Genomic DNA, 144,179 nt, shown 5'->3' with positions numbered 1-144,179 from the left:
GTAGCACCAGCTTCCTTTAAAGAAGAAGAAAGTGGGACCACTTAGAGGACCTTTAGAGGACGGCATGTTATTTTTAAAACATGAAGAAAGAGCAGAAAGAGGACAGCTCACAAGTCCCAGGAAAGTCCAAGCCCACGAATAGCCAAGCCATCTCTCTACGGGTGAGAGAGAGGAAGAGGAGGGGAGGGAGGGGGAAGGAGGGCACAGGAGGAGGTAACAAGCCGAATATTTCTAACTATGCAAATGTTAGTTATGATGTAAGATGGGAGCTCTGAGTGACCATGAAAGGAGACTTTGCTCTTTACTTGATAACCGTATCCATGCGCAAACACTACTAAAACTAATGGAAACCAAAACAATTGTTCCAAAATGATGAAATTTGGAGAGTAAGTCTAATTGTTTAATGCTAGTAAAAATAAGCCCGTTTTGACTAATTTCATGGGAAATGGCAGAAAGCTTTCCTGTCCAGGATCTGCGGTGACCGGGGTGGCACATGTCCAGAACCAAGTTATCTTTGTTTTCCTATTCCTTTTGCCACAGCTCATCACTGACACTCGAGAAACTCCCCACTAGACCACAGCACATTAGGAAGAACCACCATCGTTTGGGTCCAGATGAGTGGAAAGTGCACCACAGCAGAAGAAACGATAATAGAGAGAAAAAGAGAGAAGAGAGGAAGTGACAGAGATAGAAACAGCACAGGAACATGTAATTTGGAGAAGAAAGTGGGACCAGGCCACTTTAGAGGTTTGCTTGAACTGAAGACAAAGGTCAGTAAAATGTTCCCATTACCCATCAGCTGGGTTCACAATGTCCTTACCGACCAGCCTGCCCAAGGCTTCACTTTGGTATTTCACAATCATTCATTCACTCATTCACTCACTCACTCACCCAACAATTACTTGTGGAACGTGTGGGCCCTGGGCTGAGTTCCAAGGAGGTAGAAGGTGAGCGCACGCCTGAGGGTGGAGGCTTGTGGGGACAGATGGAAATGCAAATGTGAGAGCTGCTGGGACCTTCAAGTGGGTGGAAGAGGGGAGCTTGATAGGGGGCACTGTCAAATATAAACATTTTACTTTATAATATTTTTAGATTTACAGAAAAATTGTGAATAAAGCATGGAGTTCCCATACACCTCACACCCAAGTTCCCCATTTTTAACATCTTCGATTAGTATGGTACACGTGTCACAATGAATGAACCAATACTGATTAATTACTATTGACTGAAATCCATACTTTATCCAGATTTTCTTGTTTTTACCTAATGTCTTTCTTCTGTTCCAGGATCCCGTCCTGGATACCACATTGCATTTAATCATTGTCTTCTTAAGATCCTCTTGACTGTGACATTTTTAAAGCAACTTTTTTCTTATAATGTCTCTCCAAATAGACTTAATGGACTGGTTATCTCTCTGTCCCTAGGTGAAATCCTGAGCTGGTCCCAAAACATTTTCAGTTTCTCTCAGATAATATGTCCTATTCAAATACAAAATTATTATGTCCAGTATAGTGTAATAATTGATCAAAATTCAGGGGCAGGAGTCAGTGGAGGAACAAATAGAGAAGTGAGCAGAGAAGCTCGAGGACCCAGGAAAGTATAGTATTATGGAGGCCAAGAAGAGAGTCTTAAGAAAGGGGCATCAGATGCTAAAGAGAGGCCCTAGTAGGAGAGAAGAAAAGGACTTGGCCATCAGGAGCTCACTTATAGCCTTCGAGAAAACAGTTGTATAGAGTGTCAGCAGAGGAAGCCACAAAGGTATAGGTTAAGGGGTGAATATGTGGCCAGAAGATGAAAGCCACCAATGTGGACTGACTCCTCTCCTGAGAAGCTGAGTGGTGACTATAAGGAGAAAAATAGGTTGACGCCTTAAATGGGTAGCAGCAGGTTTATGGGAAAGGCTTTGGGGTTGGGGTAGATGGCAGTCAGCTTCTAAAAGGTTCCCAATAAGCCCCCTTCTGATAGTCACAACCTTGTTTAATCCCCTCCCCTTGCACACGGGTGGGACTAGAGGTTCACTTCTATCCAACAGAATTCAGCAAAAGTGAAGGGGTGTCTCATCTGAGATTAGGCTACAAAAGACTGATTTTTGTCTCACACTCTTTTTCTCTGGCTTTTTTCCATTTGCTCACTCTGATGAAGCAAGCTGCCATGTTGAGCTGCTTCATAGAGAGGCCCACATGGCAAGGAACTGGGGGTGCCCTCCAGACAACAGCCAGCAAGGAACTAAGGCCCTCAGACCAACAGCCCACGAGGAACTGAGTGCTGCTAACAGTCACACGAATGCCCTTGGAGGCAGATCCTTCCCTGACTGAGCCTCGATGTGGACAGCAGCCCCAGCCAAGTTTTGGGATAATTTGTTACACAGCAATGAGTAGCTAACACAGGATGGTTAGTTTTGATAAGGGAAGCTTGCACATGATTCTAGTTTTAAATGTATTATCCGTAAGAATTACGTTGGAATCTGTCAAAATGCAGACTGTGGGCACAGCCCCTAAGATTTTTATTTAGGCACTGGCAATACAGAACTAACTGGACAACACTCTTTGGGAAAGGGCCTGAGAAACTGCATTTTTAAAAAATACCTTAGATGATTCTGGTGTAGGTGGAGTAGAAAAGGTTCCAGCGAAAAGAAAATACCAAGAGGTGCAACTCAGAGATGTGGGTCCCGATGTGCCTGAGCAGGCAGACGGGCAAGAATCCAACAACCATGGGGACGCTGGCCTTGAAGATTCAACTTCTTTCTCTGAAGTATCGGGAAAACAAAAGTATGGGGAAAGATACAGAGAAAGTCGGAGACAGAAAGAAGGAACAGCTCCAATCATCTCTGAAGGAAGGAGATGGAACCATCTATACAGCCTGAGAAGCAGAACTACTGGTCTCGGTTTAAAGAGAGAAGAAAGGATTTCAAGATGAAATAGACTCCTTTCGGAAGCTTTGGTGAGTCAGTAAGCATTTTTTAAATAACAATAAAAGGGTGGAGAGGGCCCGAAGATGACTAATGAGCATACTTTGGAGGGAAATGAGGGAGCCCACTCTCCTCACACTCCTCACCCTGTGAGCCGTTGGGAGTGCGAGAAGGAACGTCTCTGCTGGAGAAAGTTCCAGGGACAGTATCCAGGGGAAAGACACGTTTCTGTTGTGAAAAGGAGACAGACGTGTTTAGAGAAAGGGGAAGAGGAGCTGTTCTCAGGAGAACAGGGGCTCTACTAGGCCCAGTGGAAGAGTCCCATCCAGGGAAGCGAAGGTGTCCTGGGTGGGGGTGCGGGTGGGGCTGGGGGTGGGGCTGAACTGAATAGAGAGGGGAGGGCAGGGCTGGGTCACAGGAGTGCGGCAGGCAGTGGCCAGAGGAGGCTGAAGGTGGAAGATGGGCCAGAGGTTCCTGGTAATAATGGAGGGACAGAGCAGATGCCAGTTACCAGTGAATTAACTAACCCCCCAAATCTAAGATAAATATTGATCTGTCATCAGCACCACATCTACAGCTCCTCTGCAGGCAGGTCCGAGATGAGGGCTGACAGGCAAGCCTCTTGCAGGGCTGCCTCTGAGAGCAGGTCTCAGGAAAGCAGTGGGACACTTCCATACGCAAATTGTTTAAAGTCCCATATTTATCCTTTAAAACTTCTCCATTCCTCTCGCATAGGAATCTGCCTATGGCTAATTTGATATAGAGAAAATACCCCTAGGCTGAGAGTTAAGAGACCTGGGCCCTTGTCCCAGCTCCACCCCCACAAGCTATGTGACCTCAAAAAGCCATTGACCTCCCTGACACCATTTGCAAAGGGAGGGGGCTGAACCAGATGTTCCCTCAAGTCCCTTCCAGCTCCAACATTCTAAGAGCCTGAACACACACAACCCCAAACCAGGTCTAGGGATGGAGTCATTTAGTTCCTGGAATTCAGCTTTAAAAAAAGAAGGAAAGAACTCCAGCTCTTATCGGTTAGCTTCTGGAGACTTCCTACCCATTGATAGGATTCCCTGTGGGAAATGTTTTGAAATAATGGACATTCCATGCAATGAAATCCTGGGGATGAATCTGCAATAAGGGCTGAAATTTTTCTCCGTGTTTTCCCCCCCAAATGTATGAGAAATCTTTATGCAAATGGACGTGGAAGAGATTCTTTTATGGAGCATCCTTTCTGCATTCTTAAGGCAGGAAAAGCACTTAGGCCCAGATATCTTACTCATAGAGTTGTAAGGGAAGATGCACTGGCAGCCACCAGTGAATCATGACTAGGTCATTTCATGGCTATGGTTTTAAACTATCTCCAAGTATTGCCACACACACATCCACAGATTGCGAAAGAACATCAGTCACATCGGTGAAGTGAAAGCGGGACTTTCTCTTACCCTCCGGCATCCCTGAGGAATACTCTCTCTCACCACCATTTACTTCTCTGATGGAGCCCCTGAGGTCATTTAGTTCCATCTTACATTTTGGAAAATCAGGATAACCTAATAGATGTCCTAACTCACATCCCCAAACTTTACGTGAAAGAAAGGAGATGAAAAACAGACATGGAAATTTCTTTTGTTTTCCAAATGCAGGAAATTTGATTGCCCTGCCCAGGACTCTATTTACTTTTATCACAATATATTACCAGTAAAAATAAAAACACCCTCTACAATGCTACACTGTATATTTTAAATATTTTGTACTTTTTTCCAGTCATTTAATAAACATGTGAGTAGCACTGTGCCAGGCACTGGGAGGGAAGTCAATACCTAAGCTCTGAATGTTCTATAATGCTATTAAATAAACTCTATAATAGTGGTACGAAAGGCTGTCATTAACGCTGCCTCGAGGTAAGGAAGTTGAGCAAGGTGAGTCTTAAAGGGTGAGTAAGAGTTTGCAGCTGAGTAAGAGCCAGGTGATGAGTGAGCTCTGAAGGGCATTCGAGGCCAAAGGAACGGGGCAAAAAGACACGAAAATGTGAGACCACACGGAAGGGTACCCGTGTCCATAGCTGGGAAGAACCGATACTGTAAAGTTTTCAGTTCTCTCTAACTGATCTATAAATTCCACACAGCTCCAATAAAAATTCCAATGGGCTTTTTTTTGGTGGAAACTAGTATGCTAATTCTAAAATATGTACAGAAACCCAAAGGCCAAGGTCAGCCAAGACGCTCTTGACAACAAGGGAGAAGCTTTTTTCCAGATACCAAAGTTATTCTAAAACCACAAAAAGTAAGAGTGGGTTTTGTGCAAAGATAAACAAACAGACCAGTGGAATAAAAGAGCAATTTCAGAAATCCACGCATACGGGGACACTTGATTTGTGAGCAGAGAAGTGGAGAAAGTATAATATTTTTAATAAATGGTACTGAGTTGACTGGATATCCATACAGAAAAAATAAAGTGAACTTTTATGCCACACACAAAAATCAACTCCAAGAAAAATGTAGCGTGTCACTTCTCCATAACTTGGATACATTCATAAGCCACATGTCTTGCACGCTGCAGGAAAGTTGTCACTTACGAGAAGGGATGGTAATGGGATTTGAGGGAGATGCCTATAGCTGAACCCTAATATTTTATTTCCTTAAATAAAAATCTGAAGCAAATGTGGTAAAACATTAGCAAGCATTTAAATCTGGTGGCGGGTGTATCAGGTACCCATTACATTATTGTTGTGCTTTTTATGTTAGGAATATTGTCTAATGAAAAAATAATGGATGTGAACTATCTCCCTTGAAACATTCTCTAGGCTTTTACCTCCCTCACAAAGGAAGGGTGGGGGTGACAATAGAGTCAAGACTGAGGGGACAGCTTCGACAAAGGATGACCACGCGAAATTACCAATATTAGACCATTTCTGCCATACCAAAAAACGGCAATTTCATACGGCTCAACTTCATGGGATTCCGACTGTGGTGCCCTTAAACGGGGAAGGGGGTCCACAGGCGCAGAAAGGGTAAAAAATGACCCCGTCTGTACAGGCCGGATGGCGGGAAGACTGGAGATGACATTAACCCGAGGAGAAGGGGAATCAGCTTTGCCGAGGGTGGTGAAATGTGTTTTCTATGTTTTGTTTCTATTCGGACAGAAGCACAGATCTCTCTCTGTTCCCCTTGGATCCGAGCCTGCAGCCCAGTCCTCCCAGAGCAGGCGAATGCCCTTGGGCTTCCACACCTGGGGCCATAAACCTTAGGGCTGGACGGGTCCTTTATATTCCACCCTCTCATTTCAAAGATTAAAGGCATAATGAGGCACGGGGTGAAGAGTATTGCCCACTGTCACACAACCATGTGACCCTCCAGCTGATGTCTGGATCATGGTAAACTTCCAGAAGGAATGCGTTTGCAAGGACTCCGATGACACAGTTCTATGGAGAGAGGGTGAAGGTCATTACAGGCGAGAGGATGCTGATAGCAAATTAGCTCGGCTAGAAGAGCAAAGAATGCATATGACAAATTATTTCCTTTTATTAATCTTATCCTTGGACCCAGATTAATCTTTTCCTGGACTTTTTAGGACAGACATTAAAGACATTAAGTCTTTTCAGGTTTGGGAAGAATTAAAAGGCATATGATATATTTTTCCTGAGATCATTCCCAGGCCCATTGTGCTGCTCCTAAAAATGAACGCTTTGGCATTCGATAACCCAGGGAAATTAGGCCATGTACTTGACATTAGCCAATTTAAAACAAAACAAAAAGGCTAAGTAATATTTAAAGTTGGAGTTGTTTTGACCTCATAATTTCTCTCCTGACATTTGAGTTAATTGAGTTAATTATACTCTGGAAGCAGGTTTCCAGGAGCCATGATCAGAGTGAGAGCAGCCTCCCTGCATCCCACACAGTTTGGTGCCCTTAACTGTCCACGATCCCTGTCTCTGATGGCCCAGGATGGTGTCGTGCCTGGGCCTTCAGAAACACTGCTCAGACCGTTACAAACAAGGACTGTAGTGGAAGTTTGGGGATCGAGAGCAGAGTTAGATGAACTCTGCCTAGAGCTGGAGGGCGGTGGCTAAGCCTCCCGCCAGGTCGGGGAACTTGCAGGCTCACCGTCTGGGTGGTCAGCCACAGCCACTGCAAACCAGGAACAGCCGCAATGCCCGCCAGAGTCCTCAGGGGCGCGTCACTCACGGCCTGTCTGTGGCTCAACATACACTGGCCAGTCTGTGTGGTGTTTATTGTCTCAAGGACCCATATTTACAAATAAGTTACTGAGTTGCTTATTTCAGAACTAAATCAACAATCATCACCCTAACCCTAAGCCACTGGGCAGAACTGGAAAATGATGAAAAGTCAACAAAATGATCAGTCAAAGGATTATCCCCTAGAAGGAACCTTAGTGATGATCTAGTTTTTTTAATTATCACCTTGAAAATAAAAAAAAAAAAAAAAAGCAGCCCAGAGGCAGTTAATGACTTGCCCAAGGTCCTATAACTAGTAAGTACAGGATTGCCCTTGACTTGTCTTTCCTGGACTAGCAATGACTCCTGGATCTTCCATCAGTACATAGTCCACTACTCACACTGCCTGGAGAGTTCTTCTCCCACCTCTTCTTCTGTTTTATGACTTTGTATTTGTCTTCCTGAAAGACTGCATGCATTTAAAAAGTAATTCAATTTGGTGTAACTCAAGACACATTTATTGTGGCCTATAAGTGACAAGCCTGTGCACATATTAAGCACTCAGTCGATATTTATTAAGTTTGGCTGTATATAGGAGGCCATTCTAGCATCAGGACTTGAGAGAAGAGAGAATGTGGGGCAGGGCGACGGGGGAAATGGCTCTGCTATTACACTAGTCATGACGTAATTTGGTCCTGAGAGAGAATTGTGGTGGTGGTGATAGGAATGAAAATCATAGGAAAAAAAAAAATGTGGAATGCATTATAGAGTAAAATTGGATGTCAGGAGAGGAAAAAGAGAAAAGAATGATAGAAAATTATACTTTACACATTTCAAATGTGAGGTACCAATTAGACACACATTGGGAGAAGTAGAACAAAGCGGGTGAAAGGCATACATGGGACTCAGGCAGGAGTCAAGGTCAGAGTCTGCAGAGAGGGGCTGGTGTAAGCTGGGGAGGCAGAGCTTCCCTTTCCAGAAGTGAGTACAGCTCTCGGCTATAATTCTCCTTCTGCTCTGGGTTATTTGGCCTAGACCAAGGACTGGCAAAGAGAGTGAAAACAGAAAAATGAACAGACAAGACCAGCAGCCCACACAGACTGCCCCAGCCTTCGCCCTTCGGCTCAGCCAACATTCTTCTCGCCCTTCATTCCAAATGCCCCATTTTTTGATACGCTGAGAACCATGGGGCATATCAGTCATCCCCATGCTTCCATTACTAGCACACACACACCTAATAATATTGATTTTCTGATTATACTGATAGTTGCCACACTATCCATCTGAGCATCTTCCCTCCGTTAGTTGCCCATTTCCCCAGTGTTGCCCCCTTCCTCGGCCTCCAGTCCCAACACCCTTGCCCTCCAGTCTCTTGAAGCTCTCTTATCTACCCAAAGCCCTAATCAGTTACAGCAAAAAATGAGTTTTATAAAACAAAACTTAAAAAAAAAAAAAATGATTCATGTCACAAAGGAGAAACCTGCTTAAAATAGAATTTGGCTTTGTAAATAGTCTGCATATGTTAGAACTAGTCCCTAAACGCAGCAAGGATCTCTATTTGATAAACCTCTAACTCAATCTCATTTTAAATATTTGTAAAATTTCCACTAGGACAGGCAACGATCACTGGTGGCAAAATAGAAGCAAGGAAATTGGATAGAAAAAGCAGACCACTAAGGCCACCCAAGTGGGGAAGCCAAACCACAGAGGAGCAGGAAAATCCAGGGACAGAGCCTTCTGGAAAACCCTTTGGTTCCCTCTTTTCCAGAACAGAACTGCAGTCATATGGTGGTTTATCTTATCATGAAAGGGGTGCCCAACCCAAATACTGGAAGGGCAGGGGCTTTGCACGTTGCTCCCCCACACACCACAAGTTACCACAAACCACCATCAGTGCGCTGGATCTCATCGTGCATCGTCTTCCACGTTGCCCAAACCTGCAATAAGCTCACCAAGAACAGCCCATTATGGATACCAGGACAGTGAGGGCCTCATGGGTACGAACTTGAAATCTGAAATTCTTACGGCCTGTGACTCAAGCAGGTCTCCTCCTGCATACTACTGGCATTTCCTCTCTGACCCATCACACCTTCTGTGCAACAGACTAAAACAAACCGTTTAAGCCATTTCAGCCATTCCTTGGCTTAGAGCGTCATGAAGATAAGATTCCCCTGCAGCTTATTTCCCACCACCGCAGCTCACGATTGCATCCATCGCATCGTGTCTTCTAAGGCAGCCCCTCTAGAAGGAGCCCAGGCCAGACCCCGGCACGCCCAGAAATGGGAATTTGCTGACAAATGTTTCTCATCTGAACCCAATCCGTTTAGAGGGCATTAGACAGGGCTACAGATGTATCCCATATGCTCTCCATCCCTGAGAGCCTGAGGCCTCAGCCCCAAACCAAAATCATATTACTGCCATTGTTGTTGTTTAATACTGGTTCTTTTTCACAAGTGCAAAGTGTGGCACAGTCATTACATTAGCATCTTATCATCTGGGGCCCAGCCCCTGTTCCAGAGGCTAGAAACAGAGATGAGTTGGAGAAATATATCGGCATCGTTGTGGTCTTGGTGTTATTCCTCCACCCAACCCATCCACCCGCCCTTCCCATCCAGAGGCCCATGTGAGATTTTGTTAACAGAGCTGACCTCGTGCATAACAGTAACAGTTACTCGGTGGAGCAAAAGCAGGGAGAGCCCAGCCCTCTGAACTCTGGGAATTGTGGGGTTCACACCTTCAGGCCTTAGCTAGGAATGCCAACAGGAAGATGCGCCAGAGTGCTCGCTCCCTCGGGGAGAAAATTTGCAAGTTGGCGAAAAATGATGGTCCGTGAGTCTGTGCCTGTTGGAGGACTTTCCAAATAGAAGGTAATCAATGAGGTGTTTTCTGGAGGGCGGTGGTCCACTTATAGCATTATCCCCAACTGTTTCTAAAATTCCAAGCACAGCACCTTCCCCACCCCCCCCTTGCCCTAGCACGCTCAGGCCAAGTTCATAGGCCTATCAGGGTGCTTGAGCATTTAAACTCATTTTATAGTAACCGAGGCAAAAAGGACATGGAAGGTGAATTGTCTGCCTATAAAATGGTAGGAAGCATCTTTCAGAGCTTCCATACTTTGGATCCATACTTCGGAATGAGCCTTGCCCCACACACACCTGTGTCCACCACCTGTGCTCAGCAGGGCTCAGAATGGATGCTTCTGCGAAGGTTGAGCTCTGGAAGCATGTGGGGGGTGTTCTGCTTAAATCAAAATCAGCAGCACTCCCAATGCATTCAGAAAGGTGAACATATAGACTTTTCTCAATTGTAATTTTTTTGTCCGGCCCCCGGTGCCTGTCCCCACTTGTCTGTTAGCCAGAGCTAGCACAAGACAAAATAAATGAATGAGCAGGAACTGTTAATGAGAAAAGTCAGAAGCAAACACTCACGCATCCTGCAGCAGCTTCCTTTCTCATGGCTGGGTGCTTGTGTTTGTGGTTTAATCTGATCATTTGTTTGCCAGAGAAACCGTTCCTTGCTCATTTGAGGGAATTCAATAGATCATATTTTATGGCATTCTGAAAAAACCCTCACAACTCTCAAGGCCCAGCCCCCGCACCTGGGTAAACTCTGTGACAAGGGATTTTAAGCCAAGTCTGGTTCTCACCCTTGGCAAGTTCTTGTTAACTGACCTGACCTCTCCAAGCTTCAGTTTCCATATCAGTAAAATAGGAATAATAGTAAGAACCCCATGGAGGAACATTCTGAGGGCTACACATGATCACATATGTAATGTGCCTGGTGTGAGGTAGGCACTTGGTACATGTCAGTGATTGTGATTGCCAGGACTAAACGAACACCCATAAAGATGTCTAGCCAGGTTCCTACATTTGCAAGATGATCTCCCTTCCCCTGCAATCACTCTCTGAATTTCAGCTTCCCCGAGGGCTGTTACCGCACAGCTTCTCTGCCCTCGGACCTCAATGAGCTCCAGAGAGATGCTTCTGTCCCTGCTGAACGCCGCCTGGCTTCAGGGCAGTGTGCAAGCTCCCACCAACTGACAACAGCCACAAACAGCCCCAGGTAGCCGAGGCTCAGGCAAAAATGAAGCCAGAGTGAAAAGGTGTCTGCACACCTACAACCAAAGAAGGTCTTTCCTGCCCAGACCAAGCTCTGCTGTTTCCTCAAAAGAGAGCCAGAGCTCCCTCACCTGTGGTTCACCCAGGCCCCACAGTCACCCTCTTACAGCTTTGCCTGGACCAGACCCAGGAGTTTTAATCAAATGCAAAAAAAAAAAAAAGTAAATAACTGTCCCTTACACAAAGGACAAGCACTCTCCGTGGGGAAAGAGCTAGCCTCGGAGAAGCACAGCCTGAGCTTCGTCACAAGGTGTTAATCAGTTGGCAGAAGCGCAGAGATGGGAAAGGCTTTTCTTGAAGAGCTGGCTGGGCAGGAGTGCTGGTCCCCGGCCCCCTCCCCAAAATGACTCCATTTTTGGCTTCCTTAAGGTGAATTTAATTGTTTAAACAAGATTAAACAAGCATGGAATTTGAGAGGGAGAAGGAAGGCTTTTTTTTTAAGAGCAAGGGAATTTTTCTTCCCCCCAAGACCCAAAACAAACCAAAACTCTAAGAACAGTGTTAGCTCCTAGTAACTCAAAAAATAAATCTTCCAGGCTGAAAGTGTCCAAGGGAAATTAATTTCCTGGGGTCAACGTAATACAGAGGAATTACAAAGAAATAGTGAACCCAGAGTCATCGACTTCACTTTGCCTTGGAAAAAAAAAGAAACACACAGAAAGCTTTCCAGCCCTAACGCATTTCTACTTGAAAACCCCTGTGCTTCTGTCAGAGCCCCGAGGACCTCACAGAGGAGCCACACAGAGGGATTCAGGGTCAGACTCCTGATTCCTGTGTTAATGTAGTCACTCAACAAACATCTTGTGGACATCTCCCCTGTGCCAGGTGCTATGCTAGGCAGTGGAGCTACAGCCGAGAACCAGGCAGAATTGACGCCTTCCTTCAAGGAGCTCGAAGACTCGACTCACGGGGCAGGAGGACTGTAAACCTGCTAACTAATTAGGTGCTGTGCAAACAGAGAAAACACGGCTGGCTCTGCCCAGAGGGGCCGTGGAGGTAACAGACTGCTTCAGACAGGTGACCATGTCCCCTGGCCTTAGAGAACTAGAGGGAGGTCTTCAGGAAGAAGAGAGTCAGGGGCTTTTAAAGAGGCACAGGACTTTGGTTGTCTGTTGTTTCATCTCTTACCTTATCTCCCCCCCCCCCCCCCCCGATTCTGCACCACAGAAGGCGGCCCAGGAGCTTCCTCGGTGTTGAAAACACTTATATTTTTTCTTCCTAATCTGTGTTGGTGGAAACCGAAGCATCACACGACAAGAAGCCATCGCACTTTGCCTACATCTTTTCTGCTCCCGTCTACACAGACCCCACTTCTTTAAGTGACCCTCAAATAGCTCAGTTCCCAGGGCCTCCGCCACACCCCTTTCGATGCCATCCTTGGATAATGCCCGTTGTCTTTAGAAGGTCGTGCTAGTCACTGACTGCGGTCATTCAAGGGTGGCTTCGCAGCACAGGGGAGTTCCCGGGAAGAAGAAATTCATCTGTGGGGCTAAAGAATGCATTGCTCACACTTTCTTTAGAGAACGCATGGCCCAGTTCAAAACCGGACGCTAACTTTCAGCGGTGGGCACCACGGTCCGTGCGTGCGTCACATCATGTCGTGTTGTGTCTGCGAGAGGCACGCGATGGGTGCAGTCTGAGCACGTCAGTCTGGGGGCTCTTAGGGCAGCCCCGCCCATCCCACCAAAATGGGCCCAGCATCAGGACACACAACACGTTACTTAAAAGGCATTCAAAGCAGCTGTTAACATGCATTTATATCAATAGGAGGGTGATGCCCTCAAAACTTTTATTAATTAGTGTCTTAGCTCAAGTTATTTAAGAATTGTATGGCTGAAACCTGTGTAATTTTATTAATCGATGCCACCCAAAAAATTTCAATAAGAAAAAAATGCTGATTGGTATTTTAAAAAAAGATCTTATTGGCTACTGATAAAGGAAGTAAGGAAAGGTGGAGTTTGCCACAGGTGAAGGTGTGTGCAAGGGAACATGAGGCGAGGAAGGGAGGGGTGATGAGAGGAATGCGGGACACGTCTAAAGGGAGTGACAGGGGCCTGGTAAGAGGACTGGCCCAAGCCTAAGGGCCTGTGGGCAGCACAGCTCCCAGGGCAGCTCAGGCTCTGCCACACACCAGGAGTGTGCCGCTGAGGATGAGAAGTGGTGTGAGGGGGACTCTGCCTCCCCGGGCCTCCGTGAAGCGCACGGCGAGGGTGCCCTCTAGCGGGAGGAACCAGCGCTCACCACCCCCGGTCTGTACATCAGCATGGATTTCAACTTCTGTTACCGTCTTCGCTCATTCATTCAACAAATATTGGTTCAGTTCCCACTACACCCTACACACAATGATAGGCACTGGGGAGACATGTAAATGAGACATGATCCTCTCTCAAGAGGGTTTCAGGCTGGTTGAGAAAGTCAGACAGGTCATGGCAGACGTGTGTGGGTCAAGGATGGTGGGCAGGCAGAGGCCAGAGGTTTTCCCAAGAGAAGTGACCCTCAAGCTGAGATGTTTGCCAAACAGATAAGTGGGATCCAGGTCTTCCAGAGTAGCACAAACTGAAGGTGCTCTAGTCCCATCTGGGACGGAGAAGGTGGGGATCATGCCAGAGAGGAAGCAAAGAGGGGTAAGTTGGGTCTGATCCTGGAGGGTACAGCCCTCACCCTAAAGACGATAGAAGCCAGAGAGGCATAAATCAATTTTACAGATTTAAAAGGACTGCTCTGATCAAGGGACCAGAAGCTGAACTGTAAGCAAAAAACAAGGGCCTGGGTTGAGGGTTGAGATGTAGAAATGGAAGGAGGAAGAGAGGTGAAGGAAGGCTCTGCAGGCCTTGGTTACAGGTTGGGTGTGGAAGGTAAAGAAAATAGAGGAGTCTAAAGTAATTCCCAGCTCCAGGCTTGGGAGGTTAGCTTGATAGTGACGTCATTCATCAAACCAGAACGAAAGGAAAGAAACAGATTAGGAGGAAAGAGGGTGAGTTCAGTTCTGAACATGTAGAATTGCCTGTGCCTGAGGGACAACCAAGGGGAAATTCTGGGAGGTCCTTGGTAACAGACTAGTCTGCAGCTCTGGGAACTGACTTGAGGTTTGGAAGCAACCTATGACACCGGAAGGGAAAATGTCTCATAAGGTGATCAACATGGAAAGAGAAAAGAATTGAGAACAGACCCTTAGGGAAAGCTAATTTTAAGGGGAAAGGAGAAGAGGGGCCCTCCTGAGAAATTAAAAGGAAAAACTGAGCTGAGAAGAGAACCAGAAAAGAAAGGAAGCCACAGAAGACAGAGCTTCAAGAAGGGTGTGACTAATCCCGCCCAAGGGTCACCAAGGCTACAAGTCTTGCCACGGAGCAGAGAGAAGGAGGGTGGCCTTATAGACACTCAGCCGTATGGTCTTTTCAGTTGGATTCTGAAAACATGCATCCTGCTTCCATCTACCGCTCAGCATCCAGGAACACCTGGGTATTCTATTTCTTAGGGGATGCAACCCCTTGGTTTAATAACACCCCTCATGGGACTCTGATAAGGATTCCAGAAAATCATGTATGCAGAACGCCTAGAAAATTGCCCACCAAGTCCCTTTTTCCTCTCTCCCACCTGTACTATCTGCCTCTCGCCCTCCCCCTACTCTACCATCTACACACACACATGCACGCACACGCACATGCACAGGTGCACATACATACCTCTAGCCATCCCAAGCTGTCAAAAGGAGTGAACCACCCTGAAGGTATCTCAGCCGGCAGAAGCTAACTCATGTGCCTGGAATGTTCTCTGACTACCTTTCACCAAGCCTATCCCTTCCTCAGTCTACCTGCTCCAGAAAACCCACTTCCTCTGGAAGGTCTTCTTAAGATTAATCACATAAAAGCAATTTCTCCTGCCTCACCCTGCTTCAATCTGTATCTTATATCTTAATGCTGTTCGCACAAGCTATTTTCTTAACTCAATTATTCACTCATTGCTTTTTCTAACCTCCAAAATGCACTTAAACCTTTATGTGTTCCTGATGTTTAGTCTCTCCTGGCAAGTTACATAGCTTTCTGATGGCTTCCACAGCCGTGTGTGTCCAAGCTTATCTCTCAGCACTGCAGGGAGAGTAAGTTCTCTGTGCAGCACCTGATAGGCATTAAGAAAGAATTTGTGGAGATGAAAACCATGATCACATTCTGCAGTTATTTAGTGAGCTCCTCCTATTTGCTCATCAGTGCGCTGATTTGATTGGGGTTGGGGCTCTGAGAGAGCCAATAAAAACTATGCAGCATAGTCCTGACAAGGAAATAACATAAACTCCTCACTTAGCTCCATAATTCAGAGTTTGTTTGTTTTTTAAATATATCTTTATTGATTTCAGAGAGAGGAGGGGAGAGGGAGAGAGAGAGAAACACCAATGATGAGAGTCATTGATCGGCTGCCTCCTGCACGCCCCCTACTGGGGATCGAGCCCACAGCCCTGGCATGTGCCCTGACCGGGAACCAAATAGGGAATCTCCTGGATCCTAGGCCGATGCTCAGCCCCTGAGCCACGCCAGCTGGGCCATCATTCAGAGTTTAGAAAGCTCTCAAACATCGGCATTTGATCCCATTCCCTTTAAGACGGGCCGCTCAGATGTCACTGTTACCACTGCACACACGAAGATATAGGGGTCTGGAGACGTTGGTGGCTTGCCGAAGGTCACACAGCGCCGAGCGCCAGAGCAGGGACCCCGACCCCAGGTCCCAGGTTCAGGAAGGCAAAGGAAGGGATACACCCCAACACAAACACAAACCCTAAGGGCAATAAACAAAACTGCAGGTGGTAAGTGCCAAAAACATATGTACCGATGACTCGTGCTCAAGGTGTTCGAAGAACTACGATGAAGCAGCATCGGCCACGATGGAGGGTCACGGGGCGGGCCACCCAGGAACGGCCGCTGGGGACAGCACGGAGCTGCTGCCCTTCTGGCCACGGTCCTGAGCTCTGGGACAGCATCCCACTGCCCCGTCGGACGCGGAGAACAGCATGGGTATCTCCAGCAAATCATCTTCTGGGCACAAGTGTGAGGCAATCGTTTGACTTTAAATGACATCTACATCCTGAGGGGAACTAAAATGAGCGGATTCTGCTGCCCTGACCAGGAGAGAGGACTTGCTTTCCTTGCTGCTCAGCCCCCGCACGGCCCGGCTGCTCCACACTCACAGAGCTCCCGTGTCGCAGCTGAGTCTGCAAAAATGTTTAAATTAAGATACACGCGTGCACATACGTGTGCGAGTGCCCACGCGAAAACTGCACTGACCTTCGTTCTCCAGGTCTCTAAGGGTTCCTTCGGCTAACATGTCTTTAGTTTGCACAAGACTAAGACGGGCCCAGGTTTCCTCTCCCCACGGGCGTGTCCTGGCAGGTCTGGTTCATGGACACGGGAACCGGGGAAACCAGGCAGCCAGCCTGGCCCTGGGGGCAGGAACAGCCCCCGGAGGTTGGTTCTGGATCTGCAGCAGCCCTGGAGCCCTCACCAGCAGAGTTTGTGCATCTTTTATTTAGCTTTCCTCCATCCACATGACTTCCTTCCTTCCGTGCCCTCCTGTTTCTTGCCGCCGAGCGGCTCTGTGACTCCTGATATTCTTTGCAGCCTGTCCCCACCTCACAGCCCCTGCTTCTCAGAGCCGACTCCTCCTGGCTGCTGGCTGGGCCGTGTCCAGCTACCTCACTCTCTCAGGGTTTTCTGGTTCAGAGCAGTTAGAGGGAAACCTCAGCTGGCCCGGCTCATCTTTTCCAAAAGGCCAAGTCACTGAAGGGGCTGTAGGTTAAGCTGCACTCAGGGCACACGCCCCGTCTGATCGGACTCATCTCAGGTGACCCGAGGCCAGCAATTCTAGCCTCTCAGCCAAATCCCCGATCCTGCACTGAGTCAGAATTTAAACCCTGGCTTTGCCATGTATGTTTTTCTTTAGATCATTCTCTGGTGCTGTCATTTGCCCATTTCCACTATCTAATCTAGTTGACTCATGAACCAGACTGCAAAACGCTCGAGGCCAGGGAGGATCTCACCTTTCCTGTCTGCATATGACAAAGCACTGAGTATAATATGCCATGTGGGCCAGAGGCAAGAGTGAACAATTTAATTAATTTCGGGAGGAAAAGAGACTGACCAGTGAGCCTGCAGACCCCGGGCAAATGGCCGTGTTCCTCTGCCCTGCTCTGACCTCGGGCCCACTGCTCTGCTTCCCCAGGGCCCCCAGGCTGCAGGGGACTGAGCCCTCAGCTACCCCAGGTCTGGGAAAGGGTTTCCTTGTCTTTTAAATTACGCTCCTTAGAACCCATATGGAAAATGAGCCACCCAACTTGGTTACTGGAACTCAAGCCAAGCCCAGAACAAAAAGGGCTCGGGAGCACATTAAGAGAAGGATGCCTGGGGAGGCGCTGGAGGGAGGCAAAGAGCGGGCAGGCATCCTGAGACGTCTTGAGCTCAGTCCATTAGCTCAGCCTGTGTCGTCCTGTTGCTGACCCAGCTGTGTGTCCTCGGGCAGTCTCTCAAGGTTGGCCATTCACCTCATTAGTCCTTCCTACCACCCAGGGTTACTGCGAAAATCAAACCTAACCATAAATCTAAGGTGGGTGTCCCCAGGGTCCTCCTCATCACTGTGAGGCAGATTACTGTGCCTGGTATGGCTCAGCGCCCTCTGGGCTCTGCCATGCTGGACAGACACACTCACCCAGGCGTACTTGTCGGAAGCACAGACAGTGGGGAGAAATCGAAACAAGATGCAAACAGTCATCTGTGTATATATCATGTATCAAATGAAGCTAAGTGGTTGTTTATTTTAAAATGCAGGGTTGTCTGCAGTGCAGAGCCCATACCCTGAGCACACGAATGACCTGAAATGCAGAGGCAGGAATAACAGTGAGCCGCCCTCCGAGTCCAGGTGCCCTGTGGGCATCGTTCCATTCATTGCTCAGAACAGCCTTGATAGTATTAGCTTCTTTTTAGTAGAGACGAAAACCAAGTGTATGGGAGAACGGGGACTTGAACTTAGGTCTGTTGGACTCGAAAGCTGATAGCTGTCCACTCCAACTGGCTTCCCCCAGCACCTCAAGTCAGGACGCTTAGCTGTTATCCGGGCCAACCTCCCTTCAGAGTGGTCCATGAAAGCACAGCTGGTTTATCTGGTGACCGGCAGCACAGGCCATGCTTGGACACCTGGGGCCATTAGAGAAGTGGCTGTCCACCAGCACTGCGGAGGGACCACATTCGCTCCTAGGGAAGTGACGCTGGGGCCGACTTCCTGGACGCTCTCATAGAAAGGGACACACATCAGTGCCCACAGAATCCTTAACAGCCCAACTGACTTTCACGATTTTCACTCACATACTAAGGAGTGTGTTCTGTTTTCTGAATACCCCTGCATTTTAAAGAACGAAAACCAGCGACATAAATGCTTAAACAAAAGGTCCATGGGAGAGAAATAGCCCAGCACTACAGGACCTAACAGTCTCATGAACAGCCACAGGGAGGGTGGTGACTTGGGAACCAGTCTCTCTCAGGGCCTCAGTGAGACAGGCCATTCTCATTCATAAACTGGGTTTCTGGGCCTTTTCAAAGATCCCGGAGCCAAAGCCCGGCTCTCCTCCCCCATCAAATCAGGTGCCCTGGGGTTGGAATGTGAGCCTGTTGGTGAGGAAGCTGCAAAGTGGGAGTCCAAGGGGATGCTGGAAAAACCAGACAGAGGAACTTCTGAGTGGCACTTCACGCAAGGGAAGGACTCGGGCCAGACGTGTGTTCCTGCTGCTTATGATCAGCATCTCCATTTTTGTGGAGTTGGCTTGTTTTGGCTCAGTAGACCAGCACCTCATGCTTTTCAGATACGTGGAAAATAAGGAAAATGGCTTGAATTACCAGGGTGAGTTTTTACCACAGCTTCCCCTGAGGAGGCACTTGGAACCCAGAGGATGGACAGGTAGGAACAAGTAGGGGTCCTTCAGGACCAAGCTGCAGGACAACCCGGCCCCTCCAAGAACCTGGCAGGCCCACTGGGCCCCCAGCCTGCTCCCCTCGAGTGACCCAGGCAGAGGAACTTTCCATCAACACAGGGCCTGACTCAACCTCTCCCAAGCAAACCAGACACCAGCCACCAAACTGCCAGCATAAGAGTTTCCATAATGAGAAGCTTCCAGGAAAGCCCCATAAAACCTTTACTGTAAACTCAATAAACCGAATTTCAAACATGGTGGCTGGGCTGGGGAAGCCTGGAGACACACCACCGCCCTCCACCCCTCCCCACCATCTCCGCACACCCAGAAGTAAGCCTGTCAGCAGAAACGCAGCCCCACCCTTACCCCTGTGCCCGTCCCAAGTCAGCTCTGCACGCCCTCCACCCCCCACAGCACCAGCAGCAGCAGACCAGCCAAGCCGGGCACGCAGAGGAGCCACGTCCACAGAACCTCCAGGGATGCTCAGCCACTCACTGGTGAAAAACAAACTCTTCCATTCCCTTGAGCACACCCAGGTGCTCCAGAGATTCGGCTCCTTGACACTTGTCAGAGCCCCTCCTGCCTCTTTTATGCTCCATATCATTAGTCCAATCAAGGGACACCCAGCCACCTAAGACCACAAAGAGGAAATACACGACCGTACCCTCCCCCCACACATTCAGTCTAGATCCAGAAGACAACCGGCCCAGGGTGGCTGAGTCATAGCATTTCCCTTGACCTTGTCAAAGTCCTAACCCCCTCACCCTGACCCAAAGCTGAAAGCCTCACACTCTGGACACTGGGACCATGATTTTCCTACACACATGACTTTCTCCCACACCTTTCCCTCTCTCACCCAAAGCGCAGCCCAGCCTCACTCTGCCCTCCCAGGGCTGGGCCATGCAGGGGATCGAGGCTCAAAAAGCGTCTGGCCTGGGCCCTGTGCAGACACAGGGGCAAAAGCAGGCCTCCGCCCGCCGGACCCTGTGCTCAGCCCACTTCACCGGGGCAAGGTGGGCGCAGGGAGGGGCATGGCAAAGAGTCGGTGCAGAGAAATGTGCTGAGTGGACTAGGAAAGAGGCGATGGCCTCATCAGCAGGAGCAAGGAAGTCTGGGTTTGATCGGAAAGTCTCGCCCCTCAAAACTCTGGAATGGGGAAGGGCTTACACTTCAGAGGTCGTCCAACTCCACACGTGCATTGTGCAGATGGGGAAACTGAGGCACAGAGGAGGGGAAGTGACTTGTCCAAGGTCATACATTCGTTCTTTTACACAATCAGTAAGCCAGCTCTGGCCCAGGCACAGCGCCACAGAAAGCGGGACTTGTGACTCCGGAGCACTCACTCCCCAGGGCTCCCTGCTTCTAGGATAACCTCAGTAGGGACCCCCGGAGTGTCCAAGGCACAAGGTTGTGGGGCAGGCTGTGAGGGCCCTGGGTTGACAGAGGAAAGACTGAGGTCCAAGTGGCCTAGGCCGACAACTCCCCTCCCTGAACCTGAGTCTCCTCTTTCGTACGATAGGCCAGTAGCATCTGCCTCCTACGCCTCACGTCCCCATTTGCTGCAAGTGTCCAATGAGAGCATACGTAAAACTGTGAATCGCGACAAGGCACGAAGCGAGGGACAGCTGACAGAGGGCAGGTCAGCGCCGGGCGGGGTGGGCAGCCCCGGCGCCCATGAGGACATGGGCCACTGCCCGTCAGGAAGCGGAGGCTTCCCCGCGTGACCCAGGCCCCAGCCCCGCCGAGCCGGCAGGCAGTGAGAGGCAAACATGCGTTTCTCCTCGCGGGCCACAGGGTTCCACAGGCCTTCCCTGCCCCTTCGCTAGAGGAGCTCTGGAACCTTCGGCTGCGAGCCCGGCTAGGAGGCCTCCCGCCCCCGCTCTGTGCAGACACTTGGGTGGTGGATATTTTCCACATCTTTTTTTTAAACTGCTTTTTTGGGAAACGACTTTCCTCCATGCCTGGACCAAGGACAAATGAGTCGGTGCTTGCGACTGTGAGTCCAGAGGGCAGCCAGGCATTTGCCTGGAGGCCTCTGGGCACCGGTGCTGCTGGTACTTTTCCATGAATGGAAGGGGGGCAGCAGCCGGTGGCTGGCAGCCTGGGGGTTTTCCCCGCTGGCTTTAGGGAAGTCACTCCAACCGGAGCCAGCTGTGCGTGGCGGGAAGCGGGGGAGGCGACGAGCGTGAGGACTCAGACGGTCAGCCCTGCGCTTAAAGCAGGAGGTGGCCCTGCTTCCCCCAAACCCGCTTTCTCTCCCTGACGATTTGCCCCGCGAGCGCTTGCCCCTTGTTTACACATCTCAGACAGCCCCAGCTGTAGGGCTGGCCGGCCTCCCCACTGCCCGGCGTTCATACCGAGCCCAGCCCAATCCTAGGGCCAGATGGAGTATGTGAACTTCTGCCACCAACAAACCAGAATGACGATCGAGGGTCCTGAAGGGACCCGGGCTGTACAAAGCAGTGGTTAAACGCATGGGACTCAGCGTCCGACATTTAAACTCAGCTGGCTTTGCCGCTTTCTAGCTGTTGTTTCTTGTCCGAGCTACAGTTTCATCTCCAGTAAAAAGGGTAATAATACGACTTACGTCAGAGGACTCCAGGGATGGGTTAAAATGATACGTATAAATTATGAGTACTCACTGCAGCACTGGCTGGTGTGTTGGTGGCAGTGCACCGGTGAGGTAGGCCGAGGCCCGCAACTTACCCATCCCTTCATGCCAGGGTCACGGTCCAGGGAAGGTGGGGAGGCGAGGAAGACGACAGAGGCCCCCGAGCAGCACAGGACAACCTCTCCACTTCTGAATTGCACAGGAGAGCTGGGTTTTGTGGCGAAGGCCTGCAGGGAAAGAAGAAGAAGAGATGCTGGTTCCTCGAAGAACTCAGAGAAACTGGGATCTTCAGCAGGCCCCCATGGGGCTCAAAAGCAGCCTTCCAGAGCGGCAACCTGAACCCAGCCCCAGCTGAGTCTCCAGATGTTGCAGAGGAGGGACAAGCCATCCCTTCTATGGCCTATCCAAATTCCTGACCCACGGAAACCATGGAAGATACTAAAAGGATCCGTGCTGTCTGAAGCCACTGAGTGTGGGGCGGTTTGCTACACAGCGTTAGATAACTGGAACATAGGTCTAGCCAACATGGTTTACAACCTACACCTGGACGCCTGAGTTATTTAAATTGTTTGCTCTCGTGAAGGTGGCTGCTATGACCATTCTTACACACTTCCACGAGTGCACACCTAAGAGAGTATCTTGGGGGTATATACTTAGGAGAAGAATTGCTGTGCAAATTTACAAGACAATGCCAAATCGTTTTTCAAAGAAGCTGGGCTAAGTTACATTCCATCAACAAGGTATAAGAAATCCTGCTGCCTTCAGGGCTCTTTTCTGGCTGCTCCCCGGCGGGAACTCTCTTTCCCCCAGGCCTTTGCGCAGTTCCTGCCCTTCAGATCTTTCTCAAATGTCACTCTCTCCATGAAGGACACCCTGACTCACTCCATTTAAATTTAAAATCACCCCACCATCCCTACCCTCATGCTCAGTTGTCCTTACCCTCCTCTGTATCTCCCTTCCCAGCATACTATATAATTCGTTCATTTTATATTTATTGCCTCCCAGAAGAACGTAAGCTACTTCAAGAACTGTTGGGGGGGGGGGAGGGTTGTTTGTTTGTTTTCTTTTCTTTTTAGTCTTTCTATACCCTGAGCACCAAAGATAGTACCTAGTGCAAAGGAGGGCTGGACGAGTTCTTGTTAAATAAATGAATGACTGGCTACATCTTTTCCAATTCCCCATATTTAATAGGCTTTGTCATTTTTGCCAATTAAACAGATAAATTTAACTTGTCCAAATTTATTTTTGCTTAAAAGGTTGAATACCTCTTCATGTGTTTATTATTATATATATATATATTTCCTTTTCTGTGAAACACCTGTTTGTGTCATTTGCCCATATTTCTACTGAGTTGCCTTCTTTTTATTGAATTATGGTTCTGTCTGTATAATGTACCATCTTGATACTGACCCTTTGCAAGTTATACGCATCCCAAATATCTTCTCCCAGTGTACAACTTGTCTTTAAGATGCCTAATCAACAGAAATTCTTTGTTTTAATATAATCGCTGTTAGGGCAAATTCTTTTTATGTCTTGTTTAAGAATAAACGATTCTTCTCACGCCGGATCATCAATGCTGGGGGCCCGTTCTTTCTAAAACATTCCTTTTAATTAAAAACTTACTTTATTGACCATAGAGGGACCTGCGCATGAAATTTAAGATATTACAAAGGACCTCCGGGCCCCTGCAGAGAGACAAGCCCGCCCACCCCAGGCCCAGGCCTCTCTCTCATTCGGCCTCTTCACCGGCTCCCCTCCAGCAATGTAATGAGAGAGGCCATCAATCACTCCTAAGAGCTGCCAGGTGGGCAAGAGGTGGGGGAAAGTGGAAAAGAGCCCCAGGGAAGGGGCTCCAGTTAGAAATACCAACCCAAAGGAGTAGTTCCCCCCCTGCCAGAAGAACTGGGCAAGTCCCAACAGAAGATCCTAAGGGGCACTTAGGGATTTGAAAGGTAGCAAAAGGGTGGTAATATTGGGGGTGGGGGTCGTGTACTAAGGAGGGCTCGGCTACAGCAGGAGTAGCTGCTCTTTTAAAGAAAGAGGCCCCGTTTCAGATGGGCCCCGTGGAGACAGGGGACAGCTGGGGTAACCTCTGTGCCCCTAAGGGAACCAGGTTGGTGCGGTGTGCCCCGTGGCCAGCGGCGCGGGTTCCTGGAAGTGGGCAAACATCAAAGGCCAGGGGAGGGGGAAGGGAGGGGGGCTGTTTGAACCCAGGGGCTTTCCATCACTAGTGCTCAGACCTCGATGTTGTCACTCACCGATCACAGGCTTCCAGAGGCCTCCTTGACTTCACAGCCCAAGGATAAAACGTATTTCTCCTGTAAGGAGGAGGAAAGGGGAAATTTCAAAACATAAACACCAGAAGCCGCCCCTGCCGGTGTTCCTAAGATTAGCTGGGCTATCAGTGCATAACCTCCAGGGATTCTCAGGTCCTGAGCTCCCCTCCGCCGGATGAGCCACTAAATCTTACTTGAAGCGTTCAGACTTTGCCTCCAGTAAATATTTGGCTTTGACACTTTCTGTCATCTTTGCTAAGAAGAGCAATAACCAGAACTGCTGTCAGAGCTCGGGCGTGGCTAAGCCTCCGGCCTCCAGTCGCCCTCCTGCGTCCCCTCCCCAGACCCCAGAGAGACAGCCTCCTGCTGAGCACTGGACTGAGAGCAAGAGAGCAGATTCTGGTCAAATGATTCCCCTCATCTACGTAACAAAGTAGTTGGCCCTCTGGTTCTGAGATGGAGCAGAAGCCAGGACACTGAAAGGCCACTGGGCAGAGAGCACAGCCCTGGCCTGCCCTTTGTCCTATGTCACATGCTGAAGAAAAGCATTAAATGACCTCCATGCCCTGCAAAATGGTGTGAGGCACCCAGAGGAAGCCCACTTGGCTCGGGGCAAAGCTCCAGCTCGCAGGCATCCAGGCCTGTGACGGTGGGGATTTCCTCTCGAGGTTTCCCTGCCGCTCACCAGCCTGTCACCATTTCAGGAAAGCACCAGGCAGACAGCAGCAGGCAAGTGTGGTTTTAGCCCTCCTGGTAACTCTCCAGGAAACGGACCCCCGCCCCCAAACTGTGCACAATGTGCTGAGCCCTCGGGCCCCAGCAGGGCTTCCCCAGAGCACCTGAAGTAAGGAAGGGGGAGGAGGGGGGTGCGAGTCCTGCCTCCCAGGAGCTCCTGGTCTAAAGAAGAAGTCACTGGGGACAATTCTCCTAATCTAAAGGGTGGTGTAGTCCCTATTGTCAGGTAAGAAGCCACCCCCAGAAACTTGCTCAGCTCAGGGGGACCCTGACGGGCAGATCAAAATAAGGTTACAGGATTTAGTGACTAAAACACAGAGCATCCAGTTAAACTTTAGTTTCAGATAGACGAGGAATCTTTTCAGCCCCATGTAATATTTGGGGTATACTTAAGCTACAGAAATAAATCCTTGTCTATCTGAAATTTAAGTTTAACTGGACATCCTGCACCTTATCTGGCAACCCCAGAACAGAACAAAATCACATGGCCCGAACCGGAGTCCGTGTACACGGCCACGTGCGAGCAGAGAGAAATTTAGAAGTCACAGCATCATCACGCTGAGGGGACAGGAAATAACGGTGGCTCAGAGTGAGCGGGATCCCTGCCCAGGAATGCCCAGGTCATCTGGAATGCCCAGCCCCTGACCCATCCAGAGCACCCCTGTGTGGTAGGCAGTTTGGGACCCAGAGAAAGAAGCCCAGGGGCCTTTGCAGCCAGCTGCGCCCACTCAAGCCAGAGCTGAGGCAAAGCAACTGGGAGAGAGGCTCATGGGCAGGCCCACAGCAGTGCCAAGATCTGGGGGGACGCAGATGGGTGCCCAAGGGGCAGAGTGTGCTTTCAAAATGAAGACTGGTGGGACGGCTTCTCAGTTGCCAGGGAAGAAACCTCCGTGAGACCGCTGCTGCTAGGGGTGCTGGTAACACCGGAACCGAGAGAAGGGGAAACTGAAAAACAGGAAACAGCGGGATCCCCAGCTGCAGCCACGGCCTGAAGGTCTGAGCTTCTGCGAAGCTGGCAACTGAGGCCCAGGGCAAGGCTGCCTCTCTCTTGGAACCTGGCACCAGGCAGGTTTCCACCCTCCCCCCCAGGATTCCCCAGCACCCACCACACGAGGCCCACATAGTGAAGCAGGAAAGCAGTTCACCAAGTCAGCAACTAATTTGAAAGATCTAACCACTGTCCTGCATCAGATCCGTAAAACCAGTTAACCCAGAGCGCCTCCATCTCAGGGAGGCCCGAGGTTCCATCTGCTAGGAGGGGACCAAGATGCAACCTTCAGAAAGGCAGGTCTTCAGGGGCAGCTTGAGCAACCTCAGCTCCCACAGGCCTGAGGCTTGAGAATTGCCAACACTAACCAGTTAGCTTCCTGGCAGTTACCTTGCCCGGCCCAGGCCTTCCTCTTCCTCTCTTCTCCCTCAGTTTTGGGCAACAGGCTCCTGGTCCCTGGTGTCCTACTGTGAGGAGGGCTGAGACCTTCTGAACTTCCCTGAACATCGGGACTCAGAGCAGCTCTCACCACCGCTGAGAGAGACACCCCGTGGTGCCTACTTGCAGGGGCTTTGAAGAGGACCTGGGGCAGCCTTACCAACGATCCCCACCACTGTTATTACTATTTACCAAGCACTAACTGTACAGCAGGCAGTGTTTAGAACTTTACACACTGCCTCGCTTAATGCACACACAACACCGCTGACCCCGTTTTACAGCTGAGGACCTGACAGCAGCAGGCATCTACCAGTCTAGACGGTTAACGCTCAGGGGTAGAATAGATCAGAAAGACAAAAAAATCAGGCTTTGGAATTGATCTTCAGGGTTAAATCCCTGATTCTTCAGAGAAAAGTATCGAAACAGAGGAAACTAAAGGCAGGCTCCGGTGCTCGCAAAGCTGCTCTTCGACAGCAGGGGGCGCCAATGTCTGCAAAAAGCCACTTGACGTAAAAATCCAGGCACCATTCGCACAGAGGGACTGTAGGTGCCAAGGGGAACAAGTGGGAATGATCCCTAGGGGCCCACATGTCCCAGAAAAGAAACTCAAAACAAAACTGGCTCATGATGCAAGCAGCGCAGGCCCAGATTTAGTGAGCATTAGATCCCGGGTGAGCCTTACCAGCTTCTCCAGAACTCAGCAGATGTCCTGCTGGAGAAAATCAGCCTGGCCTTTGGTGCTCTGGTTTCTCATCTGTCCTGCCAGCCCCTCCAGGTGACCACAGCCTCTGTGGTTTCCATTTCCCCAGGTCAAGTCTACAACCATGCTCAAAAAAAAAAAAAAAAAGGCAAATGCCCCCAGGGAAGAAAATGAATCGAGCAAGGCTGACCTAGGAAAGGATCTTCCTTCTCTAGTTCCCCCCCTACCCATTGTTTCCACTGCTCTCAGTTGTCTTTCAAAACACAAATTTGACAATGTATCCAGGTTTTTCTAGTTATTGTGTTATTACAATAATAGCGGTGGCCTGTTGTAACTTTCTATAGCCTGCCCAGGTTCCCTCTCTAAGCTCCGGCTTCATTTGTGAAATGCTGGTGATATTGTAAATAGTAAATGAAAGTGAGTATCAGTCAACAGGGTGCCCAGAGCAGGGAAGGCACTGAGCACAGTACGGCCTTTGGTCAGCCACCTCAGGGATTTGCAGAGGGAGGCCCTGGGGATCCTGGTGAAAAGCGCTGGCTGTGGAGTCAGTAGGCTCAGATTTGAATCCCAGCTCCTGGATTTGTAAACTGTGTGACCTTGAATAAGTCGTTGAAACTCTGCTAGCCTCAGTTTTCAGTCAAATGAGGAAAATTAATGTCTGTCTCACAGGTATTAAATGGAATACCACACTTGAAGCCCTTCTCTGTGCCTGGCTCTTGGTAGGTACTCAGTGGTAACCAGTAGTACATCTTATTTCATTTACTGGATGAAATAAAAGCAGGTAGATTAAGGAAGTATAGGATTTGGAGAGTGCCTATAAAAGACCAAATATTATAATGGATTCAAGAAAGACATAAGGTAATGAAATATTTCTTACACTTTATATCCATTTAGCAATTTCCCCAAGTGCTTGGACATTCATTACGTCTTCACATTCTCAGCACCGCCAGATATTACAGAGTGGAACAGATATTACCCCCACTTTAAAGATGAGGAGACTAAGACTTAACGAGATGAAATGAATTCTCTAATGTCCACCTAGCTACTTGGCGGCAGAACCAGAATAAGGATTCATCTTCACACCCCAGATTCCTGCCTTGGAGGCTATGATAATCCTACATGAAATGGGCATCCATAGGAGAATATAATCAGTGGTACAAGGACATTAGGCAGGGAAAGGAGAGCTGTGGGAAAGCACGTTAGCAAAGACTATGCTTATGTGTCTGGTTAAACCTCTCTTGCCGTCATTCCTCAGCACAGACCAGAGCCCTAAGAGAACAGATGAAGCTCAGAAATCCTGATGAGAGGAAGACTGGGAACACAGTTCACATCTCAGGTGGCCTGAAAAGGCCGGATTGTGCTCTTTTTTTTAGGTTTTCATTCCACAACGTGGGGGACCCTTATGATACAGCAGGTGCTGTGTTAGATACTGGAATAGAGTCAGGGACCAAAATACAGTTCTCAATCCTAGTGGACTTAACGTCGAGTGAAGGAGACAATGATTAGACAAGACACACACAGATACATCATTACAAACAGGTCAGTGCTAGGATGGGAAAGCGCCTGTTCATAGCCCCTTCTCTCACTCCACACATGTCTGCACACGCAGACATACCCTCCTTCCTCTCCCCAGCAAACCCCAGAAGCTGAAAAGTGATCAAAGGAAGCTACTGCTGCCTAAATGCTGCTGGGAAAACACTGGGCAAAGAGAGAGAGCCCCGCCACCTGTGACCATGGAGATGGTTTGTAATCAGCAAACCAAGGCCCTCGCCTGCCTTCCTTCTCCGGGCATCCAAGAAATGGTTGGTTTAGAAACCCTGAGCCCACAGACTGTTTTCCAGCAACAAGTGCATAGCAACAGGATTAACGTGCTGTAAACTTAGGCAGTCAAAAAACTGCTCGTGTCTGCTTATCAAACCCAGTTACGATAGCAGGACATGAGGCTGCTTTTCCCAGCTGCGGGCAGACTTGACGTCCTGAACTACTTTCTCCGCTGAAACTAAAACACTGGACACAATATATAAACATCTTCTTAAACAACACACTGCTCGGCTAACAGGACAGGAAGGGACTCTCCACAGAGGCCAAAATGAAGTGAAAGCAGAAACCCTGGGAGTCAGCAGGTGCCAAAGCCACTCTGCGCCTCGAGTTACTGTTTCAACCGCCGCAGAGACTTGGGTTGGTTGGGTAAAGGCTGAAATCACACTGAGGCAGAGAGTCTGTTAGGAGACCCCGGTGCCCCTCGGAAGGGCCACACCCCAACTAGGGAGGAAATAAACCCTCATGCAAAAGAGGACAGGGAAACGTACCAGTTTTGATCTTGGCGTTGGGGTAGCGGGAATCTTCCCTGGAAACTTGCACCCACGAGCCAGCCTCTGAATGGGGCTGCTGTCTGAACTGATGCCCTGCGGCAGAGCCTCGAGGCGACCGGCCAAACTCCAAGCAAACCCTCTCTGAAGGAACAGGACCTCAGCTGACACCTCGAGGAAGCCCACCGTGTTCCAAGGAAATGAGCAGCTTAGTTTTGAGAGAGACCGAGAGAGAGAAAGATGACACAGTACACGAGGAAACGAGACACTGGAATCAACAGGCAGGCACCAAAGCCGATGGCAGCGAGCTCACATGCTGGCCTTACGAAGAAAGTGGAGTGGAAATACAAGTTCAAAAACAAAAAGGACACGTGTAAAATTTTCACCCTGTTAAAATGAATCTTGTCCACGTTGTGTGTTTTTAATGGATGATGGTACGTAGCGGATCACACTGACACTTAGTTTCTATTTGATGCATTAAAATGAGGGATGTGCCCGGCCTGCGTGGCTCAGGGGTTGAGCACTGACCTATGATCCAGAAGATCGCAGTTTGATTCCAGGTCAGGGCACATGCCCGGGTTTCGGACTAGATCCCCAATCGATGTTTCTATTTCTCTTTCCCTGTCCCTTCCCCTCTCTGAATTCAAAAAAACATATTTTTAAAAAAGAAAATAAGGAGATCCAAGATGGCAGCAGACTGAGTGGAAGCTATGCTGACACTCTCCAGGGACCAATCTGGATTTACAACTAAAACATAGAAAAACTATCCTGAAAACCAACTGAAGACGAGCTGGAGAGCACCCTCATAACCAAGGAGGAAAAGTGGAGGCCGCACAGAGACTGGTAGGAAGTGCGGAGGCGCAAGAGGGCTGGCTGGGCTCCCACAGGCAGCAGCTGAAGGTCCGGAGGGAGATCTCAGCTGTGGGGGTTCCCACTGAGGACTCTGGGGCCTAAACCCCAGCCTGGGCTTCCCAGCCAAGAGCACCAGGACTGAGAAGGGTGCCCACATAACATCTGGCTGTGAAAAGCAGCCAGGTTTCTGTCCGGCAGCTGGAACTGCGGGCCCCCTCTTACAGAGCCAACGCCCAATGTTTCATGTGCAGCCACTCACCTTGGGCTCCCGCGGAGGGGGAGTGGAGTGGACTGGAGCTGTGGGGGGAGAGTCTGGGGTTGCGGGCTCTGGAGAGTGAGATCAGGGGACACCCGTCTGGATTCCTGTGCCGAGTCATTCCCCCAGACTGTGGAGGACATCTTTCTAGGGCAGCGAATTTTTGGCTTTTGCCTGAAGGGGGAAGCAATTGCCTCACCCTGCTGGAAGGCCTCTCGCTCAGCGCAGAGGAGTTTCTATAGCCTGAAGCTTGTTAAGACTGATAACAACTAGCCGCCCCACCCTGTGGAGCTTCCACAGCCTGAGGCTCATTAAGAGAATCAGATTAATGAGCCTGCAGGCAGAGGCAGACCTCAGGGTGCTTTTAGTCTTTGCCTGATCTGCTTTGGGATCTGGGCCTTGGAAAAGCAGACTTTGGTGTGCATCTTGGTCCTGTCCAAATGCACCCAGCTCCAGCAGAGGAGACCTCAAGCCTAGGGTTGTTGATAGCTCCAAACAGGGTACTCAGGGCCAGTCACAAACTGCGTCTGACATTGGCCTGTACCAGAGACCCTCCAAAAGGACTGAGAGTCCTAGCAAATCTACCTAACACTTAAAAACAAACCCAAAAAAGTAGCCAAAATGGGGAGACCAGAAAACAAGCCCCAGATGAAAGAACAAGAGAAGTCTCCAGAAAAAGAGCTAAATGAAATGGAGACAAGCAATCTCTCAGATATAGAGTTCAGAATACTGATTGTAAGGATGCTCCACAGCATGAAAAGAGATATGAAAACTATGAAAAATGACCAGTAAGAAATGAGAAATGACATAGCAGAAATAAAGAATACATTGGAAGCAATAAACAGCAGATGAGAGGAAGCTGAGGATCAGATCAGTGAATTAGAAGACAGTGTAGAAAAAATCACTCAATCAGAGACCCAAAAACAAAAAACAATTAAAAAACAGGAGGACAGTCTAAGAGAGCTGTAGGACAGCATGAAACATAACAATATTTGCATTATAGGAGTACCAGAGGAGGTCAAAAGTAAGCAGGGGTTAGAGAAGCTGTCTGATGAAATAATGGCAGAAAACTTCCCTAACCTGGTCAAGGAAAAAGTCACACAAGTTCAGGAGGCACAGAGTCCCAAGCAAGAAGAATCCAAAGAGGCCCATGCCCAGACACATCATAATTAAAATGTCAAAAATCCAAGAAAAGAGGGGATCTTAAAGGCAGCAAGAGAAAAGCAATCTGTTACCTACAAAGGAGCTCCCATAAGGCTGTCATTTGACTTCTCATCAGAAACTCTACAGGCCAGAAGGGAATGGCATGAAGTATTCAAGGTCATGCAAAACAAGGATCTGAAACCAAGGCTACTCTATCCAGCAAGATTATCAATCAAGATAGATGGTGAAATAAAGAGCTTCCCAGACAAAAAAAGGCTAAAGGAGTTTATCACTATAAAACCAGCATTACAGGAAATGTTAAAGGGACTGCTGTAATTAGAAGTAGAAATAAAGAGAATGAGAAATATAGGCATAAAGAAACAAAATGGCAGTAGATAAGTATCTTTCAATAATAGCCTTAAATGTAAATGGACTAAATGCCCCAATAAAAAGATGCAGGGTGGCTGAATGGATAAGAAAACATGACCCAAATATATACCGTCTACAAGAGACCCACCTCAGAAGAAAAGACTCACACAGGATGAGAGGGAAGGGATGGGAAAAAATTTTTCCATGCAAATGGAAATGAAAAAAAACCTGGGGTAGCAATACTCATATCAGACAAAATAGACTTCAAAATGAAGATCATAACGAGAGACAAGAAAGGTCATTACATAATACTAAACAGGTCAATCCAACAAGAGGATATAACCCTGATAAACATATATGCACCTAGTATTGGAGCACCTACATTTATAAAACAAACTTCTAGAGGACTTTAAGGGAGAGATGGACAGCAACACAGTCATACTAGGATACTTTAACACCCACTCACTTCACTGGATAGGTCTTCCAGACAAAAAATCAACAAGGAAACAGTGACCCTAAATGACACACTAGATCAGATGGATTTAATTGACATTTACAGAACATTCTACCCCAAAGCTGCAGAATATACATTCTTCTCAAGTACACACAGGACATTCTCAAAGACAGAACACATGTTAGGACACAATACAAGTCTCTATAAGTTCAAGAAGATTGAAATCATATCAAGCATCTTCTCGGACCACAGTGGCATGAAATTAGAAATCAACTACAATAAAAACACTAAAAAACATTTAAACACATGGAGGCTGAAAGGCATGTTCTTAAACAATGAATGGGTCACCAAAGAGATCAAGAAAGAAATAAAAAACTTCCTGGAAACAAATGAAAATGAACACACAACAACTCCAAACCTATGGGACACAATGAAAGCAGTCCTGAGAGGGAAGTTCATAGCACTACAAGCCTACCTCAAAAAAGATAAACTTCTAATAGACTCTCTAACCCTACAACTTAAAAACTTAGAAAGAGAACAACAAGAAAAGCCCAGAGTAAGTAGAAGGAAAGAAATAATAAAGATCAGAGCAGAAATAAATGACAGAGAGACTAAAAAAAACATTACAAAAGAGCAATGAAACCAAGAGCTGGTTCTTTGAAAAGATAAACAAGATTGATGAACCTTTAGCCAGACTCATCAAGAAACAAAGAGAGAGGACCCAAATAAACAAAATCAGAAACAAAAGAGGTGAAATAACAACTTACCCTACAGAAATACAAAGGATTGTAAGAAAATACTATGAACAACTATATGCCACCAAGCTGGACAACCTGGATGAAATGGCTAAATTCCTAGAAAAATACAACCTTCCAAAACTCAATCAGGAAGAGTCAGAAAGCCTAAATAGGTCGATAACTGTTCATGAAGTTGAAGCAGTAATCAAAGGGCTCCCAGCACACAAAAGCCCTGGCCTGGCTTTTCAAAGAAGAATTAACACCTATCTTCCTCAAACTATTTGAGAAAATCCAAGAGGAAGGAACACTTCCAAGCTCTTTTTATGAGGCCCGCATTAGCCTAATTCCAAAACCAGATAAAGAGGCTACAAAGAAAGAGAATTACAGGCCAATATTCCTGATGAACATAGATGCTAAAATCCTCAACATAATATTAGCAAATCGGATCTAGTAATATATTAAAAAGATCATACACCGTGACCAAGTGGGATTTATTCCAGGGGTACAAGGCTGGTACAATACTTGCAAATCAATAAACACGATACATCACATAAAAAAATTGAAAGATAAAAATCACATGATCATATCAATAGATGCAGAAAAAGCATTCAATAAAATCCAACACCCATTTTTGACAAAAACTCTCAGCAAAGTGGGAATGGAGGGATCATACCTCAACATAATAAAGGCCATATATGACAAACCTACAGCCAACATCATACTCAATGGGCAAAAACTAAAACCATTTCCCCTTAGAACAGGAACAAGACAGGGGTGTCTACTTTCACCATTCTTATTCAACATAGTACTGGAAGTCCTAGCCACAGCGATCAGACAAGAAGAAAACACAAAAGGCATCCAAATAGGAAAGGAGGAAACAAAACTGTCATTATTTGCAGATGACATGATATTGTACATAGAGAATCCTAAAGACTCCACCAAAAAACTACTAGATTTAATAAGTAAATTCAGCAAGGTAGCAGGACACAAAATTAACACCCAGAAATCGATGGCATTTTTATACACCAATAATGAACTCTCAGAAAGAGAAACTAAAAAAACAACCCCATCTACCACAGCAACTAAAAAAATAAGATACCTAGGAATAAACTTAACCGAAGATGTAAAAGACCTTTACTCGGAAAACTACAGGACACTGAAAAAGAGATAGAGGAAGATATAAACAAATGGGAAAATATACCATGTTCATGGATTGGAAGAATTAACATCATTAAAATGTCCATACTACCCAAAGCAATCTATAAATTCAATGCAATCCCTATTAAAATACCAACAGTATACTTCACAGACCTAGAACAAACATTTCGAAAATTTATGTGGAACCAAAAAACACCCCGAATAGTCACGGCAATCCTGAGAAAGAACAAAGTTGGGGGAATCACAATACCAGATATCAAGTTATACTATAAAGCCACTGTAATCAAAACAGCCTGGTACTGGCACAAGAACAGGCATATAGATCAGTGGAACAGAACAGAGACCCCAGAAACTGACCCATGCCATAATGGTCAATTAATATTTGACAAAGGAGGCAACAACATACAATGGAGTAAAGACAGTCTTTTCAATAAATGGTGTTGGGAAAATTGAACAGGTACATGCAAAAAAAATGAAACTAGACCACTAACTTACACCATACACAAAAGTAAATTCAAAATGGATAAAAGACTTAAATGTAAGACACGAAACCATAAAAATCCTAGAGGAAAACATAGGCAGCAAAATCTCAGACATCTCTCGTAGCAATATGTGTGCTGATACATCTCCCAGGGCAAGGGAAACTAAGGAGAAAATAAACACATGGGACTGCATCAAAATAAAAAGCCTCTGCACAGCAAAAGAAACCATCAACAAAATGAAAAGGGAGCCCACTGTATGGGAGAACATATTTGCCAACGACACATCTGATAAAGGGTTAACATCCAAAATATATAAGGAGCTCATACAACTTAACAAAAGGGGTGGAGGGGATCAATGGGGATAAAAAGAGGACATCTGTAATATTTTCAACAATAAAGATCAAGAAACAAATAAATAAATAAAATGTATTGATGTTTAAAATTTATTTAGAAATGCATAAAAATAGATTGACAAATGGACAAATGTAGAGATAAGTTATGTAACTAAAGCAAAGTGCTTATATAGAATCTAGGTGGTAAGTATATGGTGTTCACTGCTCAATTATTTCAACTTTTCTGTATATTTGAAAATATTCACAATAAAATATTGGGGGAAATGTAAAAGGGGGGACATATTTTTTCATGAGAATATATTTTTCATGATCCTTTTAGGGAATGTGGGGGCAAAAGTTTGAAGACCATTGCTTTCTATTATCACCATTTGCTGATGAATCTTTAACCTAAACCTACAGCCCAGACCTCTCTCCAGAATCCCAATCATATTTCCATCTGTCTCCTAGACCATTCCATCTGGATTTCCCATCAGATCTAAACCTCAACAGATCTAAATATAAATTAGTGTCTTCCTGTGTCAGTGAGAAATATTATCAGCTACAAGTAAAAGAATGTAAGAGTCAAACAAAACAAGGGTTACTTTTCTTACATAACAAGAAATCTGGAGGTAGGTGGCTACTGGTACTGGTTCAGCCGTTCAACAATCTCCTGGCTAGCAGGTCTGCAATTTTCTTGGCCTTTGCTCAGTCACAAAATGTTCTATCGCTCCAGGCATCATGGAAAGGAGCCATGCCAGTGACAACTGAACCTTTTATTAAGACAATTTCAGATTTTCCAGAAGCCTCCCAGCCTAGACTCCATAGCTCTGTGAACGGTTCCACAATCCGCCTAGTTACCCAAGTAAGAAACCCAGGAGTCGCCCTTTCCTTCTCTCCCCTTCTGTTCCTCATATCCACTCTGTCTTGATGGTTTATCAGTCTTTGACTGTCTCTCAAATCTCAGCCTCCTTCCTACACCCACTGCCACTGTCTTGGTTCAGGTTCTTATTTCTACCCAAACTGCTGTAATTCGTCTCAGGTCTTAACTTTGCACCTTCCCCCCGTGGGCCCCAGCTTGACCATTCTAAAAACAGAAACCTAACCATGGCATCCCCAGCTTCTATCTTGTCTGTGGCTTTGCATCACATCTATTTTAAAGGCTAACTTCCTTATTTGGCCGTTAATGAAGTCTCCTGCTTTCATAATAATGTGCTCTTGAAAATGTGTCATCAGGATGCCCTAGTCCTGTCAAGGGTCAGCTCCCATAAGACACAACTTTGCGCAGGGGGGAAAGCTGGGGAAGTTATACTCAAAATCTGAATCTGTTATGCTGGGCGGGCAACCTCTGTCTCGGATACCTGTGTGCTAAAATTGTCGTATGAAAGAACAAAAGATTTATACGTTATAACAAGGGTTCTTTTCCCAGAGTGTTGAATCTCTCAATGTGTTTTGTCTTGGAGACCTAAAATTCAACAATAGATGTGAAGTATAATGTCACTGTTGTCCTTTCAGCTTAGAGATTTATTGCACGCCTGCTGTGTACTAGACGCTACACTTACACTTAGTTTCTTTATTCTAGAACAGAGGTGACAGAGACAGAACACTAAGTGTTTGATTGAAGCTGAAGATCTGCCTCTTTCTGCATCCGTGGTGACTTTTCATCTCATACCTATTTGAAACTTGTGCTTATTACCAGAATTGTCACTTTCATTTTTATTTTTTTGTCTTCTCATTTTTCATAAATGAAATTCACTTTGGATACGCAAACAAAATGTCCAAAGACAGAGATGTAGTCAAAGATGGCAACATGGTAGAAAGTGATTGGTCGACTGATACAATCAATTCAGTAATTGCCGACCCTCATATAGTACTTACTCTGAGCCGGGTGCTGTTCTGGGCACTGGACCAATATTAACTCATGAATGCCCACAACTCTGTGAGGCATGTGCCATTATCTCCATGTTGCAGATGAGGAAACTGAGGCCTGAGGATAGCTTTGTGCTTTTGTCAGCTGCCTAAAGGCTGCGCGCTAGCATCTCTGCGACGCCCCTTCTCTGCTCCACTTGGGCTGGCTACAGCTCTTCCTCCCCCAGGAGGCCTTGTTTCCTCTGTCCTGTCCCACTTTTCGGTGTCTTCCTTCCTGCGCTGCTCTTCCCCTCTGCTCAGGCTCATCCTTCAGGGCCAAGGCAGGCCCCCTCCTCCGGGAAGCCCGCCCTGCCCTGCCCTGCCCTGCCCGGCGCAGCGAGGCCAGGCCTCCTACCCTGCAGTAATTATTTGCCTACAGATCCGTCTCTACCCCGAGACGGTGCTGCCAGGCCCGCTGCCTCCCCGTGGTTGGTGCCGGGGGCTCCCTGCCGCGCGGCCGGCCCGTAACAGGCACTTCAAGTCCGACTGAGTTAAAGCAGGGGCTCCCCGAGCCTCCACGCTCCCGTCGCGCCCCCGCTGTCTGGCACCACACACTGCAGACAGTCAACCAGAGCGGGAGCCGAATCCCCACCAGCAGCCTAACTTAATAAAACAAAGCAAAACAAACCCTCCCCCTTGTACGCTCATCCCCGCATCACAGTTAATCCTCGGGGGTGCGGATCCGCTTCCAAGGCCCCCCCCCCCCCGCCCCGTCGGTAGCGTTCGGCGGGACCCGGGGAGTCTGACGCGCCCCCCACCCCCCACCCCCGGCCAGGCCGTGCGGGCGGGAGGCAGCCTCGGGGGCAGGACGCCCACCCCCCCACCCCCCGCGCCCGCGCCCGCGCCCCGCTCTCGCCTATTAAGGTAAAGAGGCCCCGGAGCCGCGCGGGAGGGGCCGTGGGGGGCCCTTGGAGGCGGCCTCCGCGCCAGAGAACCACAGCCCGCAGCTGGGGTGCCCCGCGCCAGGTCCTGCCAGCTTCGGGGCGGCCCCAGGTCCTGCCTCTCCCTCTACCCTCGCCCACCGGGGCGCGTCCTTAGGCTCAACTCAAAGGGGTCTCTGCCCAGGGCGCTCATTAAGTGGGTCTCGGGTCCCGGTGGACGCTCCTTCCCGGCAGATGCTCCGATAGCCACAGGGAGGGGGCGCCCGCGAGGCACGTTGCCTGGCATCCGGGGGGAAGGAGGCGGTCCCCAGTTCCAGGGGAGAGCCCGGCATGAGCTCCCACCGGCCGCCCGCCCCGCACCTCGGGGTCCTCCTAGGCCCTCTCTCGCCCCCTGCAGGCCCCGCCCCGCCCCGTCCCCAGAAGGCCCCGCCACGCCCCCTGCAGGCCCCGCCCCCGGCCCTCGCCCCGCCCTCCGTCCCGCCCCCAGAAGGCCCCGCCCGGCAGCCCGCCACGCCCCCAGCAGGCCCCGCCCCCGGGCCTCGCCCCGCCCCCTCCGCCGGCTCCCGCCGCTCACGGGCTCGCTCGCCGGCCGGGACTCGGGAGCCCGCCGCGGGCCGCAGCATGGGGCGCTTCCGCGGGGGCCTGCGGTGCATCAAGTGCCTGCTGCTCGGCTTCAACCTGCTCTTCTGGGTGAGACCTGCAGGCGAGGGCCGGGCGGGGCGCGGGCGGGGCGCGGGGCCGGGGCTCCCCAGGACTGATGCTCGCGCGCGGCTCCGGGAGCGGGCAGGTTTCCGAGCGGCGGAGGTGAGAAGAAGGCAGACAAAGGGGGAGGGGGACGGGGCAGGAGGGGCGGGGAGAGAGCGGCGGAGCCTCGAGAAGCGGTGAGAAGGGGCGAGCCGCCGGCGCTGCCCTTTGGGAACCCCTCCGCCTGCGCTTTCATCCCGCAGCGGCGCCGCCAGGTGCGGGTCACCAGCCCCCCGCCTCCCGGGCCGGCTCCCCCCGGCTGCGCGCACCCCCCGCCTCCTTCCCTCTGGGGCCCGGGCCTGGCCGGGGCGTCGCGGGAGGAGCCCCCGCACCGGCGCCGCGGGGGTGGTCCCCTCCGAGCGTGGGCACCCACCTCCTGCCTGTGGCGGTTTCGCGCAGGAAATGGGGGTCGGAGAGAAGATGCGGGGGAGGGGGCAGGGGTCGCCCTTTTTCTGAGTGTTAGCAGGAGAGGAGGTGGCGACGCTCTTCCGCGAAGGGGCAGCGGGAGGGAGGGGCCGCGGCGTCGCCCCGGCCCCCGGCCCCCGGCCCGCGGCCCCTGCCACATACTAACGCTCCCAGGGATGATCTCATTCAACTTTGCACCGAGGGAGCAACGTTCCCGGGGTTAGTGGTCCGCAGAGACAGGGCCGGGACCCTCGTGTCCTGTATCACAGGGACAGGGCTGGGGCTAGGCCACCCCGGGTCCCTGGGTCCCCTCTCTGAGGCCGAAGGGACTGTGTGACCAAGTCTGAGAATGGTCTTGACTGCGCAGCCCCTCTCGGGCTTCCCCAAGATGGTCAGTCGGGGTAACTGCTCAGGTGGACCCAGAAGGAACATACAGATCTTGCTGCGGGTGAAGTTCTTAGAGCAAGGAGGGAGCGGCAGGGGCCTGGGTGCTTTGAAACGACTGGGAGGGAGGAGGGGGTGGTTGTTCCAACTGCTCTGGGGAGGTTGTCTTCCCGCGACTGCAGCTAATTAATTATTGAATGATGGGCCCTGCTTCTGTCTGCCAACCCATTAGTCCAGAAGCCTGGGTGAGTGACTCCAGCAGCGGCTCTCAGAGGCCAAGTTGCCATCCTCGCTCAGCATCCTTCATCAGGGGAAGGCGTGCAGGAGGTAGCCCCTGGATTTTAAAACTACACATGACTGTTGTACACCTGGGCATTTCCACCCGGCACCACAGGGAGAGATGGTGTTTCTAAAGGCCTTTATGCTGTTCTTTTGAATAGCCTGGCTTAATTTCAAAAGCTGTTCATTGTCACTGTCATGCTTCAGTGACACCCTTCACTCTCACTGCTTACAAATTCAAAAGGAGTTGTAGGTGAGCCTCAGGAAGAATTCTGAGGCTGGGATCCGTGCCTGTTAGAGCCTGATGTTGTGCCAGCCTTTCCAGGGATAATAGGAAGCATTATTAAATGTTTTCAGTGTGTCAGGGACAGTACTGTGCACATTGCACTCACTATTACATTTAATTCTCACAACAGTTCTAACGCGAATACTACTATTATCCCCATTTTTACAGATGAGGAAACGAAGGCTCAAATAGGTTAGCTTGCCCGAGGTCACGCGGCTGGTGAGTGGGACTCTAACTCAGCCCCCTGGCTGCTAAGCCCTGTGGTACTTTACACTCCTAACTCACCTGTGGTTCTCCAAGTGTGGTTCCTGGACCAGCAGCATCAGCATCTCCTGGGAACTTGAACCTTGTCAGAAATACGCATTCTCAACCCATCCCAGGCCTGCCGAGTCACAAACTCTATGGGAGGGACTCAGATTAATTCTGATTCATGCTCAAGCGTGAGCGCCACTCTGTTAAACGATTATTAAACAAGCATTGTAAAGGTAATTTATATGTGTGTAAGTATATGTAAATATGGACATAATTTATAAATACATATACTTCATAAATATAAAACACTGTTCTCTAAGCTGCCAATCTAGTTGAGGAAGTGAGACCAGTGCATATAGAAAAACAACAACAACAAAACCAACAGTATAAAATCAAGTGACAGATTTCACACTTCTGACCAGAAATTCAATAAGAGAAGTCGGAAGAAAGCAGTGCCCCAGTGCCTAGTGGGGTCAGATACGGCCTTTCACATATATGACCTAATGAAGGGGGTTAGCAAAGGCCACAGCAGTAGTGAGGAGTCAGGACAGCTCTGCAAAAGAGGACATCTACGCTGAGCCAAAGGACGGCAGGACTGGAGGTGGCAAAGATGACAGTGACACCACCTGCCCACTGAGGAGCAGAGCAAGGGTGGGTGTGACTGCCATCTGGCGAAAGGGATAAGGCTTGAGTGGTTAATTCTGACTCTGGTCCTCTCATCTGCACAACTAGGGCAACAGAGTTGCTGAGAAGATTAAAAGGAAATAGGGAGAGTATTCGAGCTCACCTCCCTATAAGCCTAGTACACAGTAAACGCTCGAAAAATGTTATCATCGAGTGCCTGGCGCACAGGAAGCATTCAGTAAAAGTTAGCTCTCTTTGGCTTACCCCTCAATGTTGGGGACTGGTGTATGTTCCCCAAGTGCCCTGCAGCTTGTCTTCGCTTTAGGATGATTGCACCTTATCTTCTCGGTCTGTACCTGCGGACGTTCCCCACGAGAACTTCGAACGCTCTGAGAGCAGGGGTTTTCTTTGTCCTGTTCACGGCGGTATCTCCATGTCTAGAAAAGTGCCAGCACGCAGGAGGCATTCAGTAAATGCCTGCGGAATGAATAAATGAGTGTGCAGGGTAGAGGGCTTGGTACAAATGGCCTTCCCAATTTGCACGGATAATCAATTCTCAACTTTGTCTGGAGGACTGAGCCCCTCTCTGCCTGCCTGTCACCTCTTGATTTGTGCTGTGTTTGCACAGATTGAGCCCAGGAGGGGAATATGGGGCCTTCCTGTCTCCCAATTCCATGGTGGTGGTGGTGGGGTGTGGGGAGCCTAGGGTCTTGGAACAGCAGCCGTCACAGGCAGCTCTCCCACATCTGTACTCGCACAACCAAAGGGAGAGGGGCGAACTGAGGCAGGTACCTGATGATTTAGGGGGGAGCCACTGTTTGGGATAAACTCTCTAGCTATCTACCTCCACTGTAACTGAGGGAACCTGATTTCAGAAAAGCCCCACCCCAGTTTCTGAAGTTGTTTTTTCCTGGTGGGAGGGGTTTGTGGGAAGTTTGGGGTAGGGGCAGAGGGTGGGGGACAGTTTTTCTGGAAGGATAGGCTTGAGCTGTGACTTCAGTGTGATGTTTACACACATCCTTAGAGGCTGTGTGCCTGCCCTTCTGAGGCATAAGGTCCCCTGGGTGACAGGGCTCCTTTCCTATCAGGAACTCTCCAGAAGGCGGGCACGGAGACAGGGTGGGGTATGTTTTGCAATCTGCAATTTAACAAGTCGATTTGCAACCTCCTCTGGCAGGTTGGTTTAAGTTTCCTTAGGCTGTGCTCCTGTTTTTATAAACATTCAACTAGACCCTGGCAGGGCCGGTACAGCACTCCCTGGCCCAGGGCCACTGGCTGTAATCACCGTTGAATTTTAAAAAACAAAAGCAAAGCGTAGCCACAAACCCCACTGAATTGATTTCTGTTATCGTGGTTGGTGTCTAACATGAAAGAAACCCTTCCCAACATCTGTCAGGTCTAAATTCGGACACTGCCATCAAATTGCATAGCCTAGTCCCATGCCTTTCACTGCAGTCACCTTTATTTTTTTCCTCCGTTGCATAGCAATATAAGTAACACACCACAGTGCACCAAGCCACAAACGTTGGTTTAAAGAAAAACCCGGGCACTGTTTCTTCCTCGGTTTGTTGTTGTATGCTTAACGTTTTCCTATCATTGTCCTCTGTGAGCTGCTCAGGGTTACCCACCAGCAGGAAGCAGGACTGTTCATTGTTGAAAGTCAGATGCCATATATGACTTGTTCGAAGTTGCTTTCTTTCCTTCTTACCACGATTAACGCAGCTTTGGGGTTTCACTCGGTGATGCCTGACAGGTGCTATTAAGAAAGACGGTGTCACGTGGCCTTGAGAGTGAAAGATGCTTGAGTCTACTGCTTCCTCCTATTCCCCAGACTTCTTTCAAATAATGACTTCAGAGCTCCAACCGGTAAGAAAGACTGGTTTTTAAAAAAAAATAGCTGAAAAAAGTATTCTTTGGGGTCCACCCAAAAACTAGACCACCCCAGAAGGCACGTAGGAATTTCCTCGGCCTTGTTGCAGGTTAGTCTTTATTTCTGATTTCTGTCAAGGTGAGAAGAGAGTGGCGGTGGCCCAGCCTCCCCTAATGTGGAAGAGAGGACTCAGGGTTGGGAGGGGCCAGGACTCAGTGGTAGGGGTCAGTCTGCAGAGGCTAGGGCTCTAGCTCCAGGCCCCTGGCAGACCGGGGGCAGGTGTAGGCAGTGTGGCTGTTCGTATCCAGGGATTCAGGGCCTGGCAGGTGGACACTGGCAGCACACCGCCTGGGGTTCCAGGCTGTACTATTTACTCACTAGGGGAGCTTGGTTAGTAAGTCACTTAGCCTTTTTGAGCCTCAGTTTTCCCATCCATAAAATGGACATGATCAAGTACCAACATCAGTCTATGGTCTTTGTGCAGATAAAATGAGAAAGTATATGTAAAGTAGCAAGTATGGTGCATGCGCATAGTAAGGACTCAGTAACATAAGATATTAGTGCTGTTTGTATTTAAACACTAGAAGTACAAATAGGAAAATACAACCCATAATCCAAGAGGTTTGTAAAAGTAAAGAGAAGTGGGAAATAGGTATCCCTGATCTAACCAACCTAACTGACTGGCAAGAATCTTGTAGCTTATTAAGGGCATGGAGTCGAAAGGAGAGATTCCTTCCTCAACAGTTAGTCACTCAACAACCATGTGCTGACCACCTACTATGTGCCCCACACCCTGCTAAGTGCTGGGGTTCAGAAGTGATTAAGACGTGGTCCTTGATCTTGAGACACTCGTGCCTGTCTCTCTGTGAAGACTTGGCTCCTTGAGGGCAGGCAGTGTGCTGTGCTGGTAGCCTCCCCCGTCCCTCAGCGCCCAGGAGAGGCTCGGCAGCCAGGGCATGGCTCCCGCCACCAAGTTGTGTGCACTGACCCCAGCACAGGAGCTGCTTGTTGTCCCCTGCCCTCTCCATGCTGCCCAGGGGAAGCCAGTGGGTGGCAATGGGAAAGCCTTTGGTGACCAGGGCGGCCAGACCGTCACTGTGCACACAGATCGCCCAGGGATCCCGTTACCGTGTGTATTCTGATTCCGCAGGTTTCCATTTCTAACAGGCCCACAGGTGACCCTGACGCTGCTGGTCTAGGGACCACACTTTGAGACCACTGGTTGAGGTGTGGCCTGAAGAGGGCAAAGACCCACCGGCGGCGCCCGTTTCTGAGTGGGGCAGGGGGTGCCCTTCCTCTTGGCCCGCTCCCCTGGCTCCCCTTAACTCCAGTTACCATTCTGCCACTATTGTTTTAAGACTTTCTTTTTTACATCAAGACTCGATACTTTCTAGAACTACCAGGTGGCCACCTGTCCGTGGCCCGTTGCCTTTCACTGTGTTATTCTAGAACATCACCCAGGCAGTGTCTCTGGGTCTCCAACCACATGTGACAAAAGAGAACGTAGCCTCCACCCGCCACCGTAAAACTGACAGAATCACCTCAGGGCTGTTCTCTGCACTGACCACTGAGGCTACTCACGTCACAGTCACTAAGGAGTTAAAGAGAAGGAACTGAGAAAGAGGCCAGTGGGATGAGAATATCAGACGGCTGAGAGCACAGCGTACAGAGGAGTAGGGGACCCTGGCCTGCAGCCTTTGTCCGTTTTGGGTTTATTTGGGAGCAAAAATAATAATGCCAATAAAATCCATATGATGTCTTAGTTTATAAAGTGCTTGAGCCCTTTTGATCACGAATCACAATAATCCCATGAAATACTATAATTACCCCCATTTTACAGATGTAGAGGCTGAAAGTGAGGCACAGTAGGTGGCGTGTCTAAGATCAAAGAGTTAGAGAGAAGCAAAGCCGGGATTCACACCCAGGCCTTTTGATTTTAAACCCTGTGTTCTTTTCACTGTGCTAACTTACTAGGGCATGGGGAACATAAGGTTTGAGAAATGCTCCCAGCTTGGAAAATGTGAAATCTGTGACCAGGTTGATTATATCCAGCGTTGGGTTTAGCCTTGATGCATCCGGAAATGCAGGTGCAAAGCGGCGCATAAAACACGCCGGCGACATTTACTCTTCGGCTCCTACGTCTCACTAGCCGCATTGCACGTGCTCAGTAACCGTAGGTGGCCAGTGGCTACGGAACTGGACAGCACAGAGAGAGCATTTATGTCTAGGTCACGGGAGAAAGTTCTGTTGGATAGCTTTTGCCTAAATATAGTTATTCTTTCTCTCATAAATTATTTTTCCTGTCTTTCTCTTATTGGGTCTTGTAAAAACTAAAACCAAAGAGAGAGAGGAAGCATAGTTTCTGGAAAGGGGCACTGGCACAGCTAGAAGATTTAGAAAACTCAGGGAATTCCATCTGTCATGGAAAGAAGTGTAGAGCTAACATCCAAGTTAGTAGAGGAAGCCAGTGGAGAACTGAGTGGTTAGCGGTGCCATGGGAGTGGTGTTTCCTCTCTCAAGTAGGGTTAAGTTTCGGTTTGAATGTAACATTAGCGAGCCTACCAGCGCAATAACACCAAGGGCCGGGCACTCACTGCCCTAACCGGGTAACGTGAACTCGTTAATCTCTCTGGGAGGCACTGTTATTACCTGCACTTTGCAATTGAAGAAGCTGAGGGTGAGAGAGGTTAAGTGACTTGCCCAAGATCACAGACTAGTAAATGGCAGAGCCTGATTCAAACCCAGGAGGCCTAGAGCCCCGTGTTCACCGCTGCAACTAAACACCCCAGGGAGGTGCTGGGCGAGCTTTTGTTATAATCCTGCCTAAGGGCATCGCCATTCAGTGTGAGCACTCAGGAGAGGTAAGATTTTTCTAGAAGAGCAGTTGGCAGATGTTCCGAAGCGGGTGCCAAGCCCTGACCTCCCCTTCATCATGGTGACTGGGAAAGAGTCAGCTGACCCACCGGAGAATCGGGCGGACTGGCAAAGTCCCCCGGGCGGGCCGGGCCAGGGGCCTTGGAAGCCGCGCCCCTCTCCCAGGAAGCCCGCCTTGCCCTCCCCGGGCGCGCTTGACTCTGTCCAGCCCCTGTAAATGCCTTCCTGACCACAATGGTTTCTGGTGAAATGGCTGTTACGAAAAACCTCTTTGGAACACCAAGCTGGACTTCCATGATTTCTACTGGATTCCATCCAAGCCAACTTTTTAATAAACTAAGTGTTTTGGCTTGTCCCAGTCTAACCTGAGTTCTACCGAAACGTTCGTTTCCCCCATTGTTTCTCTGTAACAACTCACACTGGGTGCCGGGCACTGTTACCGACCGACACTTCAGAATCCCGTTTGTGCGCTCGAGTGGTTCTCTCGGACTTTTCCTTTAACCCTTACCCAAGGATGTACAGGTGCCCCCTAAAGATGCACGCGCTCTGGCCTGGCCGGGCGTGGCTCAGCGGTTGAGCGTCAACCTGGGATCCAGGCGATCGGGGTTCGATTCCCGGTCAGGGCCCATGCCCGGGCTGCGGGCTCGATCAATGACTCTCTCATCATTGATGTTTCTATCTCTCTCTCTCCCTCTCCTTTCCTCTCTCTGAAATCAATAAAGATATATTTAAAAAAAAAAAAAAAGATGCACGCACTCTAACAGCTCAATTTTGGAAATGAAATGTCCTCTAATCACTACCTTTATAGTTATTCACAGTGCGTGCATACATTTTTGGGGGGACACCTTATATTTTTATTGATTTTAGAGAGAGAGAAACATCAGTGTGAGAGAGAAACATCGATTGGCTGCTTCCCACACACTCCCCGGCTGGGCATCAAACCGCAGCTTAGGTGTGTGTCCTGACCAGGAACCGAACCCGCAGGGCTGTGGTCCATGTACGATGCTGTATAAAGAAAACTGTACAGCCGTCTCTTTCTCCAGTTCTTGCTGATCTCGTCTCCCCTCCTCCCTTCCCTATATCCCTTTAGAGAAGAGGCATTATGTATAAAACTGTGGAATAATTGCAACACACTTTGCACTATTTATATTTAAGTTAGCTGCTCGATCATTCACAGCCAGCTTCTCATCAGGCGGTTTCCTTCCCCTGAGCTTGGCATCCCCCCCCAGCCCCTCTGTACCGCCTCCTGGCCATGCCACTTAATCCACTCAAGTGAACTTCATAACAACCTAAATAGAAGAAGGTACGTTTAGCACAAATATACAGCCCGATGTTCTTTCCGAGATACGCAGAACACTCCCCTTTCTCTGATTCTATTGCGGTTTGGGGTGCAGAACCCTTCCATCAGCGCAGAGAATTAAGCATTGATTGATTTAAAAATAGATCCTTACCTGAAGGAAGTCTTTCAGGAATTTCTTAGCATGAGCTTTTCTCAGGAAATTATTAGGAGGAAGATCATAGGGGAAATCAGAACCCCAGCTATGTAACCAGTTCATTTCCACACGATCAGCCGTCTCGTCGCACACTGCCGGGGCCCTGCCCCCAGTTCCACCTCACCCGGTCCTGATGTTGAGACAAGGGCAGCCAGGTTCCTCGGCGGTGGTTTTGCAGGGATGTCCTATGGCATTAGGCTCCCGTATTTCTTGACAAAATCCTTGATTTTGAGAACAAGCCATCTGAATCCTTGCCTTGCTTTCACTGCCGACTAGGATGGAAATGTTGGGAGCTGGCTTTCCTCTTCCAGAAAATGAGTATCGTCTTCCAGAGCAAATGCGCTTCTGCCTTGTGCCTGCTAAAAGGATGAGACTCTGCCGCCCTCATGGCATCATGAAGTCGTGTGAGTCTCATGAAGAATCAGGAGAGCCCGTCACATGAGTCCATCCGGGATGGGAATCTGCCACCAAGAGCACGTATCAGCTTAAGAGCTTTTAATGGGAACTGTAGGGTTGAAGTGTCCCTTCCAGCTCTGTGCGATTCATCCCAGAGAAGAGAATTGCCAACGAGCCGGGTCGTGTAGACAGTGTATACACGTGGTACTCACCCGGCAGAAGCAAGGATACAGTGTTCACTTCATTCTTTCATCTGAGTGCAACGTGTGTTGCTATAATTGAATTAAGTGTTCATACGCTTCTGCCTGTAAACAACAGGAATTTATGTCTCACAGCCCTGGAGGCTTTAAGTCCAAGATCAAGGTGCTGGCAGACTTGGTTCCTGGTGAGAGCTCTCTTCCTGCCTTGGGGGTGGAGGAGAGAGAGAGAGAGAGAGAGAGAGAGAGAGAACTATCAGAGCACTAATGACTCCATCTAAACCTAATTACCTCCCAAAGGCCCCATCTCCAAATATCATTGCATCCGGGGTTAGGACTTCAACACATGAATTTGAGGGGAGGGACACAGTTCAGTCCATAGCACAGCCTGGATGGTACCTTTGTGAAGGCCCCCCATTCATTCATTTAACAGAGGTTTGTTGGGAGCCTGCTCTCCAAGGCAGAGCGGTAGATGCTCAGGACACAGCAACGCAGAGCAGACCCTGTCCCCACCCTCACACAGCTCAGGATTTACTAAAATAAAAATTTTAAAAATTATAGAAAATTTTAAATAGACATGGTTATAGGAGACACAAAGGTACATAAACCAGGCAGGCTTCCCAGAGGACGTGCCATCAGAGCTGAGAGCCGTGAGTCGGGTGGACAGGGAGGAGACCTTCCTAAGCCAGAGCAGAGGCCCCAAGTGGGAGAAAGAACTGAAACTGTGTGTCTAGAGCTTCTCAGAACAATGAATTGTGTCTCCCGCTGTCTGAGAACTTGCCCAAGTGATCTTTTTACCCAAAGGGGAGCTTGCTGCTGGGTGCAGTCATCAGAGAGCAGAGCAGCGAGTGTTGGCTCTGTGGCCAGGGCTGGCCAGCCTCTGGGGGTGAGGGAGCCGGCGGACTGGAGGTCCGGGGGAGATCTTTGCAGTTTTGCATCATCACACACCTTCCCTCCAACTTAAGGCCAAATAAGAACCATGTTGTCATTTATGAAACTCTTTCTAAGTGAGAATGTCCTTAAGATAGAACATTTCATCAGCAATCGCAAGAAAATAGAAATAAATACAGTAAAATAAAATGGAAATCCATTAATAAGTTCTGCTTCTTGCTGAATGACTTGTTTCTGGCAGGTGGCCATTTCCTAAGGGAAACTTTTTATCCACTGCTTTGCTTTAAATGCTCTCCAATCGGGTCTGTGTCCTGTCTTCTGCTACTTTAGCTTTAGAACACAAACCCTCTTCTCTAAAAACATGTGCTTACCATTTGCAACGTTGTGTCCTGTGAACTCTCCGGAAGTTAGCTACTGAGATCAGTTGCTGGTGAAAATGCATAATATAACTGTATCTGCTGAGCCCCTATTTAATGACTTGGGTTTGTATGTCATTGTCCCTTTCACCGCTATCTTTTCATCTTTATTTTTTCTCTTTTATTCACTCCTTCTTTTGAATAGAGGGCACAGTTTTGCCCTCAACATCCTGTTTCATCACATTGTCTGAGAGCCTAACGCACAGCGGGTGCCCAGAGAAGAAATGATGATGCCAAGAATGATATCTGACATCTTCTCGTGGGCCGGTTGCGTGCTTGAGTCTCACCTGCAGGGTTAGTGTCCCTGCTGCACCGCCCAGTGGGGGTCAGCAGCTGCCGGTGGTGCCCCGATGTGTGAGCGCCGCCTTCCTGCATTGTCATCTCTCAGTCTATGCGCTCACCCCCCAAGTTAGGCTAAGAGCCGTGTCCCTTTCATCACTGTCTCCCTAATGCCCAGCACAGCCCCTGACCAGGACCACAGGTGACTCCCTGAAAGACAGGGAGGAAGTGACGGGATGGGGGTGGGGACAAGAGAAGTAAAGGGGCAAAAAAGAGGTAGCCTCGCATTCCGTATTCTCTCTGACATTAGCAGAGGCGCAGTGTTGTGCTGGGATTAAGGGAAAAGGGAGCATGGGGTGGGGGCTGGGGCTTTGACCTAGAAAGGTTAAAATGTAGGGTTCCAGGGGGCTGCAGGCTTCCCACAGGTTATTCAATGAACCTTCTCTTCCAGGGTGTGGGACACAGCGTGGTGGGACTCCATGACAGTGGACTTGCTCGCCTGGTTCCTGGCTGAGCTAGACTTGGCGTGAATTGTTTTCAAGCAGTTTCTAGTGGGTCAACCCAAGTCTAGCAAACACAGAGTCATTCCAGAGCCTTACAGGAAGGGCAAGTTTAAAAGGACCCTTCTGGCTGCATGCTCTCTGTCGATGCCACTTTCCAGAGCAGCGGTCACTGTCGTCACCAGCAGCCTCGGGCCTGGCCAGGTCCTCCCCCAGTGTCCCTGCCCTGGCCCGGCGAGCAGCTGCGGGCGGGAGGATTCCCTCCACACAGTGATGACATTCAGCTAAGCCACAGTTTCCTTGACTCAGGAGGAAACCCGTGTGGTTTGGGGTTGGGGGGGCGAGGAGGAGCGAAGTGCAGATATTTTCTCATTGTGCGGTGGCTTTAAATTGCAACCTCTCTTTACATTTTCCATGATGCACCAAACACATCTGTGCCAGCAGGGGACAAATGTACTCCATCTGGAAGATGGTCCAGACGGCTATAAATTAGGGTTTGTGTACAGAGATGCCAAAAATGTGGCCGCGGGCTAGGGTGTCCCTGGGACCAGTCGCCTCCTCCGCAGTCTGTGTGGTGGCTGCAGGCCTTGGCCTGACGCCTCTGTCAATAGGCTTCGCCTTGTACTTGGAAACTGTCTTTCCATCCAGTCGCCACAGAGGCTGGCGGGCAGGGGTGCCCCTGAGGCTCCGCCGGGCCCAGGCGTCCAGTCGGGGCAGCCTCGGGAGCTCCTAGGATGAGGCTTCCCCAGGGGCATCCCTGTCCTTCCTGCGCCTGGATCAGCGATGACCTTGAAACTAAAGCTCGACCCAAGAAAACTCTCCCCACTGTCTTGATTGAACAAACTACCATATGCTTTTAAAAAAAATTTTTTTTAAACCTTTTAAGAGTACTGTGTGCTTAATGCAGAAAACTTAGAAAATATTGTGAAAAGGAAAAGTCACCCGCAATCCACCCCTAAAGATAAACATTGCTAATGCTCTAGCATGGCTTCTTTCGATATTTCGCCATGCCATGCTGCCCTGTTTTTAAAACCAAAAGTCTTTTAAAGCTGGTTGAGCCCAGTTCCCTCGGCCATCCCTCGAATTATCCAATTAGTGCTTCCTCAAGTACTGGAAACTCTTAGTTATTCCACATCAGAGACTCCGGCTGGCAGCCCTGCCCTCTAACTCCCTGGCTGAAGTCGCGCGGCCTCCTGAAGGACCGGGCCCTGAGGGGACAGGCCTGGAGGCGACAGGGGCTAGAGGGTGAAGTCCTCGGATAAACCCAGCCAGAGAGCCGCAGAGGGTAGGGCCGGGCCTTGCAGACAGCCCCACAGAGAGAAGGACCTGTGTTCAAAGGCTCTGCCAGCCCCTGGCCTGGATGTTATTTTTCCATATGAAACCTCTGCCTCCCTGACGTCCGTCCGTCTGTCTCCCGTCGAGGCGGGGCAGCCTCTACCCTGTCACCTGGCGGTGGGCAGGGCAGCCCAACACTGACTGAGGGGCTGGCAGAACTGGGGGGCTGTTTTTACATCTCTGCTCCCTTTCCCCTTGTGCCTGGTGCCCAAAGGTGCCCAGTGCACATCTATGGATAGATGGATCCATGGGGTGGAACCGGAGAGGGGTGTTTGCGGACGGAGAGGATGCTGGGGCTGAGCCTGCTGGTGGGCCGCTGCGACAGGCCTGCGGTGCAGGAGAGGGCTCCCCGCCGCAGTGCAGGGCCTCACAAAGCCCGAGTGGCCGCGGGAGGCAGGCGATGACTCTACCAGCTGCCAGCCTGCCCATGCCCAGCTGCTGCCCGCGCCAGCCACTCAGCCTCTCCGTGAGCCGCACGGCACACAGACCATGCTTTTTCAGAAAATTATTTTTTCCTTTCTCACTTTCCATGGAAACTCAAAATAGCAACCAAAAAAAAAAACAAAAAACGGTCAAGCTCCCTCCCTGCCTGCAGCGCAGTGACCGAGGCCCCAGGGGAGGGGGGAGGGAGGACGGCTCGATGCCTGGGAAACGGCTTCCTGGGCGTAGCTGAGGCGTGGGCAGGTCTGAGGTGGGTGTGTTTGCCTCCAGTTCAGAGCAGCGGGTTCCCCCGGGTCTCGGAGTTCATCTTGCTTTTGGCGACCCAGCGTCTGAAACACAGTCCCCTCTCACTGAGGTTGTCGGTCAGGAGTCCAGAGTGCCCATAAGGGGCAGCAGGGCAGGGCACCAATGCCTTCCAGGGGCCGGTTCTGGAAAGTTCTTGTTAAGCTACCTCCAGGTTGCACAGTGTGGGGCATGCCCCATAAGCCCAGGGCAGCCGCAGGATGGGAAAAACTCCAGTTCTAGGGTCACGTCAGGGATCCCGGGGGCTCTGAGCACTTCACGTCACCTCCCCTGTGAACCATGAAGGATGTGGCCTTCCAGCCCCCAGCATCCTGGCCACTGCTTGCTCCTGGGGTGCACACACTCCCCTTCTCTTCTTTGTAAAGCTCTCTCGCTCTCGTTTGCTTTTCAGCTGGCGGGGTCGGCTGTCATTGCCTTTGGACTATGGTTTCGTTTCGGAGGTACCACGATGGATTTCTCATCAGGGGACAAGTCCCCAGAGTGGGACTTCTATGTGGGTGAGTGATGTCGGCTTCCCTAAGCTGTGGCCAGGGCTGCCCCAGAGGCCTAAGGCACCTGTCCCTGGACTCCTGGGGGCGGGAAGGGATGGAGGGAAAGGAGGGGGGAGAAACCTGGCCCTGAAGACTCCACCTGGCCCTGTGGCGGGGAATGCGGCCTAGGTGGAGAGGGCCCCTCACATGGTCCGTCCCTCTGGTCTTCAAAACCAAGGAAGACCAGGCCCATGGAGCTTCTTTCAGCCACTTCAAGGAAAACAGCGCAAAATGTAACTGCAGTTTGTTCCAAAGAATCAGCAACTCCCTCTGCTCTGGGTCGAGTGGGGCATCCACAGTCCACTACCCACTTGTCCACCTGGGGCAGCGGGGCCTGCAGTCAGGGGTTTGTTTTGTGGTCTTGTATTTTAAGTTGTCTACGAGAGAAACAGAATTCAAAAGGAGGAGCCACCTCAGAGTTTAGAGGTGCTAATGTGAGTCCCTCGGGGGCTGCAGAGAACTGGGAGGGAGGGCAGGGGAGATAGGGGAGGGGAGATAGGGGAGGGCAGGGGAGGGGAGGCAGGAAGGGAAAGAGGCCTCGGTGGGGGAGGGGCGGTCGCCCAGCTCCCTCCAGCTGTGGGAAGGGGGTGAGGGGTGTGGGATAGCCGTAGGCTCCCATCTGGAGACAATGTGATCAGTGGGTTGAGCAGTGCCCCTGGGTTTAGAGCCTCTCGCTGCTTCCAGCCCTCCTCTAGGCTTTTTCTCTTTAGGCAGCTGAGTGCACCTGGACTCTAGGTTTCAAAATGCGCAGGACCGTTGTCAGTACAGGTGATGGCCCCATGCAGCTGCGGCTTTAAGATCCGCCCGGCCCACAGGACACTCCGGTGGCTTGTGGTGGGTGACCTCTGCGCTTGGGGTGAAGCAGGTGACCTCTGCGCCTGGGGTGAAGCAGGAGATTCTGTAGAGATCATTTGCTCCGATCCCCAAGAAGAGCAGAGCTATTTCCCAGAAGGGACCAGAGGCCAGGCCCCACTGAGAGCCAGGGACTTCCTGTCCGCAAAGGGCCAGAGGGCCCCTCCCAAGTGTGTTTTCCCCCCTCTTCCAAACACCCTCCCCACGCCATGCCTCCTGTGAGGAGAGCGGCCAGATTCCTGAGGGCATTTTTAAGAGGAAAGCAACAGAAAACCTACTGAAAGATGGACAGCAACAAGGAATCCCATGTTTCATCAAATCTTCGATGCATTCCACTAAGAAGAAACGCTGCCATTTTAATTAACATACCATAAAATATACATCCTAAGTTCAGAAACGTTAAAATGTAAAATTGATGAAATGTGGCAAAAGAAACGTGGAGGTGGGACTCTTCGATTTAGCTCGGGGTTCGGCAAAGCCATCCAGGACCCAGGTACTTTTCATCTCTCTGCCTCCCACCCTCGGGACAACCTCAGATGACAAGCATCGGATCCTCATACGGCAGCATCCAAAGGAGAAAACAGGACGTTTCACCTCACGTGGGCCTTTTTAGAAATGAACAAAACCTTTGTCAGGAGTCCCCTGGCGGGCTTCTCCTTGCAGCTTTGGCCAGAATTGCACCGTGTGCTCAGGCCTAACCCGTCATGGCCAAGAAGAGAATTACAATGACTAATCCGAGTCTCCCTGGGCCAGGAAAGGGGCCCGGGCTCCCAAGAGGGCTTTTGACACTTAGACAAAATCAGAGTTTTGTTACAAGGAAGAAACGGAGGAACCTGCCATCCTGCTTCACCCCGAAATGCTCTTTCCACTCACCTGGTGGCTCTGAAGACCTCCGCAGAAGCCGCCTCTCTCAGAGCTGACCCCAAGTGCCCCAGGACGAAGCTCAGCCAGCCATGGGCACTATCGCGAGAGGCAGCCAGCATGGCGAGAGGCAGGTACTATTGCAAGAGGCAGCCAGCACGGCGAGAAGCGGGCACTATCCCGAGAGGCAGCCAATATGCGAGAGGCGGGCACTATCGCGAGAGGCAGCCAATACGCGAGAGGCGGGCACTATCCCGAGAGGCAGCCAATACGCGAGAGGCGGGCATTATCGCGAGAGGCAGCCAATACGCGAGAGGCGGGCATTATCGCGAGAGGCGGGCACTATCCCGAGAGGCGGGCACTATCATGAGAGGCAGCCAATATGCGAGAGGCGGGCATTATCGCGAGAGGCGGGCACTATCGCGAGAGGCGGGCACTAACCTGAGGAGCTCAGGCAATGGCTGTGTTACATCCTCAGATCTAAAATAACCTCAAAGGGTAGTTCTAAATTAACACTTTTTATGGCCAACAGTTGTGTCCTAGACTAGAACCCTCCCTGAAAAATCCAGTCTTTACCTTAACTAAGCATGTTGTCTTTTACAACATACCTTTCGAATGTCAAAATCACTTCCCTTTTCCGGGACCCCCAGGGCACAGCCAGTGCCCCAGAACAGAAACGACCAAGCGTCTCATTGTTTCATCACGCTCAGTACTAATCATTAAGTGTCCTCTACGGTGACTGTTGACAGTTTGGTTCAAATAAACTCATGAGAATCCGCCACAGGTGGGACAGGGAGCGAGGCCCTTAGGCCGCCGGCCGCCTCTTCTCAAGGGCCCCGGAGTCCAGGCCGAGGCCTGGCGGCCGCCCAGTGAGTCCACTGCTGACCTGCCCCCAGGAGAAGCTGGCACCTGGGAAGCGGAGTGGGCAGCGTTCCCAGGCCCTGCCACTCTCATCTTTCGGTGAACTCGGGAGGAGCCCCCAACCTGCCCCTGGGCTCCCCGTCACAGTCCGAGTCGGGTGCCTCTCGGAGGGGCAGAGCCCTCAGGGGTCCCCGTCCCCCCTGGGGAGCGGTCGTGGCCCTTGGAAGGCTGCAGTCCCGTCTGCACCGAGGGGCTGCCCCACGCGGGCCGGGCTCCCCCGAGGGCCAGGCTTGGACTGTGCCGGGCGCCCTGCAGGGGAGGCGCCCGGCTGACTGCTGAGGGGCTGCCCGGCCTCTTTAATCCGACTCACTGGCAAGTTTTATTTTTTTTCACTTCTGGGTTCTCGGTTTCCCGGAGAGTTGTGGTGGCAGCGTGACAGAGCCGGGCCGTCGCGCACACTGTGGAGACAATCTCCCCGAAGCGCTGTCGCAAGACGTTAGGGGGCTCATTCTGGCCACACTGCAGATAAGCAAGCTGCGGGACAGAAGGGTGTCCCGGGAGCCAGCTGGCAGGCCTGGATTTCTGGCTCCCAGCTCTGTACTCTTCCAGAAAATCCCAGAAATCGAGGGCAGACCCCCCCCCCAAGCACTTTTCTCAAGGAAGAAACAACAGCACCCTCCTGCATTTATAAATTTCGAAATTAACACATTTCGAGCTGAGAGAGTCTCCGTTCTTCTGAGGGGTGCACTTTGGAGCAGACCCCTGGCTCAGGTCCAGGCTCGCCCCCACTGGCTGTGCACTCTCAGGGAAGTTAGTTAACTTCTCTGTGTCTCAGATTCCTCAGCTACGAAATACGGATGCTTCTGCACACTTCCCAGGGCAGTGCGAGTAGGAGGTGACTTACCGTAGGGGTGTGCTTAAGCCCAGTACCTGCTGTGTCCTGAGCCCCGAATAAATATTTCCTGTGGCAATTACTATGAGGAGGGCAGGCTGAGGAGCCAGCCAGCCTGCGGACGCTGGGAAAACACAAGATGGAAGGGTAAAGGAGGGCTTGGGTGCCCGGCAGGCAGAGAGAACGGCTGATGTTCCTGTCGCCTGCACTGTCCAGACGCCGCGCAGAGCAGGCCGCGGCCGAGGGAGTGGCGGTGGTCACGCTTCGTGTTCTCAGAACAGTCTCAATAACTGACACCTGTTGTTACTTCGAGAGAACCCAAGCCCTTACCTTCGCCATAAACTAAGCCCCAATATTCTAGACACACATATAATTATGTGCATCCAGGGCAAGCTGGGGTGGTAGGAGGGAGAGTTGCAGAGGCATGGGAAATTATTTTTAGATGAAAAAGAGTCATCAGCCGGGTATGTAAAACCATCTACTGTCACAAAGCCGCTGACACTATTGACCGCGCCACGCACTATCCAGTCCCTCAAAGGGGGGAGCCGTTGTAATCTGAAACCTACGACACCAGCGAGGGAGCGGCGGAGCCGTCCAGGAATTTCTGGGAGCATGTCACCGGGGATTATGGGCATCTCAAGGCCCAGCTATGATAAAAATGCAATTTCAAAGTAGTTTCTCTCCTTTTCAAGTCAAGGGAAATAGAGCTTGGGAAGCGTGGGGAACTGGGAAATAGGTCAGACACTTGTCACACAGGCTGCTGTAGGAAGGAGAGGGCTCTACAGAAACCATCTTGGAATTAAAATGTGACAATTAATGTATTCATTCCACAGCTATTTTAGGGCCAGGTCACAAGAGGATCAGACAGCCTTGGAAGCCACAGCGTGTGATGAATATTACAGCTAGATCTGGAACTGGATCCAGCAGGCCCAAGGGATTCTGCCACTTGTTGAGTTTCTCCTGCTTTTCCCTTCAGCTCCAGCAAGCAGGGCTCAGGGGTATCGGGCTGAGTCATGTGCCCAAGTACACACAGAGGTTAGCTAAGGAGAGGCCTCAGGGACTGGAGCTGCTGGGACAGCTTCGGGTGTTTTGCTGTGAGCTCTGGGATTCAGATAGCCTCAGAATGCAATATTGTACAAATAAGCACATTTTCCTGGGGAGCTCATGATTTCAGAAGAGCAAGGACTGCTGCTGCCTGAGGGCCTGAGTGAGTTTGTTCCCAGTGGGGACAGCTGTCCTCCCCAGGCCCCAGTGCCTCTGTCTACTGCACCCTGGCCTCCTCAGGAACACCCCTCTTTCTATATTCCAGACTCTCTGGGGCCCTTTCTCAGGGTGTGCAGCCATGTCCTCCTCTACCTGACCTTGGGAGAGGCCGGCCCTGTTTGGCTGCCCAGATATCTGCTGGGATGTTTTTCCAGCGTGTATCTCTAAGCCACAGCGAGCAATGGCAGACAGCCAGTCCAGGACTTCAGGTCTGGTTTGCTCTCCCTAATCTTCACATCCAACAACACTGAGAATTCTGCCACGTGCCAGGCATATTCTAGGCTGGATGAATAAAGTCTGTCTGTAGACTTAACATCTACAGAGCAAGACATATATGAGAACCTGCAAATGCACAAAATGGAAAAGAGCAGGCTGGGTTAGATGCCCCTGAAGTCCCGTGTAGCTGCAGTGCAGTATGGAGGAGGATCCAGGGGGCCCCAAGCAGAGCCTGTGACTGTGTCTTGCGGCAGTGAGGAGGCAAGGCCGCTGTGGCCCACCCGCCAGGCGCTCAGTGAGGAAACTGACTAAGGTGGTGTGCGGCCTGTTGGGTGGAATGGGAACCGGCTCCAGGCCTGTGTGTCCTGCCTAGAGCCATCCCTGACGCCCATGAGTAAAATAGAAATGTCACACTTGCTTCACCTACTGGGTAGTTTGGAGGAGCCAGTGAGATGCTAGAAATGAGAGAGCTTTGGAAACTAAATTTGTAAAAACAAGGTGTTTAGGCAGTGGGCCAACAATAATATTTGAATACGGCACCATTTCTCTCATTACCACATCCATTCCCCATGGCATTGCTCTTTTAGAGGGAAGGAGAAGGGAGGAAGTGGCAGAGCCAGCAGAGCTGGAAATAAATGAATTCAGGACCTGCCTTAGGACTGCAGACCCAGGGCTTCCCTGGCCCAAAAAAGGGCCGGAGAACAGTCTGGCCGAGCAGGGAGCAGAGCAGCCGGTTGCTGCTCCACCTGTGCAGGGGAGCAGATCACACCTGCCTACAAACCACTGTCAGTACCCAGAGGGGCCCCCGGAAGCACCCTGCAGGCCAGGCTCAGGGTTTCCCCACGGAGGTGGCACCCAGCTCCCCACCCTTGCTGTGAATGGGAGTGGTTTCCAGGTGACTCATCTGAGTAAAACGCCAAAAAAAAATAACAGCTGCGATCGGCATTTTTCTAAGCAAGTCTAGTGCCAGACCTTGTATTGTGTTCTAACTTATCTCAGGATCAGAGGAGGAAATAAGAAAAGACTTGGCTTTGTTTCCCTCGGAACAAGGACATCTCTGCCCTTTTCTTTCCCTGTGAGAACAACTTTTCCTGTGGCCTGACTTGGGTACTAAGTGAAATCCCCGCCTGGGTTCGGGCTGCCCTTACGCTGCAGAGGCAGGGCTGGAAGATGGCCCTGAGGTCGACGTGTCTGTCCCAGCTCGAAGATCTCGGGCAAATTGTTAACCTTTTGGAGCCCAGTTCCTCTGTCTAAAAAATGGGGCTAATAATGGTATCTGCTTCTTGAAGACTAAACGAATAAATCGGTACTAAGTGCTCAGAACAGTGCAGAGAGAAAATAAGCCCTTAATCAAGGTAGCTAATGTTGTATTAATAGCATTATTTGGCCCTGGTGGTTTGGCTCAGTGGTTAGAGCATCGGCCCTCGGACTGAAGGGTCCCAGGTTCGATTCCGGCCAAGGGCACATACCTCAGTTGCAGGCTCGACCCCGGCCCCGGTCAGGGCATGGGCAGGAGGCAACCAGTCGATGCGTCTCTCACATCGATGTTTCTCTCTCTCTCTCCCTTCTACTTTCTCTGGAAAAGCAATGGAAAAAAATATCCTCTGGTGAGAATAAAGTAAAAAATAACAGCATTATCTGGTGTTTATTACCTTCTCACCTCCCTCTGTGGCTGTTCTGGTAACACAACCGCCCATGCGTCCAGTGTACATGGGATTGCCCTCCAAAGTTTACATCTCACACGAAACCTTACTGCCTTCTCGCTGGGCCCTACCCCCTCCTTAACCAGAAGCCCCCTCTTCTGTCCCACCCTCTCCCTGCTTCCCCATCTGCGCCTGGGCAGATCACCAGCCCCCTTTCCTCCCCAGACACTGTGTCCTCATGACCTCTCACGAGCTGGAGACAGCCATTAATTCCGGAAGGCCCTGAGAGGCAAGGGGTCCCAGGGAGCTGTGGCAGGTGTCCCAGCTCTGGTACTGGCTCCTGACTCAGGGCCATCCATTTCACACCAATAGCAGTGGTCACCGCTTTCAGGGCTGACAGGGATCTGAAAGGCGAAGTGCCTGGCATGTAGGAGGCCTGTGGGATGGCTAAGAGCAGGGGCAGTGGGGTTGGGATAGACCCAGTTTCCAGTCCTCGCTGGGCATGTGACCACGAGCAGGTCCCCTCACCTCCGGGAGCTCGACTTTCTTTGCACACTGGGGGTGCTAGGGGCCCTACCTCTCAGGATGCTCGTGCCCATTAAAGCAGATGAGTGAAGGTGCAGCAAGCTTTCCACAGGTGTCACTATTATAGTATTAACAATGTCCTGCCCCCGGACGCCTGGAGCAGCAGTGACAAAGCTGAGCAGGGAGCAGGTGCGGGGAGAGCCACCCTTGCTCAGCGTCCCCTCCACCCTCTTCCCCGCAGGGCTCTACGTGCTGGTCGGAGCAGGGGCCCTGATGATGGTCATGGGCTTCTTCGGGTGCTGCGGAGCCATGCGGGAGTCACAGTGTGTGCTCGGATCTGTAAGTGGGTGCCAGGGGGAGAGGAGAAGGGAGTTGGTCTGGGGGGAGACCGACGGCCGGCCTCCAGCGCCAGCTCTTGCCCTGCCCCACTGAGGCCTTGGTGGTCGCCCCTCTGCCCGAATCTCGTTCCTCCACCTCCTGCATAAGAACAATATTATCTCTGTCCCTGCCTCAAGTGGAAAGTTTAGGGGGAAATGAAGTCATGCGTGTAAAGATGTTTTGGGAGGAAAAGTGTAATAATTGAAAGGGCCAATTATGATTGTTCTTTAAAAAAGACTATTTCACAGCAAGCGAGGCGGCTGAAAGGTTCCTACAGCCAGGGAGGTGCTGTTATCTGCAGGAAAAGCATTGCTGTGCGAGGGCAATGACTTCACTGAACACCCCTCTTGTGGCCCATTTGAACAAGCAGCCTGTTTTTTAAAGAATGGGATAATTTCTGTTAACTGCTGTACATCCAATGCCAGCAGGCAGCCTGTCCTTGCTCATTGCAGCCTTTGATTTTTGCTATGAAAAATGTGTAACTCATTTCCTTGCCCTCCATTCTCTCTCTTTCCCCTGCTGAGCATCTCTCTGTCTTATCACTGAGCTTCGTTAGAACAGAGCAGACCCAACAGAAATCTGTCCAGAGCACCTTCGCCTCCACCTTCCCCAAAGCCAGGCCCCGCCGGCCACCCTCCAGCTCCTGCTCAGGTGTTATAGAGCCTCTTTCGTCCACCAGGTGCTCGCTGAACACAGGCGCCAGGCTCTGTTCGAGGTCGCAGGATTTCTATATGACTACCTGAAATTACCTAACGTGTTTATCGCTTTACTCGTTTATCAGCTCTTCTCCTTTCTAATACGAGGCCCGTGGTAGCAGAGGCGTGGGGATGTTGCCTTACTCGGCATGGCATCCTCAGCACCAAGGACAGTGCCTGGCACAGAGCGAATGCTCAATAAACGATTGCTGATGACTTAAAGAGTGAACAAACGCAAGGGAACTGAGGGGGGAATGGTCCTGCTAGATCACTTCTCAGTGATAACCTTGCCTAATGGTTTGCAAGTGGAACTAGAATCAAAGAGGCTGCGTAAACTGAAGAGGTATGAATTAAAGCTAGTATCTTCTCTCCACAGTTTTTCACCTGCCTGCTGGTGATATTTGCTGCTGAAGTAACCACTGGCATGTTTGCTTTCATAGGCAAGGATGTAGTAAGTAAAACTGACTTACAATCTCCTTTTTTAATGGTTAAAGTGTTCTCATCATGGCAAAGGATATGATGATATTGATACCCACGGTGATATTACGAAACCAAAAGCTCCCGCAAATAATACTGTTTATGCAGAACTTTTAACCTACAAGTATTGTATGGAACTGAGCGTATGAGTGTGCAGCACATACGTGCACACATTTTTCTGGGGAGACATTTCATAGCTTTCATTAGATTTATAAAGTGGTCTATGATTTTTTTCGAAGGACCTTTAGTAGAAGATTATCCTGTTTGGAATGGAACAGAGGTCAGGTTGCAGACATGAGACAATTCTCATCCCTTGCGACCGTCACTTGTCCTCAGGGCTTGGCCTGGACAGAGGCCACGTCACCCTCAAAGACTAAAGCCTGACCTCAGTGTGCTGGTGAAGCCAGTTTATTTAGATTTGTGCTCAGGCTGTAGGTGTCCAGAGTAGGTCATCAGAAGAACTCACAGGGGAAGTGGCCTTTTAGGAGGCTGAAACACACCAAGGGAAAGACAGATGTGAAAAGGGACCAGAGGAAGAGTGGAACCTGAGGTTTACTGTACTTCACATAAATTCAATATTGTGTTGATGAAATTATTTTAGATTTTAAAAAATGGTAAACATGTAGAATAAGCAAATATCACCTTGTTTGGAATTTTCCTAAGGTAGCTGCTTATATTCGTAGGCTAAAGGAAACTGGTCATAAAGTTTTGAGCTTTCTGTGGGTTTGGGGTCCCACACCTTTACCCTAGAAAATTCATTGTCCACATTTTATGTGGCATTTGAATGCTGAAACAGCTTTCCTCTGAAACCATGTCATGAAAAGACTTGAGTTCTTGCACCAGCGGGTACCCAAGAAGCACAGGGCCCGCCCCCGGCCGTGCATCACAACCACCTGGGTGGCGCGGAAGCCTGGGGCCATTTGATGCTGATGCCCACTCAGGTTCGAGAACCTCCGCTCTGAGAAATCTTTCTAGTCTACGAAAATTATTCTGGGTTAGGCTATCCCCCCATCTTCAAAAGTTCCTTAGAAACTCCAGAACCTATCATCTGTTCCATATATTTGGAATTACCTTAAAATACAGATAAATGCGTGGAAAGGCCAATTTTTGAAGGGTAAGGAAGAGGGAGGTGTTTCTTGATGAAAGGAGAACATCTGAAACTTCCCACTCACCGTCCCCTTGGTTTTCTGGCGTTTTCCAGGCTATTCGACATGTTCAGACCATGTATGAAGAGGCTTATAACGATTACCTGAAAGACAGGGGAAGGGGGAACGGGACTCTCATCACCTTACACTCGGCAGTAAGTAACTCGTTTCCTCATTAAAATCGCATCTTCTAAAGATGATGCCTGAGCCAGGGTCTCTCTGGTCACCTGGATTAAAAAGAAGATGCATGTGATTTTGCACACGTTTTATAAATTATATGTTATAATGTACATACGTGTATATATACATGTGTACATGTATTTATATGTGCATATATACACACACACACATATACTAATAGTGTAAGTTTACTGTTGATAAATATCCATAAAGAATTTTCCTGTATCTAGAGTTTCTCGCTGAATGTTTGTTCATGCTATTTTCCCACCCTAAAGAGATGTTCAGGAATTCATATCATAGTATACATTATTTACATATTTATTCATTATTTGCCATGATATTTAAGCAAGGAGCTTTAATTCACAAAAACTAGCAGATATAATAGTATAAAACTGTATTTTTTTATGTCTTCCAGAGTTGTTGTAAATTTTATTTAGTGGGTTCTACAATTGTATAAAGCCTAATTTTAAAACACTAAGAAAGAATTAAAGCTTTCTTTTTGGTAAATTAAAAAAAAAAAAAAAATACGAGTAAATCCACGAGGCCCAGGCAGCACCGCACTTGCCCTCCTGGGAGCCACGTGCGCATTAGGCATAGAGCCCGGCAGAGGAAGACGCCCCACGCAGCGTTCACGGAGGAAGCCCCGACCCGTGCCCCAAAGTGATGAAAGAGCGCAAACAAGATCGTGCAGAAAGCAGCCCAAGCACACACGAGCCTCTCTCCAAGGGTGGCACCATGGTGTAACAGAGACAACCATGACCCCCAGGTCAGAAAAGCTCATTCTTGCCTGCGGCTGGGCCTCTGGACAGCTTTGTGACCTTGAGTGTGGTCCTTGCCTCCCCAATATTCCGCTGCCTCATTTGTAAAATAAAGGGGCGCCTGAGACAGCCGTCCTTCTTGGCGTCAGTGCACAACTCAGACCTACTTGCAGTTAATTGAGGAGGGTTACAGAGTCCTGTTGACCCCCTGACCACTGTGACCCAGGAAAGCAGCTCTGCCTCTGCGCCAGGTGTCTTCAGGTAGCCCAGTTCTTGTCTGTCACGGGATTTCCAGGAGGGTGCCAACCATTCATCCTGTTCAGCCCCAGCTGCCCAAGGACATCAAGCTGCACACAGGTTCCTTTGTCTTCAAAGGCCCAGCCCGAAGGCAGGACACCTGTTTGCTGGCCAGTCCTCAAGCCCTGATCCTTTAGCCTCTGGAGTTTACTGCAGCCACTCCTCTGCTCCGTCCCAGAATGTCCCCAGTTAATGAGCCCTTCCCGAAGCTCATAAAACTTCAGCTACGCAGCAGGTTAAATTACTCCCAGGCTGAAAGAAAAAATCTAAAGGCCCAACTCCTGTCTAAAAAACAGCGGTTTACACAGACACTGAAATTAACTTCTTGCCTTGTTTGGGTTGCCTTGAGTCACTTCCCATCGTAAAACTCAGACAGCTTTAGAGAAGTCCTTTGCTCGTTTTGCCTGCACAATTACGTGACTCTCCACTCTCTTTCCAGAAATGGCGGTTTGGGTTGCGGTGACCGAGCCTCGTAGCTGCTTTGCTGCCACCACACTCAGGTCCTTAGCAGTGGTGCCCAGACTTGCTGCTGCTTCTCCCTCCCCCACCCCCACCCCCACCCTGTGCCCTAAAAGCTCTTTTCTGACTCTCTAGTTTCAGTGCTGTGGAAAAGAAAGCTCTGAACAGGTCCAACCCACATGCCCAAAGGAGCTTCTGGAACACAAGGTAAGCTCGTCCAGCAGGGTCCTCTCCTGCCTGCAGTGTAAGGTGCTCTTTGCCCTCTGGGTGGAGACTGTCATTCTAGGAGGCCTTCTCCCCATGCCTTCTGGGCCTTCACTTTATTCTGTAAAATAAGGGGAGTGGTGCTGAGTCCCCGCGTCCCGGGCCCCTGGGGAACGATGCAGATGCTCTGGCGTTAGTTAAGCACACCAGGGCCAGAGGTGCGCACCCGAGGACACTGCCCCTGCCTCTCCACGGTAGGCACAGCGCCGGTACCTGCTTCACTGTTAAGTGCTGTGTGTCAGGCACTGTGCCAGGTTCTCTAAAATATGATGTAAATACCAAAACCTAATGATGACCTTGAGTTTATCACTGAAATAACTTTCCGTTTTAAAGCCACCAAGCTTAAGTCAGATTTTCAATTTTGGATCTTTTTCTACTGTTAGAAATCAAAGTAACATCAGGTTAACCCCTCGCACCTGTGACTTGCAGTCAGCACAGTGCAGTGATTAGTGGTGTGAGCTTTGGCCTCACACTGTCTGGCTTCAACTCCCAGCTTCACTACTTACCAGCCCTGGGGCCATGGGAAAGTTTCTTAATTTCTCTAGGCCTCAATTCCCTCACCTGTAAATGAGGATTTTAATGTACCAACCTCATAAGATTGTTGTGACGATTAAATGCAACAGTACATACAAACTATTATTCAAAATTAATCCGCATAGTGCCTAGAATGCAGCAGTAAACACATGCTGGCTCTTTATACAGCCCCCTTCATCCTCGCCTTTGCTCCCAATGATTTCAGTTATCCACAGGCAGCTGGGGTCCAAAAATATTAAATGGAATCCCGCAGAAATAAACCGATTCATACATTTTAAATTGTGCCCATTCTGAGTAGCATAATGAATCTTGTGACGTCCCCTGTCCCACGCAGGATGCGAATCATCCCTTTGTGCAGCATGTTCACCCTGTACACGCCTGCCCTCCAGTCACTAGTAGCCCTCTCAGTTATCAGACCGACCATCACAGTGTTGCAGGGCTTGTGTTCAAGTCACCCTTATTTTCATAATGGCCCCAAATAGCAAAGGTAGTGATGCTGGAAATTCAAATATGCCAAGAGAAGTCATAAAGTGCTTCCTCTAAGTGCAAAGGTGTGTATGTATCGGGTTTGGTGCCACCCACGGTTTCAGGCATCCACCAGGGGCCTTGAGATGTATTGCCCATGGATAAGGGGGGACAACTATTGCACCAGTTGTTATTGCTGACTCTCTTTTTCCATGACAGAATTGCATTGATGAAATTGAGGCCATAATCAGTGTTAAGCTCCAGCTCATCGGAATTGTCGGTATTGGAATTGCGGGTTTCACGGTGAGAAAGTTCCAGAACATACCTTCTTGACCTCTAAGAAGCCTTGTACCTTTGCATCTCATTTCTCTTCAGCTGTGATGGCAGTATCTTAGGAGAGATGTCTTCTAAAAGACAAAGACATTTGTTGACAGGACATCTAAGAACACAGTTCATTAAATACATTAACACTAAGTTCTCTAGAATAAGACGTAAATACCATAACCTAATGATGACCTTGAGTTTATCATTACAATAACTTCCCATTTTAAAGCCACTATGCTTAAATTAGACAAATGATATTCAATCCTGGGACATTTCCTACTGTTAGAAATTTACAGTAACATCAGGTTAACCCCTCGCACCTGTGACTTGCAGTCAGCACAGTGCAGTGATTAGTGGTGTGAGCTTTGGCCTCACACTGTCTGGCTTCAACTCCCAGCTTCACTACTTACCAGCCCTGGGGCCATGGGAAAGTTTAATTTCTCTAGGCCTCAATTCCCTCACCTGTAAATGAGGATTTTAATGTACCAACCTCATAAGATTGTTGTGACGATTAAATGCAACAGTACATACAAACTATTATTAGAAATTAATTCGTATGGCCGGGAACATAGCACTCAGTAAATGCTGGCTCTTTATACGGCCTGTGTGTTCCCAGACCCAGAATCCAGGCTGAAGGAACAGCGTCCGTGGAAGTGTGAGGCGTAGTGCCTCCGGGCACCTGCAGGTGGCTCAGTACTTCTAAAGTACCAAAGAAGACAGTGCCAGAACTGACAGGGACAGAAGGGCGTGGTGGGAGCAGCTAGCAAGGGGTCGTGAGGAGAGCGTGTGAGGCTCCACATAAGTGAGGTCTTTGTCCTATTCAGAGGTTGGGTAGGAAGAGGGGAGCCACCAAGGGTTAGAAGGACCTGTGGTGCAGCCTGAAGATAAAGTCCAAGGGAAGCAAGATTGGAGTCAAGTGGGGCCAGTGAAGAGGTGATTTCCATCGTGCAGGGGCTGAGTGCTAATAGCTAATGCTAAGGCCGTGCTTACCCCCTAACCCTCGATGTAGATTAATCCTGGCCTAAGGCAGGGGCAACAGGAGTTGGAAGGAAACCGATGAATTGCCAGTTCTCAGGGAACACACAAGCATCTTTCCTCTTCTCTGTATTTAGAGCACAGGGGCGGGGCAGTGGGTGAATGTGCTATGCTGAGGACCTCCCAGTCCAGGGACGCCTCTCGGGCCCTCCCACCTGCTCTGGGCTAGTTTGGTCACCATTCTGAGGCGGAATACTTGGAAACGTTCCGTGTAACAGAAGTGTCAGCTAGACCCTGCTCACAATTCTACAATCTCGATGAATGAGCATCCTAGACCTGCTCATCCCTGACGCATGACAGAGGCAGGATGAGGTGGTAAAGGTTCTTTCTGAGGGTGTCCCTTTAGAGGACAGCCCGCATGAGGTAGGGGTTGCATTGCACCTTACCACCACGGTCCAGGGGACATGCCCTCTGTTGGCCATCCTGAATCAATACCCCGAGTTTCTCCTTTAATTCTTTCCTTCGTCAGTTAAGAGTTGCACAGTGTAGTCAGTTAACCAAATGTCCATTAGGTGTCTCCCCTGCCACCACCTGCGCTGAGTTCTGTCAGCCAGAAGCTTGGAGCACTGCCCAAGCTTGGAACCATTCCCTTACGTCAGTCCACCCCCTCCCTTCTGACATAACTGATAAACATCTGTCCTCTTTAACTGAGCATTTACAGACCCTAGGCTGATTTAGGGTGGCACTGAGGAGATAATCAGAGCGTCGCGGTACTGATCTGTTTAAACAAGCACCGACAGTAGTTGATAAACCTTGTACCACAGAGCGCATTCCTTGGGCTCTGCAGAATTGTAGGGAGATGGCTGAGAACAAGAGGGTCTCTTGGCATCCCTCTATTCAAACCGCAAAAGGGGCTACTGATCCTGCCAAGTAATTGGCTTCTCCAAGAAGTATCCAAGACCAGAAGACATCAGTAACATCACAGCTTAAACACCTTAGTTTATGCTTTGGTAAAGCTATTGAGTTAAATCATTTATACTTAAAAATGGACGAGAAATAAAGAGATGGTCCACTTTTTAATATGCAGTCACTGCCCGGGCCAGGTGTGGCTCAGTGGTTGAGCATCGACCTAGGATCCAGGAGATCGTGGTTCGATTCCCGGTCAGGGGCATGCAGGAGGCAGCCGATCAATGACTCTCTCATCGTTGATGTTTCTATCTCTCTCTCTCCCTCTCCCTTCCTCTCTCTGAAATCAATCAATCAATATATATATATATATATATATATATATATATATATATATATATGCAGTCACTGCTGCAAAAATTTGAAGCATTTCCAACAGTAGAAAACTATTTAGATCACAAGCATATTTAAACAACTAGTGGTTATAAACGCTTTTCAAGGTAAATATGTAAGAGATCTGAAATTAACCTGAAATATGAGTTGCACAGTGCAGTTAACCAAATGTCCAGTAGGTGTCTCCCCTGCACAGTGTAGTGTGTTATTAGTCTTTTACAATTAAGAACTGTTCTAAAAACTAGAAATAGAACCCTTTTCTTAAAGCAACCTTACAGCCACGGTCCAGGGGAACACCCTCTGTTGGCCATCTTGAATCAGTACTTGAGAGTTTCTCCCTTAATTCTTTTCTTCCTTGTTATTTTTTAAATAATAATAAAATAGGAATGCATTTTAAGCAGAGTTAATATGGAAGTCTTTAACCAATAGTCATAATTAAGTAGATATATAAAAATTCCATTTATAACCAGCAATTATTGGTTATATTATTTAACATGAGTTGGACGCACAGGCAGGTTGCTGACCTTTGCATCAATTTTGATCATTTGAATTTTTATCACTTTTCATTAGTAAGTGCTTCCTTCTGTTTCAGATCTTCGGCATGATATTCAGCATGGTCCTTTGCTGCGCAATACGAAACTCACGCGATGTGATATGAAACTACTTCTACGTGAAAAGTGCAATCTAGAGCTTTCATATAAACGTTGCAGGAGCTGTCTCCTGGCTCACTTTTAATATTCAAAGGACATTAGGATCTAATAATTTGCTGTCAATTGTACATTTGCACATGTATGTATGCTTGGCTCATTAGTGATCTGCCCCTCGAGTGAATGTCTATGTATGTTGGCTGAGAGCATATTCGTGTGTGATCTGTGTTTCCGGTATATGCATTATACAGAATGAAATCGGTTTCCTAGGAATTCCTGGTTCTTGTTATACAGTGAGAGGAACGACCTACTTAACTCTCAGAAAAAGATCAAAAACTTTGAGAAACTTTCAAAACTTGGCTATTCATAAAAAGTAATAATGGATCGGTTTCTCAGAGTCTAGCCACAGAAAGTTAGGTACAGAAAGTCCAGGGATTTCTAGTTAACAGAAGCAATAAGCTATGGGAATGGAGAGATCATGGTGTAGTGTTAAAATTGACTATGTCTGAGGAGAGTGTAAGGGTTCCTGGGATTTTTTAATATACATACTCTCCCCAGAATACAGTAAACCACAGTTTTAGAACTAAATACATCTGTAAAACTAAGTATAGCATGGAAAATCTAATTTGAATAAGTCATACTTTCCTAGTATTTAAAAAAAAAAAAATGCCCTCTGGAAAGAGTGGTCACACAGACAATCATGTGTCCTATAAAAGTGAATGTTTTAAGGACTAAAAAAAAGCCTTTTAACAACTTTTTAAGGAAATATTTTTGTTCTTCTATAAAGATGTTTAAATATTGCTTTATTACTTTCTTTTTCTGATGCTGCTCTGAACTACTGCAACCCTCACACCCCCAAAAGGGCTTTTATCTCCAGCTTTTCTGTATTTCTCCCAAAGTAAGGCTAGGAAGACTAAAGTAAGAGGTCTGACAGTTGGACATGGTGGGAAAGGGAATTTTTACTGGGACTGTATCTTTAAAATACCTCATAACTTGAGTTTACATATTTTCCGTAGTTTTCTTATTTATTCAGCTAGAGAATCCTTCTTCATAGATTAAGAACTACAGTTTTCACTTCTTAAAATAAATAAAACAAAATCCTTCAGAAGTCAAATATATCATAAGCGTCCTTGGCCAACCCAACCTAAACAAAGAAAAGCACCTTCTCCCAGTTGTGTGTGCACAACAGAGACAGCCTAAGGAAACAAACATTTCCACATGCACAGCAGAAATCGGGTTTGTCCAGGGCAAGACCCCCATAAAAAAAAAAAATTCATGTTCTTTTATGGCCTTGATGCTCCATTTTAAGTACGTAAACCCAAGTTTAGGATCTAAATGGACATATTTGTTAATTTTTAACAACTCGGTACATTTAGTAAATCACAGAGTTTTAAAATTATTATTACATTTTTAAAAGCCACACAAAAGTGAAAGTACTGGGGGCTTTGGAAACCCCCAAGTAAGTTTGTGTACATGAGAGAACACGAGTCTATGGGTGTGCTCTTCTAAGAAACTCTTACAAATCATTTCACTGAGAAGGCTTGTCTGAAATCGTCTCACTCCCATAGAGAACCACATTTCCTCTCTACCATACTTACTACTGCTACTAGGTTTTTCTAGAAAAAAGCCAGATTGGAAGCAAACTAAAAATTGAATTGTGCATGGTACTTGACTATATCTATAGTTAATGAAAATATTATTTTAAGAAAATCGCTTAATGAAATAGTTGTTTGTACCCCAGTAGTTGAGAAATACCCCCTTTTAAGCAGAGAACAAACAGTCCATCTCTCTTGGTGGCTTTAGTTCATCCGTCTGCCTGGAGACACGAAACAGGCCCAAGCGCATACTCAGGTTTTTTCCAGCTCAGACTCAAGTCTGATTCAACAAGGGGGAGCTTCATTGTATATCTGAATTAACAACCTTGAAAAAAAGAGTACAATGGTTAAAAGTAGAAGAGTAGAGATTTGTTCCATATATCATTAATGTGCCCCTTTTGGGAGTAATTTTTCCCAAATATGTGCCATGAGTAAAATTAGAGAATCCCACCTCTGAGTGAAGGTAGATTTATATATATCTTGAATCTGTATACATCTTGAATTCCTATATATCTTGAATCTATATATAGCTCTTGAATATGTATCTCTTGAATATAGATACGTATATAACTTGAATATATGTATACATGTGTGTACGTGGGTGTGCATACAAGTACATGTATATGTACACACACACACACATATATATGTAATTTTGGTTATTCTGTTTACCTGAACTAATCTGAGATCAGACCCAAACATTCTCTTAAGCATCTGGTGCCAAAGTACTGAATTAAAACTTCTTGATGAAATATTTTAAGTTATTTCAAATTAAATTTTCTGTGTATTAGAATTGCTTGTTTGGTTTATCTTAAAATCCTATTATATCTTTATACACACCTTCACACAACTTATCCAAAGGTCCAACTACCAATCTACCCAGACAATATGATGAAAAAAGGAAATAGTGATTACCCTTCTATAATGATAACTGCTAGGAGCTGGACTTAAAACCAACACCCCGAGGACTTCCATTGCAAATAGTTATATTTCAATTAATATTGTTTCTGCCAAGTTACACCTCCTCCCCAGAATAGCTCTTTTGTTGCCCATGGTTTAAATCTGTAAAATTGCACACAGGTACAGGGTCCAACGTGGTCCCCATGCAGTCATCAATGATAGTTGCTCTCCTTTCCCCTGTGAGGAATGCTAATAGGTATGCTTGATGGGAATGAGACTTGTGGGAAGATGGTGGTGAAGGAGACAGCATATTTTCCTTCTGAAGTAAGATTATCAAAAATGAAAAGGAAGAGGCACCCTCTGTACCATGGGTAAAACATGGTTTCCATGGCTCCAAGGACAGCAATTGGGAATTCAGGAGGTACACCCCAACTTTCCTGATTCTCTGCTCCCTTGGCATCTGCTTTGACCACCAGCCCCTCAATTTCAGCAACCCCATTTTCCCCATCCCTAGGAGGGAACACTCATGAGCCCTTGAAGCCAGTCAACTAACTACGTCATCTTAGTTTAACCAGGGGTAAGGAAACTTTTTTCTGCCAAGGGCCATTTGGATATTAACATCATTCGCAGGCCATACAAAATTATCAACTTAAAAATTAGCTGTGAAAAAAGCTCCTAGATTTATTGAGTTTCAGTCTCACCTGTGGTTGCCTTGGCAGGGCCAGACCAAATGATTCCGTGGGCCTTATATGGCCCACAGGCCGGATGTTCCCCACCCCTGGTTTAGGTTCATCAAAAGCAAATTTGTGTTAAGGTATATTTTAAGAAAGACAAAGATTTTCTATTTTCTTTCAACATGACTTATTATCTTTTCCTATAAAATATACCTGTAAGGTATCATATGTAGGTATCTTTTGAGAGGTAAAAAGACTACACCAATGCAAAATGTCATTCATCATTTTGATATTCTCATTATAATGATGAAGGCTAAATGCATTCCAAGAATCCACTATTCAGACAGCTATGTCCTGGGGACAATGGAAAGCATAAAGAATGGAAGTAATATATTCAGAAGCTGCAAAGCAAAATCTGCTGATTTTATAAAGTTTTTAGCTAATGTGCCAGAAACCCTGCCAAAGCTTTGGTATTTGTTTGGTTTTTTCCTATATAATTTCTGATGGTTTTACTTGTATTAAATAGAAGAAATGTACAGTGAAAGAGGTAACCAACAAAGTGCTTAGTATACCTGGCAACTAATGAATATACCTATTGTTATAATTATGTTGACAGGGAGAATTTTTGTTCATTATAACTCAAACACACATAATCATGTATAACTGAAGATAGTTCCACAAAACCTATTTGAACACATCCATTTGCTTAATGAATAGTTTTCAATATATTTCCCAATTCTATTTTAATTCAAAGACTTGGTATTAATAGCCCCAGCAAAAGTCCCTATATTTTTCTCTGGGCCTGCTCTGCCTTGTAAGTTACAACCCACACTAATGTTAGAATTATTTTTCTTTACTTTGTTTTGGGGCTACTATTATGTACATTTGAAAAATACTCTTTGTAACAGTATTGATATACTAAGACGAACAAGACAATCTCTGCCCTCAGGAAGAGTGTAATACTTTCAACAATAAAGACAATTTTTTAAAAAAAAATTTAAATCAATAAATATCAATTAAAAAAAATTTTTTTTAATGAAGAAGCCCAGCTGGGCATGGCTCAGTGGTTGAACATCGACCTAGGATCCAGGAGATCGTGGTTTGATTCCGGGTCAGGGCACATGCCCAGGCTGTGGGCTAGATCCCCAGCAGGGGGCGTGCAGGAGGCAGGCGATCAATGATGACTCATCATTGATGTTTCCATCTCTCTCTCGCCCTCTCCCATATATTTTTTAAATAATAAAAATTAAATAAAAATGAAGCAGCAGCAGCTTAGAGTGGGAAAGAGCTGGCAAGTTTCATTACTATGAGGTAAGCGCTATGATAATCATTAACCCCGAGTGGACCCACTCAGCCTTGGGGAGGATGGTCATGGGAGAGAGGTTTCCTAAATGTTGAGGTCTCTAAACTGAGGCCTGAGGAACCCATACAAATTAGCCGAGTAAAAGGTAAATAACAGGGGTAGGGAAGGAAAGGGGACTGCTGGGGAACAACATGCAAGAAGACAGAAATGGAGAAAGCATGTAGACATTCAAAGAGGGAATGTCAAGAACTGAGGAGATAATCTTAGTATAGATTAAGCAGTACAGAGGTTATCAGGAAGATTTTAAACAATGAGTTACAAAATCAAATTTGAACCTTTTATTAAAGATTCCTTGGCCTCAGTATAAACAATGATTGGAGGTCAAAGGCCAGAGTTGTGAGGATTTCTAACTAATGTACTGGAAATCCTACCAAGAAGTAGTGAGATGTAAGAGAAACTGAGGGAAAGAGGAGCCTAAAATGGTTCCCAGGTTTCTTGGCAGCGGGAAGAGAGTGGAGCACAGGAGGAAGGCAGGTCGCAGGGATCACGTTGGAGGTGACTGTGGGACATCCAGGAAGAAACAGACACACACCCTGGATGTATGGCCCTGAAGCTCAGGAAAGAAGTCTAGACTAGAACTACAGCTTAGGAATCTGCAACATAAAAGCAGTACACCCAGATCTGAAAAATCTGAGCTACCTCTCATGTTTAAGACCTCAGTGAGAAATTAAAATTTAAAAACTTCAAAGGAACGAGACAAAAACTCATAAACACAGACAACAGTATGGTTACCAGAGGGAAAGGGGGGAGGGAGGGGGCAATAAAGGGTAAATGGAGTCAAATACACGGTGAGAGGAGATTTGACTTTGGATGGTAAATACACAATGCAATAGACAGATGGTGTATTGTCAAGTCATACACTTGAAACCCATATGATTTTATTAACCAATGTCACCCCAATACATTTAATAAAAAAAAAAAAATTTGATTCTCTACGAAGTTAAAAGCCCAAAACAATTCTTTACTCCCCACTCATTTCTTAATCTCAAACTAAGGTCTCTCTCAGCTACCTGTGTTTTCAGTAACTGCCATCTAAACTGTCCTACTGAAATGGGTGTAATTCCTTAGCACGTCCAAGGTTGAACTAACACAAACCCGTTTCTCATACGCTCTACATTCAATGGTGTTCAAAGGCTCAATAGGACCATAGCATAGATTCTGTGTCATCTTAGAAAAGAGGGGTAGAAAGAAAATACACGAAGAGAGAAAAATGTTGACTTCCACCTCTTTAGGACTGATTATAAATGTCATGGATGTATTACACTTTTAATCCAGATATGTGACCTCCACTGGGACCTCTGGGGAAGCAGAGAGGTCAGGGAAAATCAGAACTAAAAAGTGTCCTGTGTATTGGACCATTAGTGAGTCACTGTTGACCTTACTGAAAACAGTTGCAAGGGAAGATAGGAGCAGAGGTCAAATGGTGGTGAGTCAAGAAGAGAACAAGAAATGAGAAAGTAAATGGTTAGTGTAGGGAGCTTGCTATGGTCTGAATGTTTGCATCCCCTGGAAACGCATATGTGGAAATCCTAATGCCCAATGTGATGTTATTAAGAGGTAGGGCCTTTGCAAATGCCTAAGTCATGAGGGTAGAGACTTCATAATGGGATTAGTGTTCTTATAAAAGAGACCCCACAGAGGTGCCCTGCCCCTTCCACCAAGTGAGGACACAGCAAGAAAGAGCAGGCTATGAACCAGGAAAAGGGCCCTCATGAGAGCAGGACCGTGCTGGCACCACGATCTTGAACTTCCCAGCCTCCAGAGCTGTGAGAAACAGGTTTCTCTTGTCTATAAGCCACCCCGTCTGTGGCATCCTGTAATAGCAGCCCACATGGGCTACACGGGGCTCTTCCACAAAGGAACTGGAATAAGAATTCACGGAGAAGGGCAAATAAACAGACGGCTGCGCAGGGTCAAGAGAGGGTTGTTTGCTTATTTTTGCTTTTGCTTTTTTTTTTTATTAGGATGAGAAGAGATTGAAGGCTGCTTTGTGCTGAGGAGGAGTCATCGATCAGAAGGAAGCAAGGGAACATACGAGAGGAAAGTGCAAGGCTCTGGAGGAAATGTGGGATGGGATCAGGAGTATCTTTTGAAACTGGTGATAAAGTTGCTAAATCAGTCAGTATTTTTAAGTGGCGAGTGTCAGAAACCCAGCTCTAGCTTAAGCAGAAAACTTATGATTGCTTCAGAACAGGCTCAAATAGTATCGCTACGTCTCTCCTCACTCTCCCTTGCTCTCCTCTGGGTCAGCTTTACTCTCAGGCAGGTTATCTCCAGGAGATGCCAAAGTAGTACAGCCATCTAGGCTCACATTCTATCAGCTTCGGAACCCCAACAGGCCAAGCACTCCTCCTTGTCCAAAAGTTACCATAAAAGCCCTAGGACTGACTCCTACTGGAAGAGACAGTCAGGTTTAATTGAGCTAAGTAGCATGCCCACCTCCACTAGCCCCACTCAAACCATTTGAGTTGAAGACAGGGGTAGGGAGGACCCCCCAAAAAATCAAACTGCAGCTACTAGAAGAAGGGCCATGATGCTAGGAAGGCAAACACGGCAGGAGGGAGAAAAACAATGCAAGCAGAGAAAGTGATGCGGGTTGTTTTCAAAGATAAATATGAATTAACCAGATAAAAGAGTAGGGAAGAGTTAACATTGAATGATATGGTAGAGCAGAAACTGCCTCAGTAAAAGGATTTTTATTGCACTTAGACTTGCTGCTCAAAAAAGAGAGAAGGGCAATTTCTACGTAAAAGGGAACTTTCATTACTTGAATTCCCTGTTATCAGGAAGCGTTCTGCTGTTACCCGTCAATATATCCGTGCTGGTGCACTCACTCACCCCTGAGGAGTCTGGCCATTGGAGAAGGGGAAGGGGCTGCTGCACTCTTCCCAGGCCCACTTAGTTACGAAAGAACTCTATATTTCAGCCAAATGAGGAACAAGAGGGATTTCTTTAAAGCACCAAGCCACAAACTTCCTCTGCCAAGAACTGACTCCTTTAAACTTTAGGCTGAATTTAAAGATCACTTCAGAAGGTATTCCAAAGTTCCCATCTCTCTCTTATTACACAAGCAATGATTCTTCACTTTCCCACTTCTAAGCTCTCTAGTTAGTTCATGTCTCTTAAACACAAAGAATACCAATACTTTCCAAACACAATTTCCGTATGCTCAAGTTTCTGGATCCAGTTGAGGCAAATTGTTGGTCATGCCAGTCCCTAAGCTCCCTCTGTAGGATTCTTTGTCTTGGGCAACTCCACTTTCAAGTACAGTTTAGTATAATGCGTATGTGCCTCTGTCCCAAGTGGATTGCGCCTTCAGTGGAAGGGGTCAAGGTATCTCTGATGTACCCACTCTAGGGTTCGGGGCCCATGACGGCACAGGCCCTCCACACCTGCTATGATGTCTAGTCTCCTCCCTTCAGGCTGAGCGAGCCTATTTAAGAAAGTCTTCTGAGCTGGACTATTTACAAGCAGCCTCCCTAAAGACCTCCCGTTGTTTCCACAGTTAAGTCTTTGGAAAATATTTTTCAGATTCCATGATTAGTGCAGATTAGGTTTGAACATTAGGTTTTCTTACTTATTAATCAAATTATTTGATATACAGTTATCAGAGGGGATGTTATAATCCTGCAGCTTTAAGTGTTCATGTTATCAAGTGACACGAGAACCCAGAGCTCCGGATTAGCATTTGGAGACCATGCTAATATCAACTTCAGATATTAAGGTAAAAATAATTTGTAAATTCCTGACTTTGTATGTAAGTTTACAACCATTCCCTCCCCATTAGAAGAGCACGGGCTTGGTACTAGTCGACCTACACAACTTCCCCATCCCCACAGACACTGTCAGCAGGCAGGAATTTGCAAGATACCCCGCTGAATGCAACCAGTGACTGTGGGATACAGCAAAGCCAACCAGCCCTGCTGACAACTGACTTTCACCCTGATGGCAACAGTCTGAATGGAGAGAAATGGACGAATATAGGATAAATCATCTTTTTGAGGTCAAGTCTGCAGGGCACTAGGTCTGCCTCACTTCACTTCTAATTGAAACCAAACCCTCACGAAAAGGGCCTATGGAAGGAAAAGAAAAATAAACAGCCACTTACCAAGCACATTTGCCAGAAAACAGCGTTTCAATATTGATCAGTGTTCAGGTTAGAATTTAGGAAAATTTTACTCTATTAAAGCCCTTAGCACTCTCCCCAGTCCCTAAAATCTTTCACAATCGTATCAGGTTTTCATGACATCAAAAGCCAAAACAGCACAAGTTGCTTTTGGTATAAATGTTGAAAACTGTCTCTTATTACTTGAAAGACTACAAAGGATTTAGACGTTCACATGTAAAATGATCGTGACCTCTTTTCTAGGCTTTGGGGGTATAACTTTCATAAGTCAGTCAGCCCACCAGAGTAATTTAATTTAATTAAAGAGACTTGGTCTTCAACCAGAATGCATGGTTTAATGAGTTGGGTGAGGTTTTATCCTGTGCATTTGAACAGTAGGATAAAGTATGATGTTGCAGATTTCACATATTCCTCACTCTCTACCTCCTCTCCAGTCCTCTGGAAGCTGATACTAGCATGCTCTCCAAATATTAATCTGGGGCTTTGGGTTCTCATGTCACTTGATAACATGGACACTTAAAGCTATAGGATTATAACATCTCCTCTGATAACTGTATATCAAATACAGATGCTTGATTAATGAGTCTAATCTTCAAACCTAATTCGTACCCTAATGCCACGTCCCTTCAGCTTCTGATCGCATTGCCCTCTCCTTATAACTCTGTAGCATTCCCACATTCATTTTCTATGTCAGGACAAAATTCGTGGCCCTCTGTTAAAAGGGCTTGCTGAAGGCTTACTTTCCTTAGCATTTCATGGCCCTGTTCCCCATTTTACCTGCACTCCGCCCTGCCACATGGAAACCATCATTTGAGCTCGAAAGGACCTTTTGGTCAACCTTTTCTTTTAAAGCCCCTAAGGTCTCTCATACATGCGTGGGTATGGGTATGGAAGAAATAGTACTCAGAATGTACACAGTGTATTGTGAAATATATTGATATATTACTCGTTTTATTCCAGGCAAACACATTTAACTGAACCGCAAATTACATTGCTATTAAAGTTAAACAGAAAATCCCACCATATAGGACTGCTGCGGTTTGGTACAGTAGTTTGTCTTGATGACCTCATGTACACAGTCACTATAGTCAGTATTGCACTTGCCACACTTACAGCTTACAGCTATAGGATAGGAGAAATAGGGACTAACATGGCGTGGGCATCCCGGTATTTCTACTGTCTTATACATGAAGTCTCTGTATGTACAAATGTCCTGGGACAGAGCATATTTGGGAAGAAACAGCTTGCCATTGATATCCTGAGGAGAGAACAGAAAAAGGAGCATAATATAATAGGACTTTAGGATACATATAAATAGAAACAAATTAAAATTAATTCACTTATATTCCTATGTCACAAATAGGACTGGGGGAGGATTCCTTAGTTCCATTCCCCAATACCAACTCAACACATCTTCACTGAGTCCCACAGAGACAAACATGGCACACAAACCCTTTTAGCTTTGATCATGGCAACAATATAAGGTTTAAATAAAGTTTGGAAGTAACCTGTTATAAAATTATCTGTACCCATTGTGCTGAGTAGATACATATAATTTTATAACCAGTGCGCTCTACCTCTAAGGAGCCAATAACCATTAGATTTGGAAAATGAGGTTGTGATTTATCTCATTTCCTTTCTGCATAGAAATGGACTAAGTCTAGGTTTACCTAATGTACAGCTAAGAGAAGTAAGATGGACTACGTACCCGCGTCATACAATATCCAGCACAGATGGTGGTGTTGATGGTTAGGCAATAATCACACTCTTTCCTCTCAACATGCATTGTATACTCAGTTGGAATACAAAAAGACGTCGCTTGCCCACATGCAAGGCCAAAAAGCATGGAAATCAGGAAGGTAGCAGTCATGCTAAATTAAAGATAAAATTAAAGTATCTATTAGATGTATCCTTTAGGACATTCAGAAGGGACATTTGGAAAGAGCTAAATATATATAATTTTAATACAGTGCCTACTTTGTCCTAAGCTCTACATTGTGTTTTTACATAGTTAATACTCCCAATAACTTTTCTTCATACACTTGGATGTGGCTATGACCCCATGGTGTATGAAGTCACCTAGTGACGGTCCTGTTTGCAAGTGCTCCTTCGCTCCACTGGGCAGTAAAACAGCAAGCCTGAAACCCCACAGCAGAAAAGTGGCAGAGACACACGTACCAGCTAAGTGTAAAACAATTCATTCAATGGAAGCAATCCAAATACCTGCCTCAATGACTAGAAGAAGTGAATGAACAGTTAGGCTGCAGTAAGGGCCTTCTCAAAACTGTAGTTTTTGAAAAACTTTTGAAAAGGCCAACAAATGGGTCATAATCAGAAAGGGCAAAGAAACCAAGAAATGCAAGTATCCTGCATATAATTTTACTCATTGCCTGTCAAGGAAAACAAGATGAAGCTACAGAAAGTCCAGAAAAGATTAATTAAAATTACCACTGGTGTTAAGGAGCTGACCCAGAAATCTAGATACTCTCCTTCCCCATCCGCAGGATATTCCTCTAAGGTTGAAAGTAGACTTGGATGAATAAAAAATTATGTTACTCAGAAGATGTATGAAATTCATTATCTTAAAAAGATTACAGATGCAGCCCTGGTCAGGTGGCTCAGTTGGTTGGAGCATCGTCCTGTACACGAAAAGGCTACGGGTCGGATTCCCGGTCAGGGCACATACCTGGGTTGTATGTTCAATCCCGGTCACAGCGAGTATGGGATGCAACTGATCAATGTTTCTCTCTTTCTCTCTCTCCCTTCCTCTCTCTCTAAAAATCAATGGAAACATGTCCTCAGGTGAGGATTTAAAAAAAAATTACAGATGCAAAAAATATAGGTTGACACAATGAGAGTAATACAGTCAAGGATGGCAGAGCCATTGTGGGTTAGCCAGGAAAGTAAAGTATGTTTGGCTGCATGGAAGACACCAGAGGGTCCATGTGCCTCAGGAAGAAGGAGAACATGTATCTCAAGAGAGCCTGTGTGCTAAGAGTTTGTTCAGTATCAACTGGCATCGTAATGAGCTGGATAATGTTGACATAATTATTTTAGTTCTGCTACTGAGAGCAGGTAATCCAGACTTTTGACCCACAGTCATAATCATTATGGGCACTATACAGTTTTTCAAAGTTCCTCTTATAAATGTAAAACTCTAAACTAACAAAAGGAGCATCTTAAAGTACTGAAATATCAGCAAAGTAGCTGTATAACTTTGTGGATGTAAAGAAAGTAAAAATTATTCTTTCTCCTTTACTGCAAATAGTAAAACTCAACCCACAAAATCTAAGTCTCAAGTTCTTTATCTAGAAAAGCTGAGAACCAGAAGATGATCAGGAAGTTCTTTTTGGCACAAATAGTCTGTGATTCTATGTGATACTTGAGTGTCAGACTCATGGTCTAAGAGTTAGTGACCTAAAATTCTGCTTCCAAATTTCATTGCAATGTGTGTCACTGAGCAATTTAATATCTTTGTGCCCTCATTTTTCCATATGCTCCATCCTAAACTCATAAAAAAGAATAAAACAGGTGTGATGAATTTGGAATGCTACAGAAGACTATATAAATATATACCTATATCTATAGATGCATCGCTATATGAATCAGTGTGAGTTAACACCTCCCTAATGTGATCTGCCACAATTTCTCTTTTATCACCTGGATTCTCATCTTGACAACTTAATCGCCTCCTTTAAAATCATCATAAATTATTTAGTAGTCAGCTAAATATAGAAGGCATGATTTGAGGCCCTAAATTACAAGAGACACTTTTTTCAGTGGCATAACCATACATGTCTACACTGCCAATGTTTTTCCTTCTTCTAAGATATCTTCTCTCTTTTGCCCCTTACTCTTTTTCTTTCCTTTTTCCCCGCTCGCTACCTTCATTCTCAATAAGCACATTTTTCTCAGCCCTGCTAATTTCCTTCACCAATCTTTTCTCCCCAAATTCCTTACTACAGTATGAAAAGAATCAACTGCCCACCCTATAAACAACCCAGGAACTTTACTAAAGCAACACATTTTTCTAGAGTAAAATGTACTATAAGGCAGGTGTGGGCACTGGACACTATCCAAGGTGGTTTAGCTATTAAATAACTAAAATAATACAGAGTAAATTACCCCTGCAGGTACTCAAAATTGAATTTACTCTAAGTTTTACCAGACGTATACTATCATAAAGGTAACCATTAGCAATTGACAGAATTTAATAAACAGGTTATTCAATTGGCAAAAATATTTAAATTGAAATGTAAATAGGAAGAGAAAGCCATGAGCATCAGGAACTTAACCAGTTGTTCCTTTCCAAGTTAATGGAATTTTTTCTTATCCTTATGTATGTAGTTCACTCTACTTCACCCAACATTGAACTATTTTGGAGCAATAATTAAAATTCTGAGAGCTGATCCAAGCAAATTATCACTCAGCATTTGCCATTTTTGAATAAATGCTAAAATGGAAAAAGTGAGAAAAGAAGAACATTTCATTTTGCAAAGCCTCCTCAGTGTAGACACCTACCTTACTTTGCAATGGCGAGCTGACGCTGTAATGGCTCAGACTAAAACCTCTTGGTTCATTTTATACCCTTTGGGATAAGTCCTCTCTGATCTTGTTTATATAATTGTGTTTGAATTACTGCTTCCTTATCTGAAAAACATCTATTGAAAATTCATACTGAACCCCAAATAAAATGTGTTTAGATAAACAATTTCACAACATCTTCCTCTGGAAACTCTGACATTACTGCAGCATAAATTTTCCTTTCTCCTATTTCAAAATAAAATTACCCTTTTAAATACATCCTTTATTAATGTTTATTAATATCAACAAGGATATACACAGAGGAGGAAAAAACCTTAACATCATCTAAGTAAGATATGGAATGAAAATTTATTTGGGGCTTGAGTGCCCCAAATTTTACCTAAGTGCTCATTTAGATATAAGTAAAATTATTGTTTATCTACAAAGCAACAGCAACTTTTTTACGGAAATCCAGGACAACTGGCATATATGTTTCTGATTAAAACCAAAAAAAGTTAGTACAATATATTTTTCCTTTGTACTTAAAATAGTAATAAATAACGTTTATGTGTGACACAGACTGAAAGTAAAGGAACAGAAAAAGATATTTCATGCAAATGTTAATGAGAAAAGGCTGGGGTAGCAATACTTATATCAGACAAAATAGACTTTAAAACAAAGGCTATAATAAGAGACAAAGAACGATATTACCTAATGGAAAAGGGAGCAATCCAAGAGGATATAACCCTTGTAACATTTCTGGTCTCAATACAGAAGCACCTAAATATATAAAGCAAATCTTAATGGACATAAAGGGATTGACAATAATACAGTGATAGCAGGGGACTTTAACACTCCCATTGACATCAATGGATAGATCTTCCAGACAGAAAATCAAAAAGGAAACAGCAGCCTTAAAGGATACACTAGATCTGATGGGTTTGATTGATATCTTCAGAGCAGAATATACATTCTCAAGTACACATGGAACATGCATTCCAGGATAGACCGTGTTAGGACACAAAACAAGTCTCAACAAATTTAAGAAAACTGAAATCACATCAAGTATATTCTCTGACCACGACAGAAATCAATTACAAGGAAACAAAAACCTGAAAAACGCACAAACACACGGAGGCTAAATAACATGATACTACACAAGAATGGGTTAACACTGAGCTCAAGGGAGAAATGAAGAGACACCTTGAGACAAATGAAAGTGAAAACACAACAACCCAAAGTCTATGGGTCACAGCGAAAGCAGTCCTAAGAGGGAATTCATAAAACTTACGTGTGAAATAATAGTCATTTAAGTAAATGACCAAATCTGACAGGATGTCGAACTGATCTGAGATCAAATCCTGGCTCTGCCATTTGCTGGCTGCAAGACACTGGCAAGCTGGAGCTCTCTGTTCTTCAGTTTCTTCATTTATTCAAAGGTAACGTCATTGTTTATGTAGAGTACTTAACACTGTGTCTGGCAATATAATAAGTGTCCAATAACTGATGGCTAACTTATAATAATTCGATATTTATTTACTTAACAAGTATTTAGTCACAGTGCCTAGTACATAATAGGCAGTCATTATATTTGCTGAATGCATGAATGCCTAAGGGGATGCATGAATAATTATTGAATTTTTAAAACCACTTTTTTCTATCTCCATTGCTATAACTCAAGTTTACCCCCTTTCAATCCATTTGCCTCACTATAATAAAATATGCCTAAAGTTCAATGCTAATTTCCCATTGTACTCAGAAAAAATGTCCAAACTTCTTAGCATCATTTATAAAGTCCTTCATGTCTCCAGTTTCATCTCTCTCCACCCCCCTAACTTCTCCACCCTTTCTCTACTTTCTCTGTTCTTCAGCCTAACTGAGTTGAGTTCCTCAAATTAGTCATATTTCCTTCCCTCCAAGTCTTTCAGAGGACATTCCCTCTCTCTGGAGCGCCTGCCTTGTCGCCACTCCATCCCCATCCCCGCCTGTTACGCATCCTTCATGAATTAACTGAGAAAGCACCCTTTTTGCAAAGCCTTCGGAGTCCCTCAGGCCTCCCTCATGGTTGTTTTAATAGAATTAGAGAAAAATACATAGAACATCCGGCACATGATAGATGCTCAATAAATCATAGATATTATTATAGATTATTGACAACCCCATTACTCTTCATTGTCCTTGTCTTTACAGTTAGTGAAAGTTAATGAAAAAAATAAGGCCTGGTATAGGTAAGTCTACCTGGCGGGGGAATGGAGAGTTAAGGCAGAATCTAGGATATATAACCGGAATAGCCATTCCAGGGGCCCCCAATTCTTGGGAAAGTGTTATGTAGTAAAAGAAGAAATCTGAAAACAGGTGAAGTGAAAATGAGGATGCCAAATTTAATCTTCATGTGGTTCCACACAAGATGAGTACAGTAACTATGGTAATGTTGGATGTTAGTTTCTAATGGAAGTAGTGCCTCTGCTATATAAAGTATTGATTCCTGTACTCAGTGTCTAACAGATTTATATACACATCCCTGGGAAACATATATACACATAGTAGGTAACTGATATATTCTTTCCCTACTACTAGAAGAACTATAAAAGCCATCGTACATTTGGATAATGATTTTATTTTCACATGGGCTCTAATGTATATGATCTCATACTGTTAAAAGAATCCAGGCAGATTGAACTTTCACTTCCAGACTGGATCTACTCTTCCCATCTCAAATAACTATAAACAGGACAAAATATAGGAAACAATGGTTCCACACACATGGAATGTTAGGCAACAAGGGAAAGTTATCCCAGAGAGACAGGAAACAAACAAAGGAACTACAACTTCCTGCTGGAAGAAAGTTTCTGGGAGAGGTATCAAGGCAGAGGCAAGAAATGTCCCCAAACTGAGGAGATGGACCTGCAAGACCATGAAGCCCAAGGTACTTGGAGTTCACAGGGAAACATATTGGAGAGGAGAGAACTGAACAGAGAGAGAATTCTGGAGATCTGTAGAAAATCTCTCTGAATATTCAGCTGAAAACTGATAAACTCATGCATGTGAAAACCCAGATGAAGCTGGAAAGAAATACCTGAAAGGATTAAAGAGAATAGTCCTGGGGCTCACGCAGACATAGGCATAGTGCTTGTTCCAACCAGCAACAGTGGAAAATTTCCTGATTCGTGGGAAATCAGGTAGTATACTTAGAAGGGTTTTATCTCACTTGTGGGGAAATATTAGCCTTAGACTAAATGCTGCTCTGACCCTGCCTAACAAATCTTTAAAGCCAGACCCAAAAGGATCAACTATTTGCAAGTAACAGAACTGACTTAGAGAACAAAGCTGAAGAATATTTATAGGAATACAACAATATCTGACTCCCAGGAATGTATAATCTACAATATGTGGCATTCAATAAAAAATTAATAGGAATGCAAAGAAGCAGGGAAATATAATTCATAATGAAGAGAAAATTAATCCATTGAAACTGGCCCAGAAATGGTATAGATAATAAAATTAGTAGACAAAGGACACGAAAACATGACACCACCAAAGGAACACAATAATTTCCTACTAACTGATCCCAAAGAAATAGAAATGTGAGTAACCTAAAAAAATTCTAATTAATTATTTTAAAGAAACTCAGTAAAATTCAAGGGATCATAGATATACAGCTCAATGAACTCAGGAAAACAATGCATAAACAAACCTAGAAGGTGAACAAAGATATAGAAATCATAAAGAAGAGCCAAATAGAAATTCTAGAGCTAAAGAATATGTAAGTCATATTGAACTCTAGCATGCAAGTTAAAAGACAGAATTGTTGCCCTGGCCAGGTAGCTCAGTTGATTGGAGCATAGTCCCATACACCAAAAGTTTGCGGGTTCGATTCCTGGTCAGGGCACACACCCAGGTTGTGGGGAGCTGACCAGATGTTTTCCTCTCTCTCCCTTCCTCTCTCTAAAATCAATTAAAAATTTTTCCAGTTTTATTGAGACATAATTGACATGTTATGTAAGTTTAAGGCATACATGATTTGCCTAATACACAGAAACAAACACAGAGAGTCTGGCAAAATGAAGAGACAGAGGAATATATTCTAAACAAAAGAACATGAAAAAAAACTCAAAAAAAGACCTTAATGAAATGGAGATAAGCCATCTACCTGACAGAATTCAAAGTAATGGTCACAAAGTTGTTCACTGAACTTGGGAGAAGAATGGATGAAGACAGTGAGACCTCAACAGAAAATGTAAGAAAGTTCCAAGCAGATGCTATGGAGCTGAAGAATACAATAAATTAACTAAAAAATACACTAAAGTGGTTCAACAGAAGACTGGATGAAGCAGCATGAATTAGTGATCTGGATGACAAAACAATAGAAATAACCCAGAAAGAGCAGCAAAAAAGGGAGAAAAATCAAGTGAAGATACCTTAAGACCTTTGGAACAATTCATATAAAATAACATTTCCATTATAGGGGTCCAAGAAGGAGAAGAGAGAGAAAAACTGCCAGAAAATTTATTTGAAGAAATAATGGCTGAAATTTTTCCTAATCTGGAGAATGAAACACATATCCAGGTCTAGGGAGTTCCAAATAAGATGAACCCAAAGAAATCCACACCAAAACACATTATAATCAAAAGGACAGAAGTTAAAGATAAACAGAGACTCTTAAAAGCAGCACAAGGGACATACAAGGGAAATTTCATACGGCTATCAGCAGATTTTTCAAGAGAAACTCTGCAGGCCAGAAGGTAGTGGCATGACATAGTCAAAGTACTGAAAGAAAAAACTTCAAACCAACAGTTCTCTACATGGTCTATCTATTGATGTAACAGGGGTATTAAAGACCCCTACTATCACTGTAATGTTGTCAACTTCATTTTTAGTTTTGTTAATATTTGCTTTATATATTTTGGTGATTCTTGTTGGAGATACATGTATATATTAATAAATGTTTATATCTTCTTACTATATTTACCCCTTTATCATTATGCAAAGTCCTTCTTTGTCTTTTATTACAGTCTTTGTTTTAAATTCTATTTTGTCTAATATGAATATAGTTATACTAGCTGTCTTTTTGTTTTCATTTGCACAGAATGTCTTAATCTTACCATGTAGAGAACTTTTGGTGTATGGGACAATGCTCCAACCAATTGAGCCACCTGGCCAGGGCAACAGTTCTGTCTTTTAACTTGCATGCTAGAGTTCAATATGACTTACATATTCTTTAGCTCCAGAATTTGTTTGGTTCTTTTTTATGATTTCTATATCTTTGTTGACCTTCTAGTTTTGTTTATGCATTTTATTATAATATATGCAGTGTATTGTATATCAAACCTCAACAAAGCTGTTCTTCAAAATCCAGGTAGAAATGGTCTATGCCAACTACTCTGACTTCATGTCATGTTACTAGGAAATTATTGTGATCCTCTGGTGGTGTCATGTTTTCATGTCCTTTGTCTGCTAATTCTATTACCTATACCATTTCTGGATCCATTTTCCAGACAAGAAATGCTAAAGGAGTTCATTACCACTAAACTGGCCCTATAAGAATTGTTAAAAGAGACTTCTTTAGACTGAAAAGGAATGGCACTAATTAATAACAAGAAAGCATCCAAAAGTAAAAATTCTTACTGATAGAGGTAAACATATAGTAATGGTAGTAAATCAATCACTTAGAAAATATGAAGGTTTAAAAGACAAAAGTAGTTAAAACTAGTTAGAGGATGCATAAAATAAAAAGGTAAATTGTGACATCAAAAGTGTAATATGTGGTGGGTGGGAAAGTGGGAGCAAAAATGTAAAGTTTGGAATGTGTTCAAATTTAAGTTGACATCAACTTAAAACAAACTGTTATACACATGGGATGTTTTAAATGAAACTCACATTGACCACAAAGCAAAAATTATATACACAAAAGAAAATGAAAAATAATCAAAACAAAACACTAAAAATAGCCACCAAACCACAAGTAAAGAAAGAGAAGAAGAAACAGAGAGGAAGTACAAAAACAGCCATAAAACAATTTACAAAATGGCAATTAAGTACACACCTATCAATAATTACTTCAAATGTAAATAGACTAAATTATCCAATCAAAAGACATAGAATTGATGAATGGATAAAAAAACAAAACCCATCTATACACTGGCTACAAAAGACTCACTTCAGTAGCAAGGACATACACAGACTGAAAGTGAAGGCATGGAGAAAGATATTTTATACTACTATGAACTAAAAGGCAAAAAAAATCATACATTCTAGAAATAAATGGTCAAATTCCAGAAATATACAACCTTCCTAGAATGAGTTATGAAGAAATAGAAAATCTGAATAGACAATACTAATAAGGATAATGAATCACTAACCAAAACCTCCCAACAAACTAAAGTCCAGGGCCAGAGTTTTGCTAGTGAATTCCACCACACACTCAAATATTTAATACCTAAACTTCTCAAACTCTTTCAAAAAACTGAAGAGCATGGAACACTTCCAAAGTCATCTTATGAGGCCAGCATTACCCTGATATCAAAACCAGACACAAACAGCGCGCGCATGCATACACACACACATACATTACAGGCCAATATCCTTGATATACAGATATAAAAATTCTCAACAAACTATTGACAAACCAAATTCAGCAATACTTTAAAAGGTTCATACATCATGATCAAGCAGGATTTATTCCAGGGATGTAAGGATGGTTCAACATCTGCAGATCAATCAATATGATACACCACATTAACAAAATGAAGAATAGAAATCGTATGATCATCTCAAAAGACACAGGAAAGACATTTGATAATTTTCAACATCCAATTATGATATAAACTCAGCAAAATATGTATAAAGGAAATGTACCACAACACAATTATAGCCATATATGAGAACCCACAGCTAACATCATACTCAATGGTGAAAAGGCTGGAAGCTTTTCTTCTAAGATTAGGAACAAGGCAAGGATGCCCACTCCGGCTACTTTTATTCAACATAGTAATGGAAGACCTGGCCAGAGAAATTAGGCAAAAATAAGAATTAAAAAGCATCCAAATCTGAAAGGAAGAAGTAAAATTATCAGTTTGCAGATTACATGATACTACATACAGCGGTTGGCAGTAGTAGGTTTACAGTTGTTCGAATGGAAAATAATACAAGAATAAACTGTGTTTTGCTATACTCACAACTATAAACCTACTTTTTCCCACCCTGTATAGAAAACCTTAATGACTGAACCAAAAAGGTGTTAGGATTAATAAATGAATTCAGTTAAAGTTGCAGGATACAGAGTTAATATACAAAAATCTGTGGTGTTTCTATACACCAAACTTGAACTATCAGAGAAATTAAGAAACAATCTCATTTATTATGGTGGCCCTAGGAAAATAATATATGCAGTTTATTGTATATCAAACCTCAACAAAGCTGTTCTTCAAAATCCAGGTAGAAATTATCTATGCCAACTACTCTGACTTCATGTCATACCACTGTCTCATTCCACCTTTTACTTACTACGTTCCTTTGAACATTCTAAGCCTGTTCTTGCAGCAGGGTTTTTGCATGTGTTATTTGTTCATTATGAAGAGCTCTTTCACCATATCTCCAAATGTCTCCCTCAACTCAGCTTAAAAATTACTTCCTCAGAACAGCCTTCCTTGACCATTAAATCTGCCCATCACTCTTTATTCCACTATCTCATTCTTTCATTGCACTAATGACCTTCTGATATATTATTTGTTTACATGTTTATTCTCTGTTTCCCCACTTCTAACTAGAATGTAAGCACCATGAATGGAGGGGCTTGCCTGTCTTAGTAAAACCAGACTGTTTCATGTATTAGATATTCAGTAGATACTTACTGAATGTACAAATAAGTGGAAATACAGGTGCTATTTCCAGAGTTTATAATTAGATACAAGGAGAGGTTATTAACTGCTCTAATGTTTTATACATAGTTACAGCAAAGCCAAACTAAAATCAAAGTTTCCTGAAACTCTTTTTTTGCATTAAAACTTTAACTCATTTTCAAAGGGGGGGAAAAGTCTCAATCTTTGATTAGCTAAACAGAGGAATGGCATTGGTTGTCAATGAGACTTATTAATATTTTACCCCCCCAAAGAGTGTTCTAGCTCGCAAGATGCTCTACTTCCATAAAATTCTAAAATCCTGTGCAACAGATATATTTTAAAAAATCAGTTTATCCATCTGAAGTCTGAGTTATTTGTAAGAGTCACATTAGAGTAGTCTGCCATTTGAAACAAAATCTGTTAATTAAACTCCTTTCATTTTTTTTCTTAAACAATACAGGTAATTTATACCAAGTATAGTTGGACCTAATGTGCATATTGACCACTGTATTATCTTGAAGCTCCCAAGTAGAGAGACAAAACTAATTTAGTATGTATTAAAATTATGTAAATTTACTTCTCTCTTTTGGTAACAGGTTAAAGCCCCCAATATGCCACATTTATATGAATTTACAAAAGCTTTCTCCATTTCAAAACATTTTTAAGTTAAGGTCATATATAAATGTTAATAGGAATTGCTAACATCTTCTGTAATAAAATTCATAGTGTTTAAAAGATCAGTATCAAGTATTCTTTCCTGTATATCAATACTTATTTCTCTATTAGTATATCATTCACTCTATTTTTGTTACTTTATATAACCTCTTGGTAATTAGATATTATTTCTCTGGCTGAATAATATGAGCAGTATTAACTGTACTCACAACAACACGTATAACCACTTCTCAGCAACTAATAAACAATGTTATTAATCTCACCAAAAATTATTTTAACTTTTCTCATCTTTGTTTAGTATACCTTTTATTTAAAAAGAATCACATTATTGTCATGTGTAAAAATCAATAAAGCATTCTGTTAGCAAACTAATCTGTGGTAGCCAAGAAATAAAAAACTAATAATGCAGTTAATGTCCTTCACTACATGTGTGTAAAAAAAACAAACTGAAGTGAAAGAAGTTAGACACAAAAGATCATGTATGGTATGACTCTATTTATTTGAAACATACAGAATAGGTAAGGCCATAAAGTCAGAAAGCAGGTGGCACCAGGGGACCAATGCTATTTGCCAATCTGGCTTTTCATAGACTGTGGTCACCTATTACTGGCCAAAGCTGCCCTGAGGTAGCCCTCAGGTGTCCATTTGTAATAACTGCAGTTTTAAGTTACCAGTTTTCAAAGAACCTGGGAGAACAGGTGGGTGATAATTATGGCTGCTGCAGGCCCCAGTCTGACAGTATGGGATCTGCTGACATTTCAGGTACTCCCAGAACAGGAAGGAGGCTTCTAAAGATAGTAAGTCCAGAGGGTCAATTTGGAGGTAGGGAACTTTGAGTACAGGTCCTCTATTGAATTTTCACCTGTATATAGTGAGTCAAATTCATTAAAACCCACTGAGAGCCTGGCTGGCATGGCTTAGTCGTTGAGCATAGACCTATGAACCAGGAGGTTATGGTTCAATTCCCAGTCAGGGCACATGCCCCATTGAGGGCTCCATCCCCAGTGGGGGGGAGGGGCAGGGAGCAGATGATCAATGACTCATCATTGATGTTTCTCTCTCTCTCTCCCTCTCCCTTCCTCTCTCTGAAATCAATAAAAACATTTAAAAAGAAACAAACACTGAAAGCCCACCTATCATGGGAACTCATAATGATCTTATTAATAAAAATAAGGCTAATGATTATTAGCACTTGCTTTGTGCTAGACAACTTTCAAAATGTCTATTAACTCGTTTTCTCTAGTTACAATCATCACCATTTTACAGATCAGAAAACTGAGCCTCAGAGCAGTTATTCAGAACCTGAATGGCAAAACTAAGGTTCCAAACTCACCCCATACTTTTAACTGACACATCGTATCTGTGTTCTGGCCTAAAGAATTAGTTTTGACTTAATTATACATGATAATTCAATAAGCTACATTTGGGATTTAGCTGATAAACAATGTACAAAAATCTCAGATACTATTATAAGGACTAGAGAACTTTTAATAAAATATTAATTTTGTATAAGCTGAGATTCAACACAGAACAACATTGTTGGTGAAAAGGGAAATTTTCTACTTATTGGGACTTAGTCATTTAATAACTATCAATTTACTGAGAAAGTCATTAAAAAAATAATGCATTTTCCTTTGACAAATCATAGTTCAGACAGAGAGGCTTCTTCTAACTACAGACAGCAATATCAAGCAAATAACAGCAGTATTTTTTTTAATTAAAAGATTGTTTGAAAATTAGAATAATTAAATGATCTACACTGCAGTTTATATCACTCTGCTAGTAGGTTTTATAAGAAAACAACATTTAGTTTGTAGAATATATTTTTACCATAGAACCTATTTTCAACTTTTATATACATAATGATTTATACATTTAATAGATACTTTCATATCAGTGATTACACATTTTTACTATCACTCCTAGGCAACATCTATTAAAATTTTAATATATATCTATAGGTCCGTCAATTCCAAAATTAATAATTTATCCTATAGAAATAAAAGCACTAATATTAGCATTGTTTATAGTGCAAAAAACTGGAAACAAAGAGAATTCCCATTATATCAGTTAAGATAGAGTAGGCTACGCCAACAATAACAAACAACCCCAAACTCTCAGGGGCTTACCACCACAAAGTGTTATTTCTTATTCATACTATATAACCATACTGGGTTAATGGGCGGTGTTTTATTTCATGTAATTTTCACTCACAGACCTAGGATGACAGAAGTTGCATCACCTGTCACATCACAAACTGCTATAGCAAGGATAAAGAGTGTGATAGAGGATCTCACTCTCTTAATCAAATACTCTGGCACAAAAGTAATTAATGCACTTCACTTCTACCTAAAATCCATCGGCCAGAACTTACCATACAGCCTCACCAAGGGTGGGAGGGGATGTGTAATTTTTCTCATGTGCCTGAAAGGAGAGATGAACTGGATATAGGTCTTTACCACACTCTAATAGACAAATAGCTAAATTATGGTACACCCATGAAATACTAGTCATTTAAAAGAACTGGAACTATATCATGTGTTAGAGAGATTTCCACGAGATATTGAGTAAAGCAAAACTCTGAAAGTATACATACTATCCCATTTTTATAAGTTAACCATGACCAGAGAACTCTGAGTTATATTTTTACGTATGCATGTATATACAAAGTACATTCTATTTATACCTATCTATCTCATGGAGGGGGGAAAAAGGGTACACCCTAGGTTCTTCTCAAAGTTCACCTAGGAGAGGGGAATTTGGTGGAGGGGGACCCTGATGTGTGTGGAGAGGAGAAGAGAGCAGCAAAAGGAAAGAAAAGAGGGCGCTAAGATTTTAGATGATTATATCTATGTATTGACATAAAGAATGTATGTGCATACAGAAGTTAAGACATTTGTAAAATTATCACTTCCTTTTCCTTTTGATTGCTTTTATAGGCCTCAGATTACTGCTCTGTTGAAATAAAATGTTCTTTTCCGTTCCCTCCAGCTCAAAATTCTTATTTCATAACTTAAATCATGTTAAGTCTTATCTGTCTCCGGTTTATCATTTCCTATTTCTAACCCACAGTTGACCTGCCCTGATTAAAGTTCTCGATGTACTACTAAAGCCTGAGGACTATTAATTATACTGAATTCGGGTTGCCTGAATTATGAATAATTTATTTCTAACCTTTTTATCAACCAAAGCAACTTGCTCTTTGACATCATTAATTTTTACATTTACATGAAGGAGGAGACATTTTAGGAGTAGAGTGACAAAGTTATGGATATTTTTCTTAGGACAGGTATTAGATCTAATCTAAAAGTTTGGAACTTAAACTTTCACTCTAAGAAATTTTCCTATCTCTCAACTGGACAACGTCAATAACTTTAAACATGCTGTTGGCTCCCAAATTTATACCATTACCCTGGACCTGTTTCTAAGCTACCTTATCATCTCTACTTGGATGTCTAATAGGGATTTCAAATCTAACAGGTCCAAAACTACAGCTCAGGCAAAAAATATTGAAGCTATCCTTGGTCCTTTCTCTTTCTTTTCACATCTCACGTCTAATCTTCAAAATCAATCCAGAAGTTGACCACTTTTACTCCCCTGCTGCTCTCTCCCTTGTTCAAGTTACTACCGTCTCTCATATGCATTATTAAACTTATTTTCTGTTTTAGCTTTTTGTCCCCTTTTCACGTTTTCAATGTAGTGGTCAGAAGGAAAGATCCAGATGCTAAAACATGAGTGAGTCAGATTATGGCTCTTCTTTGCTCAAAAATCTATCGATTTCACATCTTATTCAGAGTAAAAGCCAAAGCTCTTAAAGTGCCTTATAAGCGCTACACATGTGCCCGCCCAAACTCATCCTGATCATTATCAAGCCTTTTCTCCTTCTACTCTCCCTTTTGTGCACTATCCTCCAGCTACAATGGCCTCCTTGCTGCTTCGCAGATATATTAAGCACACTCCCACCTCTGGGCCTTCGTACTTTCTGTTCCTTTTGCCAAAAATGTTTTCCCCCAGATAGCTACAGGCTTGTTATTCAATTTTCATTTCAATGAGGGTCCACTCTACATAAAATTTCAACCCCCTTCAAACTCCTTATTTACTCTTCCCTGTCTCATTTCTCCTAAGCAATTACCATTAGCTAATATGCTGTATGTTTCCCTTATTTATTCTGTTTATTACCTATACTAAAATGTAAGCTCAAGGAGAACAGAGGGTTTATTTTTGTTTTGTTCATCACTAAATCCCAGTATCTAAAACTATGTTTGACCCTCAGATAGATACTCCATAAATATTCAACAATGAATGTTGAATAAATGAAGTAATTTAGGAAGTCATACTAGTATAGCCCTTTTTTCCAGCAACTAAAAAAAAATCTGTCAATTTTATAAACTGGAAAAACTGCTTCAGAACTGTAAACTTAGGCTAAAATGAACTCAAGATTTAAAAAATGAATAATATTATCAAAATTTTAATAATTAACTGTCTAGATGACCTCACAGAATCAAGGAGAAGCATTTATTTGCATCCAAAATATTTTAATAGTAAAGAATTAAGAGTAATTCTCAATAATCTGTTCCTAGCCTTCAATGGCTAACTTTACAATTTGAAAACTTAGCCAAAACAGTTTTCATGAAAACAAGAAAAGGTAAAAACAAAATATAATCATCTAATTATCTGAATTCAATTACAAATTTTCAGATAACATGTAGTTATTTCACATTTAGAGCAAAATATAAAGAAACAAATAATTTATGCAAATATCAAGAAGTCTCAATTTCAGAAAAAGTCTGGCTCTTTATAAAGTGAGGAAAAATTAACTATAAATTTTATTAGCCTCCTTAATCACACTGACTTTCTGAAATTAAACAAATAGCTTTCCTGCTTCCTTCAGTTTTTTTCTCCTATCCATTTTAGCAATTACAGCCCAACGGTCATCCCGCATTTTCCTCATAACTCCAAACTTCGGTGCAGATCCAGGGGTTGTGAGAGATGAAGGGGTCTGAATACAAAATAAAATCATATGTTTAATTTTTTTTTTAAGTCCAGCTTTTGAAATTTGCTTTCTGAAATAAATGTATAAGTTACCTTTTTTGGTGTTCTGACACAAAAGTGAGAAGTTGAATAATTTGTCTTGCATAGATTTTTCAATGTCTCTTCCTCTGAAACCATGGTCTTAAAGAAAAATATAAAAATATAATTTGGAGACTGCCATCATTAATATTACATTGTTGAAATTTTGTCTACATACCATATATGAAGAGGAGGAGGAGGGGAAGAAGGAGAGAGAAAGAAAGAAGAGGGGAAAGAGAGGAAGGAGAGAAAAGAGAGAAGAAAGAAGACTAAGGAAAGAAGACCATGACAAAATAACCTCAATCTGCCAAAGACCTCGATTTTGATTCTATTAACTATATTCCTGAAAGGTTATGTAAAATACAAGATGGATGTGAATAGCATTTTTCTAATTCCTACTTCAGTTTCAGTCTTTATATTACCACTTTTCCCTCCCCTTACTCCCAGCCTACTTACTCAAACTCACACTTAAGCCCTATATAAGAAGCATTTATAATCATATAAAAATTAAAATATCAATTATCAATTTATGAATATTTTAATTCTCCCAAATAATATAGCTAACACTTATTTAGTACTTTCTTTATGTCAGGCACTGTTGAAGCACTTTGCATATTTTAATTAGTTTTAATGCAATTTTGTAGGTAATACTATTATCCTCATTTTAAAGGGGAGGAACTGAGACACAAATATTTAGTAATTCGCTCAAGATTATACAGCTAGTAAGAGGTGGACCCAGGATTCAAATACAGGTAGGCTGGGTCCAGAATCCATTCTCTTAAAGAATAAGCTACACAAATTTAGTCAGGTAAGCAACCAGTTTACATTATCTTTTCCTGCTTATTAAAGTCACATTTAACAAAAATTTCAGAGGCTTCATGGATGAAAATATTCGTATTTTCATGAATTCTAAGATTTTAGCAGAATTCAATAAGTCATAAAGAGCCCTTTTCAGATATGTTCAGAACCAGTATGCACCAACTGACCAGTTTAGAAAAATTATTTTAAAAGTATGTTGTGTAAACTATCATTAAAATTTTACTTAGTGCACAGTAATTGATCATTCATTACTGACTGCCCCTATGAAAATAATAAATTAACCCAACTTAGAACAACAAAATCTTGTCTGTCCTTATAACTCTATAGCAGTCATCTTTTCATGTTTTCATCAGCCACTTGTATATCTCTGGAGAAATGTCTAATTAAGTCCTTTGCCCAGTTTTGAATTGGGTTGTTTTTTTGTCATTGAGCATCACATGGCAGTTCCTTACATATTCTGGATATTAACCCCTTGTAGGTATAAGATTGGCAAATATATTTTCCCATTCTTTAGCTTGTCATTTCAGTTTTTTAATATTAGTGTCCTTGGATGCACAAAAGTTCTTACTTTTTATAAAGTCTAATTTATTTTTTATTTTCTTGCCTGTGTTTTTTGGCATCATATCCATGAAGTCATTGCCAAATTCCATGTCATTAAGATTTCCCCAATGCTTTCATCTAAGAGTTTCAGAGTTTTAGCCCTTACACGTTTGGGTCTTTCAGCAATGTTTTATCATTTTCAGTGTATAAGTCTTTCACTTTCTTAGTTTTGTTCCTAAGTCTGCTTTTGCATTTTAGATGCTATCATAAATGGAATTGTTTTCTTTTTGGATTATCCATTGCTAGTGTATAGAAGCATAACTGTTTTTCATGGGTAGATTTTATATTTTCCAATATCACTGGATTCATTTATTGGCTCTAGTAGCTTTCTTGTAGAGTCTGTGATTTTCCATGTATAAATAGGATCATATCATCTGAAAATTATAAAGTAAAATTATTAGTCCCATTCAGAGCTATGAGATCCTTCAAGCTTTTCTACTGTTTTGCAACCCTCTATTTTCGTTTGTTCTGGAGTAATGAGTAGTTTAAGTCTAAGGCCCTAATTACTGAAGTTAACTTATAGACTCCCTACTCTAGTAGTACCTGTTTGTTTTTAGAGAATGATTTACATTTTGATGATTAAAACTGTGAACCAGGCACCCGATAAAGACTACATACTTTACTTCAGTTATTTCTCACAACAATTTCATGTTCTAGACATACAGATGGTGTTGTTATTCTCATTTTACAGATGAGAAAACTAAGTCACACAAATACCTTGCCCAAGATCACACAGCTAGTAAGGCAGGGAGCTGGAATTTTAACACAGACAGTCTGGCTCCATTGCCTATGTAAGTCATTGTACATAACTGCCAGTTCAAACTGAAGTCAAGATATATTAAATGTAATAAGAATAAAGAGCATGAGCTTTGGAATTAGACATTACTGTGTTTCTAACAGTGTGAATTTTGGCTAGTTTCTTAGGTGACTAGGAGTCAGAATGACTCATAATTTCATTTCATTTTTGAAAGGAGAATCACAAGTTTACAACACAACAAACATAGTATTATATAATTGCATACAGTAGTTTAAACTAGTTTTAAAAGGTAATTCACAATGGGTTTTATTGGTTATAATTATCACTTGAAGTTACTAATGATAAAATGTTAAAGCTAGTAATCAAAAAACCTCTCAAGAACACATGAAAAAAGAGGGTCTCAAAACAGTAAAGCTTGAAGGATCTCATAGTTATGAGTGGGACTAATGAAACAAATGACTTTAACTGTTCATTTTTCCAGTATTGTGATGAGGTTTATCTGTTTTTAAATTAAATAAATCTAAGTATAATTATTCTCAATAAATCATGATTATGCCTTTAGAAAATTCTGGTATGTATGAATGCACTCATGGTAGGGAGTAACTAGTTATACAAACTGCTAGGAGAAAATATCCTCCTTAAACAGGCCATCTTCAATACTTTGACTCTTTAAAAATGATAATGTTATAGTTGTCAACCAATACCTTGATATAGATTTCAACCAATAAGTGGTGTAAAATAAAGAAACATGTATAATATGCAAAATCAAGAGGGTCCCTGAATAACAAATTTGGCTGCAGCAATATTAAAAATATTCACCTAAGCTTTTTTTTTTTTTTTTAAATCCTCATCTGAGGACATGCTTATCAATTTTATAGAGAGGGGAAGGGAAAAGGAGAGAGAGAAACATCAATCGATTGCCTCCCTTATGCACCCTGACAGGGAATCGAACCCACAACCTTTCAGTGTACAGGAAGATGCTCCAACCAACTGAGCCACAGCAGCCAGGGTCTAACCTTTCTTTTTTTAAAAAGAAAAAGGCAGTAAAAGCTCCATTATAACACTGCTGGGGAAAAAGACGTTAATTATTTCATATACCAACTATTTTATATTAAGTATTTCAAGATGTCTTTTTTCTGAAATTTAGAGAAATTACTTGAACCCTAATTTCTTTAAAATGCTGTATAAGCATAGGATTTTGTTATAGTAAAGTTCTACTGTATTTCAGTATTGCATTTATAGATATTACGAACACATACATATATATCTCAAGAAATAAAGTGGACAGTAATGTAAGCAAATAATAAATGTTGATTATTTGCAATGTGTTTACCAAAAGATCAGCAGACTCTGAACTATCAGAATTAATATCAAACTCAAAGACTGTTTTTCTCTTTTTAGTACTTTCTTCAATGGGTGCATTGTTTTCTCTTTGCCGAATTTTTAGTTTCGTTGGCGTCTTCACAGTATATGCCTATCCAAAAAGAAAAACAATACATTATCTCATCAAATAAAACATATGTCATTAAAAAAGGCAAGTTGAGCCTTTAACAATCAATAACTCTCCATTATTGTTTGCATGTATATGAAGTATATTTCGGATATAAGAATATAATTTAGATGTTCTTGGTAATAGAACTTTTATAACTTCCTTCAAAAAATATACAATAGTGAACTTTCTCTTTCCCTTGAACTTACTGAAGAAGATATCAGAGGGGGAAGAGGGAGAGAGGAAGAGAAAGAGAAAGAGACACTACAGTTTCAGCAGTCAACAATCTTAAGAGGGAGTTTAATTTTTCTAGCAATTATTAAGACCAAAGAATTGAGTGAGCATTGCTCTCTCAACAAAAATCCTTACTGATTTATAAGAAAATAGGTTTGCCAATTGTTTGTTGGTAAAGTAATTCATATTAGTCAACGTTTGTTATTCCATATTACCCTATAATTTTTAAAAAGTATCTTTAAAAAGGTCAGTGAAATCAGCAAAAATGGCAGAGTAAGAAGCTCCAAAAATTCTCTCCCATAAAGCAAAGAAAATACTGATAAAAATGTTATCAGTTTTTTCAGAACTCTGGGAATTAACCAAAACTTGCCATAACCTGGAGATGTTTTTCAAGTTACTGAACATCTGTAAGAACAGCAAGCTTTATGGAGTCAACTTTTCCTTGTCCCATCCCCCACTCTCCAGCTCTATGTTACCCTTAAAAAATAACAGCCCACACTCCTGGTCCAGCCTGGCAACCACTAAACAGAGAAGAACAGAACTGGGGATTCTTTCCAAGCTTTATTCCCAAAGAGTTGTCATTATTTGACTTGTATAGTGGTTCTCTGAAAGACCTCACTTACAAGGCAGTTTGTTTTTGACCTCAGAGTTCACTCAGTACAAAAAACTTTCAGCTTGGTGTGTGTGGGGTAGGGAGTAGCATTTTTCAAAAACAATTATAGGCAAGTGTTTTAACTTTGCAGCTCACTGAGGCAAAGATTAACAGTTGGGGTAAATGATAAGCTAAACATAAATTTAGGAGTACAGCTTGTAAATGAGACGTCCAAAGGGCTTTTCAAAAGTTCTGACATATTCCTGGAAATACAAAAAGCTATGCACATGCAGAGGGCTGTGAGTAAGCACAGTAAAGACCTGAAAAGGCCCTAAGCTCTTACCTCTGTCAGATCTTGAAGGTCTGCACAAGCAGGAATTAAAGGCTAAGGCTGATTTGTCAACTATCTAGCTGAGTGTTAAAAGCATTCCCTAACAAAGAGTTCTTTGACAAAGTTTGGGAGATTTGTTGGTCTAAACTTTTAAGGAAATCTCTGTTCAAACATTAACTGAACATAAAGCTAACCAAGTAGAGACTTCAATGGAACTCAAAGAATACAAACTTTACAGGATTAGTTTAGAAAGGTCACTAAACAAACAATAACAACTATGACAAACAGAATCAACAACAAACCCTGAGGAGAGGGGAGAATCTGATTCCCAGAGCTCATATTATATTATTTTAATGTTTAAATTTCAAGAAAAAATAATGAGACATGCAAAGAAACAAGAAATTATGGCCCATACATGGGGGAATAATCAATGGAAACTATCCCTAAGGAGCCTAGTCATTGGACTTCATAGACATAGATGTTATTTTTTAATTTCTTTATTTTTATTCATACTATTACAGATGTTCCCATTTTCCCCCCATTTGCCTGCCTCCATCCAGCCACCATCCTCCCCACCCTTCTCTCTCTCTGGCCATCACCACACTGTTGTCTGTGTCTATGGGTTATGCATAAATGTTCTTTGGCTAATCCCTTCAAGTTCTTTCATCCAGTCCCCCGACCCCCTTCCCTCTGACAGCTGTCAGTCTGTACCATGTATACATGCCTCTGTTTCTATTTTGTTTGTTAGTTTATTTTGTTCATTAGATCTCACGTGTAAGTGAGATCATATGGTATTTGTCTTTCTCTGACTGGCTTATTTCACTTAGCATAATAATCTCCAGGTCCACCCATGCTGTCTGGCTGAGCAGAGTAAAAAAAATTAGAGGGATGGATGGGAGAGAAGAGAGAAAGCATTCTATACTGCCACTTATCATGGAAAGGTTGAATGAATTCCCCATGGATTAACTGAACATGTGGAAGGCAGCTAGAACTGAGCTACTTTGTTTGCTAGCAGCACCTGCTCCGTGAGGGCTGACTGCTCAGTAAAGAATCCAGCTGCAAGATGATGTGGAATAAATAGCAAAGGGAGGTAACTGGTGTGACACTGGAAAATGTCAACTCAGAACCAGATTTCCCACATCAGGGACCTATGCACTGGTGAATGCTAGAAAGTTAAGGAAGCTGCCAAGATGCCCGTAAGTTGTGGACAGTGACAGAAAAGAAATAAATCATGCTGGTATCACAAAAAACTGAAACTTTCAAGAAACAGGTTTTATATTTATGTTTGACACTAGATACATAGTATATAACACCAGAACTTCTTTTTGATTAAAAAACTTACTACTTCTTTTGAAATTTTACCAACCAACCTTTGGTAATGGTGCAGATAAAGTACTTTTGGCAGATGTCCACAGATTGTCTGTTTTATCTTTGGGTTTGCCATGATCAGCTAATGTGAAGTTTCGAGATATATTTTGTGAAGGAGCTGCTTTAGGATCATATTTCCGGTAACTGGCTTTATGTGTTTCCAATAAAGATGTCTGTGTTTTCTATATTGGACAACAGAAATTAATAAAATCAATGTTAAATGTCATTTTAATTACAGTGTAACAACTAGGAGAAATAACATTGGAATAAACTAGAATTTACCCCCAAATTTATTACTGATTAGATAACTTTGAATAAATTACATAATTTAATTAAATAATTAAATAATGAATTCATTTTCTTTGTCCCTTTATTTTCCTATTTAAGATGAAATGGTTCTGCCCTTCTGTCTTCAGAGAGCTTTTGTGAAAACAAATAAGAAATCTCAACTCTATCTGACCAAAAATTAAGGATTCTATAAAGAAAAATCTCTATTCCTGGTGGCAAAATGCCTTAACCTGTGGTTCATTCTAATAGTCTAAAAGCTAGAGGGCAATTTATTCTCACTTCCATTTATTCTCTTATGCTTTCATATCTTCTCTCTCATCTATTAATAAATGTCAGCTTTTTCCTGTCCACCAACCTCACTTCCCTCCAAAAAAAAAAAAAAACAGGAAACAAAAATTATGATAGTAAAGAACTAGAGAAATATTCAGGAAAAAAATTATAAAGTAGCTATTTGATTCAACTCTGAAAATAAACAAATGGCAAATTTATTCCAAATGCTTAGATATTATTTGAACTCAACTTCTTTGGTTTCCTTGCTCTCTACCTTTATATATATATAAAATCTTTCCTTCAGCACCTGACCTAGCTTTCCAGCAAAAGCTAATAATAACAGCTGCTTTAGTGGAATCCTACATGAAACTCATGCTTTACTTTCTATTTAACCACTTTTGTTGGTCGCCATCATACCCATGAATACAATCATGGCAATCACTCACAAGGAAAAATGAAGCACACACCCACCAAAAAAGGGCTACTTTCAAAGCCTGGTGGTTGAATCTGCAGTGAAAATAGATTCATTATTCAAATTAGGAGGGTACAGGGTACAGGATTATGACATGACCACAAGTGCTATAAAAACACTGAGCTAGGAGTCAAGTTGCTCTTTTCTCTAGGATCTTTTACTACCTTGCTAGGTGATTTTAAGTAAATCACTAAGTATGTATCTCCAGGCTTAAATGTCTCCATTTATATAATCAAGGAACTAAATAAGGGGATTTGTAGGTTTCTTGCCCAGTCCTAGTGATATCACTTTATAGTCTTTTTTCCAGTAGGTATGAATCTTAGTAGCATTTTTTCAGGGTTGCATTTCTGCATTCTTTATCCTAAATATGTCTATATCATAGTTGATAACACAATTTTAATAAAAACAAATGTGTTCTGCTTTCTGGATTCATCAGGAGTCTCCAAAATGTAACTGATAATGGCAACTACACCACCATGTGGCCATGTCTGAGAATTAACATTTTTGGGTAGCCTGGTAGCTTAAAAGAAAATGCAACTCCCTGCCCACCTCATTCTAGAATACTGTACTGAAATAACCCTCTTCATAACATATCATGGAAATGTATGCACTTTCCTACAATTTAGTCTTTTCTAAATGTTACATTTCATTTATGCAGATGCATATATGCAGAGCATTCATGATTTTCTCTGTTGTGCTTTTTAATATGCTAAGCACTATTTTAAATGCTTTCCAAACACCATCTCACTTAATCCTCAAGACAACTTTAGGAAATAGGGACTATTATTATCCCTTTATAAACAAGGGTCCTGAGGCATGAAGGAGGTAAGTAACTTGCCCAAACTCAGAAATATTTAATAAATCTAATGAGCATTATAAAGGCTTGTGATATTGCAATAATTTTGGAATAAAGCACAGCAAATAAAAGCCTATTTGAATTATTTTATCATTTTCTCATTATTTTCTCTCTCTCTACATATATATATATGTAGATAGACAGATACAATATAAGGCATTTACTAATCTACTTGATAACATATAAATAATAGGCATATATTACTGGAATTATACATTAGTTAAAACAACTCTCTAACAATATGGGATATATACCTTCATAATATGGATACATTCATTATTTAGAAATAAATATTAGAATTTAACCAATTTATTTATCTTCATCAGACACTTCCCTTAGACTATATCTAATGCAGCTGGCTAATTTTAATATGGCAATAATTTCTTCAAATATAGTTTTTCAAGTGTGTACCACAGTATTTGGAACATAGGAAGCATTCAATATTCACTCACAGGTATAATATTTCTTTCCTTCTCTTTCTTTGAACCCAAATATAACAAAATTGTTGCAGTCTATACCTAAAAACTAAACTGTTCTCAACTACTGTCATTTTCAGTTTATAGTCAAAACCAACCTCCGTGGTGACTTAGGACTGACTACATAATTGTGTAGAAAATTTAATCATTTAAACTAAAACTTGCAATTAGAATTCTTCTATAATGGGTTAGAAGCTGAGGGGTACTCCTCTTCCCCATACTTGGTGCTTCCTTCCAGGTGTGGGGAGCAACAGTAGGGTAATATTCCTAACCTATGTTTCCTTAGGGAAAGAACAATGACTTAATGGGATTAGTAAAATCTGGAAGGAGAAACTGGCAAATATAGTTCAACCCCTTCCTTACTCTTACTCTTGAGTACCAGAGGAAGCACACATTCTGCTCTCCTCCCCTTTATGCCATATGTTTACAAGAGCAGGCTGCTTTTAAGTAGATAGACTTGTCCCAGTTCAGATCTACCTGTGACAAAGTAGACTAATTTATCTAATTTGGGATCTCAGGATTAAGAAATCCCCTTGCCTTCAAATATAAGCTACATTCTCCAATATTAGTTATCAATAGATATTATTGTGGTTTTCACTGTCTTTCTCAATTGGTTCAGACTTAAGTGAGAAAAGCAGAATATCATTTATTTTAAACCCTCTCACACCCCAAAATTAGATATAATCTAAATATAAGCTTTAGAATTTTTAATGAAAATATTTTGCCTCTAACATTGGAAATTTCCTCAAGAAACACAAATGTACCTAACTTAAGATAATACTATAATAAAAATTACAGAAGGTTGAAATCTCTAAATCTCCAAGTGACAACTGCTTTAAAATTTTTAGCTAATGCTTTTGCATTAATAAATTGCAAGAAATAATTCAGGAAATGAAATTGTATGATATATTTTAAATGTCCTTTCATATTTATAAACAAAAAAAAACCTTTCTAAGTAGATGTCAGAAAATAAATTAGTTATAAAGAAAACTGAAAACTATATAAAACTCTTACCTTGTCATTTTTTTCTTTGAGAGTAACTGTATTTTCTTTTACCTCTCTTCTGAGTTTTTCCTGTTAAAAATGAACATCAAGCACATACAATATAGTTATTACTATTACCACAAATGAATGTTCCCATTATCAAAATCATTCCTAAGAAGTATTAACAAGAAAAAAATACTGACCTATAAATTTCATAAAAGTAATAAAAAGAAAATAGAAAAACAAATTAATTCTTCTCTACAGAAATGTTATTTGGTTTCAAATATCTTTTTAAAAAAATTCTGACCTGTATCTTGTATGTATCTGTGGAATCTTGAATAAAAATCTGAATCTCAACTTTTTCATTCATCAAATGAAGCAATTATAAAGTAAGGAATACACACAGATGACTAACTGTAAAGAGCTGCAAAGAGATCTAAAATATTAATGGGCCTTTAGAGGCAGAATTCACTTTTTCTCTGTGTGTTGATCTTGAATAATGAACTTTCAACATGATATTAAGAGATGAAGGATAAAATACAGAAAGTACAAAATGCTTAGGAAATAATACATCACTTTTGCTGAAGATCAGGGTGTGTGTATTCAGTAGTAAATAAATAAATAGTCCTTGCCCACAGAAAAGAACATGTAGGATGTCTTTAACATGACAATCATCTAGAAAAGAGAACTGTTACAGCCCCAGGGAGCCTTAAAGGTCTCAGAGAAGGGAAGGTTCCAATGCACAGAATTTTAGGAAAACTTGCCTTGCCTGCCCATAATGTCTGTGTCAATATCTGTCCTCCCTGAATGTCTGTATACACCATGGTATCTCTCCCATAGTGTTGCTCCTAACCAGAGAACCCACTTCACCATGAAAGAAGCTGGCAGTAGCTGATGTAACAGTAGTTGCTGTTCTTATTATATATCCTATCAACTACCAATGGTTAGTTGACCTTTAGAACTACAAAACTGCCAGAAAAACAATAGATGGCATTTATAAGTCCTTATCTAACAATAATTACTTTAAATGTAAATGGACTAAATTCTCCAAGTAAAATACAGAGTAGCTAAATGAATATATATGTTTTCCAACCACAATGATATAAAATTAGAAATCAACCATAGGAGAAAAACTGGAAAATTCACAAATACATGAAAATCAAACAACACAATCAACAAATAATCAATCAATGAGTCAAAGAAGAAATCAAAAAGGAAATCCAAAAATATCTTGAAACAAATGAAATTGGAAACACAACATACCAAAACTTACAGGATACAAGCAGTTCTAAGAGGAAAGTTTACAGCAATCAACACCTACATTAAGAAAAAAGGAAGATCTCAAGTAACCTAATTTTGCACCTCAAGAAAGAAAAAAGAAAACAAACTAAGCCCAAAATTAGCAAAAGGAAGTAACAAAGATCAGAACAGAAATTAATGAAATCAAGACCAGAAAAACAACAGAAAAGATCAATGAAACTAAGAATAGATTACTTGAAAATATAAACATAATTAGCACCTTTAGAAAGACTATTTAAAAAGAGAAAGGACAAATAAATAAAATCAGAAATGTAAGAGGAGACATTACAACAAATACCACAGAAAAACAAAGGATCATAAAAGACTACTAAAACAATTATAAGCCAATAAATTAGATAACCTAGAAGAAATGGATAAGTTCCTAGAAACATATACCTACCCAGGCTGACCATGAAGAAACAAAAAATAAGAATAGGTCAATAACAAGTAAGGAGATAGAATCAGATATCAAAAATCTCCCAACAATAAGAGTCCAAAACCTGATACCTTTACTGGTGAATTCTACCAAACATTTAAAGAATTAATACCAAGCCTCCTCAAAATCTACCAAAAAAATGAGGAGGAAAGAATACTTCCAAATTCATTTTACAAGGCCAAAGAAGGGCACAGCAAGAAAACAAAACTACAGGCTAATATTCTTGATAAAAATAAATGCAAAAATCCTCAACAAAATATTAACGAATAGAATTCAACAGCACATTAAAAAGATCCTACACCATGATAAAGTGGGGTTTATCCCTGCGATGAAAGGAAATCAACTAAAGTGATATACCACATTCACAGAATGAAGGGTAAAAGTCATACTGATCTCGACAGACGCATTAAAAGCATTTGACAGCCCAACCGGGCGTGGCTCAGCGGTTGAGCATCAACCTAGGGTCCAGGAGATCAGGATTCGATTCCTGGTCAGGGCACATGCCTGGGTTGCAGGCTGCAGCCGATCAATGACTCTCTCATCACTGAGGTTTTGATCTTTCTCTCTCCCTCTCCTTTCCTCTCTGAAGTCAATAAAGATATATTTAAAAAAAAAAAAAAAAAAAAGCATTTGACAAAATTGAACTTTCTTTCATGATAAAAACTCAACAAATTAGGTATAGAAGAAATGTGCCTCCACATAATAAAGGCCATATTGAAAAGCCTACAACTAACATCATACTCAAGGGTAAAAGCTGAAAGCTTATCCTCTAAGACCAGTGACAAGAATGCCCACTCTCACCATTCCTATGCAACGTAATAGTGGAAGTCCCAGCCAGAGAAATCAGGTAAGAAAAGGGTATTAAAGGCATCAGATTAGAAATGAAAGGTAAATTGTCTCTATTTGCAGATGACATAATTTTATATGGAGAAAACCTAAAAACATCACCAAAAATCTGTTAGAACTAATAAATTCAGTGAAGTTGCAGGATATAAAATTAACATACAAAAATCTGTAGTACTTCTATACACTAACAGTATTACTTGAAAAGAAATAAATGAAACAACCCCATTTACAAAAGCATCAAAAAACATAAAGTACTTGGGAATAAATTTAACGAAGGAAGAGTGAAAGATATCTACACTGAAAACTAAAGGACACTGATGGAATGAAAGAAGACACACACAAAAAGAAAGGTTTTCAGTGTTCATGGATTTGAAGAATATTGTTAAAATGTATATATTACCCAAAGCCATCTATAGGTTCAATGCAATCTCTATCAAGATATCAATGGCACTATTGATAGAAGTAGAAAAAACAATCTTAAAATTTATATGAAACTACAAAAGATCCCAAGTAGCCAAAGCAATCCTGAGAAAGCAAAGTGGGAGGCATCACACTTTCTGGGGGGAAAACTGTAATTTTTAATCCAGTTAATCAAATGTATCATATCATTTTCCAATATTAGATGTTTATAAAAACACAAAGCTGCATCTAATCCTTACAATTAGATATTTTATAATGCCACAAAACCTACTTTCTCTTCTCTTTCTATTTCAAGTTGTTTCCTAATAGACGAAAGTTCATTTTTGAGATTGGATAGTTCGACCTCCTAAAGAAAAAAAACAAGAAGTTTATAAGTGCATATAAATGCAAACTAGTGTTTCAAATAAATTTAGTTTTATAGAAAATAAATTCACTTATAAAACATATACACTTTAAAAGCCTACTGATATAAAGGCTGTTAGTTGAACATAACTAAAGATTTCATTTATATAAATATTTTACAGTTTACTCTAAAGAAATATTTAATACTATGTATCCCTCCTTCTCATCCTCTCCCAGTCTACACTATCCCTGCTCTCCCAATCTCAATCAGAACTCCAAACTTATTTGTAACTGTAGTTTATAAATATTCATTTAGGGGGGAAAAGTTCATTCCACCATTTCAAAAAGTAAATTGGAAACTCACTTAACTATAAGATCTATAAGATCCCTTTCAGATCTAAGAATTTTTTATTCTGTAACTCAAAAACTATGGCTTTATTTAATATTATTCTTTACCACCCGCCATGTTGACATGAAAATTGGCTTTTATGTCTATTTGTTCTGTATCTTACCAAAGATGCTTTCACTGATGACTGTTCTTGTTCCCTGCTCTTATAAAGTCCTAATTCTGAGTCTCTTTCTTCAATGATTTTATCATATTGGTGCTATATGAAACAGAAAAAAAAAACATTTTAAATATGTTAGCATTCAAATAGATTATGCTTTAATATGACTGGTATCCTTGTGCATCTAAAATTTGAAAAAAAATAATGACTATAAGTTAACATATATATACTTGAGCATATTTTTTAATTTTTCAATTACATAGACAATGAAACCTAGTTAACTCTCTTGGAAATAACATAACACAAGAGCAAGAAATAATTCTTTTTAATTGGAAACACTGAATTGCATAATTTTCAAAATAGTCTTAGAAAATTGGCTGATTCCAGATCTGAGGCAGAAAACAAGATGAGTCTTGAACATTGTTATAACAGAAAGCAAGAAAGCTATCAAGGATGATTAAAGTCAAGTCAAAAGAACTTGCCACCAGTTTGAAGAGGCTAACGCTGGCTAAATATGAGACTAAGATAAAAACTTCACTGGATTGAGACATACCAAATACGTTTAAATCTATGAGTTCACAAACTTACTTAAAAAGGTTTTTTTTTAATCCTCATTGGTTACCTCATAGTAATGTTACAGCCCAGTAACAATTTTTTAAGATGAATAGGTAGATATAGCCCACCTCCTCTCCAAATCCTAAAGAGAATAAGGCTTAATTTGATAATAGAATGATTACTTTAAACAACAGTAAAAAAACGGAGCACACTCACAAACATGACAAACATTAAGCTTTTCATCTATTTATTCCACTGACAAAAATTTATTTAGCCTCATGTATGTTAGACACACATAGAGGATACAAATATTAACAAAATACATATCCTGGCTGGAAAGTGCTATAAGAGACTACTAGGAAAATTCAGATAAAGAGTGACCACTTCCATCCATCATAAATGATAAGAAGAGATTTCCTCAAAGCGACACCCAAGCTAAGCATTGTGTGGTTAAGATTCAAATGCAGAGAAATAGGAGATCAAGGGCATTCCAGCTATAATTATCTATACTTATATCTATATCTAGACCTATAAATATCTATAATTATCAGAGAAAATTACCAATATTTTTTCTGATAAATCAGAATGCTATCTTAATTTCACCACTTTATGCATGAATATGACTCCAATAATTTTCCTTACATAAAAAGAAAAAAATTACCTTATGCTTTTCCATAAGTGCTACCATTTCAGCTATTTTATGTTGACATCGTATATCAATTTCTTTCTGTAATCTTACTGCTTCATCAGCTATTACTTTTGCTTTCTCAACCTAACAAATCAATCAAGTATTTATTAAAATTAAGCACAAAAAACAAATTTAACTTAAATTTAGAGACCATATGCTATTCTATAAAATGCAGAAATTAAGTATCAGAAATTTAGGAAAGCCAAGTAGAAAATGCATTACTGTTTTGGTTAGGGTGCTCTGTCAAGTGAGATGACAGGATAACACTGTAATTCAAAACAATTATATACTATTCAATATTCACATACTTAGAATAACAAGGATACTTTAGCTTCTATAAGAAATTGTCCCTAATATAAATTTATTATACCTTTTAAAAGCCATAATTTAAAAACTAAGAACTTTTACTTTTCTCTTAAAATGCTATTTAATAAACAAATATAGAGTTTTAGTATAACAAATTCTCAAACACATTTAGTTTTTCCTACCTCTCCCAAAAGATTTTCTTCTGATATCTTTTTGTCCTCAATTTCTTTTTGATAGCTGTCAGTCATTTCTTTAAATTTTTTTTTGGCACCTTCTAATTCTGACTCTAACTTACTGACCTTTGCATAAAAAAAAAAAAAGTAGCATGGACATCAGTAAATGCTGTGGGTTTCTTGAAAATATTGTGTTCTTTTCGTAGTTCTGTGAATCTTTAAAGAGTACTTATTCATGAAAATTATGGTTGGATCATTTTTCTTTTTTCATATGGTAAGATGTATTTTATTTATTTATTTTTAATCCTCACTCAAGGATTTTTTTTTTAGAGAAAGAAGAAGGGAGTGAGTGAGAGAGAAACATCAATCAGTCACCTCCTGTGCCCACCCTAACCAGGTATCAAACCCGCAATCAAGGTAAATGCCCTGACCGAGAATCAAACCCACCACCTTTTGGTATACAAGACATGTTCCAACCAACTGAGCCACCCAATTAGGGCTTAATAAAATTTTAAGTGCACAATACATTATTGTTGACTATAGGCACTATGCTGAACAGAAGATCTCTAGAACTAATTTATCTTGCATAACTGAAACATTATACAAATTGAGGAATAACTTCCCTTTTCCCCTCCCCCCAACCCCTGATAATCACCATTTTCATCTTTGCTTCTTAGTTTGACTATTTTAGGTACCTCATGTAAGTGGAATCATGCAGTATTTGTCCTTCTGTGACTGGATTTACTGTTGAACTGGAAGTGTTCTTTATATACTCTAGATATTACATTATCAAATATATGATTTGCAAATATTTTCTCCCATTCTGTGGGTTGTCTCTGCACTCTCTTGATAGTGTCCTGACTTCAATGCAATCTCTAACAAAATTCTGCCTTTTTATCAGAAATGGACAAGCTGTCACAAAAAGACAAATACTCTATTTTTCTACTTATATGAGGTACCTAGAGGAGAAATTCATAGGGCAGAGAATGGTGTTTGCCAGGAACTGTGAGGAGGAGGGAATGAGGAGCTGTTTAATGGGCACAGTTTCAGTTTTATGAGATAGAGTTCTGGGGATTGGTTGCACAATAATGTAAATGAACTGTATAGTTTTTTAAAAAGGTTAAAATGGTAAATTTTATGTTATGGGTATTTTACCACAATAAAAGAGAAAAAAAGAAGGGCAATAGACTAAAACAGACTAAACAGTTCATGAAAAAATGTTCAACACTATTAAAGAAATGAAAAATAAAACCACAGTGGAATATTACTACACCCATAAGCAGGACCAGCTACATAATTTGCAGACACAAAATGAAAAGAGGGAGTAACTAGTTCATAAATTATTAAAATTTTTCAAAATGACAACAGAGCAGGAAACTTAAGTATAGGACTTTGTATGACTAAACAGTTCTCACATCCATGAAGCTGGGCTCTGCCCACATGAGTGGCTGAAATTAAAAAGACTGTAACACCAAATGTGAGTAGGATATGGACTAACTAGACCTCTCATACATTGCTATTAGGAGTGTAAAATCACTTTGGAAAATGATTTGGTTGTTTCTTATAAGACTAAACATATATCTACTCTATGACCCAGTAATTATTTTCCTAGATATTTAGTTAAAAGAAATGAAAAAATGTCCAGTGAAGATCTTGTACAAGAATGTTCATAGAAGCTTTACTCATAATGGTTAAAAATTGGAAATAATTCAAATGTTCATTAACAGGAAACTAGATAGATAAATTTGCCACATTCATACAGTGGAATATGTCTCGGCAGAAAAAAAAAAGAAAAAAAAGATCTATTGATACCTACAGGAACATGGATGAATCTCAAAAGAGGCTGAGCAAAATAAACCCTTATAACAAGAAAATATATTTGGCATGGTTCCACTTAAGTGAAGTTTTAGAACAGACAAACCAAGAAACAGAAAGCAGAACACTGACTGCCTCTGGGGAATAGGGTTTAAACTGCAAAAGGACATGAGGGAACTTTCCAGAATGATGGAAATAATCCTGTATCTTGATTGTTGCTGTTACACAGTTATAAAAACATTTGTCAAAGCTCATTAAACTGTAACTTAAAATCATGCATTTTATTACATGTAAATTATATTTCAAGGAATTGGGACTAAGAAAACAAACAAAATATGAGCTTATATTCCAGGATTTTAATTTGTTTCCTATCAAGTCAATAGTTATCAAACCCCTTGTGTAGCAAGATAACCATCTATGGAGCTTTTTTAAAATGTAGATCCCAAGATTCTACCCCAAACACAATCAGCCTTAATTTTCAATGTATGGGTAAGAAGTATGAATACATACATATAAATACCCACATATATATATATTTAAGATGCTTATTTTAACATAGCTAAATTACAGATGAGCACTCTTATAATTAAAAGGACTGATTCCCACACTCTCAAAAGATAATGTTTGAAAACTGCTACAAGGGTATAAAATTCTTACATTCTCATCTACTTACTACTATTTTAAAAACAAAAATTATTCGAAATACCTTTATCTCATAAACGTTCAGTTGCTTGCTTTCCGCTGTACCCCTTTTTTTTAAGGCCTTATTCTGTTAAAAGTTAAAAATAAACAATTACATTTAGTACCAAAGTGATTCAAACTTGCACTGCCACCTTACCTAGACTGAAATTACTGAGGAAAGGAAAGCATTATTCTCTAAAACTGAAGTGAAAAAAATCTTTTTAAAATAGTTTGATATAGAGAATCAGTGCATACCTCCTGTTGGAGTTCTTCAATATTCTTGCCTTTAATTTCAACTTGTTTCCTTAAATTGTTATACTAAAAAATTATGAGAAATTATAATTATTTTATTCAATATTCTTCTAGTCAAGATAAGTAATTTCAAACTAATAAAAATATTACATAAAGTAATACAGAAGTCACTCAAAAATGTTGTTAAATAATTCCATTAATGTCTAAAATCATGTGAACAAGTACAAATTTTACTAATTATCTCAATACATATTTGAAATTCTTAACAATTCTTAATATACTTAACATTTGAACTCAACTACTTTAAAAACAATTCCATTTCTCATTTCTGAGACGTCTTTTACTTATTATCTATAGTGAAGGGGAATAATATGATACTCTGTCTCCTCCTAACTATATTTCAATTCCTGTTCAAAAAAGAGCATCTGAAACACTTTTTTATATCTCACTTTGAGGGACTACTTCACCTGGGTACATATGCAGAACTGGAATAAGAGATATTAGCCCCCAAAATATTTAGAGAACCATAAAAGCAGCATAGATTTCTAAAGGGTCCTACAATATCACAGATAAGTAAATTGTTCTAATTGCCAATGAAGTAGAAAGAAACTCCAATGGGAAAAAAATTTTAATCTCCCTCATTAGCACAAAATACTGTTAAGTATTTTTCTTGTGATACACACTGCCCCATCTCATTCTCCCTCTTTCTGAATAAGCTAATGAAAATTTAAGTAATTTAAGTTTTCAATCCTTTTAAATTTAAATAATCTCAAAATTTAGGACTAATTATGATAAATACACTTGGTGGAATGCCCAGAATCTTGAAAAGGTATTAAACTATCACAGTGCATTTTTAAGTAAAATTCTTGTGCAGAGTAATAAAGAATTTTAAAAATCAGAATTCTAGGTAGAAAAAAAATTGTATTATTAGAAGCCAGAACTTCAGAAAGTAAACTATACTTTCCAGAGGACTACTCACTATATAGAAAATCAGATTCAGGGTCAATGTGTAGTGAGGTACAGAGAAGGAAATGAATTGGGATGGGCAGCCAGGCAGTAAAAACACTTCACACAAAGAGAACAAAAGATTTTCTGCAGTTCTCTTGAGAGATGGGACAGGTGTCTAAGAATGATTTTTTTAAAAACATCTTACCGCTATAAAGATATCCACAACAAATGCAGCTGCTCAGAGTATGAAATTCTGGGAAAGGGAAGCGATAGCTAAAGAGGGATTCAATGAAACTTTGCTCTTTGAAGCATTGTGCAAAAAAAATCCTGAACCCAGAACCTCCTCAAAGAAAACTACAGTAAAAATTCTACATTATTCCATAAAGCCTTCAAAGGAGAATTGATATTTCCATAAAGGCTGTTAAATGTGTAAAGGCTGCCCCTAAAGAATCTGGTCATACATATAATTACGAAGTCTCTATTCCCAAACATTTTTGCAATTTGATAATACCTTGTTTTCTAATATCTTCATTTGTTTATCTTTTTTTAAAACTTCACATTCAATGCTTCGAACCTAAAAAATAACATTTGACATCAGATTAAAAATGTTAACAGAATTACTATTTTATTCTACAAGTATATTTTAGAAATGGAATTATAAAGCTCAGTCTTTTGTTTTTACAAAAATATTTATCAGTACTCCCAGTTTATTTCAGTATCCTTTCTTTTATATATTTTATATATCCTTTGTTTATATATTAATGTTCATCATTCTTATAGTAGGCCAGTATCACTTTGCAATATTTTATCAGTTTTCCCAATTTATCCTGAATTTTTTTAAATGTATCTTTATTGATTTCAGAGAGAAGGGAGAGGGAAAGAGAGAGATAGAAGCATCAATGATAAGAGAGTCACTGATCAAGCCCACAACCCGGGCATGTGTCCTGACCGGGAATCGAACCCCAATCGTCTGGATCCTAGGTCGACGCTCAACAGCTGAGCCACTCCCAGTTGGGCTATCTTGAATTTTTAAGAACTGTCTTGCGTATAAATGTTTATAATCTCTTAGCTATATCTTTCACAAACATTTGTTAATCTAAACCAACAACTCAATGATATAGAAAGGATAGGTATTTTCTCCATTATCAATATATTCTATTTTACTAAAGCATGAGCCTTTTATTTAACCTAAAAATGTAAATTAACATTAAATAATGAGCATTTATAAAAGAAATTTAGAATTATATACTCTTTCTTCTAGACATAAATCATACAAGCAAAATAATCAAACCCTGTCTATATTTTAAAGGCCAACAGCCTACAAGAGCCCCTAGATAACTAGTTATTTATTCAATAGTATACTTCACTTTATTTTTTTTGGACATGGTATTGCTTTCATGATTTGAAATTTTGTGATACAATCTATTATTAAATATAACATACATTTTCCTCACTTTCATCCAATTTACATTTAACTTCATCTCCTTTCTGCTTTAGTTCTTCTCTCACAGATTCCAGTTCATTCCTTAAATGGAAGAGTGACATTGAGATAAAATTTATATTTTCATTTTATTCCCTTTCTGAATTTCTAAAATGACTATTAAACTCTGTTAGTTTATATTTTCATTTTGCTGGGTAATTTTTCATGCATTAATACTAATTAGGCACAAATCACTCCTATATTTAAATTATACATTTATTTTGAAATTAATTATCTGGATTCTTACAGACATTTTTCTATTAAAGAAACTCCTGGAAAGAAATACTTGTCTCTAATTTAAGTCAAGATTTTACTGTTCTCTTAGTTATAAATCAATCATCGTTCTAAAACACTGTCATGGTTTCATTCAAATAAATCAGGCACATAAACACACGTGACTTCAGTGAAAAACTACATGCTGTGCTATCTGCATCACACGTAACCTTATATATGCCATAGAGTGTCTCTGGAAACACACACAAGAAACTAATACCTCTGGGGAAGGAAATTGGGTAGCAGAGACAAAGGAAAGAAAGACAGTTTTCTTCCCCCATGTGTTCCTTTGTCCCTTTCAATTTTGTAGCATAGGCATGTATTATCCTTATAAAAAATTTTAAGGGAGGTGGGGAAAACAAAATGGGTAAAAGGGGTCAAATATATAGTAACAGAAGGAAACTAGATTTCCGGTGGTTAGCACACAATATACCAGAGTTCATAGTATATGATGTACTCCTGAAACTTATATACTATTATTAACCAATGATACCCCAATAAATTTAATTTAAAAATTTTTCATTAAAAACCTGTCTATTGCACATAAAAACAATAGAGCTTTGTCTCTGGTGGATACTTGAAGCCATTTCTAATTGTAGTCTCTTAACTTGTATGCATGGACTAGTTTTCAATCATGTGGAATAACTTGCCTTGTGAAAACTAAATCCACGATATTTACTCTTTAACTGAGCATTCAATCTTTAATTGGTATATTCTTACTTTTCCTAAACATATTTATATTTAGAGTTCTGTATGTCCACAGAGTAGGTAGAAATCCTAAAGGATATTATGCAAATAATTTGAATTCTCTTGAAAAGCAGCCTTTCCCTACAATATGCCTTTACTCTTTATCCCCCAAATATACAGTGGCTTAATCACAGAGATTTAATCTATAAATAACAGCTACTTCTGAAGAAGAAAATTGAGCAAAAAGGACAAAAGCAATCATTAGAAGTATGAAAAAAGATAACTTTCCAAAGTTATGTGCCAGGCACTGTTCTCAGCACTTTATTCACATTAACTCATACAATCCTCAAACCTATGAGGGAGGTATATTAGGTCTAAAGGAGATCTCAAATAATTTTAAATAGCAGTAAGTTTTAACAATCACATTCTTTAACCAAACATAAAACACAATAAAAACTTAATAATTCAGAATGTAAGTACAAACAAGAGCCCCTACATGTTTGGAAACTATATAAATTACTAATGGATTAAAAGAAAACTTAAAACACAAAAATAGATTATTTATAATAAACATAAAAATACTACAGATCTATAGCTGTGTTTAGGAAGTAAACTGATCTCTTGAAACAGTTTTATTATTTCAAAAAGGAAAGGATTCAGAGGCATGGATGCATGGAAGAGAATTTCTGACAGATCTCAGTTGGAGAGAGGTGAAGGGGACAGGAAGAGATTAACCAAAGAGCATATATGCATAACTCATGGACACAAACAATAGTGTGGGGAAAGCCTGGGATGGGGTGGAGACTAGGTGGAGGGGGGAAAAGGGGGGAAATCTATAATACTGTCAACAATAAATAAATTTTTTAAAAGAAAAAGATAAACTAAATATCAATATACGAATTTTAAAATGAACTAAAAAGATCGATATTTTATTTCAGGCAGGCAAAAATTTCTAAATATAAAAGCAATGAGAGCCCTGGCCGGTGTGGCTCAGTGGTTAAAGCATCAGTTCACACACTGAAGGGGCTCCAGTTTCATTCATGGTAAAAGGCAAGTTTAGTGGGTTGCAGGTTCAATCCCCGTCCCGGTCCTGGTTGGGGAGCATTTGGGGTACAATCCGGAGGCAACAAATCAATGTGTCTCTCTCACATCAATGTTTCTCTCTCTCTCTCCTCTCTCTCTTCCCACAACCCCCTCCCTTCTACTCTCTCTGAAAATCAATGGAAAAAATCCTCAAATGAGGTTAAACAACAACCAAAAAAGCAATGAGAAAAATTACAAAAGAAAACACAATTAGATTAAATACAAAATCAAAAAACTTCTATATGACCAAAAAATTACCCAAAGTTAAAGAAAAACAACTGGTTGGGGGAAATCTGTGCTATAAATAAAACAAGATAAAGGATTAATATATATTTTTAAAGCTTAACTAAGTAAGAAAACAATCAAGACCTCACAATATGAATGGGCAATAGGTATAAAAATTTTAAAAAGAGGAAATTCTAGCAAGCAAACATGAAAAATTCTAATGCTTATCCCCAAAAATGGAAACAACAAATGACAAGAACAATGAGCTTTTTTATAAATAAAATAAGTTAATGATAATACCCAAAACCAACTAAAACATTTTGGAACCAGTATTTTCAAACATTATTGGTTGTGTTGCATGGTTTACAACAGATATAACCTATTAGAAACCATTTGACTATCAAAAGTCATTGAAATAATTATTCCTCTGACTCAATAAATTCTACTTACTTGAAATTTATCCTAACAAATTCAAAATAAGGAAAAGATCTGTATGTGCTAAGATGTTTACTGCAGTATTATTTATGACAGTGAAAAACTGTAAAATGTAAATATCCAAAAATATAAAGGATTAAAAATTTTAAATGTCATATTCACTTGATTGGTATACAGGCACTAAAATAGATGACTATGAAAACACTTAGAAACATGGATAATGCCTAAAATAATATTAAATATTTTTTTATTTCTCTTCTAAGTTTTCTGGCATATGGTTAGTGTCTCTTCTTAGTTAATAAATAATAGAAAACTTATGATGCTTTAAAATTAATTTCTATGTCTAATCTCACTATTTCAACACTGAGTATAAAATAGATAGTACAACTTGATTTTTAAGCAGGATTCCAAAGCAGTAATTTAAGTCCAACTTTTTACTTTATACTATATTTAACATAAGTTTAACCTAAATTAACTATACCAAGTTAATAGAAAAGAATATAAAATATTTTGCCAGACAAAAGAGGCCACCAACTCATTAGTCTTGCCTTAATTGTGTTTCTGTTTCTTCCAGATTTTCTATTTGTTTCAATATCCTTTCTTCTTGTTTTTTGCTATTCTAAAGAAATAATCAACATTGTTTATATTAATTATCCTGTTTCAACAAAAATAAAATTGAAAATAATATTTAAGACCTTTATCTGTCAGCATTTAGTTATATATATATTTTCTTGCTATATATATATAGAGAGAGAGAGAGAGAGAGAGAAAGAAAATGGGCTAACTTGCATAGTTCCACACTACTTTTCCACACTTTACTTGTTCCCTTAACAATTTCTATTCAGCAGCTAACAAAATAAGTCTTATTTGCTGTTTCCCAGTGATAATGTGAGATGTATCTTTTGTTTATATTGCTATGGCTTCAATGAACGCGTTTCTACTCATTGTTGCCTACTGAACTCATAATTACTCATCTTTTAGGCTAAAATCAAGGCTATATTCTATCTGAAGCCTTCTCTTCCACCAAGGCAGCAGTGACCCTGTGGATGCAAATAACACTTTGTCCCCACCCAAGACAACACATATTCTATTTTGTTTAAGTTATTTGAGCATTTTTTTCTACTGAGTTATAAACTCCTAAAGGGGATGATATTTTATTCATCACCATATCCTCCACAGTGTCTCATATGATTTATTTAATAAATGCTTGTTGAATAAATCCTTAATTCAAATCCTGATACTTAAAATTAGGTTAACTTATCATTGGGTAGCCTCTATATTCTGTTGCTCATTATCACCATCTAAGATCAGTATGTATATTTTTCTTCTAAAACAAAGTATCAGCTCTAAGATAATCAGACTTTTAAAGCTGAAAGAATCTTTAGAGGTTATCTATTCTAATCCCCTAATTTTACAGGTAAGAAAACTAAGTCACTGGTATTTTTTTCAACTCACATTAATATCTTCTTGCTGCTTATTAAGTTTTAAGGCCATTTCACTTGTTTCTTGTGCTAGTTCTTTGTTCTCCAGTGAAAGCCTGTTGCAGCTTGCAGTTAGTTCAGCATTCTTAAGCCTATTTTTAAAAGACATGTCATGTCAAAATATTTAAATATAAAATTGTATGATGTGAAATTTAATTCAGAATAATCTTAAGGGAAAGCAGGGAAGGTCTGGGGGTATAAATTAAGTCAGATTCGCCACTAGTTAATAATTTCAGAGGCTGAATGACAGGTACATTCTGGTCCATTACATGTTTGAAATTTTTCTGTAAGTTTCTCAAGATGTCATATATTTCCTTGCATACTTCCCACACCATTAACCCCCCCCCCATACTTTCCACAAATTTTAAAGGGTATATTATTTTTTCATATAATTTTTCTAATAGACCATCTCGTAGAAACTGTTTCAATCTTCTGATTATTTGATTGAAGTAGTCTATGATGCATGACCTATTTTAAATAACCTTTGTGCAAACACTTAAACTGCTCTTACTAGGTCTCAAGTGCTCTACACTGGAAAAGAGATTACTGCTGTTCTTGGTTCAACAACAAGGATCAGTTTTAGATGAAGGGGAATGTGTGGCTCTATGAAATGATTTTAGGGGCACCTATTATCTCCTACTGCTTTACTGATACTGGAAATTCATCAAAAATCAGGTAAGTTTTCATTAAAAAAATGAAAGGTTGAAAAAGCAAATACAGTAAGGATAACCAATTTATACTAAAGTATAAGTAATCAGTCTATTTATTTAAAGGGATTTTGGTTAATAGATCAATTTTATCCAGAACTCCTAAAAAAATACTGTTGAAAAGGTATCAGAAGTAGGGAATGGGAGCTGAAAGGGAAGAAACAAGATCCTGAGTAAACTGCTTACTACTTCTCATTTTTATGTAGAGCTGAAAACAACCAAAAAGAAAAAATCATGCTCACTACTAGACTGGCTGCTTGAGTTTACTTCTCTGTATATAATAACACAATAATTATTTCCTCCCACTTTCTCTCAAAATTAAACTTGCTGAGTAGATGAATCATTCAATTAAATATTTTATTTGGACAATGTAAGGAATGAATTTGTTTTCTGTCATTTCTTCAATACAAACTTATGAAATATTTTAGCAAATCAACCAAAATAACTAGTTAGAACTACAAATGATTGTGTTTTTACCCGAGGAACCAAATATCTCCAAGAGAAGGAATATATTAATCTTAAGCAGTTCTTTGTGATGTACTCTTCTTATGTCAATGATATGTACTTCCCTTATCAATAAAATTGATAAATTATTTTGACCATTGGAAATAAAATACAACTTTAAGCCCATTCAAATAAATATTGAACATAATTCACTAACTTATTAAATACTAAAAAACTTAGTAATTGAATACATAAACTATTTTATAGATAGAGAACATACTTCTCATTTTCAAGCTCAGTTTTCAGTTCTTTAACCTCCTTTGAATACTGTTGCTCACTTGTTGCAATGGTGGTTAATTGTATTTCCAAATCATGTACTTCTTTCTGGAAAATAAGTGTGTATAATCACAGCAAATATTTTTAAATTTTCTCATTTAAAAAGCTTGGTCACTCCGTGTAAGTCAGTCATATTTGGCTAAAATTTGGTAAGAAGATGTCAAAATTTTTTAGTTTAAGTAGATTCAGTGCCACAACCATTATAATTTTAAAACAATGAGAATGACAAATGTAATATAAATAAATTCCATCTTGAAATTCTGAAGCTCAACCTGTAAAATTTACTTATTATAAAATATTCTTATCACTTTAACTCTACCAAGTAATTTCAATTAAAATGCTATATTAAGAATATATTAATTAATGAAATCGGAATCTTAAAAACTAAGCTGTTCTTACTATTATAAAAATAGTTATACTGCTGTTATAGACTAAAAACATAGTTTTTCAAATAAAAAACATTTAAAAATAACAATATGAGTGCTATAAAAACTACTGTAAACTAAGAACTTAATAAAGGCTAACTTTTAAATGTATCGATTAAGAAATACTCGAAGTATCAAGAAATGTAATTATTGCCCGGTCAGGCATGGCTCAGCCAGGCACAGCTCAGCAGTTGAGGCCTAAGAATCCAGAAGATTGAAGTTAAGTCCCCTGTCGGGGCACATGCCTGGGTTGTGGGCTCGATCCCAGTTGGGGGCATGCAGGAGGCATCTAATCAATGATGACCCTCTCATCATTGATGTTTTTCTCTCTCTCCCTTTCCCTTCCTCTCTCTGAAGTCAATAAAGATATATTTTAAAAAAAGAAAGAAATGTAATTATTATAAGCCATGGCATTGTGTACATACTATTGATACCTTAAATGTTGACCTTTCTCTCTCACATTATATATAATATGGAGGTTTTCTAGATATGTTTTAAACCAATTGTTGGCATATTAAATGTAACAGGAACTCTTACTTTGAAAAAGAAGTCTAGTGATGAAATCTTTCACAAAGCTAATGGCTGCACCATAACCTATTCTGTAAAACTGTACTCTACCCACAAAATATGTGAAAGAAAAATGTATCCTTTTAAAACAAACCTCTCTGGTTTGGAGAAGACCAATTACTTTTTGTTCTGTTCCTTTTAATTCTTCAGCAATCTCCTCAAGTTGTTTCTTTTCATCTAAAAGCTTTTGGTTTTCTTCCTATTTAAAAACATCAATAAATTATGACAACCAAAGCATACACATATCAAAATAATCAAACTGCCTAAATAAAGTTGTGGAGAAAATTATGAGTTTCTCTTTGGCTAATGGTATTATCACCCTCCATCATTCCAAAGTATTTAAATCTTAAATATCTCTCAAAACCATTCACTTTTTCTCACTATTACTGCCACCTGCCAGCCTAAGCTATAATCATCTTTCCTCTGACTACTGTGATTGTCTACTCTTAACTGTTTATATTAACAGACTGTTCTCCACACTGCAAGCCAAATGAGCTTTTCAAAATGCAAATCTGACCAAGTCACTTCCTGCTGAAATTCTTTAGAACTTCCCATTCCTTTTAGGACAAATACAAAATTATCTTGATATGATCTTAAAGGCCGTGAATTCCAGGCTCCTACTACCTAACTTTCCAGACTCATTTTGCACCACACTGTTCCTATCACTTCAGGTTGTAGTCACCACACTCCTTTCCATCAAAGAATCTTTGCACATAATATTTCCTTTACCTGTTAAGCTCTTCCCTCCCATCTCTAGATTTCAATTCAATCTTTACTTTTTCAAAAAAGCCTTTCCTGACCTCTCTAAGTAGCTCAAATCCTTTTATTATAGGACTCATAGCACTGTGAAGGCAGAATCTGCATCCATTTGCTCCCCACTGTGTCCCCAGAGTATAGCATACATGAGTAAATGTATTGTCTTATTCTTCACAACCCCCCTCTCAGATATGTACAATTATTTTCTCCATTTCATAGATGGAAAACTGAGGCATCGAGGGTTTAGGTAAATTGTTCTAGGTTATATAGCTAAGACGTAAAGAGGTGAACCAGATCAAAGCATTATGATTCTAAGGACCAAGAAATTAATCATGCTCTATTGCTGTTGAAATACAACAAAACATTAAACCAATTCATGCAGGAGTAAATCCTTACAGTAAAACAATGCTTTGGACAATTATTTATAAAGTGCTTACAAAGTATCAGCCACTGTGCTAAGTACTGAGGTTACAGGGTAATAGTACACAGGTTCTTAGCCCTTACTGAAGCAAAAATTCATTCTACTATTTCTTTACTGAGCACCTACTATGTGTCATCTACTGTGCTAAGTAAGGGGGAGTCTAAAGGGCAAATAAAGCTTTAAATGATTATATCAAAAATAAATTAATTTCCTTTTTGTAGTAAGTGCTATAAAGGAAAAGTTTAGGGTGCTTTGGGAGCAAGCCATACAGACTTAACCTGGCTAAGTGTCAAGGGAAGTTTCCTGAAGAATTGACATTTAAGCTGAGACTTAAAGTATAAGCATGCATTATCAAAATTGAAAGCAATGTAAACATTATTATTATTTATAAGAGTTTGTGCAAAAGCAATTCAATGCAGAAAGGATAAGTATTTGGAAATAATGCTTCCCAAGAGATGGAAGAATTAGGAGTTGCAAAATCAGGTAGAGATGTGATAGGTTAAACCCCAAATCGAATATCTATAATCATAAACAGTACTGTCTTCTGTAGCAAAGGTTGGAAAACTACAGCCTGCAAAACAAAATCAGCCTTCTGTTTCTTTTTGGAGGCCCTTGACCTAAGAATGGTTTTTACATTTTTATTAGTTTGTTTAAAATAAAAGGAGAGAGGAGGAGGAGGACAAGGAGGGGTGAGGGACATGGAAGGGAAGAAAGAGGAGAAGAGAATTAACATTTCATATACAGCCCACAAAGCCTAAAATATTTCCTATCTAGTCTTTTACAAAAAAAAAAAAAAAAAAATTGCCAACTCATGCTCTATACATTGTAATCAACTAAAATATAATGATTCTACCTGAACACTGAACAGGTACCAATATATATCATATACACATTTCTCAAAATTGCAGCTTTGTGGCTCAAAGATATCAAAGACATACCAAATTTACAATCAGCTACATAACATTCATATTTGATCTTATTTAAATGTACTGTAAATTCCTGTTCCAATAGTATAAAGACACCATAGCCCTGGCCAGGTAGCCCCATTGGTGAGTGTCACCCTGATATGCTAGGGGTGGGGAAGGGAACATCCAGCCCGAGGGCCTTATACAGCCCTTGAAATCATTTGGTGTGGCCCTGCCAAGGCAACTGCAGGCAGGACTCGAAATTCAATAAATCAAGAAGCTTTTTTCATAGCTAATTTTTAAGTTGATAATTTTGTATGGCCTGGGAATAATGTTATAAATATCAAAATCGCCCTTGGCAGGAAAAAGGTTCCCCACCTGTGCGATATGCCCAGGTTGCAGGTTCAATCCCAGGTGAGGGCACATATAAGAATCAACCGATGAATACACAAATAAACGGAACAAGTTTTTTCCTCTTCCTCTTCCTCTTCCTCCTCCCCCTCCCTCCCTCTCTCTATAATCAATAAATAAATAAATAAATTTTAAACCCTCTAAAGACACCAAGAGAGTTATCAAGATGTGCAAATATTAGTATAGGTAAAAATGTGGCTTTACTAAAAACAAAATGTAGTTTTTTAATATTTTATCTGAAAAAAACTAGCATAAAACATCTATAGTGTGAGAGTCTAAGCCACTGGATTTGAAAAGTAATTACTATGTATGAATAAGAGAAACTAAATACTTACCGAGAATTTTTTCAATTCTTCAAGTTCTGCTTCTTTGTAATTGTTAAGCTTAGTCATCTCTTCTAAAGTAAGGGAAAGAATATAAATGTGTTAAAAGCTGGATTAAAAGAGCAGGAAAGGAGAAACAAGAATAATACCATTTGAAATGGGAAAACTAAAAGAGATGGACTTATGCAACTAGAGTACCCTAAAGCAGCAATTTTCAACTAGTGTGCTGCAAAAATTTTTAAACATGCAACACGTGACTAATCAGAGGCACTGACCTCTTTTCCCTTACCTGTCAAATTTAAAAAATGACAATAGCCAACACAGCAATGGCTATCCAGTGTGAAAGAGTCAAAATTATACCCATCTTTTTGTCTTATTGGCAAAAAAATACATTTTTTTTTGGTTTGCTACAGAATTTTAGTAATTAATTTATATGTGCCACGAGATAAAAAATGCTGAAAATTGCTGCCCTAAAGCACAGAGGAAGTCCAAATGGAACTATACAAAAATAATAAATATTCATAATGTTGCTATAAAGTTAATTCCACAATCAAGTGAGCCCAAAGTTCACTAAACAAAATAAACCATTGATCTGTATTTGGAATGTGGTCATTCAGCATGTGTGCTTTTACCTTCAACTCATCATCCCTCTCTAAACATCTGGCCTCCTAATCTTCACTCCAAACTTAAAAGAAGTAGCCCACCTAACTCCAGCTAACTCTAACCAATGTACCTGGATCTCAACATTCCCACCTCCTCCGAGACTTTAGTTGCTCTATTAACAATTTACATTGACTCTCTGTAGAGGAATCTTTAATTTCCCTCATCACAACTAATTATGTATTTGAATACAAAACAAAGTATCTAACTTACCTTCCTATCCCTTCATACTCCAGTAAAATCTTGGCTTTGTTTGGCAAATTCCTGTTTGTTACCTACACACTTCTTTCCTAACCCCATGCAGAACTAACACCATTCATCATTTTGTGGTGCAATTCTTCACCCTCATCACTGTGGAGCTTTCTGGCATTTGATACTATTAGCTACTCTACTTCTCTCCCTTTGATTTTCCAGAACCTTGTATTTTTCAGATTTTTTGTTTTCTAACTCCTGTTCCTGCTTTCTTTGCTGACACCCTTCCTTCATGTTGTCTTAAATAATACTTTACAATGCTTCTCTTTCTATTCTTCCATGAATTCAACATTAGGCTAATGAATTATAAAATCTTTCCAGCCCACACCTCCTGTTTTGTTTTTGTTTTCTCCTTTCTTACATTTTTTTAATTGCCTACAAAGTTCCCAAATGATGTCTTGCTGTCACCTAAATTTGATTATATCTGAAACATTGTCTTTCCTCACTGTTGAGGGTTAATTATTATTGGAGCTATAACTATGTATTATTCAAAACCAAATACTTGTAATAATTGCTCACAGTCTTTAAGGAAAAATCAACAAAATATGAAATGCCAATGAAGAGTCTAAAAGAAAAACCTGTTACATGCAAAGCTTATTTAACCACGAAGCTTAATTTTAAGTAAAAAGTTAATTTTTTTTAAACTAGCATGTCTCCACACTCTCTCTCACCCCCAATCATGTGTGTGAGAGAGTGTGTGTGTGTGTGTGTGTGTGTGTGTGTGTATGTATACATATATACGTACATGGTGGACCATCTGGACCAGCTGACCACATCTTCCACGACACGGCCTCAAGTTAAATCAAGGGTTCTGGGAATTGGAGCCAAAGGGACATGGCAGTGCCCACATAGTTCATGATCTCTAAGCAAGATAAACATCCCCTATGCCCAAAAGATAAGCTACCAAAGCCCACTCTTCCTTATAGTACCTCTCATTTCTTCCCCATAATCAGATGAAGCAGACTGTAACATACAAGTGGATGAAGATGGATTCTCAAATACTTAGATATGCAAACAATTAAGAATGAAGAATTAGTGAAGAAAAGCAAAACCATGAAAGAGAAGAACCAAATTCAATTAAGAACTAAAATAAAATCCAAGGAGAAAGAATTAATAGAGCAAACAGAAGGAGATATTTTGCTATGTATGCTAACATATTAGTATGTTCTAATAGCACATTATATCCATGAAATAAATTACCCAGAGCTCTTGGAAATTTAAAAATTGACAACTAAGATTTCAAAAATAGCATATAAACATAGCTAAAGATTGAATTATCAGGAGAAAGCCAAAAAACTTTTCCCCCCAAACTCCCCAGAAAAGAGCTAAAAAGAACTAAAAGATAAAAAGTATAAGAAAAAAACTTAAAACATGAAGGATGGATCCAGAATTTCCAAAACCCACCTATCAGGCCTTACAGAGAGAGAACAACGACACTAGAAGAAATAAAAGAAAAATTTTCAGAGCTGAAATCAGACAAAATGTCCTAGATTAACGGGATCCCAGAATGCTAGCAGAAGTGTGCCACAATTCCATTTTTTAGATATCCTCTCACACCTGCACCACTCAAATAGTCTCCAAACCCATTTCTCCAATTCCACTCTTTCTTCACTATCAGCACTCCCCGCCCACCACCAAATTTGATTTAGAAACATACACCATATCATGTCACTCCTCTACTTAAAGTCTTTCAATGGTTTTCCTTTGCTGTTAGAATAAAATCAAATTTCCTTCCTTAGCCCTATCTGACTTAGTCCTTATCACCCCAAACTCATTTCATTCCCCTGTCCAGGTCACTTGTTATACACAATCACAAAGGCTTTCACTCAGTCACTTGAATTAAATAAGCTCCATTATACCTCAGAGCATTTCTACATGCTTTTCCTTCTGACTGAAAAGCTCTCTCCAACTTACATGCCTTACCTAACTAAATATCACTAATTTCTTAGGTCTCAGCTAAAGGCCACCCCTTATTGCCAAATCTACATGAGGCCCTATTATTTTCTTCCATTGCATCATCTTCATTTCCTTCATAGCACTTATCCCAACTTGAAATTAAATATGTTTGTGATTATTTGTTTTATATGTCTCCCCAAGTAGATCTCATTAGAACAAATACTATGTCTGTTATGTTGCTAATTATATATATCCAAAGCTAACTGAATAAACATCTAAGTCTAAATTCGATAGTTATATTATCTTATATAAATATAATAATAATAAGCAGCAGCATAGAAAACACTAGAGAATCTGTTATATAATCAAAGTGAAAGCAAACATGGGCATAAACACAGAAAACTGACCACAGGAACAAAACCTATTTAGAGCAATATCGGACTGAATTCAAGATGGGAGACACATGAAGCAGCAAAGCAAACTGTACCAAGTAAAGAAACTGGGGGAAAATCATTTGACAAAGATTTTGTATTTACAGTTGTCTTTAACTAACTTGGTATGCACTACTTCTCTCTTTAAATGAGCAATAAAAGACAGCTTAAAGAGTTTGAACTTAGGCAATGAATGAGATGGCTCTTAATTTTGCAACACAGAATAGTCAGATCTGAACCGCATAATGAACTGAATAGTCTTTCTTAAGGTTTACATTTTCTATCTTTGAAAAGTCAAATAATTATCAAATAATCACTACTGGTAAATGACAGAGGGGAAACTATATTTTATTCTGAAGTAGTGTTTATGTTTTTAGAATTAGCTAATATAATTATGTCGACATATTATTCTCAAATCTTACCCAGCTCACTTGATTTCTTCTGAAGCTCCATGGTAAGTATTTTCAATTCATCTTCACTTTTTTCCAATCTTGTAAAATATATTATTAGTTTGCAATGTAAAATATTCTCTTAGAATTCATCTAGTAACTAAAATTAGTGCAATTTAGCGACAATATCTCCTAGCACAGATTCATTCAATTATTAAACATTTTTTAATACCTACTCTGTGCCAGAAAGTGTAACATTTCAAAATAAGATATTGCTATTATAAATGCATAGTTGTATATTAATTAATCTGCATAAAACCTTAAAGTTCATGGTCACAATTTATCTCTTTCTTAGTTATTATGATAAGCTAATTAATACATCCTAGAACTTTGAGATTGAGTATATAACTACTACTACACTGAATTCTGCCTCAGGAACAATATAAATATGAAAATGTGTGCAATTTGCTTAAGTCGTCTGCCCTTCCGTTTCCTTTGTCTGTAATACTGAGGTAATTGGAACAGATGACATCTAAGATTACATGTTACAATTTTAAAATTTGAAGATCAACTAGAGAGGTCAAATAAGAATATAAGATTAGCTGAGCTAGAAAAGCTAGCTTTGCCTCCTTTACCAGACACAAGCAGTAGAGAAGAAATACTGCTAGGCCCAGCTCATGACTTCAGAGAAAAACTTGTTTCTCTCATCCTAATTAACCCTAATGCTAATGGGACAAAAATAATTACCTAGGCTTCATAACAGAGCTTTATATGAATTTCTCCTTAATATAAAGTAGTGAAAAACAGCAAGTTTTTAACTCACATTTTAGACAAACTGCTATTCAGATGAAATGCAAATAAATAGCTTATTTTATAATTAATCATATTCCTAATTCATTAATCCATTAATGTAATAAAAATGTTTGAGTACGTTCTTTGTACCAGGTTAATTGCTAATTTTATAAATCAGAAGGAAAGTTACAGACATCAGTAAAATAAACCCCACTTCCCCACAGGAAGTTATTTCTATGAAGCCAACAATAATCTGGTTTAATTTAAATATGTCATACCACCACTGCATCAGCACTTATCAGCTTATCCATTTAGCTTGACTCTATGGCAAAGAAGGCATGGAATGATCCTAAAGAATACCTGCTATCTTTTCCTAGGATACCTGCCTACCCAAAATAAACTTTTAAAATGTATTCCCAGTTTATACTTTTAAAAAAAGACTTGGTTACAGTTGTTACAGGAATTACAAGTTAGTTGGCAATGAACAGAAAATGGCACTGAATATTAAAAGTAAATCATTTTTATTCAACTAAATAAGAAATATCCTTACCTCTGATGTTCTGTTGTCAATAATTCTTTCAAGTTGCAGATAGTAGTTTTAAGTTCAGTAACCACAAATGAACTAGCAGCTTTAGCTTTATTAAATTCTTCCATTTGAGCTTCTTTTTCTCCAGTGAGCTGATGTACTTTTTTTGTTGCTATCTGTAAATCTTCCTCTAAAGCCTTTTGAGTACTCTAAATGAAATAAAGTACAACACAAAAGCTATGAGCCAAGGCCCTTAAGAAAAAAAGCTGAACTCACCTGCTTCTATGATTTGCTGCCCTCCTAACCTCTCACTCCCCCTTCCACCCCACTCCCAACCTTATTTCAACTCACCATTCCTACAAAGCCCACCTACAGTCCCAACCTCTCCATGGAGTCTTCCTAGCCAATCCAGCCCACAGTGTTCTCACAATTCTCACAACTATTGCTGCAATTTTTGCCCGAACCACACTGTTGGTACCTAGCATGGTCTTGTATTTTAGTTATATTTTTAATGTGGTTTTTATCCAATGTTTCTAATTAAACCACAAGCATTTTGTGACTGGGCTTGTATCTTCTCTATTTGAAGCTTTGGGGCCTTGTGTACATAGTATTATCATTCAATAAAAACTTGTGGACTGATGAATAGTGTGAGACTTATCATACACTAATCTGTTTTTAAATCATACCACACTTCTTTGCAAAGACATTTTACAATCTTCTAATTCTGATGTTAAATAATCGTGCTTCTCATTTGATTCTTTTAAGTTTCCATTCTGTAATTCTGAAAAAGAAAGTTGTAGATAAGTAGTACGTAATAGAAAGTACAAAGAAAACAATTTGTAACAATTACTTTTTTCTCTCCATTAGATACTCCAAAGTGAGGGAGAATTATGCAAATATCGATACACTGGCATTGGTCACCATCAGCTTTTATTGACTGTTATCTCCTAAGCACTCAAAGGTGAATATGTAAGGATTTTCGGTGCTACATTTTTAATACTAGCTGAACACTGGAAACAACCTAAATACCCAACAGGAGACATGTTAAATTATAGTGGTACATACATATAATGGTATAACATGTAGCCACTGTAAATGACAATACAGAAGTTATTTATTGATTACTAATTTGGATATTTATTTTTAAAAATCATAGAATAAAAAGGGCAAGTTAAAGACAATACTTACGTTAGTGCATGTGAAAGAAAGAATATACACAAAAACATTAAAAGTAATTTATCTCCTAATGATGAAATTATTCATGATTTTATTTTCATTATTGCTCTCTTGATATTTTAATCAATGTGTCTCACTCACATCAATGTTTCTCTCTCTCTCTCTCTCTCTTTCTCCCCTCTTCCACTCTCTGAACATAAAGTGACATTCAAGATCCTTCATAATCTGATCCAAACATTCTTTTCCAGTCTCATCTACCTGAATTCAAGATATAGACACACCAATTAGTGTTTCAAAAATACCCTTTCACACTTCCATGACTTGCATAAGCCATTTCTTCTGCCTACACTCTCTCCTCTAATTTACTAACTCATGAACCATTAGTCATTTAAGGTCGGTTCAACAAACAATTTTTTCCCTGATGTCTTTCCAAATGTCCTGCTCCAGAAATTAATAATTCCCTCCCAGAGTATTCATTCATTCATAAAATACTTGAGTGCCTAATATGTGCCAGGCATTGTTCTAGAATGCATCAGTGAACAAAAATACATAGATCCCTGTTTTCATAGAGCACTTTGTGAAAACTAGAGAAAGTAAGAGTAAGATAAGGGAAAAGAGAAGTGTATGTTACTTTGAAAAAGCTCCCTAAGTGACTATTATGCTCTCCTTGAACTGGAGAGCAAAACTGTAACAGAAGCCAAAAATTAAAAATAACAAGAGAAATACATAAGACACATTGTTATACTTTATTACATAAATTCTTACTTATTTTTTCTTCTAATTTATTCACTTTATCTCTGGATTCCTCTAGCAACAATGTTAACTCTTTTATCTTATTTTCTTTCTCAGTGTTTTGGATCAATAGCAGTGATACCTAAAATTAAATATTTAAAATAACATATTATAATATGAAAAATAAAATATGACACCTCAGCATTTATCATCACCTATGATTAATTTATGTAATTGTTTATATGCTTTTCAGCTGGCTGTGCCTAGCATTTAGTATGTGCTTGCACAAAAACAACCTTTATTAAATGAACGAAGAAACTACAGCAGGTCCTCAAAAATGACATTTCAATGTTGTTTCATTATAATTTTGATGAGAATGCTGTAGGAACTTAACTTTTGTTTATATCAATTAGCCTGTGGTAAAACTGGTTTCATTATGTATCATTTTCCCACAGCTCTAAGAACCTACCGATGACATTAGGTGAGGATTTACTGTAATATGATACACCCAATATTATAGTATGAATTTTAACTCATTACTGAGAAGATTATATAATAATCTACTTGGTTCATTTATTCCATAAATATTCTTGAGCACCTACACCATTCCAGAAACCATAATAACACTGAGTGCATAGACATGAGGGAACTCACCTTCAAAAAACTCATAGCTTAGACTAGGAGACAAACAACTCTACTTAAATATTACTAGTAATTGGGCAAAAATATTACTGGAATCAGGAAAAGAACACTATGTAACATTAAGAGAAAGAAGAAAAAAAGTTTTAGTTCACCGTCATTGGTGTCATGAATAGTATATTTCAGAATAAACTATGAAATGTAGGCCGAGTGGTCAATGATCACCATCTCTACATTTTATGAGGTTTTTGTTTGAACAAAAGTTCTCACAAAATAAAATATTTTTGCAGCAATGTCCTATTACTCACTAATATAAATAATATAGAAGATCCATTAATTTTTTTTAAAAAGAACTAGCATTCATCGTATATCCATATTTGAGTCAAGGGAAACTAATTCTGCGACAAAAAAGGCTGAATATTTGGTTATGTAGAATATAAAAATTCTCTAATAGAAATTTACCATGCAGTCAGCAAATACAAATTTCTTTTGAAATTTTAAATATTTTGTAACTTAGCAAATACAAAGTATACAGAGAGTTAATTTTAAAAACAGACCTGCTTTTCCTTGTCATTTACTTCCTTCTTATATTCTTCTTCAAGGTGTTGGATTTTTTCATGATCTTCCTTTACTTTAAAAATAAAATATACTTTTATATATTAATATAATTGTATAACAAAAAATTTTAGCTAGGTATCAAACCCCAAATGTTTCTAACAAACAAAAACTGTTTTCTTGCTAATTTTAGTAAAATAGTGAATTTAATATCAAAGTTACAATAACTTAAAAGTCTATTTTTGTAATAGCACATATATAAAAGTTCTTTATAACAGATTTTAAATACATGCTGTTATTTTTACATGCAACTTTACTAAGAAATGTAAAAATAAGACCAAATCACACTTCTAAAAATTAAATGCAAACCATAGTAAGTTTGATTTCAGGGAAAATATAGCTTTGAATCCAAAAATGTAATTTTTTAACATATATCAATTCCCTGTCACATTCCACAAGATTTTGAGGGGCTTACAAAACCACATACAATACAAAAATTAAAAGAGTTGAGGCATCAAGCTGAAGGTATAAAAACATTAACAGAATGTAATAAAATATAAACAGAAGAGTAACATAAAAATTAAATAGGATTCCTACATTTAAAATGCATTTCTAGTCTGGAATTCTCAGCTTGCATACGAAGTTCCTCAAAAGCTATTATCATTTTCTGAAATATAAAGTTTAACTTTTAAGAATCAAACTTAGACTTTTTAAATAGCTTTCCTCAAACTATAAAAATATTAATAAATTTATATCACATGGTCATTAGATTTAAAACTATACAACTTTGAATAAAACCCTATAACTTTTATAATTCAATAATTTCTAAAAACTTATTGAGTGCTTATTGTGTTAGCTTCTCAGATGCTTAAAGGTACTAGAGACAAGTTATATAATATCAAACAGCAGTAAAATGATTGTTAGAATTCTAGTCACTTAATAGCCTTATTATCAAAATCTGCAACTTTATCTTTATTTTTACTTACTTATTTAATATCTGTCTTCCCCACTAAAGCATAACCTCTGTAAGGTTTCTTCCCATAGGAGTCCAAATTACATGTTCATTGTCTGGCAGCATGAGTTCATTCAACATTCAACACATCTTGATTTGTAAAATTCGATGAATTCATTTATTCAATTAATAATTACTGAGTGTCTATTATGTGCTAGGAACTGTTTTAGGCACTTAGGATATAAGACAAAGTCCTTATCCTACTGAAACTAACTTATATTCCAGTATTAAAAAGAATACACGTGCTTACACACACACACACACACACACACACACGTACATCAGATAACTGCCATGTGTTTTTAAGTACTCTTCAGAAATGTTAAACAAGGTGAGGAGATTAATACGTGAATACAAAGATATTAGAAAGATATTTTAGATAAGTAGTAAGGGGGTAATAAAATAAAATAAAAAATTTACAAGCTTGCATAAGATCTTGGACACAAAAGTTCTAGACAGAGGAAATACATTCAAAGAACCAAGATCAGAAAGAGCTTAGCAAGTTTGAGAAACATAAAAAAGAGTGACTACACAGAGAAGCAAAACGGAGAATGACAGGATGGGACAAGACAGGTTAGGCAGGAACCAGAAACACTAAACTACTGTTTTTCAAATTAATGAGTTTGTGTCACAATGTGCTAGTATCTGACAGAATTAATAAATATTTGATAAATTAAGTGGTGTCACTAACATGTAAGTTCAAAAGCTACCCAGTAACAAAGCATTAACACTCACAGAACCTTGGGAATTTTATTGGTGATAGACTTGTACATCAACAAATAAATAATAATCCCTTTAACAAGAACAGTTTTCTGTATCTTTGCTAAGTAGCTATCACTTAGAAGCTATCACTTCTTTGCTTAGAAATACCTGTTTAAAATACTGAATTTTCACTACCACTTACCTCAGTGTTATTATTTAGATCCACATAAACTTGCCTAGTTTCTTCCCGCTCATATTCATCTATTATTAATATAAAATATTTTAAAATTAAATTTTAAAGGTTATGATGCCAACAAGATAATACTCAAAATGCCTAGGAAAACATTAAAATACTTGAAATTCTGTGTTAGTGAAGGACACTGTTATATCTTCTGAGGCTTTTAAAGTAGCACCAAAAGCAGTTTCATAGTAAGGCATGGTTGTACCTCATACCAACCTCAAAAGCTTGGTGCTATTCAATTATCTCTAATTTCCTTCCATAAAATTACTACCCATAAATTTATTCAAGCTTTGTAAAATATATTTATAATTTTAGCCTTTACAGTGAGTAGAATTTAACAAGAATTCTATAAAGTACTTTTTCCCTTTGTATATTTAAGGTTCATAAGGTACACATGAGAGGTAAAGCTTGCTTTTTCTTGTCCTATCTCTGAGGAGGCAGAAAGGAAGATAAACCTCAAGACAGAAAGAGTTAGTTCAAAAATGGCCCCAAAGAGAAATTCCCTATGAATCCCTTCTGATGTTTTTGTATGGGGTTTTTTAATGTGTTTTTTAGGTGTTTTACAGGAGCAATGATTCCCTCTAACTCTACGCAAGCCTTCAGTAAAGTCAGTAAAACTTAAGAGTTGGTAGTTAGCTCTGTGGGGAATTAACATACAAGGCAGCATAAGAAAATGTGGCTATTCCTTCATCATTCCCCTAAGTGAGGCTAGCAGCACAAAAATCACGTTGAATTGGATAGTATTAGTCCCAGACTCTCATTAACAGCTGCAAAACAAGAGAACAGCAGCTATTATAGACTCAAATGTCAACAAGGAGCCAAACAGCCAAAAAGAGGGTACATGAACTGATTTTAGAAGAATACAAGTATCCTAAACCCTTCAAAAATACTGGAGAGGGCACTGAACTAATCAAGCACAAGGAACAGGGGCTGAACCATTTTTATTTGAATACTAAAAGGCTGGAAATTTTAAGGAAATAGAAGCAGAACACATCAGCATTTCAATAGAAACATAGTTCAAACTTCTTACTCCACCTATTCACTGTCTCATTTTCACTACCTAACACACAGCAACAAACCTCCTTTATTCCTCAGAAACTATTTTTGTACTAAAGAATTGTATTCTATCACCAACACTTTCAATCTTCCCACTACCACCACCAGCAATTCCAAAATACCCTCCAGCCATTCTTCCAACAGGTAAGTACTGAAAATCCAAGAAAGACTACAGAAAAGAAAATAAACTAGTATAGATATACTTTACAGTTGTCAGGAACAACTTTCTACAGGTGGCTTACTCTGGTAGCAAAGTGTTCTAATGTGGTGGTACAATATTGTAAAAATATAAGCCTACCTTTTTAGTCTTTCTTCTTGATATTTATCTATCCATTGATTCACCCACCTATCTCTTTATTCCCCACACACACCCCTTACTCCCTTCTTCCTCCCTCCTTTCCTCCCTCGCTCTCTACCTTTCTTTTCCTCTCTCTCCTGTTTTCCCTTTGCCCCTCGGCCCTGATCTGTGTCTGTCTGTCTCTGTGACACACACACACACACACAGTGGACAACTAAATCTTGCAGTATTCATTGCCTTCAAGAAGAGATGATCCAACCAAAAGCAAAGAAAAAGTCTTTTGAAAGTCAGTATTTGGGGTTAGGCATTAGGGGAAGAATTCGGAACATAGAAAAGTGATAGACTTCAGAAATATATAGGTCAGAACAAAGCTTCCCATCCTCTAGGCCTATGAAATATTTACCATTCTGTGAATAAAAGACCCGTACAAAGGGAAGCTGAGAGAGCTTATTAGCTTCTGGCAGATACTTAAGGAGTTCTGTAGCTTCTACATTCATCAGGCTAAGCCTCGGGGTTGGGGACCACAGAAACACCAGGTAGTTTGGACAAAACAAGAGCAGAATAGGACCATGCCTTTTTCTTCAGTGGGGCTCAAGGAAGATGACAAACCCTGAAGGAAAAAAATGGCTGTGAAATATATCTAGACAGACAGGGCCTTAGACAGCTTTGGAGTTTCCCTTGTTTCAACACTCTGTGCAAATGAGCACAGTGGGATAAAGCGAAGAGAACCAGCAAACCTGAATGCGCCCTGACAACAGGTACAAAGGACAACTCAGCAGAAACCCATGTGGACCGTTAACTGAACACCAACCAGAATGATGAAAGTCTGAATGGGCTAGATGACTGAGAAACAAGCGTCCCTCTCTACCACATGGTATTATATGGGCACCCCCAGAAAAAGGGAAAAAAGTTCTCAAATTTACTAAGATTTAGTTTTTCCATGCCAGCAGAATCAAGGCATTATGATTTCTAAAAATTAAGATTTTTAAAATATTTTAAGATATAAAAATATTGTGCATACTTGAGTCTGTTGACTAAAATTACTCAGAATCATATACTCTCTACAAAATTTATCACAGTACCAGAAAACCAGCAGAAGAGGCAGAAAGAAAACGCAACTATGCAGGTGAAAAACTGAGAAACTGCTCAGTGGCCTGCCATACAATTATAAATATGAAAAGAGGATTCGACCACTAAACCAGGGGAGGTAAATTATGACCAAAGTCAGTTTATCACCTAGTTTATTTAGTCTGGATAGTTCTTGCCTTTTTCAATGATGTATATGGGAAGAAAGTCTATATGATGCCTATTAAAAAATACTACCAAACAAAGGGAAGGAAACAACATGAAAGATGTTAAAATAAACAGCCTATCCCTGAAAATGAACTCTACAGAATCCAGACGAAAATGTCAGAAGACTACTCAATGTTCTCAACAGAACCAAGATAATATGGCCTCATGAAGAGGCCACACATATAATAAGTATTAAGAATTTTTTAAGGAAAAAAATCATCCTTGTGTCACATCAAGGTAAAATCTTTAGTTCATTTAAGAGATCACCTAAAAAATGTTTAAAAGATTCTTCAAACCACCTTCTGATCTCTGACTTAGCCTTAAACTAAATGGTGAAAAGACCATTTCTTCCACTCTCAACCCCCACCATTAAAATAATAAATAACAATAAATTGATAAAGTCACATAGAACACAAAAGATATTTACATTTTTTGGTCTTTTCTGCAGATCTGGCACAGGTTTCTTTCAGTAAATTGCATAAATGCCTTGTAGCATTATTCCTGGAACAAAGGAAACAGTCTAAATTTAACCTAATTGCAAGCAAATTCATATATAAGAGTTATGAAACATTATTGTTACAACTTTTAAAGGAATTCTTAAACATTATATTTTGTATATATGTTACAAGATACTATAGGAACTCAATCACATGTCCATATAAAATTGGCCAGTAAGTATCAAACATACAGTAGGCACACAATGTTAGAAACTTCTTCTCTCTCCCTTCCCCCTATAACCAAATTTTATTTAGGCAGGGAAAAAATTAAGGTGTAGCATTTAAATTTTATGTAGGAAGTCACAGGTTGTCTTTCAATTGGGCTACAACAGTCCACTGTAATAGCATTTTTCACTTAGCAATTTCACTGACAGGTGATAGGCTTCGAGACCATGTTTGGGAAGTTTAACTTAAAGCAAGTAAGGAACAAACAAATTCAGCACTTCATGCAAACCCATACATTACATTCTAACTATTCAATATTTACTTGGCAGATAAATGAAAAAAATTAATATTTTTATTAAATTCTGCATGACATAGTCTGAATGAGGTGATAAATGCATAAACAAAGTTTTAGCTACTGCCTAGAACAAAAGAAAGGAAAAGTCAAAGATGATACTCAAGTTTTAAGCCAAAGTAAATGGAAGAATCATTGGACCACTGGCAAAAATAGGAATTTGAAAGTGAGAATTAGCTTGGAACTAAGTTGAGCCCTACTTTGCAAGTGTTGCACCTAAAGCAATAGTCAAACAGAAAGGTAGACAAGATACACAGCAGTAGCAGATACAGAATTATCAGATAACTTTTTGAAACCAAGCAATGATTTCTCCTGCCTGGCATGTTTAAAATTGTTTGCCAAATGCAAGAATGTAAAAACAGTATGCATTCATTTCTCCACAGCACTCAGGTAGAATTCTACATATAAGTGTTTATAACAGGAAGTGTTCAATAAATTTTTGTAAAATTTTTTAATAATAAATTTGGAAAAAACAAATTCATTAAATTATTACTTACTCTTTTATTAAATCTTTATTTTCTTGAATTCCTTCTTCTAATTTCAAACTTACTTTTTCATTTTCAAACTAATTTACAAAATAGAAGAATAGTTTATCAAATATTGCTTAGCAAAATAAACAAGTATAACAATCAGTGTAATACACAATTACATATGTAGTATACATATGCTTAAGGAAGTGACTATAATTGTAAATCTTTTAACATATATATAGTGTTTAAAATATCAAATACTTTTGCTATGTAAACAAAGCAAAAGCAGTATTTCTTTGCTAACATGCTATGATGGTCTATAAAAATTATTTTTCTTTTTTTTTTTTAAATATATCTCTATTGATTTCAGAGAGAGGAAAGGAGAGGGAGAGAAAGAGAGATAGAAACATCAGTGATGAGAGAGTCATTGATTGAGCCCGCATCCCGGGCATGTGCCCTGACCGAGAATCGAACCCCGATCGCCTGGAGCCTAGGTCCATGCTCAACCGCTAAGCCACACCCGGCCGGGCAAAAATTCTTTTCTTTTAACACCAAAAAGTACTTTTTTTGCCACAGCTATGGATTACCCATAAGACAATGGGTCTCATTTTCATCAATATAAAATTGAGTTATCTTCCCTAAACATTTTGAAATGTTTTATCTTCATCCTAATCCAATGTTGCATTTTCTCAACATTTCAACATTTTTCTATCACTATGCCATAAAAATTGAAGCTAGAGAGCTTCAAATTTAAAGCTTTATCTATGAATGTCATATTATGATATCAAATGTCATGATACTTTATATCAAATAAAGTATCATCAGTAACAGAAATAATAACAAAACTCAATAAATTAGAATCATTAAATCAATCTTCATCTAAAGTAACTTATTATTTCCCTAATCATTTGCATTATTTTGTGCAACTTGTACTCTGTGCTCATCATCCTAAGTTGTAACACAATATCAATGAAGCATCAAAAAAGCACTGTTGCTCTGGCTGGTGTTGCTTAGTGGTTAGAGCATTGGTCTGCGCACCAGAGGGTCTTGGGTTCAATTCCTGGTCAAGGGCATGTACCAGGGTTGCAGGTTCAATCCCTGGCCCTAGTCGGAGCATATGCAAGAGGCAACCAATTGACGTGTCTCTCTCACATTGATGTTTTTCTCTCTCTCTCTCCCCCCCCACCCTCCACTCTCTAAAAATCAATGGAAAAAAACATCCTCACTCCTTGGGTGAAGATTTAAAATAAAAATAAAAAGTACTGTCCTTAAAATCTACACACAGAAACAAGATAAATGTAACTTACCCTGAAATAATACTCTATATTTTAAACAGTATTACAATAAGATTTACTATACTACATTTTCAATTCCAGATCTCCTTATACCTGTAGTTCCTGAATTGCTTTCCGCTGTGCTTCAATTATCTTTCTGTTTTCCTGCAACTTATTTTCCTTCTGCTTCAGTTCAGATTCTATATTCATTTTCCATTTCTTAATCCTTTCAGCCTCCTTATACAATTTTGAATATAGTCTGCTCATTGGCTCTGAATTCTGTTAAAACAGGTTTTCAAGGATTGTTAATTGTTCAAAATGTTAGTATAACCAAATCTATTAAAATATCCATGAGTAATAGTATCTTAATAGACCAAATTTCTCCTCAATTTATGCCCTAATAGCATACTGAAAGCTACATTAACTTTTTTTTAACTCTTAGGGCGGTCCTAGATCCTTCACTTCACAAAGTTACTGGTCATTTGACTAAGTTATACCTTGCTGAATAAAATCAAATAACTTATGGTACCTAACTTATGGTACCTAAGCCATAAGTTAGAAATATTTTAGTCAATGAGAGAATCTGGCTGGTTAAAATCTAAAATAAATCACTCTACAAGAAATCTATAAATTTTAACAATGGTCTTCAAACATTTTGGTTATATAAACAGTTTGTGGATTAACTTAAGAAAATGAAGTTTAAAATATAATGACAAGAAAAATAATAGTAAACACAAGATCTAACTTTCATTTAACCTGAAATTTTATTTGGATTTCCTGCATTATTCATTTCCACATTATAAGGTAAATGCCAGAGTTTTGTGTGTGTTTTTAAAATGACACCGATTTCTGCTCATTGATGCTCTTTGTTATGAAAATATGTAAGTTCCATATTCCTAAATTTTGTGACACTATAGCCCAGCAACAAACATATAGCACTTAATTAGGCCATTGAATTTCTCTTCATTTTAAAGACATCTATGTGCCATTAGTAAGAACATTTTTTAGAACTAAAGTCAAAAGTATAGCATATACAAATTCCTTAGTCAGTAAACCAGCCAATCAATCATATCTATTAATAAAAAGACTGTAAAATACTGGCTTGATTCTCAGCCTTTTCACATACTGCATCCATCTTCCCTCTTCTATTCTTGACTTCTATGGTTTAAAATAAAATTGCCCCTAAAAAGCAGATACTAGTATAACCCAGGAAAATACAGAAGCCTAGTGTTTCGGTGATTTTAAAAGAAAAACAAAGAGGGGGGAGAAAAACAAAGGGTATACTTTAAAACGTTAACCAAATATTTCTTTTGAAACTTCAAAAGAAAAATATATACAAATAATAACAAATGATACTCTAATTACAAGAAATTTCATATGGATGGGAAATCTTCTGACCTCAAAATCAGAGTCTTTTAGTCCTTCCTGGTAGAGACAACTGTCAGAATTATCAACCTGAAAAATGAATGTTTCCTGTAAGAAAATATTTCTCATGAGAGTTTCTAAATAGTAGCAGTTAAATACTGAAGACTAGTAATCCAACAACTAAATAATTTTTTTCTTTTTCAAGCAAGCAATTCAGTACCTAAACAGATTATATCTATAGGCACTATACTTAACTGACCTGTTCAAGCATGGGCAAAAAGTTAACTTTTTGTAAAGTGGCATCTGCAAGATAAAAGACAACTGGTATTAAATATGCCAACATCTTATTCTTTATATTAAGTATTATATCTAGTTTGAATATCAAGGCTGTCAATATAATACTTGTTATATTTTCAATATCTAGCAATGTGTATTTTAAAACTGCTTCTATTCGAGGTGACATATTGCTTTTCCAATCTCCTACCTGAATCAATGTTTTCCCCATTTTTGGAGAGATGAGTCATTGCAAATGGAAAACAAGTATCATCTTCATTATCTTTGTTGAAACTCTAGAAACACAAATATAAACATACTGTCCCATACCACTCTGATAACAGTGTAATTTGTTATTACATTTGTAATACGCATGTGCTTAAAGAAGTGACTATAATTGTAAATCCTTTAACGTATACATAGTGTTTAAAATATCAAATGCTTTTGGTATGTAAACAAAGCAAAAAAATTTAATTAGGTATTTTCACTTATAAGATGAAGCTAAACTATCAATTATGCAATATCTGCTTTGTAAGTATTCAAGAATAACATTAGTAATTCTAATTAATAGCATAGGATATTAGTTTTCTTCAATTTCATTATAATTAAGGATTATTTTTATCATATAGTATTTTAATGTTACATTCTTAGCTAAAGAGACGTCAGAAATTTTCTATGGTATATAAAAATTTAAATATTGTTTCATTCCATCTCCAATATAAAGTTCAACATGAAAAATGTTTTAAATAACTTAGAAAAAGCTTTGTTTTGCCTGAGAAACTTGGTATATTTCTTCCTTTAGACAAGAACTCAACTACACAAATGAATTTCCCTTTTTATCCTGTCGACCAGGAAGCTCAGGGGCAAATTTTAAGGTCAGCCACACACTAATGTTTACTAGTATGTCGACATATTGGTCCCAGTGTTCTTAATTTTCCTTGATCCTAACAGTCTCCTAATTTATGTTTTACAACATCGCTGCGTAAGTCTTACAAGCTGCCTGCAGTCGCTTAAGGAGAGAGGAGAGCTAGAGCGAGCGGGCCCGTGGCCCGGGCGGGTTCTCCCGCCGCCGCCGCTTCCTTCCCAGCAGCGGTGCCGGCACCGAGGCGCCGGGGCGCCGAGCAGCGCTCTCCGAGGCCCGCGGGCCAACCAGACCCGGTCCGCGGAACGGGAACACTCACAGAAACATCGCCACCGAGAGAGGACACCTTGCCTCGCGTGCCTCAGGTTAGGAACAGTCAAGCTCAAGATGCAAAGGCGGGTTTACCTTGAAGAAACTAGACTCTCCTCCCAAGGTCTGGGGCTTCACTGCGGACACCTGGCTGCTGCTAAACCGCGGCGGCACAAACAACGTAAAGGGCTTCTGCTTGTCCATTGCCTCTCGCGGCCCCGGCGACCTAGAGCCCCAAAGCGCGGAGTGGGGTGGGGGGTAAGCATTTTACATTGTTTCGTTCCTTTTTTACATGTATATATATTTTATATCATTGCTGATCTCAGAGAGAGGAAGGGAGAGGGGCAGAGAGAGAAACATCAATGATGAGAGAGTCACTGAGCGGCTACCTCCTGTAGGCCCCGGACTGGGCCTGGGCCCTGACCGGGAACCCAACCGCCATCTCCTGGATCCTAGGCCGGTGCTCAACCGCTGAGCCTCGCCCGGCCGGGCTCGTTAATATTTTAAAAGTTGACATTGGTATACTCAGCGGCCACCTACAGGAATGGATGGGGCCTTTGCTCCCACGTAAGCCTACAGCGTCGCTTGTCTCTGGGGCGCTCCAAGTAAAAGCACCCCCCGTTTGTCCCCACTCCCCTCCCCCACCAATGGCGACCGGGCTTAGCGAGAAACCGCACGGGGCATCAGGCTGTGACTGCCTGAGCAGAAAGCCGGCTCCCGCGCGCACCGGCCCAGCTACACCGCCTCGGCCCGCCCCAGCCCGCCTCGCGGGGAGGACCGAACAGCCTTAGGCTCTCAGCCCACCGCCCAGCAGGCCCCGGGGGCCGGCCGCCTGAGGAGGGAGGCTCAGTACCAAAACATGGCCCAGCTCGGGGTTCATTCCCCGGGAAAGAAGTCGGTACACCTGCCAGGTAATACCTTTAAAGTTCACGAGGACCGCCACCTGTCACCTAGGGGGCAGCTGAACGAACCTGCGAGAATTTCGGCCTCCGAATCTCAGAAAAGGCGGGAAACGGCTCCACAGGCGCGGCCAGCTGGGCGTCGTGTGGCGGGGCGAGGGCGGTTTAACGGCTAAATAACCGTCAATAACCGCCAACCACATGAGCATGCGCAGCGCAGCGCGCACGACGGACATCTCGCGAGATTTTGCCTTAGGTC

At 41.6% G+C, this 144,179-nt stretch overlaps 3 protein-coding genes across 4 annotated transcripts; 1 reads left to right on the top strand and 2 right to left on the bottom strand.

The window, feature by feature from the left end:
• The first annotated feature begins 38,389 nt into the window (after window positions 1–38,389).
• On the top strand, window positions 38,390–68,966 carry TSPAN2 (tetraspanin 2). The gene is made up of 8 exons (XM_087827658.1): window positions 38,390–38,458; window positions 52,129–52,234; window positions 59,622–59,719; window positions 60,830–60,904; window positions 62,132–62,230; window positions 63,905–63,976; window positions 65,252–65,335; window positions 68,223–68,966. The coding sequence occupies exons 1-8, from the start codon at window positions 38,390–38,392 to the stop codon at window positions 68,286–68,288; spliced, it is 669 nt and encodes a 222-aa protein (XP_087683784.1). The 3' UTR covers window positions 68,289–68,966.
• Window positions 68,967–77,938: 8,972 nt separating this feature from the next.
• Window positions 77,939–78,805, bottom strand: TSHB (thyroid stimulating hormone subunit beta). The gene is made up of 2 exons (XM_016223320.2): window positions 78,644–78,805; window positions 77,939–78,193 (listed from the first exon to the last, which is right to left on the bottom strand). Exons 1-2 carry the CDS (start codon window positions 78,803–78,805, stop codon window positions 77,939–77,941), a joined length of 417 nt encoding a protein of 138 aa, XP_016078806.2.
• Window positions 78,806–94,833: 16,028 nt separating this feature from the next.
• Window positions 94,834–143,225, bottom strand: SYCP1 (synaptonemal complex protein 1). Of its 2 annotated transcripts, XM_016223414.2 has the most exons (31): window positions 143,118–143,225; window positions 142,062–142,146; window positions 141,837–141,880; window positions 141,611–141,667; window positions 140,327–140,491; window positions 138,966–139,033; window positions 137,882–137,955; window positions 134,769–134,827; window positions 133,450–133,519; window positions 132,855–132,928; window positions 131,692–131,800; window positions 130,437–130,531; window positions 129,775–129,959; window positions 128,466–128,533; window positions 124,817–124,878; window positions 122,083–122,187; window positions 120,941–121,044; window positions 119,484–119,601; window positions 118,577–118,647; window positions 115,289–115,370; window positions 112,901–112,963; window positions 112,671–112,733; window positions 110,159–110,275; window positions 109,644–109,754; window positions 108,434–108,526; window positions 107,851–107,925; window positions 104,609–104,668; window positions 101,235–101,414; window positions 98,552–98,692; window positions 95,058–95,144; window positions 94,834–94,971 (listed from the first exon to the last, which is right to left on the bottom strand). In XM_016223414.2, exons 1-31 carry the CDS (start codon window positions 143,223–143,225, stop codon window positions 94,834–94,836), a joined length of 2,931 nt encoding a protein of 976 aa, XP_016078900.2. The 2 variants fall into 2 exon arrangements, with proteins under 2 accessions (XP_016078900.2, XP_016078901.2); XM_016223415.2 differs by lacking the exon at window positions 107,851–107,925.
• Window positions 143,226–144,179: the final 954 nt, after the last annotated feature.

This window comes from Miniopterus natalensis, chromosome 19, assembly GCF_054644295.1.
Source record: "Miniopterus natalensis isolate mMinNat1 chromosome 19, mMinNat1.hap1, whole genome shotgun sequence".
NCBI classification, from domain to species: domain Eukaryota; kingdom Metazoa; phylum Chordata; class Mammalia; order Chiroptera; family Miniopteridae; genus Miniopterus; species Miniopterus natalensis.
The sequence above is the reverse complement of the archived record's forward strand: the minus strand, read 5'-3'. Positions and strand labels throughout refer to the sequence as shown.

Excerpts from the sequence above, each read along its gene's own strand:
- TSPAN2 (XM_087827658.1), top strand. The coding sequence starts at position 38,390 with ATGGGGCGCTTCCGCGGGGGCCTGCGGTGCATCAAGTGCCTGCTGCTC. Across the intron at positions 59,720-60,829 it reads CACAGTGTGTGCTCGGATCT|TTTTTCACCTGCCTGCTGGT; the intron begins GTAAGTGGGTGC and ends TTCTCTCCACAG. Across the intron at positions 65,336-68,222 it reads TTGGAATTGCGGGTTTCACG|ATCTTCGGCATGATATTCAG; the intron begins GTGAGAAAGTTC and ends CTTCTGTTTCAG.
- TSHB (XM_016223320.2), bottom strand. The coding sequence starts at position 78,805 with ATGACTGCTACCTTCCTGATTTCCATGCTTTTTGGCCTTGCATGTGGG. Across the intron at positions 78,194-78,643 it reads CTGGATATTGTATGACGCGG|GATATCAATGGCAAGCTGTT; the intron begins GTACGTAGTCCA and ends TTCTCTCCTCAG.
- SYCP1 (XM_016223414.2), bottom strand. The coding sequence starts at position 143,225 with ATGGACAAGCAGAAGCCCTTTACGTTGTTTGTGCCGCCGCGGTTTAGC. Across the intron at positions 122,188-124,816 it reads AAGAATTGAAAAAATTCTCG|GAAGAAAACCAAAAGCTTTT; the intron begins GTAAGTATTTAG and ends GTTTTTAAATAG. Across the intron at positions 119,602-120,940 it reads ACTGAGCTTGAAAATGAGAA|GCTTAAGAATGCTGAACTAA; the intron begins GTATGTTCTCTA and ends TTTTAAAAATAG.